Genomic DNA, 144179 nt, shown 5'->3' on the forward strand with positions numbered 1-144179 from the left:
TCAAACGTGAAGAACAAACGGAGCTATTTCGCCTACAAAAATAATCATTTGGGAAAAAATTAACTTTGGCTATCTACCTGGGAGTCTCGTGAGTGAAAACATCCGAAGCTCATCAAAGGTAAACGATTTAATTTGATTTCTTTTCTGATTTCCGTGACCAAGTTACCTGCTGCTAGCTGGACAAAATGCTATGCTAGGCTATCGATATACTTACACAAATACTTGTCTAGCTTTGGCTGTAAAGCATATTTTGAAAATCTGAGATGACAGGGTGATTAACAAAGGGCTAAGCTGTGTCTCAATATATTTCATTTGTGATTTTCATGAATAGGAACATTTTCTAGGGATATTTATGTCTGTTGCGTTATGCTAATTAGTTTCAGGCGATGATTACGCTCCCGCATGCGGGATGGGGAGTCAGTAGAGGTTAAAGAAGAAGTTACAGGTCTGTGAGTGCCAGAAATCTTGCTTGTTTGTCGGTGACCAAATACCTATTTTCCACCATAATTTGCAAATAAATTCATTAAAAATCCTACAATGTGATTTTCTGGATTTTTTTTTCTCATTTTGTCTGTCATAGTTGAAGTGTACATATGATGAAAATTACAGGCCTCTCTCATCTTTTTAAGTGGGAGAACTTGCACAATTGGTGGCTGACTAAATACTTTTTTGCCCCACTGTACCTAGGTGTCTGGCTAGACTTTAAACTCTCCTTCCAGACTCATATTAAACATCTCCAATCCAAAATCAAATCTAGAATCGGCTTTCTATTTCGCAAACAAAGCCTCCTTCACTCACGCCGCCAAACTTACCCTAGTAAAACTGACTATCCTACCAATCCTTGACTTCGGCGATGTCATCTAAAAAAATAGCCTCCAACACTCTACTCAGCAAACTGGATGCAGTCTATCACAGTGCCATCCGTTTTGTTACCAAATCATCTTATACCACCCACCACTGCGACCTGTATGCTCTAGTCGGCTGGACCTCGCTACATATTCATCACCAGACCCACTGGCTCCAGGTCATCTATAAGTCTATGCTAGGTAAAGCTCCGCCTTATCTCCGTTCACTGTTCACGATAACAACACCCACCCATAGCACACGTTCCAGCAGGTATATCTCACTGATCATCCCCAAAGCCAACACCTCATTTGGCCGCCTTTCCTTCCAGTTCTCTGCTGCCAGTGACTGGAACGAATTGCAAAAATCACTGAAGTTGGAGACTTTTATTTCCCTCAACAACTTTAAACATAAACTATTTGAGCAGCTAACCAATTGCTGCAGCTGTACATAGTCCATCTGTAAATAGCCCAGCCAATCTACCTATCTCATCCCCATACTTTTTTCATTTTATTTACTTTGCTGCTCTTTTGCACACCAGTCTCTCTACTTGCACATCATCTGCTCATTTATCAATCCAGTGTTAATCTGCTAAATTGTAATTATTCACTCCTATGGCCTATTTATTGCCTACCTCATGCCTTTTGCACACACTGTATATAGACTTTATTTTTTCTACTGTGTCATTGACTTGTTTATTGTGTTATTGGCTTGTTTATTGTTTACTCCATGTGTAACTCTGTGTTGTTGTCTGTGTCACACTGCTTTGCTTTATTTTGGCCAGGTCGCAGTTGCAAATGAGAACTTGTTCTCAACTAGCCTACCTGGTTAAATAAAGGTGAAATAAAAAATAAAAAAAATAAAAAAATTCATTCAGTGAGGAGAGAGAGACACATTAGCGCCTGGCTGGCGTCCTACTACGCATTGTCTTGGCGGGTTAGGTTGGGAATAGCTGTGGGAAAAATCTGCTGAAAAGACTCAAATTACTCTTCTGTTTGTGATTTCAAAATTCTGACAAATGAGCAATGTAAAATACAAACATTTAGGAAGTCAAGGAAGGAGAAGGACATTTTTTTTTTCAGTGGCCATTGGCCTATAGAGCTTTAGTGTTAAAAGGTATTAGAAATCCAAAACTTGCTAGCTGCACTATTTCATCCCAAAATACACAATCTGAAAACACAATTTGGTTCAGTGGTTAACTGTTTACCATAGCCATATGGTTTACTTCCATAATGTAGCTGGGGTCTAAGCTGCTGTGGCACAAACATGAAAAATGTAACTGTGAATGAAAACAATCAAACATCTTAAGATTTTGATTAGAAAACAGTTATGAGACATTACAATAACGCCCAGGGGTATATACTGAGTGTACACAACATTAAGAATAGCTGCTCTTTCCATGTCAGACTGACCAGGTGAATCCAGGTAAAAGGTAAAAGCTGTAATTGGTTAAATCCATTTCAATCAATGTAGATGAAGGGGAGGAGACAGGTTACAGACGGATTTTTAAGCCTTGAGACAATTGAGACATGGATTATGTACAGTATGTGGGCCATTCAGAGGGTGAATGGGCAAGATAAAATATTTAAGTGCCTTTGAAAGGGGTATGGTAGTAGGTGCCAGGCCCACCGGTTTGTGTCAAGAACTGCAATGCTGCTGGGTTTTTCACTATCAACAGTTTCCTATGTGTATCAAGAATGGTCCGCCACCCAAAGGACATCCAGCCAACTTTACACAACTGTGGGACATGTGCCTTGTAGAGTCCATGCCCTGACGAATTGAGGCTCAATATTAGGAAGGTGTTCTTAATGTTTTGTAATTATATGATTTTTCAGTTTGGAGTGGGCATCAATTCTGCCTCTTATGGCCAATCCTATGGTTGCGAAATGGGAGAGGATGAGGATGATAAAGATATCCATATTAAACATCAATAAGGTATCATAACTTTTTCCAGGATAAAAACAGCTTTGAGCACATAGGGTTACTCAAAAGCCATATCACCGTACAGCATTTACGGTGATACAGCCCCTGTAGAATTCAGGGCATTCGTGGAGCAAAGCTGTTGAGCAGGAAGTTGTCAAGGAAGTGAGTTTGTGTTTATACAGGACCTCCCGCCCCCACCTACCGTCAACCAATTATATCAATGTGGAGCTATACGGAGCCCTCCGCATTCTTACCATTTTTGGGAGGAGCACCGCGATGCGGTATGGAGCTACATTTGTCCTCTGCATGCCTCAAGAGGCTCCACAATTGCGCCACACCCTCCATACGGAGCCTCCGACCACATTTCCGATCAATCATAAATGGTCTTTAACCCATAAGAGTCTAAGCCCTGTCTAATACAAAAGCATTGAATAACAGATGTACTACATGGAACATCAGGTAGTCCTGAAGTTTGTTCTGAAATGTCTGTCCTATATCTGAGAGATAAAGGAAAGATGTATCTATCCCCTTATTTTTTTGCAATAAACAGTCTAAGCCCTGTCTATGCTGGGTGGGTGAGGAGGGGGAGTTCTACTAAGCTATATGGAATTGTTTTAAGAAGGTCATACCAAGGACCATTTTGCTATTTGATTTTGAATTTTAAGACCACTTGAAGTATCAGAAACAAATATAAACAAATTGTTTAAAGAAACATTTTATTTGTCCTTACTGTTATTAGCCAATACAAATGCATTGAATAATAGATTCACTATATGGAACAACAGTCTCCCAACAAATATCAAAAGGAAGTTTGTTCTGAAGTGTCTGTCCTGTATATATGAAATATATATATTTTGTACATGTATTCACCCTTTATTTTTGGATAGTGAACTGAAGTTGGGAACTACAGTCCTATAGTATGATGGCATTAGCCTTATGAGCATGTGCAAAGCAACCCTTGACATAATGCATCTGAAGTAGGGAATAGCTTAACTCACACATTGTTTACATATTGTTTAGCTATATGTTCTCAATTTAAAAACGATACCAGTAGACAAGGTGTATGAGGCTAATCATTATACTAGATTGTGTACATGCCTTGTGCTGACATGAAATTATTTGTACAGAAGACAGCCCTATTTGGTAAAAGTCCAAATCCATATTATGGCAAGAACATCTTAAATAAGCAAAGACAAATGACAGTCCATCATTACTTTAAGACATGAAGGTCAGTCAATACGGAAAATGTCAAGAACTTTGAAAGTTTCTTCAAGTGCGGTCGCAAAAAACCATCAAGCGCTATGATGAAACTGGCTCTCATGAGGACCACCACAGGAATGGAAGACCCAGAGTTACTTCTGCTGCAGATTAAAGTTACCACCCCAAGAAATTGCAGCCCAAATAAATGGTTCACAGAGTTCAAGTAACAGACACATCTCAACATCAACTGTTCAGAGGAGAATCAAGCGTGATTCAGGCCTTCATGGTCGATTTGCTGTAAATAAACCACTATGAAAGGACACCAATAATAAGATGAGACTTGCTTGGGCCAAGAAACATGAGCAATGTACATTAGACCGGTGAAATGTGTTCTTTGGTCTGGTGTCCAAATTTTAGATTTTTGGTTCCAACCGCTGTGTCTTGGTGTGGGTGAACGGATGATCTCCGTGGTTATGGTGTGGCGGTGCTTTGCTGGTGAAACTGTCTGTGATTTATTTAGAATTCAAGGCACACTTAACCATCAAGGCTACCACAGCATTCTGCAGCGATACGCCATCCCATCTGGTTTGGGCTTAGTGGGACTATCATTTGTTTTTCAACAGAACAATGACCCAACACACCTCCAGGCTATGTAAGGGCTATTTTACCAAGAAAGAGAGTGATGGAGTGCTGCATCAGATGACCTGGCCTCCACAATCCCCCGACCTCAACCAAATTTAGTTTGGGAAGAATCAGATTGCAGAGTGAAGTAAAAGCAGCCAACAAGTGCTCAGCATATGTGGGAACTTTGAGAGAATGGCAAGAGTGTGCAAAGCTGTCATCGAGGGAAAGGGTGGCTATTTGAAGAATCTTAAATATAAAATATATAACACTTTTCTGGTTACTACATGATTCCTTATGTGTTATTTCATAGTTTTGATGTCTTCACTATTACTCTACAATGTAGAAAATAGTCCAAATAAAGAAAATCCCTTGAATGAGTAGGTGTTCTAAAACTTTTGACCGGTAGTGTACATGTGTACATAAATACATTATTGTAAAACTATGTTTCTGTTAAGTCAGTAGCTATTGCTACAACCTTCATTCGGTTTAAGGGTGCACTTTTGTCATGCTGACAAGGTGAAGGTGCTCTTTTCTCAAACGGCACAACAGAATCATTCAGATTGACCAAGTCATAGCATATGACAACCATTTTGTCTAACTGAGGGATGTCTCCTGTCATATCTGGAAAATGACAAAGTAGTAGAAGTAGAAACTGATGTTGCTGCAGCATCGTTAATCTTTACAGTCGACATTGGTGTCTTGATAGAGGTCAGCTGGTTAACCTACAGAACATAAACAAATGAAAAGCATACCTGATGTTCGCATATCACTTCCTCATGTCACCTACAGTATACCATTGCTTAATTCATTCAGGTATTTTAGTGTCACATAAAGATTCAATATATTGTTGGACTGGAACAAATAATAGTCAACACAGGAGGTTGTCATATTCTATTGAGGCCTTTGTCCTTTGCTGTAATGTACAGTTTCCTTCCTCTTATGAATGAAGTTCTCAACAAATTATAATTAGGTCAGTGCCACTGGAGTCTTTTTGGACAATAATGGTGCTTTCAAGACAACTGGGAACTTTCAAATCGTGACGTCAGTGATCTTCAGGTCGGAAAGTCAGAGCTCTAGAAAAATGCCTGAGTTTCCGACGTGAAATTCCAAGTTGGATGGCCATTGATTTTTACAATTTTTTATTCAGTCTGAGCTCGTTTTTGTCCCCGTGTTCCCAGTTGTTTTGAATGCACTGAAGTCGGAAGTCTAGATTTCCGAGTTCCCAGTTCTTTTGAATGTGGCATAATGTCCTCTTCCAGCCTAGATGGACATCATATTGTACAATTTGTGTCCCCTTTTCGTAGACCTAGATTAGATGGTTGCATTCAAGACAAGGTTATTTAACTTGTTATGGCTGCAACCCCGCTTACGGTAATCGATATGACAACTACCAGTGAAATTAGAGGGCGCCAAATTCAAACCACAGAAATCTCATAATTACAATTCCTAAAACATACATGTGTTTTATATAATTTTAAAGTTAATCTTGTTGTTAATCCCACCAAAGTGTCCATTTCAAATATGCTTTTCAGCAAAAGCACTACAAACGATTATGTTAGGTCTCCACCAAACCACAATAAGCACAGCCATTTTCCAGCGAAATATAGCATTCACAAAAAGCTGAAATAGAGATAAAATGAATCACTAACCTTGAATTATCTTCATCATGTTACACAATACATGCATGTTTTGTTTGATAAAGTTCATATTTATATAAAAAAAATCCCCATGCAATAATCTGAGACGGAGCTCAGATCAGTAGCCAAATTAGCCGCCATGTTGGAGTCAACTGAATCCAGAAAATACATGATAAATGTTTCCTTACCTTTGATGAACTTCATCAGAATGCAGTCCTAGGAATCCCAGGTCCACAATAAATGCTTGATTTTTTTCGAAATTGTCCGTTATTTATGTCCAATTAGCTACTTTGTGCGTTTGGTAAACAATTCCGAAGTCACAAAGCGTGTCCACTATAACGTGACGAAATGTCCAAAAGTTCCGTAACACTTCAGATGACCGGTGGAACGCAGGTCCTTCCCTTGTGAACGCGCATGGTGAACGCATGGTCAGCTCGTAGCAGCGGTGACTATTTCCTGTCTCATTCGACCCCCCTTCACATTAGAGTCATCAGACAAAGTTCTATTGACTGTTGACATCTAGTGGAAGGTATAGGAAGTGAAAACTCATCCATATTTCGCTGTAATTTCAATGAGAGCTTGGTTGAAAATAGAAACAGGAAGTGGAATTTCTCAGTTCTGTTATACTCACAGACATAATTGAAATAGTTTTAGAAACGTCAGAATGTTTTCTATCCAATACTAATAATAATATGCATATAATAGCAACTGAGACTGAGGAGCTGGCCGTTTACAATGGGCACATTTTCATCCAAGCTACTCAATACTGCCCCTGCAGCCATAAAAAGTTAAATTGATCTGTTTGTCAGTGTCAGCAGAGTAGGCCTAGGCTACCCCATGATTTGTTATATTAAAAAAGATTCTGCTAATGTGTCCAGTCATATCAAGTTAAGTAGAATTGCATGAAATGTGTTTATCAAAAGCCACATTTTTTCTAGGTCAAAGAAAGAAGAAATGTATCTGATGTAGCCTATAGGCCTATGCCACTATGGGCTCAGCCATGCACAGTGATTAGATTAAGTTATATTAATAGCCTAATAAATTATAACTATCCAATCTACTCATCACATTAGGAAGAGTAGACTTTCATTAGTCTACAAATGTGATGATAGATGTATGCAATGTTTATTATAAAGGTATGGTGAAAAAATTGCTTCCCCAAAACTTGAAACTCATGTGTCGCCTATGAGAGAGACGCATGCTAATAGCTAGACTACAAGCTATTTAGCTAGTTAGCTAATGTTGGCTAACTTGAGTCTTGTTGTTAACACCTTGTTAGCATAACAGCTAACAGCTAAACTAAACTCGTAATTGATTAGACTTACCAGTGATGAAATGATCAGAGCAGACCCTGTACTGACAGCTGTCTGGGTTCAGGTTTTGACCGGCAAAAAGGTTTCTTCGCTTTTCTGAGAGTTCTTGAGTTATCTCCTTGGTGTTTCATGATTGCGGGTAATCTGTAAAACACTTTTTCCCCCATTGTCTTTCTTGTCTTGTTAGAGCAGTCAAATACTGCACAGAAATTGACCAACTAGTGAATAGACTAGTTTTAGGCACTGTTATCATGCAGCTTAGGGTAGTCACTCAGCTGTTGTCATTGGAAGAATTGATGTGGTGGTCTTCCAACATGGCCACCAGGAGATGTCGTATGTCAGCTGGCAACGCTCTTTAGAGTGGAATCACCATGACAACATTGCCATTTCAAATCACGTAGCCATGGTTATGGTGTTGTTCATCCAATTGCATTACCATACGGTAACAGTATATTTTCATATTAGCTACTTTAATGTAATTACAGACATAATTTTGCTAGGACTTTCTGGAATTGGTCTGAGTGGGGAGGGGAAAACTGAAAGCTAGCTGTTATTGGCCTAGAGGTTTGGAACTCACTTTCTCATTGGTGTATTAACAAATTTACATTACATTTAAGTCATTTAGCAGACGCTCTTATCCAGACCAGGCAGGACAAAGCTCCGTCCCACCAAAACTGGTTGAAATTTCAGGCGTTCTTTTCAAACAGCTCTTACACTAAAAAGGCATTATCATCATTTTCACAATGTCACAGTATTATTCCAACCTCATAGTGTGGAAGTTTTTGACTGCACTGGGCCTTTAATGATTTTCTATATCATTAACATATTTGTTCCCTTGCTGGTTTATACATGATCATATTATAATTTGGCTTCTGGAGTGCTAGGTAAATGAAGGATGTGTGTTATTAATCTATGAGAGTGATTGCGGGAACAACAGAAAAGGGGCTTACTGCTTATTTGTTAAGATTAAAGAGTAGGAAAATATATAACATGCACTTGAGCATGCAGGTATGCACATATCCACCAAGACTTTGAGTTGTGGATCATGTCTCACGGCAGGAAGCAGCTCACCTGTCAAAACAGTCATGAGCTACAAGACGGCAACTTTCTTTTTTTTATGACCCCCAAAAGCCTCTAATTAATTGAAATGGAGATCAAATCACGCACAATCTGCCTAAACCTAGTAGTGAGAAAAACAGATGCTGTGGAATTCACAGGGGGGAGATCAAAGGGGTGTCAAAACATTAAAGCCATGGTGTATTCACTATCTGTGTTGTAATTTATTAATATACAGTGCATATGATTAATTTTCAGGATGATAACCAGTTGAAATTCTTTCTGGGATATGTAGGGCATTCACCTGTTTCACTGTCCAGTTGGCCTGTGATACGGTACATCTCATTTCATCTCCACATTTCAACTCCCTCTGCAGGGTCATTTGAGATTTCCCCATATCGAAATAACATCACCATTTGACCTTTCAGTTAATCCCAAACAGAACAGAGGGTACCATGCTGGTGACCACACCCCTCACCTGGTGGATGAACACCTGTGCTCCTCGGGGGCTCATGAGAAGCACGGCCCGCCGCAGCGTGTCCCGGTAGCGGTTGAGCTCCTCAGTCCGCATGGTGCTGAACAGGTTGGTGAACACCCTGCTCACGTTGCGGTCCACCCTCTGCAGAGACACGTCCAGACCCTGCCGAGACGCCTGGTCCAGGAAGGTCTGCAGTCCACGGATGTCTGAAAGAGAAGCAGAGACAAACAGTACAGCCAAAAAACACAGGAACATCAGAGGCAGGTGCAACTGTAACTATGTTGAACTGATTAACTGATTATTTTATTACATTTTTGCTCACAACATTGACGTTTAGGTCAAAAAGGCCTTCCTGGAAAAGTGACAGTCGTGCCTCCCTTCTCTAAAGGATATTGGAAAGGTTTGTCAGTTCATTCTCTACTCTGGCATGTTCAAGGCTATTTCAGTGGCAGTAAATGTGAAAAGCTTTCAGCGATCAGCATCAAACAGCTTTGCTTCCTTTTGTTATAAGCCAAAAAATGTAATGTGTTTTAACAGGTGTTTGAATTTCTGTTGTAATACCTACCAATGCTTCAGTTTCAATACACAGATTTTCTCTGTTTATGGGTCACAGCCAGGGAAGTTAGTGGCGGGTGTGCATCCCCCAGAGAAATGTGGAGGGAAGCCTCTCCAGAGATGTTGTGCAGAACAGGCAAATTAAAGGGGGAGGGATGCCGGGGTCTCCACAGAGAATTAACAAGCCAACAGCTGTAGCTGCAGCCATGCCAAATGTCAAACTGGATTTTTAAAGGGAGGTGAACCGTGCCATTTGCAAAGAGTGTCTCACTCTGCACAGTGGGAATAGTGGCAATCTTCTCTGTGTGTGGGTTTGTGGTTTTTCCCATTCTTCTCTCATTGCACCTCTAGAGGATTAATTACTTATTCAGGACCCTCATCAGTGTTCAGAGCAGACAGTCCACAGAGGTGGAGTCTCCACACGCATGTACACATGTACGATCACACACATGCACACACGCACACACACACAGATGCATTGTATATCATACAGCATATAGCTGCATGCACAAATTCGCTAGAGAGGATAGAGAACTGACAGTGCTAACATACTAGTCAGCCTATTAGGTACACCACCCTGCTCAAGAAAATGGATCGATCCTACAGACAGTGACCGTGGCTTGTTAAATAAAGCAGGCAGACAGGCAGCAAGACATTCAGTTACTGTTCGATTGAATGTTAGAACCTGCAAAACTAGTGACCTAAGCGACTTTGAGCATGGTATGAGAGGTCAAAGGAGAATGGCAAGAATTGTGCAAGTTAACAGGCGAGCCACAAACAGACAAATAATGTCTCAGGTCAACAGTGGTGCACAGAAAGACATCTCAAAACGCACAACTCGTCCCAAAGAGGCTATTGCAGCAGACGACCACACAGGGTTCCACTCCTATCAGCTAAAAACAAGAAGAAGCGTCTCCAGCGTTTCCTGTTGCATCATGCTGATGGTGTAAGCAGCATGAGTCCATGGACCCATCCTGAATGGTACAGGCTGGTGGAAGCAGTGTAGTGATGTGGGGAATGTTTTCCTGGCACACTTTTAGGTCCCATGATACCAATTGAGCAAAGTGTCTATGCCCCGAATAATTCAGGCTGTTCTGGAGGCAAAGGGGGTCCGACCAGGTACTAGATGGGTGTACGTAATAAGTTGTATGTTGTTGTGTTCATACTGCTCAGGGCCACAAAGGGAAATTACAATAACAATAAAACATTTGACCAAATTCATGCAGCAGACCGACATACTGTGCACATCTGCTTTCTTCCTTGTGCTCTTTTGGTCAGAATTATAGGCCCATGTCTGGCCACAATAACCTCACTCACAATGAACAAATGCACATAACCTGGAGGAAAATTTCTGTTGTACTTTCCAAAATGTACTCTTCAGGATTCATATTTCAGACATTGTATTTTCTCCTGATCCCCAACTCATTTTGAAGCAAAAGTGTGGTGTTTTCTCTCTCTCTCTTTATTTCTCTCCCCATCTCGAGTTTACCTAGCCTATTGTGAAACAGGGAAAATAAGTTATTGGTTTCACGATTTCCCTTTGTGAAAAAAACACTTCTGTTTTCATCTTGAAACCAGAGAATGAGAGTAAATGTAATGGACTAGAAATGAGGCCTCAAGGACAATGGACAGGTTTACTCAAGTCATTCCCCAAGGCAAATGTACGGAGAATAACACAACGTCAACTTTGGTCCTGCCTTTAAAAAAAAAGTTTTCAGTGGCATTTCTCTCATACCACCACAAAATGAATCATGGATGAAAGGCGGCCATGCAACAGCTCAGGGTGAGGGCCCAGGCTAAGATGGCTGACACTGACTTCAAAGTCCCAGTGCTACACCTAGGGCTTCCTTCCAGAGCACAGCTACGCTATCCTGGCCATGGACAGGGGGCAGAAAAGAGGATTAATGGGGAATTATGGGTCAGATTTCTGGACATGTTTTCTCAAGCATCACTTCTGAATACAAATCTGGAATAAATATACTCCATCTCGGAGAGAGAATTCAAGGTCTTGCAGTGAATCTGCTATGAGGCTCAGTTTCATCACACAAAAAATATTAATAGGCTACCTTATCTTGATTTTTTGGCAAAAAAGTATTGACCAGAAGGTAGCGAGATGTTTTTACATGAGTTCCCATAAGCTGTTTCTCAAACCAAGTATAAGATGTCTCTGCAGACCTATTGGAGTATGACAGGCATTATGCGTAAATCTGCATTATATCACAGTATGCACAAACACATTTAATAACCTTTGCTTATGATTCAATACACTTGTGGTGAAAATAACTGCAGCATTATTTAGAAAACATTTGCTGTCATAACACCTTGATAAATAAAGTATTGTGGGCAGACAGAAAATAGCACTTGTATCGCATACAGTACATCTTGATGGAAATGTGTTCTATATGCATCAGCCTTTTGTGTACTGAGGCAAATGCCATTACAAAGATAAGACCTCATCCTCCCGTTCCTCTGTCAATCATGATATCAACCTCTATCTATGTTAATGCAGCCTAATTAGATTACTCAGACTCTAATCGACTTCAGTGCCTCTGATCAGAGCTTGACATGCAAGGGCGGTGGAGGCCATGGCATTCTCATTGTGTGTGTGTGTGTGTGTGTGTGTGTGTGTGTGTGTGTGTGTGTGTGTGTGTGTGTGTGTGTGTGTGTGTGTGTGTGTGTGTGTGTGTGTGTGTGTGCATATGTGTGTGCATTTGTGTGTGCATATGTGTGTGCATTTGTGTGTGCATATGTGTGTGCGTATGTGTGTGCGTATGTGTGTGCGTATATGTGTGCATATGTGTGTGCATATGTGTGTGCATTTGTGTGTGTTTGTAGATATACAGGTGTATATGTGGGTGAACTTAAAGGGATAAAAAAATCATGAAAATCCTGTCAATTTGGTGAAAGCCAATCAAAAACACACACTCACGCGCACATTATGCACGCACACACACACACACACACACACACACACACACACACACACACACACACACACACACACACACACACACACACACACACACACACACACACACACAAGCACACACACGCACACACACGCATTGTAAATCAGACAGCATACAGCTGCATGAACAAATTCGCTAGAGAGAATAGAGAACTGACAGTGCTAACATACATTGTTGTGTTCATACTGCTCAGGGCTACAATAACAAGAAAACACTTGACCAAACTCATGCAGCAGACCGACATAATGTGCACATCTGCTTTCTTCCTTGTGCTCCTTCGGGCAAAACTATAGGCCCATGTCTGGCCACAATAAACTCACTCACAATGAACAAATGCACATAACCTGGAGCGTAATTTCTGTTGTACTGTCCAAACTGTACTCTTCAGTCTATCGATTTGGTGAAAGCCTATTTTCTATCAGTGGGTAAAATAAACAATTTCACCATGATTTAACTTGTGGTCCAACTGTGAAATCAGGAAATCATGTAGGAACTCGCCACTCGCTTTTAAAACAATTACCTCTCCAGATCACCAAATCTGCCAATAGATGGTATGGGCATACTTGTCTAGAACACATCTATCTTCTATATCGTCACGACAAAGTACAGTGCCTTCTGAAAGTATTCATACCCCTTGACTTATTTCACATTTTGTTGTGTTACAGCCTGAATCCAAAATGGATTACACCCATCTACACACAATAGCCCATAATGACAAAGTGAAAACATGTATTTAGAAATGGTTGCAAATGTATTGAAAATGAAATACCTAATTTACATGAGTATTTACACCCGAGTCAATCACCTTAAGGCGGTGATTACAGCTGTGAGTGTTTCTGGGTGTCTAAGAGCTTTGCAAACCTGGATTATACAATATTTGCACATTATTCTTTTTTAAATTCTTCACCCTCTGTCAAATTTGTTGTTGATCATTGTTAGACAGCCATTTTCAAGTCTTGCCATAGATTTTCATGCTGATTTAAGTCAAAACTGTAATTAGGCCACTCAGTGTCTTCTTGGTAAACAAGTCCAGTGTATATTTGGCCTTGTGTTTTAGGTTATTGTCTTGCGGAAATATTAATTGGTCTTGCAGTGTCTGCTGGAACGTAGACAGAACCAGGTTTTCCTTTAGGATTTTGCCTGTGCTTAGCTCTTTTTATCAAAAATAAAACCCTAGTCCTTGCCGATGACAAGCATACCCATAACATGATTACAGCTACCACCATGCTTGAAAATATGAAGAGCGGTACTCAGGGATGTGTTGTACTTGCTCCAAACATAGCTCTTTGTATTCAGGACAAAAAGCTATTTTGTATTCAGGACAAAAAGCTCTTTGTATTCAGGACAAAAAGCTCTTTGTATTCAGGATAAAAAACGGCCGTTTTACTATTGCAAACACGATCAATGTTTTGGAATATTTTTAGTCTCGACAGGCTTCCTTCTTTTCACTCATTTAGTTTAGTATTGTGGAGTAACTACAATGTTGTTGATCAATCCTCAGTTTTCTCCTATCACAACTGTTAAACTCTGTAACTGTTTTAAAGTCACCGTTGGCCTTATGGTGAAATCCTTCAGCGGTTTCTTTCCTCTCCGGCAATGGCTGTCCTTCAGGACATATACAGCACCCAGTGTCACAAGAAGGCCAAGAAAATCATAAAGGACCTCAGCCACCCAAGCATGAGCCTGTTAATAACTATGTTATCATCCAGAAGACAAGGTCAGTACAGGTGCATCAATGCTGGGACTATCTCAAGGCCGTCAGACTGTTATTAAATAGCCATCACTAGCCGGCCTCCACCCAGTACCCTGCCCTGAACTTAGTCACTGCCACTAGCCGGCCTCCACCCAGTACCCTGCCCTGAACATAGTCACTGCCACTAGTCGGCTACCACCCAGTACCCTGTCCTGAACTTAGTCACTGCCACTAGCCGGCCTCTACCCAGTACCCTGCCCTGAACTTAGTCACTGCCACTAGTCGGCTACCACCCAGTACCCTGTCCTGAACTTAGTCACTGCCACTAGCCGGCCTCCACCCAGTACCCTGCCCTGAACTTAGTCACTGCCACTAGCCGGCCTCCACCCAGTACCCTGCCCTGAACTTAGTCACTGCCACTAGCCGGCCTCCACCCAGTACCCTGTCCTGAACTTAGTCACTGCCACTAGCCGGCCTCCACCCAGTACCCTGCCCTGAACTTAGTCACTGCCACTAGCCGGCCTCCACCCAGTACCCTGCCCTGAACTTAGTCACTGCCACTAGTCGGCTACCACCCAGTACCCTGCCCTGAACTTAGTCACTGCCACTAGCCGGCCTCCACCCAGTACCCTGCCCTGAACTTAGTCACTGCCACTAGTCGGCTACCACCCAGTACCCTGCCCTGAACTTAGTCACTGCCACTAGCCGGCCTCCACCCAGTACCCTGCCCTGAACTTAGTCACTGCCACTAGTCGGCTACCACCCAGTTACTCAACCCTGCACCTTAGAGGCTGCTGCCCTATGTACATAGACATGGAACAAAGGTCACTTTAATAACGGAACACTGGTCACTTTAATAATGTTTATGTACTGTTTTACACATTTAATATATATAATATATATATATATATTGTATTCTAGTCAAAGGTCTGAATACTTATGTAAATAATATTTCTGTTGAGTTTTTTAATAAAGTATGAAGTATTGTGTTTCGACTGATGGGGAAAAAAACAACTTAATCCGTTTTAGAATAAGACTGTAATATTTAAAAAGAGGTGTGAATAGCTTCCCGAATGCACTGTATATACAAAAGTATGTGGACACCCCATCAAATTAGTGGATTCGGCTATTTCAGTGACACCCGTTGCTGACAGGTGTGTAAAATCGAGCACACAGCCATGCAATCTCCATAGACAAACATTGGCAGTAGAATGGCCTTACTGAAGAACTCAGTGACTTTCAACGTGGCACCGTCATAGGATGCCACCTTTCCAACAAGTTCAGTTGGTCAAATTTCTGCCCTGCTAGAGCTGCCCCGGTCAACTGTAAGTGGTGTTATTGTGAAGTGGAAACAGCTCAGCTGTGAATTGGTAGGCCAGACAAGCTCACAGAACAGGACTGCCGAGTGCTGAAGCGCATAGCGCATAAAAATCATCTGTCCTCTGTTGCAACACTCACTACAGAGTTCCAAACTGCCTCTGGAAGCAACGTCAGCACAATAACTGTTTGTCGGGAGCTTCATGAAATGGGTTTCCATAGCCGAGCAGCTGCACACAAGCCTAAGATCAGCATGTGCAATGCTCACAGCCAGCTGACTCTGGAGCAGCGGAACTGCGTCCTCTGGAGTGATGAATCACGCTTCACCATCTGGAAGTCTGACGGGTGAATCTGGGTTTGGAGGATGCCAGGAGAGAGAACGCTTCCTGCCCGAATTCAGAGTGTAAAGTTTGGTGGAGTAATAATGGTCTGGGGCTGTTTTTCATGGTTTGGGCAAGGCCCCTTAGTTCCAGTGAATGGAAATCTTAACTCTACAGCATACAATGACATTATAGACGATTCTGTGCTTCCAACTTTGTGGCAACAGTTTGGGGAAGGCACTTCACTGTTTCAGCATGACAATGTCTCCATGAACAACGTGAGGATCATAAAGACCTCACTAATGCTCTTGTTGCTGAATTGAAGTCCCCGCAGCAATGTTCAAAATTTCAGTGGAAAGCCTTCCCAGAAGAGTGGAAGCTATTATAGCAGCAAGGGGGGGGGGCAACTCCATGTTAATGTCCATGTTTGACCTTTATTTCCTTTGTTTTGTCATTATTTAGTATGGTCAGGGCGTGAGTTGGGGTGGGCAGTCTATGTTTGTTTTTCTATGATTTTGGGATTTCTATGTTTCGCCTAGTATGGTTCTCAATCAGAGGAAGGTGTCATTAGTTGTCTCTGATTGAGAATCATACTTAGGTAGCCTGGGTTTCACTGTTTGTTTGTGGGTGATTGTCTATGTTAGTTGCTTGTGTCAGCACAGTTCTCATTATAGCTTCATGGTCGTTTATTGTTTTGCATAGTTTGTATTCAGTGTTCAGTGCTTTCTTTAATTAAAAAAATCATCATGAACACATATCACGCTGCGCTTTGGTCCGCTTCATACGACGATCGTGACATAAACGAGCAGGTGTCGACATACTTTTGGTAAATTAGTGTATGTGTATGTGACCAATACATTTTATTTAGTTAGGAAGGAAGGATGTCTGTATATTTGTCGTGACTGTGTATTAATACAGCATCCAAAGTGGAAGGAATGACTTCACCATGCTCAAAGGCACATTCAGTGTCTTTTTTTTATTTTATCCCATCCACCAATAGGTCTTTGTGAGGCATTGGAAAACCTCCCTGGTTGACTGAGGGACCTTACAGATAATTGCATGCGTGTGGTACAGAGATGAGGTAGTCATTCAAAAATCATGTTAAACACTATTATTGCACACAGAGTAAGTACACTTGTTATGTGACTTGTTAAGCACATTTTATTTTTATCCTGAACTTTAGACCTGCCATAACAAAGGGGAAAAATACTTGTTAATGCAACACATTTTAGCTTTACTTTTTTAATGAATTTGTTAAAAATTCTAAAAGCATAATTCCACTTTGACATTATGGGGTATTGTGTGTTGGCCAGTGACACAAAAGCAACATTTAGTGCATTTTAAATTCAGGCTGTAGCACAAAAAAATTGTGTAAAAAGTCAAAGGGTGGGAATACTTTCTGAAGGCACTTCATACACTGAGTATACAAAACATTAAGAACATCTGCTCTTTCCATAGTTAGACTTCTTTTAAAGATATTGGGCCCAAAAATGGTTACTGTTGTTTTTATACTACTACATTTAGTGAAAAATAATAAAATGGATACAATACTTTGAACCATCTCTGACTTTCTTTATGCATTAAAGGGATACTTCAGGATTTTGGCAATGAGGCACTGTATCTACTTCTCCAGAGTCAGATGAACTCGTGGATAGTTTTTTAAAAGTCTCTAGCATCCTACCAGATACCCATAAACTTCTTGTCATTGCACTAATGCTAACTGGAAGTTGTGCTAGCGCTAGGTAGCAACTACTTTCAAACTGCACGCAGAGACATGCAATTTTAATTCACAAGTTTATCTGACTCGATAAGTCTATAACGGGCCTCATTGCCAAAATCCCAAAGTATCCCTTTAAGGCCAATATCCTGCAATGTGCGGCAGCTAAATCAATCTCCCACCTAATACCAGTCTAATACCTCCTCCTCTGAGAAGAGAGCAGGCCATAAATAGGGCAGTGACAGATGTCCCACTCCACACTCATTATGAATCCCAGGTAATCTCGACACCGCCCAGGGAGGAGCATGATGCATTGATTCACTACAAAAAATGTGACTTTATTTAGGTATTATACACTGAGTGTACAAAACATTAGGACCACCTAATTTTGGGATGCATCCCCTTTTCCCTTCAGAACAGCCTCAATTCTTCAGGGAATAGACTACAAGGTGTCGAAAGCATTCCACAGGGATGCTGGCCCGTGTTGACTCCAATGCTAGTAAGATGATGCCGACAGACATGGCAACTCTGCGCTAGCTCCTAAGCACCTTTGCTGTATTTTGTTTTTTTTGTGTGTATTATTTCAAACATAAGCCCAGAACGTTTTTGTGCTATTACATACAGGTGGAAAGAACTTTTGGATATCAGAGCGGGGGTAACTCACCAGAATTACGACCAGGAAAATGACTTTCCCAAATTTGATCCTTTGTTTGAACCCCCAGGGCAATTGAACTTATCCCAGAGAATGCTCCATGACGCCGCCTGCGGAGAAGAGGTATTCGGAAAGGACTTCTAGTCTGACTCAAGAAGCGGGCACACCATCCATCGCTTCTGAGTATATTACTCGCTAATGTTCAGTCTCTGGACAATAAAGTAGATGAGCTCAGGGCAAGGATCTCCTTCCAGAGTGACATCAGAAACAATAACATACTCTGTTTCACAGAATCATGGCTCTCACCGGATATACTGTCTCTGTCCGTACAGCCAGCTGGGTTCTCAGTAAATCACGCAGACAGGAATAAAGAACTGGTGTATGTTTTATTATTAACCACTCATGGTGTGATTGTGATAACATACAAAAACTCAAGTCATTTTGGTCGCCCGACCTACAATACCTCACAATCAGATGCCGACCTTATCACCTCCCAAGATAGTTCTCTCCAGTTATATTCACAGCCGTGTATATTCCCCCTCTAGCCAACTACGGCCCTCAAGGAACTACACTGGACTTTATGAAAACTGGAAACCACATATCCTGAGGCCTCATTTACTGTAGCTGGGGATTTAAACAAAGCAAATTTGAGGAAAATGCTACCGAAGTTCTATCAACACATTGACTGTAGTACTCGCACTGGGAAAACACTAGATCACTGCTATTCTCTCTTCTGGGATGCCTACAAGGCCCTCCCCAGCCCTCCTTTCAGCAAATCAGATAACGACTAAATTTTGCTCCTCCCTTCTTATAGGCAGAAACTCAAAAAGGATGTACAAATGTACCAGTATTGTACCAGTATTCAACGCTGGTCTGACCAATCGGAATCCATGCTTCAAGATTGTTTTGATCACGCGGACTGGGATATGATCCGCGTAGCCTCAGAGAATAACATTGATGTATTCACGGACACGATGACTCATCAAGATGAGTTCATTAGGAAGTGTATAGGGGATGTTGTTCCCACTGTGACTATTAAAACCTACCCAAACTGGAAACCGTGGATAGATGGTAGCAAACCTCTCCCTCAACCACCACATTTAACCATGGCAAGGTGACTGGGAATATGGTTGAATACAAACAGCGTAGTTATTCCCTCCGTAAGGCAATCAAACAGGCAAAACATCAGTACAGAGACGAAGTGGAGTCACAATTCAATGGCTCAGACATGAGATGTATGTGGCAGGGTCTACAGACAATCACGGATTACACCGTGAACACCGATGTCTTTCTCCCAGACAACCGAAACACCTTCTTTGCCCACTTTGAGGTAAACACAGTGCCATCGATGCAAACCATTTCCATGGACTGTGGGCTCTCGTTCCCTATGGCCGAGTAAGACATTTAAGTGTGTTAACCTTTTGCATGTAGGGGGCAGTATTTTAGTTTTTGGCAAAAAAATGTACCATTTGAAACTGCCTATTTCTCAGCCCCAGAAACTAGAACATGCATATAATCATCAGATTAGGATAGAAAACACTCTACAGTTTCCAAAACTGTAAAAATATTGTCTGTGAGTATAACAGAACTGATATTGCAGGCAAAAACCTGAGGAAAATCCAATCAGGAAGTGCCTCTTATTTTGAAACCTCTCTGTTCCTTTGCATGCCTATCCTCCATTTAAAGGGATATCAACCAGATTCCTTTTTCTATTTCTTCCCTAAGGTGTGAACAGTGTTTAGACATAGTTTCAGGCTTTTATTTTGAAAAAATGAGGGTGAAAGATCACATTGTGTAAGTGGATAGGTGGGGGCTCTCAGAGTGAGTTTTGCGCTACAGAGTAAAGCGGCCATTGTTTCTCCCGGTGTTATTGAAAAACCTACACACCCGGTTTATATATTATCGAATATATATTTTTAAAAACCACCAGGATTGATTATAACATTTTTTTTACATGTTTCTGTGGACATTATGGATATTATTTGGAATTTTCGTCTGCATTGTGGTGACCGCTCTTTCCTGTGGATTTCTGAACATAACGCGACAAACAAATGGAGTTATTTTGGGTATAAAAATAATCTTTATGGCACAAAATAAACATTTGTTGTGTAACTGGGAGTCTCGTGAGTGAAAACATCCGAAGATCATCAAAGGTAAATGATTAATTTGATTGCTTTTCTGATTTTCGTGACCTAGCTACTTTGCTTAGTGTACATAATGTTTTGTTATGCTATCGATAAACTTACACAAACGCTTGGATTGCTTTTGCTGTGAAGCATAATTTCAACATCTGAGACGACAGGTGGATTGTGGCTAAAAGGCTAAGCTGTGTTTTGCAATATTGCACTTGTGATTTCATGAATATGAATATTTTTTTGTAATATTATTTGACTGTGGCGCTATGCTAATCAGCGGTTGCTGATGAAAATGATCCCGCTAACGGGATGGGTGCACTGTTGGAGCTAGGAACACAAGCATTTCGCTACATTCGCAATAACATCTGCTAAATATGTGTATGTGACCAATAACATTTGATTTCATTTGATTTGATGCTTCAAACAAGTTGTCTGGATGTCCTTGGGTAGTGGATCATTCTTGATACATGTGGGGAACAATTGAGAGTGAAAAACCCAGCAGCGTTGATGTTCTTGACCCACTCAAACCGGTGCGCCTGGCCCCTACTACTATATCCCGTTCACAGACACTTAAATATTTTGTCTTGCCCATTTACCCTCTGAATGGCACACATGCACAATTCATATCTCAATTGTCTCAAGGTTTAAAAATCCTTCTTTAATCTGTCTGCTCCCCTTCATCTACACTGATTGAAGTGGATTTAACAGGTGAAATCAATAAGGGGTCATAGATTTCACCTGGATTCACCTGGTCAGTATATGTCATGGAAAGAGCACAGGTTTCTAATGTTTTGTACTCTCAGTGTATATGCACATTCCAATAGCCTTTCTCAATATTTAAATGTTTTCACTTTATTGTTTTTCAAAGTAGATGTTAGTTTTAAAAGATGCCTGCAGTTTTTGCTAGTTTTCTCTTCTTCTTGGTCAGTTGATGTCATTGATTGAGAAGATATTTGTTTTCACCTGGCATCACAGGTTTGTTGCTGATCAAGACAGGGATAGAAACCAGCAAAGGGTTCAGTCAAGTCAAGAGGGACTGAGGAGAGAAACAGTTGATAACAAAAGTGACCTGATTTGACTTCCACTGAAAACACCACAATGGTTTCTATTATCGTGCATTCAACCCAACAATGACATTCTTGCCTCTCGAAAGAGTCCCAGCACAGATCCAGTACAACACGTCTTCTAAACTGTCTCTTGGTTGTGGTCAAAAGTATAATGTAAACACACTACTTTGTATTTGTCAATGTCACTTCACTGCAAGACGGCAAGCAGAGTAGAGGAGAGGGTAGAATGAATGATTCACTTCGTTTTGCTGTTCTCTGTCTGCTTTGGTGACTGCAGAAGGCGTGATCCGTAAATGCAAACTGAAGGAAGTTAGTTTTTCGGTTGAAGCGTTACGTTTTTCTCTTTACTCCTCAAAATTGACTCTATTTGTGGGCTTTTCAAAGTAAAGAATAGCAGAAACATCAGTGTACTCTGTTGATGATTCATGGTCCATGAACAGGGATGAAAGTTGCAGGGATAGGACAGTATTTGCCAGACAGAGGGTATTTATATAAAACTTGTGTACTTCACTGTGTCCTTATTTCAACTACTGCGCGTCCCTGCAATGCTACCAATCTGGAGAGATGCAGGTCACTTCCCAAATAAAAAGCAGCATCATTCTCCAAATGACAACTGTTGGAGATGTTTATACAGCACATGCATACATGGGATTACAATCTACTTTGCATGAACATGCAAGAAAATATAATTTTTAAATGGTAATAATCTGGGTGGGACACTAGTCCTCTAGCACTTGTAGATAAACAATGTGGAAACTATCGCTAACACATTTTCATATGAATATTCTAAAATCTGCATTAAAAAAATATGCACATTTTCACATTACATTTACATTTACATTTAAGTCATTTAGCAGACGCTCTTATCCAGAGCGACTTACAAATTGGTGCATTCACCTTATGACCTCCAGTGGAACAGTAGTGCATCTAAATCTTTTCAGGGGGAGGGGGGGTGAGAGGGATTACTTTATCCTATCCTAGGTATTCCTTAAAGAGGTGGGGTTTCAGGTGTCTCCGGAAGGTGGTGATTGACTCCGCTGTCCTGGCGTCGTGAGGGAGTTTGTTCCACCATTGGGGGGCCAGAGCAGCGAACAGTTTTGACTGGGCTGAGCGGGAACTGTACTTCCTCAGTGGTAGGGAGGCGAGCAGGCCAGAGGTGGATGAACGCAGTGCCCTTGTTTGGGTGTAGGGCCTGATCAGAGCCTGGAGGTACTGAGGTGCCGTTCCCCTCACAGCTCCGTAGGCAAGCACCATGGTCTTGTAGCGGATGCGAGCTTCAACTGGAAGCCAGTGGAGGGAGCGGAGGAGCGGGGTGACGTGAGAGAACTTGGGAAGGTTGAACACCAGACGGGCTGCGGCGTTCTGGATGAGTTGTAGGGGTTTAATGGCACAGGCAGGGAGCCCAGCCAACAGCGAGTTGCAGTAATCCAGACGGGAGATGACAAGTGCCTGGATTAGGACCTGCGCCGCTTCCTGTGTGAGGCAGGGTCGTACTCTGCGGATGTTGTAGAGCATGAACCTACAGGAACGGGCCACCGCCTTGATGTTAGTTGAGAACGACAGGGTGTTGTCCAGGATCACGCCAAGGTTCTTAGCGCTCTGGGAGGAGGACACAATGGAGTTGTCAACCGTGATGGCGAGATCATGGAACGGGCAGTCCTTCCCCGGGAGGAAGAGCAGTTCCGTCTTGCCGAGGTTCAGCTTGAGGTGGTGATCCGTCATCCACACGGATATGTCTGCCAGACATGCAGAGATGCGATTCGCCACCTGGTCATCAGAAGGGGGAAAGGAGAAGATTAATTGTGTGTCGTCTGCATAGCAATGATAGGAGAGACCATGTGAGGTTATGACAGAGCCAAGTGACTTGGTGTATAGCGAGAATAGGAGAGGGCCTAGAACAGAGCCCTGGGGGACACCAGTGGTGAGAGCACGTGGTGTGGAGACGGATTCTCGCCACGCCACCTGGTAGGAGCGACCTGTCAGGTAGGACGCAATCCAAGCGTGGGCCGCGCCGGAGATGCCCAACTCGGAGAGGGTGGAGAGGAGGATCTGATGGTTCACAGTATCGAAGGCAGCCGATAGGTCTAGAAGGATGAGAGCAGAGGAGAGAGAGTTAGCTTTAGCAGTGCGGAGCGCCTCCGTGATACAGAGAAGAGCAGTCTCAGTTGAATGACTAGTCTTGAAACCTGACTGATTTGGATCAAGAAGGTCATTCTGAGAGAGATAGCGGGAGAGCTGGCCAAGGACGGCACGTTCAAGAGTTTTGGAGAGAAAAGAAAGAAGGGATACTGGTCTGTAGTTGTTGACATCGGAGGGATCGAGTGTAGGTTTTTTCAGAAGGGGTGCAACTCTCGCTCTCTTGAAGACGGAAGGGACGTAGCCAGCGGTCAGGGATGAGTTGATGAGCGAGGTGAGGTAAGGGAGGAGGTCTCCGGAAATGGTCTGGAGAAGAGAGGAGGGGATAGGGTCAAGCGGGCAGGTTGTAGGGCGGCCGGCCGTCACAAGACGCGAGATTTCATCTGGAGAGAGAGGGGAGAAAGAGGTCAGAGCACAGGGTAGGGCAGTGTGAGCAGAACCAGCGGTGTCGTTTGACTTAGCAAACGAGGATCGGATGTCGTCGACCTTCTTTTCAAAATGGTTGACGAAGTCATCTGCAGAGAGGGAGGAGGGGGAGGGGGAGGAGGATTCAGGAGGGAGGAGAAGGTTGCAAAGAGCTTCCTAGGGTTAGAGGCAGATGCTTGGAATTTAGAGTGGTAGAAAGTGGCTTTAGCAGCAGAGAGAGAAGAGGAAAATGTAGAGAGGAGGGAGTGAAAGGATGTCAGGTCCGCAGGGAGGCGAGTTTTCTCCATTTCCGCTCGGCTGCCCGGAGCTCCTGTTCTGTGAGCTCGCAATGAGTCGTCGAGCCACGGAGCGGGAGGGGAGGACCGAGCCGGCCTGGAGGATAGGGGACATAGAGAGTCAAAGGATGCAGAAAGGGAGGAGAGGAGGGTTGAGGAGGCAGAATCAGGAGATAGGTTGGAGAAGGTTTGAGCAGAGGGAAGAGATGATAGGATGGAAGAGGAGAGAGTAGCGGGGGAGAGAGAGCGAAGGTTGGGACGGCGCGATACCATCCGAGTAGGGGCAGTGTGGGAAGTGTTGGATGAGAGCGAGAGGGAAAAGGATACAAGGTAGTGGTCGGAGACTTGGAGGGGAGTTGCAACGAGGTTAGTGGAAGAACAGCATCTAGTAAAGATGAGGTCGAGCGTATTTCCTGCCTTGTGAGTAGGGGGAAGGTGAGAGGGTGAGGTCAAAAGAGGAGAGGAGGGAAAGAAGGAGGCAGAGAGGAATGAGTCAAAGGTAGGCGTGGGGAGGTTAAAGTCGCCCAGAACTGTGAGAGGTGAGCCGTCCTCAGGAAAGGAGCTTATCAAGGCATCAAGCTCATTGATGAACTCTCCGAGGGAACCTGGAGGGCGATAAATGATAAGGATGTTAAGCTTGAAAGGGCTGGTAACTGTGACAGCATGGAATTCAAAGGAGGCGATAGACAGATGGGTAAGGGAGAAAGAGAGAATGACCACTTGGGAGAGATGAGGATCCCGGTGCCACCACCCCGCTGACCAGAAGCTCTCGGGGTGTGCGAGAACACGTGGGCAGACGAAGAGAGAGCAGTAGGAGTAGCAGTGTTGTCTGTGGTGATCCATGTTTCCGTCAGTGCCAAGAAGTCGAGGGACTGAGGGAGACATAGGCGGAGATGAACTCTGCCTTGTTGGCCGCAGATCGGCAGTTCCAGAGGCTACCGGAGACCTGAACTCCACGTGGGTCGTGCGCGCTGGGACCACCAGATTAGGTGGCCGCGGCCACGCGGTGTGGAGCGTTTGTATGGTCTGTGCAGAGAGGAGAGAACAGGGATAGACAGACACATAGTTGACAGGCTACACAAGAGGCTACGCTAATGCAAAGGAGATTGGAATGACAAGTGGACTACACGTCACGAGTGTTCAGAGAGTTAAGCTTACGTAGCAAGAATCTTATTGACTAAAATGATTAAAATGATACAGTACTGCTGAAGTAGGCTAGCTGGCAGAGGCTGCGTTGTTGACTAAGTAGGCTAGTTGGCATTGGCTGCGTTGTTGACACTACACTAATCAAGTCGTTCCGTTGAGTGTAATAGTTTCTACTGTGCTGCTATTCGGGGCTAGCTGGCTAGCTAGCAGTGTTGATTACGTTACGTTGCGTTAAAAGAACGACAATAGCTGGCTAACTAACCTAGGAAATTGCTCTAGACTACACAATTATCTTTAATTAGCTATGTAGCTAGCTACGATCAAACAAATCAAGCCGTTGTACTGTAATGAAATGAAATGAAAAATGTGATACTACCTGTGGAGCGAAGCGAAATGCGACCGGATTGTTGAGTGCAGAAGTTCTGTTCGGTAGACGTTGGCTAGCTGTTGGCTAGCTAGCAGAGTCTCCTATGTTAAGGACGACATAAAACTACACACTCTAAACTACACAATTATCTTGGGTACGAAGACAGCAAAGACAACTATGTAGCTAGCTAACACTACACTAATCAAGTCGTTCAGTTGAGTGTAATAGTTGTGCTGCTAATCGGTAGACGGTGGACTAGCTAACGGTGGACGTTAGCTAGCTGGCTAGCTGCAGGGCAGTGTAGACTGCGTTAGGACGACGAAATACGATAATTACGCAATTATCTATGATACAAAGACGGCTGTGTAGCTAGCTAAGAAGAAATTGATAAGATTAGACAAATCAAACCGTTGTACTATAATGAAATGTAATGAAATGTAATACTACCTGCGGACCGAGTGCAGATGCGACCGCTCGCTCCAACCCGGAAGTGGTTAACATCAGAGATGTATCCATCAAATTAACTTGTTGAGGATAGAAAGCATTTTCATCTCTAATGATGGTTTTCCCATGAAAGAAGTTTGCCTTATATAGTGAGTGTGCCCACTCTGGTATTGGCATGTAGCCAACAGCTCACAGATACAGTGCTTGTAGGACTATAAATCTAATATAATCAATATTTATTTGTCAAATGTGCCGAATACAACAGGTGTAGTAGACCTTACTGTGAAATGCTTACTTATAAGCCCTTAACCAACAATGCAGTTAAGAAAATTAGAGGTAATCAAATATTTACTACATAAACAATAGTTTAAAGAAAAAGTGACACAATAAAATAACAACAACGAGGCTATGTACAAGGGGTACTGGTACTGAGTCAATGTGCGGGGGTACAGGTTAGTTGAGGTAATTGAGGTAATATGTACATGTATGTAGGGGGGAAGTTACTATGCATAGATAATAAACAACAAGTAGGAGGGTATAGCCTACATGATGAGATTATTCAACCATGCTGGTCATTTATGAACATTTGAACATCTTGGCCACGTTCTGTTATAATCTCTACCCGGCACAGCCAGATGAGGACTGGCCACTCCACATATGCTCTCTCTAATTCTCTCTTTCTTTCTCTCTCTCGGAGGACCTGAGCCCTAGGACCGTGCCCCAGGACTACCTGACATGATGACTCCTTGCTGTCCCCAGTCCACCTGACTGTGCTGCTGCTCCAGTTTCAACTGTTCTGCCTTATTATTATTCGACCATGCTGGTCATTTATGAACATTTGAACATCTTGGTCATGTTCTGTTATAATCTCTACCCGGCACAGCCAGAAGAGGACTGGCCACCCCACATAGCCTGGTTCCTCTCTAGGTTTCTTCCTAGGTTTTGGCCTTTGTAGGGAGTTTTTCCTAGCCACCGTGCTTTTACACCTGCATTGTTTGCTGTTTGGGGTTTTAGGCTGGGTTTCTGTACAGCACTTTGAGATATCAGCTGATGTACGAAGGGCTATATAAATAAATTTGATTTGATTTGATTTGATTATTAGGGACAAAAGTATTTATTATTTATATTTGTCCAGCGGCAGCCAAGCATCGATGATCATGTCACCAGAATAAAACCCTCAATATTTATTGGAAAGGAGCATCACCTTGCACTTTCACCACCCTGTAAAGTTCATCATCATTTATTTAATCTGTAGCTGTAACGGATTTCCTCTTCCTCTTCTGAGGAGGAGTAGCAAGGATCTGACCAATACGCAGCGTGGTAAGTGTCCATGATACGTTAATAATCACTGAACACGAAAAAATACAAAAATAACAAAGTGAATGAAAACGAAAACCGAAACAGTCCTGAATGGTGACACAAACAACAAAACAGGAAACAATCACCCACGAAACACAGGTGGGAAAAGGCTACCTAAGTATGATTCTCAATCAGAGACAACTAACGACACCTGCCTCTGATTGAGAACCATACCAGGCCAAACACAAAACACAACATAGAAAAACAAACATAGACAACCCACCCAACTCACGCCCTGACCATACTAAAACAAAGACATAACAAAAGAACTAAGGTCAGAACGTGACAGTAGCCTAATAAACTGCATGCTTTCCCAATGAGTCATAGTGGGAGGACCACACAACATGTCTTCTCATGACTCCAAGTTTACTTCGATATAATGGTTATTATATCAATATTTGTGCACGTTTCCACCAACATTTCTCACACAATGAATTTTACAGACACAAAAAGATCCCACCTTGTCTAGCTTATTTTGTTTTGTCAACATTTGGAAAGATTACAGACAAATTAGCTTTTTCCATCAGGCCTGTCATGACATTTATTATGTACTTTACTTGCATAAAAAGTTTGGAAACCTGGTTAGTAACACACATCATTTAACACTGTCTGAGTTTACCCCATTGGACACAAAACCAGCTGCTTTAACAGAGATAAAAGCAAACAGCCAAACAGTCAGTGTGACAACATGACTGTTGCAACTCTAGTCTAAACACAACATCCACTGGCCGTAGCCATCTAAGGACAAACTCCCATTCTAGTCCATGTCAGCACTTCTGCAGAGATTCACTGCTACCATAACAGATTCAAAGCTGAGCCTAAATCCCCACTTCACTAGCTATCGATGCTCCATTAATGCCTACATTCCAACAGAATAAGGACATGAGAGCTATACCACATGCAATAGAGCTATGGTCGATGGACCAAAGTTTGATATCAAACGTATGTTTGGAATAGTGTTCATGTTTTTTCTGACTGCTTGACACGACTTTGGCCTGTTCAGGTTAGGCCAAGTCTTGGCACTATGATTTACACAATGTTAGAAAAGAAGCATGTCATATATACCACAGCTTAGTTCTTAAATCTTAATAACGGATCAGCCTACACATCAGAGGAGGCTGGTGTGAGGAGCTATAGGAGGACGGGCTCATTGTAATTTCTGGAATGGAATGAATACTTTTTTCCTCAATGAAGTATCCACAGATGTAGGCTCTTTGATCTATAATGTCAAGACTAAATAATCCTGCAGCAACAGGATTTGAACGTAGTCCGTAATGTTGCATGATCGGCGGTTAAGCTATTAACTGGCCAAAAGTAGGCTACATGAAAAGTGCAATACTGTTAATATAACCAAGTTTTACTGTGGGTTTTCAGTGAATTTATGTAAATCACAAAGCTCATCGTTGAGAGGAGGGGTGCTGTGGGATTAATCGTGATACTTCAAGAAGAGGTGGGTTTTCAGAAGATAGGCAGGAACTCTGCTGTCCTAATGTCAGGGGGAAGCTCGTTCTACCATTGGGGTGCCAGGAGGGAGAAGAGATTTGACTGGGATGAGCGGGTGCTGACCCCCATATGGTCAAGAACCAGAGGTGTCTGAAAAGAGTGTTGGGGTGTAGGGTTTGAGCATAGCCTGAAAGTAGGGAGGGCGAAGCACCCCTGCAACGCGCAACATTTGAACTCGAACACCGCAGCAAAAGCTAACTCCTTACTCCACTCTTCTTTCGCTTTCATCAGCATTAGGCTATAACACATTGAGTCTGTTATTAAAGAATGTGAAACAGTATTGTCTATGTTTACTAATGCCTGATTTGGTTCATGAGTCTGTTATTAAAGAATGTGAAACAGTATTGTCTATGTTTACTAATGCCTGATTTGGTTCATGAGTCTGTTATTAAAGAATGTGAAACAGTATTGTCTATGTTTACTAATGCCTGATTTGGTTCATGAGTCTGTTATTAAAGAATGTGAAACAGTATTGTCTATGTTTACTAATGCCTGATTTGGTTCATGAGTCTGTTATTAAAGAATGTGAAACAGTATTGTCTATGTTTACTAATGCCTGATTTGGTTCATGAGTCTGTTATTAAAGAATGTGAAACAGTATTGTCTATGTTTACTAATGCCTGATTTGGTTCATGAGTCTGTTATTAAAGAATGTGAAACAGTATTGTCTATGTTTACTAATGCCTGATTTGGTTCATGAGTCTGTTATTAAAGAATGTGAAACAGTATTGTCTATGTTTACTAATGCCTGATTTGGTTCATGAGTCTGTTATTAAAGAATGTGAAACAGTATTGTCTATGTTTACTAATGCCTGATTTGGTTCATGAGTCTGTTATTAAAGAATGTGAAACAGTATTGTCTATGTTTACTAATGCCTGATTTGGTTCATGAGTCTGTTATTAAAGAATGTGAAACAGTATTGTCTATGTTTACTAATGCCTGATTTGGTTCATGAGTCTGTTATTAAAGAATGTGAAACAGTATTGTCTATGTTTACTAATGCCTGATTTGGTTCATGAGTCTGTTATTAAAGAATGTGAAACAATAAATATTGTTTTTATTTTCATTCATAAGGTCAGAACATTGTATATATAGCCTACAGAAATGCAATTAATTGTGTTCGTATGGGCAGAATATTGTAGCCTAGACCTATATATATTTGTTCATATGAGCAGAATATTGTAGCCTAGACCTATATATATTTGTTCATATGAGCAGAATATTGTAGCCTAGACCTATATATATTTGTTCATATGAGCAGAATATTGTAGCCTAGACCTATATATATTTGTTCATATGAGCAGAATATTGTAGCCTAGACCTATGTATATTTGTTCATATGAGCAGAATATTGTAGCCTAGACCTATATATATTTGTTCATATGAGCAGAATATTGTATATACATCTGTTTATATGGTTATGTTAAGGCTGAAGGCTATGTATTTTAGTTGTATGTATTTTAGTTGTATCTATTTTTAACACCATCCATTAACACCAACCATTCACTATAAACAATTTATTTATGAATAAATATGCTTGTTTGATGGGGCAAAAATAATTAAGCCTAAAACATTTATTTAAAATAACCCCCCCCCACCCCCCCTCCCAAGAAAATCAACATTCCAATGTTGAATCTCTCATGCATATTTTGGGATTGAAAATGGGAACAATGGGAGATGGACAAATACTGATTTCAAAACAAAATGGATTACATTATAATTCATATTATCAAGACATGACGTAAGTATCAACATAGTTTTAAAAGATGCCCCTCTCCTTAAAGTTGAACCTCGGATAGATCTTTAGTATAATAGCCTATACAGTCAACACATAATATGGTATTCTGTTCTTTTGAAATAGAACAGAAATAGAACATAATGACACTAAATTAAACATAGGCCAAATGGATTTTATGATATTGTCCTATATTACATTTAGTTATTAGACTCTTAAAATGTAAAGGAAAAGACAGACATTTTATATAATCATTTGATTTCTGTGGTCCAAATGTCATAATCATTTTTGTTTTCAGACGGTTTCCTTTGGTAGGCCTACCCATGTGTCCCTCCTTACTCGGAAAGCATGCTCTCATACCAAAGCTGATAATTGTGACTTGATTGAATTGGAATCATGTGAATGCTGATGATGACGTTGAGAGCCCAGTATAGCCTTACCCTTTAATCATAGGCTATTGTTACTTTGTGTCTCTAAAGTTACAATGTTTCAATTTCTATAGTCACGTGACAAAGAATCTGTTTGAACTGAAACGTCTGCATGTTATATTTTCATGACTGATCAAAATTTGGTATGCTGTCGCCTATAGATCAGGGCTCTCCAACCTTGTTCCTGGAGAGCTACAGTCCTGTCTGCTTTCGCTCCAACCCTAATCTAGCACACCTGTTTCTAATAATTAGCTGGTTGATAAGCTGAATCAGGTTAGTTACAACTGGGGTTGAAGTGAAAACCTACAGGAGAGTAGCTCTCCACAAAAAGGTTTGTTAGACAAAAAGACGCATTAGCTAGGGAGTGCAGTTCCCCTTGCTGCTCTGTAGGCAAGCACCAGGGTCTTGAAGTGGCAGCAATTTGTTTGACAGAACATCATTGCAAATACAGAAGACAAGTTTGCTTTGAGGAAATATATACAGACAAATCGTTATCAGTTCTGCACAAACACAACTTACATCACTGTTAGTTCCACCATTGCATCAAATCAAATGGTATTGGTCACATACACATATTAAGCAGATGTTATTGCGGGTGTAGCGAAATGCTTGTGTTTCTAGCTCCAACAGTGCAGTAGTATCTTAAAAACAATTCACAACAATACACACATCTAAAAGTAAAAGAATGAAATTAAGAAATATATAAATATTAGATTGAGCAATGTTGGAGTGGCATTGACTAAGATACAGGATAATATAATACAGTAAATACATATGAGATGAGTAAAGCAGTATGTAAACATTATTTAAACATTAAAGTGACTAGTGTTATTAAAGTTACTAGTGTTCCATTATTAAAGTGACAAGTGATTCCAAGTCTATGTATATAAGGCAGGAGCCGCTAAAGTACAGGGTTGCGTAACTGGGAGGAAGCCGGCTAGTGATGGCAAAGTCATTAAAAGCATTAACATTCATATAATTAAGTACATTTCGTGCATTCGGAAAGGTTTCAGACTCCTTGACTTTTTCTACATTTTGTTATATTACAGCCTTATTTTAAAATGGATTAAATTGTTTTTCCCCCTCATCAATCTACACACAATACCCCATAATGACGAAACAAAAACAAGTTTTTCGAAATGTTCGCATATTTTTAAAATTTAAATCCTGAAATATTACGTTTACATAAATATTCAGACTTTTACTCAATACTTTGGTGAAGTACCTTTGGCAGTGATTGCATCCTCGAGTCTTCTTGGGTATGATGATACAAGCTTGGCACACCTGTATTTGGGGAGTTTCTCCCATTCTTCTTTGCAGATCCTCTCAAGCTCTGTCAGGTTGGATGGGCCAAAGAGTTCAATCTTGGTTTCATCAGACCGGAGAATCTTGTTTATCATGGTCTGAGAGTCCTTTAAGTGCATTTTGGCAAACTCTCATGTACATTTTAATGAGGAGTGGCTTTTGTCTGGCCACTACCATAAAGGCCTGATTGGTGGAGTGCTGCAGAGATGGATGTCCTGGAAGGTTCTCCCATATTCACACAGTGGAACTCTGGAGCTCTGTCAGAGTGAACATTGGGTTCTTGGTCACCTCCCTGACCAAGGCCCTTCTCCTCAGTTTGGCCGGGCGGCCAGTTCTAGGAAGAGTCTTGGTATTTCCAACCTTCTTCCAATTAAGAATGATGGAGGCCAATGTGTTCTTGTGGACCTTCAATGCTGCAGAAATGTTTTTGTACCCTTCGTCAGATTTGTGCCTCGACACAATCATGTCTCAGAGCTTTATGGACAATTCCTTCGACCTTATGTCTTGGTTTTTGCTTTGACATGCACGGTCAACTTTTGGACCGTATATAGACATGTGTGTGCCTTTCCAAATCAAACATTGAGTGTAATTGTCAGGGTTAACATAGCAGTGCTGTCACATACACTATATTAACGCTACAATAAGTTATCTGTCTTATATTTATATCTACATCCCATATAGACTGCTACAGCTATAGTTCCCTCAACCCCCTCCACATATTTCATTGTCCTCAGTAATACTCTCCAGGTATTAATGTGCTGATTTGCTGCTTTTGTGAAAGGCCTTCTAGAGCATCAATGGCCTGCTGCTTAGACTATAGATAGACAGGAGGCAGAAGAAGTGGAGAGGTGTTTAGACACGATCACACTCAGAGAACATTATATGTTCTTAAATCACTTGTCTTCTTTCCAGCGTGAGCAGCAATCTGAAGTAACTTGATAGGTGAAATAAATGTGTTGGAAATCTAGGTCTTTCAACCATCTGTGCTCATCAGTGGAGGCTCCTCAGATGAGAAAGCAGAGGACCATCTAACTTTGTGAATTTCAGAAAAATACAAATATCCTTTTTAATTAAAACTATAGTAAATATATTCACGTCACCAAATACCTGATTAAAATACACTGTTTTGCAATGAACGTCTACAGAAGCCTCAACAACACCTTCTAGGGTAGCACCATGGTTTAGCCGGAGGACAGCAATTTTCCATCCTCCTCTGGGTACATTGACTTCTATACAAAACCTAGGAGGATCATGGTTTTCACCCCCTTCCATGGACTTACACAATAATTAAGACGACTTGAGAACGTCCTCCAACCTATCAGAGCTCTTGCAATATGAACTAACATATTCTCAATCCAATCAAAGGATCAGAGAATGAATGTAGTACTAAACACATAAGCTACAGCTAGCTAGCACCGCAGTGCATAAAGTGGGGTGAGTAGTTGACTCAAAGAGAGAAAAACAATAGTTGAACACTTTTTAAAATATGCATTTCTTCAAAAATTAAGGAGAAGCAGCAGAGAGAAAGAGAGAGAGAGAGCGATTTCGTTGTATATGTTTTCTTCTTAATTGACCTTTCACTTACTTAGCTAATACATCTAATTTAGCCTACTCAACAACCTGACTCAAACAGAGATGAATGCTATTTATGTTAGTTAGCTGGCTAAGGCTATCCAACACTGCAACTCTTCCAAGTCAAGGTAAGCTTTTAGTTTTATTAATTTATTGCCACCGGGGCCTGCCAGTGTAACTGGTTGATCTAGACTGTACTGCGTGATTGTTCGCATCTATTGGACTGTGGGTTTAGTAACGCGCTCTAGTTTTTTGACTAAAACGTTAATATGCTGACAATGTGTAGCGGTTAGCTGTTATGGTATTACGTTTTTGCACCTCTTCACAGACAGCTGTTGTGTTGTACACTGATGTCCACAATGAAGGGAAAAGGTGAGTGGAGGAGAGCGCGCAGATGCGAGAAGGAATTATACAATGAGCAAAGTGATAATGCTGTATGTGGCTGCTATGAAAGTGAACTGTGTACACATAGCCTAAACTTATCGATGTTACATTGAGCTGGGTGAATGGAATATGAATGACCATCATCCAATATGCTGTAATAGAAATAAGGCCATGCTCATAAAAAATGTATAGTCCTCCCTAATCTTGAACGGAACTGACCGCCACTGATGCTCAGGCAGGGTAGGTGACAAGTAAAGCAAGCAGGTCAACACAATCAGGATACGGTTCTAAAGTGGCTATCACACTTGCGGAACTAGCAGAACTGTCAACCACAATTCCCTGTGATATCCAATAAACAAGAGATTCCCAAACGTTTTATAGTCCCGTACTCCTTCAAACATTTGACCTCCAGCTGCATACAATTTTGCCATAATTGTAAGCCTGCCACAAACACAATATACATTTATTAAACATCAAATCAAATCAAATGTGATTTGTCACATACACATGGTTAGCAGATGTTAATGCGAGTGTAGTGAAATGCTTGCGCTTCTAGTTCCGACCGTGCAGTAATATCTAGCAAGTAATCTTACCTAACAATTTCACACCAACTACCTTATACACACAAGTGTAAAGGAATGAATAAGAATATGTACATAAAAATATATGAATGAACGATGGTTGAACGGCATAGGCAAGATGCAGTAGATGGTATAGAGTACAGTATATAGATATGAGATGAGTAATGTAGGGTATTAAACATTATATAAAGTGGCATTGTTTAAAGTGGCAAGTGATACATTTATTACATCAATTCTTTCATTATTAAAGTGGCTAGAGATGAGTTAGTATGTTGGCAGTAGCCACTCAATGTTAGTGATGGCTGTTTAAACCTGTTACAGCTATAGGTTCCGCTAGCGTAACATCCGGTGAAATTGCAGAGCGCGAAATTCTTCTTGTTAATCCAGCCACTGTGGCAGATTTCAAAAAGGCTTAACGGCGAAAGCAGACCATGCGATTATCTGAGGACAGCACTCCATCATACAAACACATGAAAATCCTATTTCAACTGTGCAGGTGCGACACGAAAGTCAGAAATAACGATATAATTCATGCCTTACCTTTGAAGATCTTCTTCTGTTGGCACTCCAATACTTCCCAGAAACATCACAAATGGTCCTTTTGTTCAATAAATTCCTTTGTTATATCCCCAAAATGTCCTTTTATTTGGCACATTTGATTCTGAAAATACACAGGTTCCAACTCGCCCAACATGACTACAAAGTAGCTAATAAATTACCTGTAAACTCGGTCCAAACACTTCAAACAACTTTCCTAATCCAACTTTAGGTATTTTAAAATGCAAATAATCGATAACGGAATATACTGTGTTCAATAGCGGATACAATGAAAGTGGAGCGAGTTCCAGGTCACGCGCACCAAACAAAAAAGTACACTTGGCTTGACACTCAGAAAGGAAAGAGCTACTTCTTCATTTCTCAAAGGAAAAACATCAACCAATTTCTAAAGACTGTTGACATCTAGTGGAAGCCATAGGAACTGCAACCAGGTGCCTCAAATCTAGTTCCCCATAGAAAACCAATTGAAAACACAATCTCAAATTGTTTTCCCCTGGATGGTTTGTCCTTGGGGTTTCGCCTGCCAACTAAGTTCTGTTATACTCACAGACATGATTTTAACAGTTTTAGAAACTTCAGAGTGTTTTCAATCTAAATCTACCAATAGATGCACATCCTAGCTTCTGGGCCCCACTTTGATGCACCTTTACTGACCTCGCCTTCTGGATGATAACGGGGTGAACAGGCAGTGGCTTGGGTGGTTGTTGTCCTTGATGATCATTTTGGCCTTCCTGTGACATCGGGTGGTGTAGGTGTCCTGGAGGGCAGGTAGTTTGCCCCCGGTGATGCGTTGTGTAGACCTCACTACCCTCTATAGAGCCTTACGGTTGTGAGCGGAGCAGTTGCCGTACCAGGCGGTGATACTCTCGATTGTGCACCTGTAAAGGTTTGTGAGTGTTTTTGGTGACAAGACAAATTTCTTCAGCCTCCTGAGGTGTTGAGGATCAGCGGGGTGGAGATGTTGTTACCTACCCTCACCACCTGGGTGTGGCTCGTCAGGAAGTCCAGGACACAGTTGCACAGTGCGGGATCGAGACCCAGGGTCTCGAGCTTAATGATGAGTTTGGAGGGAACTATGGTGTTAAATGCTAAGCTGTAGTCGATGAACAGTATTCTTACATAGGTATTCCTCTTGTCCAGATGGGTTAGGGCAGTGTACAGTGTGATTGCGATTGCATCGTCTGTGGACCTATTGGGGCGGTAAGCAAATTGGAGTGGGTCTAGGGTGTCAGGTAACCCTGCGAGGGTTAACATATTTACATGTTTTACTAATGTTGGCTGCAGTGAAGGAGAGCCCGCAGGTTTTGGTAGCGGGCCTCGTCAGTGGCACTGTATTGTCCTCAAAGTGAGCAAAGAAGTTGTTTAGTTTGTCTGGGAGCAAGACATCATGGTCCTCAACAGGGCTGGTTTTCCTTTTGTAGTCTGTGATTGACTGTAGACCCTGCCACATACCTCTCTCTCATAAGAATGAGTGTGAGTTTTTGTCACTACCCGGCTCGTGGGAAGTGGCAAAGAGCTCTTATAGGACCAGAGCACAAATAATAATATCATAATAATCAATGATTTTTCTCTTTATTTAAACATCTTACATATAAAATCTTATTTGTTCATTGAAAATGGTGAATACCTCACCACAGGTTAATGAGAAGAGTGTGCTTGAAAGGATGCACATAACTCTGCAATGTTGGATTGTATTGGAGAGAGTCTCAGTCTTAAATCATTTCCACACACAGTCTGTGCCTGTATTTAGTTTTCATGCTAGTGAGGGCCGAGAATCCACTCTCACATAGGTACATGGTTGCAAAGGGCATCAGTGTCTTAACAGCGCGATTTGCCAAGACAGGATACTCTGAGCGCAGCCCAATCCAGAAATCTGACAGTGGCTTCTGATTAAATTAATTTTTTATAGAACCGCTTGTTGCAATTTCTATGAGGCTCTCTTGTTCAGAAATCGGTAATTGGAATAGAGGCAGGGCATGAAAGGGATTACGAATCCAGTTGTTTGTGTCATCAGTTTTGGGAAAGTACCTGCATAATTGCACACCCAACTCACACAGCTGCTTCATTATATCACATTTGACATTGTCCATAAGCTTGAGTTCATTTGCACACAATAAAATCATACAAGGATGGAGAGACATGTTTTGTCCTTGTTAATGCAGACAGAGAAGAGCTCCAACTTCTTAATCATAGCCTCAAGTTTGTCCCGCATATTGAATATAGTTGAGGAGAGTCCCTGTAATCCTAGATTCAGATCATTCAGGCGAGATAAAACATCACCCTTATAGGCCAGTCGTGTGAGAAACCCGTCATCATGCAAGCGGTCAGACAAGTGAAAATCATGGTTAGTAAAGAAACCTTAAGCTTGTCTCTCAATTAAAAAAAACGTGTCAATACTTTGTCCCTTGATAACCAGCACACTTCTGTATGTTGTAAAAGCCTTACATGGTCGCTGCACATATCACTGCAAAATGCAGAAAATACAGGAGAGTTCAGGGGCCAAAATGACAATTTTCACTGTAGTGTCCAAAACTTCTTTCAAGCGGTCAGGCATTCCCTTGGCAGCAAGAGCCTCTCGGTGGATGCTGCAGCAGTGTACCCAAGTGGCGTCGGGAGCAACTGCTTGCACGCGTGTTACCACTCCACTAGGTCTCCCTGTCATGGCTTTTGCGCCATCATTACAGATACCAACATGAGCAGCAGCTACGTTTGGCTACATACAGACCTTTAGTGGAATTCCTGCGAGAGAGTAACGGTTAATGTGATTGGATGTTAATTATTTGACTAGGCTATTTGACATTGTGTTGTTATGTTCACCCAAATGCATAGCCCCGTTGGAAAATATAAATGGATACATTTTTTATATATTTTTTATCACCTTTTGTGTTTGGCGTACCGCCGACGGCATTGCGTGTACCCCAGGCAAAGCCTCACCCAAATGTATAGCCCCGTTGTAAAATAGAAATGGACAGTTTTTAAATTTTTTAAATGTAAATCACATTTTTATTTGCCGTACCCCCTACGGCATTGCATTGTAGCCTCTCCAGTTTGGGAATACCTGCTTTAGACCAAATCTCCCAGCAAATAACAAGTGTACTGCACTGAAATCGACAAAACCCAAGGGTATTTCAGTCTTCATTCAACTTAAATTGGCTAAATCAATCACCCATTTACTTCAGTGAGCTAACTTGCATGCACTAATCATTCCTCACCAGCTCAATTAATACTTTAAATTCAACATCTCTGTTCCCTGACTAAAACTTTGAAACTACTGAACACAGCCTCATGTGACATATTTGTCTTTGCATTAAGTTTTTGGTAAAAAATGGGTCGGCACTGACAGTATTTACACTGCTCTGAAATACCTGTTCTAATTAGATACTACATTTTTTAATTGAGTTAAAGAGTGTAACTCAAGGAATGTGGATGTCAGGGTTGCTGATCTTAATGAGCATAATTAGCTAAGTAGACTGCCTCATCAAAACAGGTCTCCTTATTCATTATTTAACACTAATGGGGCCTGGTTAAACTCAGAATTAACATGTTGGCTAGTCATACTTCTTGTGTACTCTTATCCCTGATTATATGCATCTTATTCAGCCAAAATGCCATGACAACCTCTTGAGTTGAGTTATAACAGGAAAACTAATACACAATCATCTGTATGAAAAGTGTCTCCTGAAAGTGTGTGAAGCATGAGTCCATGATAAGGTATCCCTACCACAGGTAGCAGTCTAGTGTCAAACAGCTATGCATGTGTGTACAACTTCTGTACAACAGTTAGTGCCCTCAGCGATTCATTGCTCATTCTAATGCTTGCCGTGTTCTAAAAGTGGGTCAAAAAAGGTCTAGCCTAAAGGGAGTTATAGGTGAGATTTATGAAATAGAAATAAGGATATGAGAAAACAGAAATGCGCTCTGATGTCATAACGTCATCATGCAGCTAATGAAGACGAGCTTGTCCAGGTACAGTGTCAAGAGTGCAATCTGTTATTGTTCTTTTCCCTGTGGCCATAGGATGAAATGCACAAGCCATCAAGGTTTCAACTAGCCTAGGCAGCCGATAGTGGGCGCTAGATCTGCACTATCATCAGGGATTGATGTGCCCAGTTAGTAGTACACTCGTACTCTTCGTGGACCGGCTTGTACATAAAGAATCCTCCATTCAGGCTGCAAAGGCATCATTTCCCTCCTTAACTAGCTTTAATGGCGGGAAGTTAAAAAAAACAACTGGAAAGATACAGTAAGTGTACTGTTTTTATAAAACACAATTTCCTACCACTATTTTTCGTTTTTCTGACAACTTAGGATGTTGCACACCATGTTTAGCCCACTATCGGCTGCCTAGGATAGGTTTCAACTAACAAATGCACACATGAAAAACGTACATTCCATCTAACCCAGTCAGCGTGCAGTGCATAAAAGCATAAATAAAATGACAGATTACACCTTTAATATTAACATGACCAAGGATTTACCACAACGTTTGGGCAATCAACATGAATGTGATGCTGGAAACGTTGATCCCCTCTGCGAGTCAGTATTTGGCTTTGAAAATGTTATGAATCACTAAACACTGATCTCCATAACTCGTTATGGAGGTCCCTGATATATTATTTACCTATACTGTGATATGAGGAGATGTACTATTGATATTATGCTGATAACACCATGAGAGCCTGTAGTGATGATCGTTTATGAAGTGATTTCATTGGAATGATTTACAGATGTTGACAGGGAGTTATATTTAAACTATGCTTCAGTAGCACCTAAAACAGCTTAATAATGAAACTGTAATTAAAGGCATTGGAGCAGAAATTCTGAGCTCAAAAATATTTTCATCCTGGCAGTTCAGTTCATTGTAAACAGAACATACTAATGAGTGCAATTGGAATCAATGGCTCCAGAAACTACCTTCAACTTCTTTCAAAATGCACACAGAGACATAAAAATGGTATCCGTGAATTAACCTGACCCTGGGTAAGGACACTGAACAAAAATATAAACTAGGCAAGTCAGTTAAGAACAAATTCTTATTTTACAATGATGGCCTACCCCAGCCAAACCCTGCCTTAACCCAGACAATTGTGCATCACCCTATGGGACTCTCAATCATGGTGGGTTGTGACACAGCCTGGGATCAAACCAGGGTCTGTAGTGATGCCTCTAGCACTGATATGCAGTGCCTTAGACTGCTGCACCACTCGGGAGCCTTTTACAACACATGTAAAGTGTTGGTCCCGTGTTTCATGAGTTGAAATAAAAGATCCCAGTGCCCAAATTTGTTTACATCCCTGTTAGTGAGCATTTATCTTTTGCCAAGATAATCCATCCACCTGACAGATGTGGCATGTCACAAAGCTGATTAAACAGCATGATCATTGTACAGGTGCACCTTGTGCTGGGGACAATAAAAGGCCACTCGTAAATGTGCAGTTTTGTCACACAACACAATGCCACAGATGTCTCAAGTTTTGAGAGAGCGTAAAATTGTGTTAATGACTGCAGGAATGTCCACAAGAGCTGTTGCCATAAACCGCCTCCAACATTGTTTTGGAGAATTTAGCAGTACGTCGAACCGACCTCACAACTGCAGATCACGTGTAAGCATGCCAGCCCAGGACCTCCACACCCGGCTTCTTCACCTGCAGGATCATCTGAGACCAACCACCCGGGCAGCTGATAAAACTGTGGGTTTGCACAACTGAAACATTTCTGCACAAACTGTTGGAAACCGTCTCAGGGAAGCTCAGCTGCGTGCTCGTTGTCCTCACCAGGGTCTTGACCATACTGCAATTTGGCGTGGAAACCCACTTCAGTGGGCAAATGCTCCCCTTCGATGGCCACTGGCATGCTTGAGAAGTGTGCTCTTCACATTTTCAACTGTACCGGGCAGATGTGTAAGGCATACAGCGTGTATGGCGTCGTATGACAAGCAGTTTGCTGGGTGCTCCATGGTGGCGGTTGGGTTATGGTATGGGCAGGCATAATCTACGGACAACAAACACAATTGAATTTTATCGATGGCAATTTGAATACACAGTGATAGCGTGAAGAGATCCTGAGGCCCATTGTCGTGCCATCACCTCGTTTCAGCATAATAATGCACAGCTCCATGTCGCAAGGATCTGTACACAATTCCTCGAAGCTGAAAATGTGCCAGTTCTCTCATGGCTGCATACTCACCAGACATATCACCAATTGAGCATGTTTGGGATGCTCTTGATGGTTGTGTACGACAGCTTGTTCCAGTTCCCGCCAATATCCAGCAACTTGGCACAGCCATTGAAGAGGAGTGAGACAACACCCCACAGGCCACAATCAACAGTCTGATCAAATCAAATCAAAGTTTATTTGTCACGAGCGCTGAATACAACAGCTGTAGACCTTACAGTGAAATGCTTACTTACAGGCTCTAACCAATAGTGCAATAAAGGTATTAGGTGAACAATAGATAAGTAAAGAAATAAAACAACAGTAAAAAGACAGGCTATATACAGTAGCGGGGCTATAAAAGTGGCGAGGCTACATACAGACACCGGTTAATCAGGCTGATTGAGGTAGTATGTACATGTAGATATGGTTAAAGTGACTATATATGAAGGCATATATGATGAACAGAGAGTAGCAGTAGCGTAAAAGGGGGGTTGGCGGGTGGTGGGCGGCAGGACAAAATGCAGATAGCCGTTTAGCCAATGTGTGGGAGCACTGGTTGGTCGGCCCTATTGAGGTAGTATGTACATGAATGTATAGTTAAAGTGACTATGAATATATGATAAACAGAGAGTAGCAGCAGGGTAAAAAGAGGGGTCCGGGTAGCCATTAGATTACCTGTTCAGGAGTGGGGGTAAAAACTATTGAGAAGCCTTTTGTCCTAGACTTGGCACTCTGGTACCGCTTGCCATGCGGTAGTAGAGAGAACAGTCCATGACTGACTGTGGTGGCTGGGGTCTTTGACAATTTTTAGGGCCTTTCTCTGACACCGTCTGGTGTAGAGGTCCTGGATGCCAGGCAGCTTAGCCCCAGTGATGTACTGGGCCATACGCACTTCCCTCTGTAGCGCCTTGCGGTCGGAAGCCGAGCAATTGCCGTACCAGGCAGTGATGCAACCAGATGCTCTCAATGTTGCAGCTGTAGAACCTTTTGAGGATCTCAAGATCCATGCCAAATATGTTTTGTTTCCTGAGGGGGAATAGGCTTTGTCGTGCCCTCTTCACGACTGTCTTGGTGTGTTTGGACCATTCTAGTTTTTTGTTGATGTGAACACTAAGGAACTTGAATCTCTCAACCTGCTCCACTACAGCCCCGTCGATGAGAATGGGGGCGTGCTTGGTCCTCCTTGTCCTGTAGTCCACAATCATCTCCTTAGTCTTGGTTACGTTGAGGGATAGGTTGTTATTCTGGCACCACCCGGCCAGGTCTCTGACCTTTCTCCCTATAGGCTGTCTTGTCATTCATTGTCGGTGATCAGGCCTACCACTGTTGTGTTGTCTGCAAACTTAAGGATGGTGTTGGAGTCGTGCCTGGTCATGGGTGAACAGGGAGTACAGGAGGGGACTGAGCACGCACCCCTGGGGAGCTCCAGTGTTGAGGATCAGCGTGGCAGATGTGTTGCTACCTACCCTCACCACCTGGGGGCGGCCCGTCAAGAAGTCCAGGATCCAATTGCAGAGGGAGGTATTTAGTCCCAGGATCCTTAGCTTAGTGATGAACTTTGAGGGTACTATGGTGTTGAACGCTGAGCTGTAGTCAATGACTAGCATTCTCACATATGTGTTCCTTTTGTCCAGGTGGGAAAGGGAAGTGTGGAGTGCAATAGAGATTAGAGATCCACAGCATCGTCTGTGGATCTGTTTGGGCGGATTGCAAATTGGAGTGTGTCTAGGGTTTCTGGGATAATGGTGTTGATGTGAGCCACTACCAACCTTTCAAATCACGTCATAGCTACGGACGTGAGTGCTATTGGTCTGTAGTCATTTAGGCGGGTTGCCTTTGTGTTCTCGGGCATAGGGACTATGGTCCCTGTTTGTGGAGAACATGTGATCTAGAATTATTTTCCCTCTGGTTGCACATTTAACATGTTGATAGTAATTTGGTAGAACTGATTTAATTTTCCCTGCATTAACGTCTCCGACCACTAGGAGCACCACCTCTGGGTGAGTGGTTTCCTGTTTGCTTATTTCCTTATACAGCTGACTGAGTGCAGTCTTAGTGCCAGCATCTGTCTGTGGTTTTAAATAAACAGCCACGAAACGTAGAGCTGAAAACTCTCTAGGCAAGTAGTGTTGCCTGCAATTTATCACAATATACTCTACTTTAAGCGAGCAAAATCTAGAGACCTCCATAGATTTCGTGCACCAGTCGTCGTTTACAAATATGCACAGACCGCCCCCCCTCGTCGTACCGGAGTGTGCTGTTCTATCTTGCCAGTGCAGCGTATATCCCGCTAGCTGAATATGTGAAGGAGATGTGTCGCACTGGATGAGGTAAATGGTAGTCACACCAGGTACTGACTGGTTTTCTGATCCACGTCCCTACCATAAGATGCATATCTGTATTCCCAGTCATGTGAAATCCATAGATTAATTGAATTAATTTAAATTGACTGATTTCCTTATATGAACTGTAACTCAGTAAAATCTTTGAAATTGTTGCATGTTGCGTTTTTATTTTTGTTCAGTGTAAATAATGTCGCACTATCCCTTTAAATATTTATCAGCTTTGTGCATTGTCCAAAAGAACAATATAGTTTAAGGGAGAAAAAAATGTCTCCTATTGATTACTGCTAGTTGGCTACCACGGTTATCATCATCATCTTCATCATTAATATCGTACTGGCCACATACAAATCAACTTTTGTAATACTTGTAGTTTCTGACATAGTTGGTCCAGCCACCACTTCCTCCTGCTGTTTGTTTATGTGTGTGTGCTTTGGAGAAAATCTCAGTAAGATCTTTAAAAAAAGTTAAAGATGTCTGTTGGGATGAATTACAGTCTTAACATCTATGGCTTCAAATGTACCATGATAAGCTGTCCATTAAAAGTAGCAGTAAATATTTTTATTTACTCTTCCTTCAAATATTTATCAGCTTTGTGCATTGTCCAAAACAACAATATCATATTAAGGGAAGAAAACAAATCCTATTGATTACTGCTAGTTGGCTACTGCGGTTATGGTCATCATCATCATCATCCTCATCCTCATCCTTAATATTGTACTGGCCTTCCCCATTGGAGAACTGGTTTTTAGAAGGTCACACATACAAAAAATAAAAACTGTAATGGTCACATAACCCTCTACTCACCCTATACCCCACCTCTCACACCCACTCACCCTATACTCCACCCCTCTCTCCCACTCACCCTATACCCCACCTCTTTCCACACTCATCCTATACTCCACCCCTCTCCCCCACTCACCCTATACTCCACCCCTCTCCCCCACTCACCCTATACCCCACCCCTTTCCACACTCACCCTATACCCTAACCCTTTCCCCCACTCACCCTATACCCTACCCCTTTCCCCCACTCACCCTATACTCCACCCCTCTCTCCCACTCACCCTATACCCCACCTCTTTCCACACTCATCCTATACTCCACCCCTCTCCCCCACTCACCCTATACTCCACCCCTCTCCCCCACTCACCCTATACCCCACCCCTTTCCACACTCACCCTATACCCTAACCCTTTCCCCCACTCACCCTATACCCTACCCCTCTCCCCCACTCACCCTATACCCCACCCCTTTCCACACTCACCCTATACCCTAACCCTTTCCCCCACTCACCCTATACCCTACCCCTTTCCCCCACTCACCCTATACTCCACCCCTTTCTCCCACTCACACTATACTCCACCCCTTTCCCACACTCACCCTATACCCTAACCCTTTCCCCCACTCACCCTATACCCCACCCCTTTCCACACTCACCCTATACCCTACCCCTTTCCCCCACTCACCCTAAACTCCACCCCTTTCTCCCACTCACACTATACTCCACCCCTTTCCCACACTCACCCTATACCCTAACCATTTCCCCCACTCACCCTATATCCCACCCCTTTCCACACTCACCCTATACCCTAACCCTTTCCCCCACTCACCCTATACACCACCCCTTTCCCCCACTCACCCTATACACCACCCCTTTCCCCACTCACCCTATACACCACCCCTTTCCACACTCACCCTATACCCCACCCCTTTCCACACTCACCCTATACCCTAACCCTTTCCCCCACTCACCCTATACCCCACCCCTTTCCACACTCACACTATACTCCACCCCTTTCCCACACTCACCCTATACCCTAACCCTTTCCCCCACTCACCCTATACCCCACCCCTTTCCACACTCACCCTATACCCTAACCCTTTCCCCCACTCACCCTATACACCACCCCTTTCCCCCACTCACCCTATACACCACCCCTTTCCCCCACTCACCCTATACACCACCCCTTTCCCCACTCACCCTATACCCCACCCCTTTCCACACTGACCCTATACCCTAACCCTTTCCCCCACTCACCCTATACCCCACCCCTTTCCACACTCACCCTATACCCTAACCCTTTCCCCCACTCACCCTATACACCACCCCTTTCCCCCTCTCTCCCACTCACCCTGTACTCCACCCCTTTCCCACACTCACCTTATACCCTACCCCTCTCCCCCACTCACCCTATACCCTACCCCTTTCCCCACTCACCCTATACTCCACCCCTCTCCCCCACTCACCCTATACACCACGTCTTTCCCCCACTCACCCTATACCCTACCCCTTTCCCCCACTCACCCTATACTCCACCCCTCTCCCACACTCACCCTATACCCCACCCCTTTCCCCCACTCACCCTATACACCACCCCTTTCCCACACTCACCCTATACCCCACCCCTTTCCCCCACTCACCCTATACACCACCCCTTTCCCCCACTCACCCTATACCCCACCCCTTTCCCACACTCACCCTATACACCACCCCTTTCCCACACTCACCCTATACCCCACCCCTTTCCCCCACTCACCCTATACACCACCCCTTTCCCACACTCACCCTATACCCTACCCCTTTCCCCCACTCACCCTATACACCACCCCTTTTCCCCACTCACCCTATACTCCACCCCTTTCCCCCACTCACCCTATACCCCACCCCTTTCCCCCACTCACCCTATACACCACCCCTTTCCCCCACTCACCCTATACCCCACCCCTTTCCCCCACTCACCATAGTCAGCATCATAGAAGATGATGAACTTCTGCCAACGCAGCTCAGTGACCAGGGTGAGCATGACGTCGTTGAGGCGTACAGGCGGGCGGGCGGCCAGGGTGTAGCTCTCCCCGTCAGGACTTGGGTTGAGGTGGCAGGCGGTGCGAGGCGTGCCCTGGCCGTTTCTCTGAATAAACAGGTGGGGTATGTGCATGGCGTCGGTCAAGGACTGGAGGGCGTTGGCGGATGCACAGCCTGTAGATGTTACCAGTGCCAGTATGCCCTGGTTCATCAGCTCACAGGCTAAAGAGGGACAAGGATGAGAGGGACATGATGAGACAAACTTCAGACAATCCAATTAGACAGCATAGAGCACGTGGAACCAGTACTATTCAAATGAAAGTAGTGCGTTCTGTTTGTAGAAATAACAAAGATAAAGATGGAGATAATAAAATGCCCCCTGAAGATCAAACTGCTGGAGAAGGGAATTTAGACGGGACTTATGGCTTCAGAAATTATGTGAGGTGGAGGGACCGCAGTTAAAGGGCAGGTCAGGATAGGGCTCAGCAGTGCAGGACATTGTTAGGGTAAGACCCAGTAGGGCAAGGCAGGATATGGGCAGGGAAGGAACTGAGGGCACATACAGCCATGGGCATTGGGACAACAGGAAGAGGATGGGTGAAAGGGCAGGTAGGGCCTGTAGAAAAGTAAACAAAACATCCCTTTAATATCACCAAAAAAATGCACAAGTACTACAGCAAGTTAAGTAATAAATCCCTCTTTCCCTTTTGCACCCCCTCACCCTTCCCCACCCCCACCACCACAGAAACATGTCATCCCTGAAATCTGTGTCACCCAGATTAACATACAAATCCATTTTTGTAATACTTGTAGTTTCTGACATAGTTAGTCCAGCCACCACTTCCTCCTCTGCTGTTTGTTTATGTGTGTGTGCTTTGGAGAAAATCTCTTTAAAAAAAGTTCAAGTTGTCTGTTGGGACGAATTACTGAGAGTAGAGTAAAATATTTATACAGAGTCTTAACATCTATGCCTTCAAATTTACCCTGATAAGCTGCCCATTATAAGTAGTAGTAAATATTTTATGAATGTTGCACATCTGTCAGTGAGTGTCTGGTTATGAAGTGTTATGAAGTATTGTGCTAGTTGTAAGGGTTGTAAATGAGCTTGGAGGCATTAAAACATATAAAATGTACATTTACCAGTGCTTGAAAGCTGCTGGCTGCCAAGTACACAAGTGGATGTCTTTGTTAAAATATAAAATAAAATGTACCGTCATAAGTTGAAGAAGTTTGGTTAGAGTGTAGGAGCTGTAGATCTTCCAAACTTCACACAATCTCACACTCTCACCTACACACATAAACTCAAAGGAGACACTTACAGTATAAATCTAATTAACAGGGGACTCTCATTCAGTCTTAATAAGGCAGGAAACTTTCAGTCAACCAGGTCTTGGGTTAATGAATACTTGTCTTGCATCAATGAGTATAGTCAGTGCACCTGATCATTTCATGAGTAAAGGTACTGCTCTCTGCCCCCATAAAATGTATAAATAGCTGTCCGGTCAACTAAACAGGTCCTCTCCCTTGCAGGCAGATTTTACACTGAATTTCAGAGTCTAGTATCACCAGAAAATATTCTGTGCAATCTAAAACTTCTGCAGCAAATTCCAGACTAGAGAAATGAGGAGCTTTATTTGTGGCTACTGGTAGAGCCGTATCTGTGTAGAGTTACAATCTATACATACCAAATATAATCCTCTACTACTAATCTTATTTGAACACGAAAAACTTGATCACCACATTTGGAATTCAAGTCAACATTTGTTATATAGTCAACAGGCCTCTTTTTATCCTTTATCTGAGCACAAACAAAGCGCTAATGAAATGCAACAGTAATTAAATGTGTGCCCACTGTTTGTTAAAAATCACCCAATTAAGTGTAATCTCTTTGAAATGCTTAGAGAGACTCGCATGCTCATAATGACGTGAACTCCAAAACAAAAGCATTACAATGCACAAAGACCAGCCACCTAGAACAATACAGAAGGTTAAACAATGACGAATGCCTATAGAGCACGGAGTGTGGTTACGCACGACAAAAGGGAGAAAGAAACTATAGCTGGACAAAAAATGCATCAGAAATCAGGAAGATCAGCTATAGCAATGTTGCTCTGATCCGCCAAGCAGCACACAAGGATGGGGGGGGGGGGGCATAGGATGAGGAAGGGGGCGACTGTGGATGGAGTCATACTAGGATGCTGGCGTGGAGGGACTATTAATGTGACAAATGGGACATTTATCTGCCGACTCCCAGCACAGGACTACATTAAGCCATTGTAAATCAGGAGCACTGGGGCAACTAAAGAGCATGATGAGGGGTTGAAAATAGAGGAGGAAGAGAGAGAAAGAGAGAGTGAGGAGAGAGAGAGACAATCGGGGAGATATAAATGGAAATTCTTGAAATGACAGGACCAAAAACAGCAGGAGGGTGAGAGAAGGAAATGGGGGAAACAGAGAAATTGATGAGAGAGGGAGAGATGGACTTGACTACCAAACAAGCTACTTGGAGGCATTTAGGGGATTGAGGGACCTATTTTCCCAGAGGCACCTTCACATTCGAATGAATCACCCATGACCTGAACCCTCAGCAGCTCAAAGTCCCTTTGTACTCCCCACTGGCTTGGCAACCACAAGTTCAGTTGGACAGTTTAGTAGAGAAAGTCAGTGGTTGAAATTCCAGCACAGAAAGTACAAAACATTTAAGTCAATTACTTTTCTAAATTAATTGCGGTTAATTATTAGAATATTAAATAAAATTGTATTTGTCACATGCATGGACTCTGTGTGCAATAATCATGTTATTGAGCAGCTGTAGACAAGAATCACTTTACCCCTACCTACATGTACAAATTACCTCGACTAAAGTGCACATTGACTCAATAGTTTATTTAGTAAACATTTTCTTAACTCTATTTCTTGAACTGCGTTGTTGGTTAAGGGCTTGGAATTAAGCATTTCATGGTATATTCGGCACATGTGACAAATACAATTAGTTTTGATTGACCCACTCCAATTTGCATACCTCCCCAACAGATCCACAGATGATGCAATCTCCATTGCACTCCACACTGCCCTTTCCCACCTGGACAAAAGGAACACCTACGTGAGAATGCTATTCATTGACTTCAGCTCAGCATTCAACTCCATAGCGCCCTCAAAATATCACTAAGCTAAGGACGCTGGGACTAAACACCTCCCTCTGCATCTGGATCCTGGACTTCCTGACGGGTCACCCCAAGGTGGTAAGGGTAGGTAACAACACATCTGTCACGCTGATCCTCAACACGGGGCCCCTCAATGACAATGATGAGACAGCCTATAGGGAGGAGGTCAGAGACCTGGCAGTGTGGTGCCAGGATAACAACCTCTCCCTCAACATGATCAAGACAATGGAGATGATCGTGGACTACAGGAAAAGGAGGGCCGAGCACATCCCCATTCTCATCGACGGGGCTGTAGTGGAGCAGGTTGAGAGTTTCAAGTTCCTTGGTGTCCACATTACCAAAGAACTATCATGGTCCAAAAAAAAGTTATACAAGCTGCACCTGCGAGAGCATCCTGACTGGTTGCATCACAACCTGGTATGGAAACTGCTCGGCCTCTGACCGCAAGGCACTACAGAGGGTAGTGTGTATGGCCCAGTACATCACTAGGGCCAAGGTTTCTGCCACCCAGGACCTATATACCAGGCAGTGTCAGAGGAAAGCCCTAAAAATGACCAAAGACTCCAGCCTAGTCATAGATTGTTCTCTCTGCTACCGCACAGCAAGAGCCAAGTCTAGGTCCAAAAGGCTTCTTAACAGCTTCTACCCCCAGCCATAAGACTTCTGAACAGCTTATCAAATGGCTACCCGGACTTTTAAAATTAAATTTTCTGCCTGCGGCTATGGAACCCTGACCTGTTCACCGGACGTGCTATCTGTCCCAGACCTGCTGTTTTCAACTCTCTAGAGACAGCCGGGGCGGTAGAGATACTCTTAATGATCGGCTATGAAAAGCCAACTGACATTTACTCCTGAGGTGCTGACTTGTTGCACCCTCGACAACTACTGTGATTATTATTATTTGAACCTGCTGGTCATTTATGAACATTTCAACATCTTGGCCATGTTCTGTTATAATCTCCACCCTGCACAGCCAGAAGAGGACTGGCCACCCCTCATAGCCTGGTTCTTCTCTAGGTTTCTTCCTAGGTTTTGGCCTTTCTAGGGAGTTTTTCCTAGCCACCGTGCTTCTACACCTGCATTGCTTGCTGTTGGGGGTTTTAGGCTGGGTTTCTGTACAGCACTTTGAGATATCGGCTGATGTAAGAAGGGCTATATAAATACATTTGATTTGATTTAGTAAATAATTTCTTAACACTTATTTTTCTTAAAATTGCATTGTTGGTTAAGGGTTAGTAAGTAAGCATTTCGCTGTAAGGTTGTGTTCGGCACAGGTGACAAATAACATTTGATTTGGAAGTGTTCCAAAAACACGATTTTCCACATGTGAAATTATGTGTTTTTTCTGTAAGGGTCAGTGTAAAAAGAAGATGCTGTGTTCATTTTCTCCTGGAATAAAGCCTATACAAATATTTCAGTCACATTACAGACAAGCCTCTCTCTAACATTCAGAGGTCTTCAGAGGCACTGGCAAGGATGATAATGATGGAATAATGACTCCTAAATGTTCCCATTAGGGTGGACGACCCTGTCATTCATATGCCGCGAGTATCTGACTCTTCATGTCCGTTCAACTGCAGGCCTTATTCCGGAACTCCGTCAGGGTTTCAACTTACTGTTGAGAGTTAGAATAGTAGAATACACAAGGTGCAATTTTGAAATTTAGTTGTGCATCAGCAGTTTTTCTCTTCTTATGTCAGTCACTGACAGTCTCTCAATTTGCCCATGTCAACTAACATTGTTTAAATTGTAAGTTAGTCTTGCGGCCAGCTATCTCAACTTGTAGTAATCATGGTTGAATTACCGACTGGGGGGGCGCCATTGATTTTGCTAGTCACTCTCAGTCAGGTGTCACATTAAAAACTGCAAATAGTTCTCTCCATCCTATGGCAAAATGTGTAGAATGGCAGGAAATGGCAGGAAATTAGCTGTAAACTGAAAATGTGTAGAATTCCAGGGAATTAACTCTAAAACTTAGAATTTTGCTTATAGCCCCCAAAACTTGAGCGTGGACTATATGTGTGGGTATGGATGTGGGAACGCAGACCCACGAGCCACTGCGGCCCCCCATGATGAGTTTCAGATTTTTTTGTGGCGCCCACCCCCATCAAAGGTACCCATCCCTGTTTTAAGTACTATGGCAAGATGTTTTCGGGTAGAATACCTTAAACGTCAAAAAAGCAATAATGCATTTGTGTGTGGGGGTGAATTTCAAACACACCTAATAAACACAGTGCATGTCATTAGTAGGGCTGTGGTGATGGACAACATTTTGTCAGCCGGTGATTGTCAAGCAAATAACTTTTGGTCTCAAGGTAATTGACAATGTAGTCTATTTCAGAAGAACAGAATAACATACTCTAAGTTGTCCTTATGTTAGGTCCTGATCTGGCTATGCCATATGGCTGTTGGCTACACTAGCTGGGCTATATGTTTAGATTTTTAATACATTGTAAGGCTGCAAGATGCGACTAATGATGATTTGAAAAAAATTGCTTGAAGGCATGAGCTCTGCTTTCTTTTTGCGCAGGCTGCACACACTTCGTCAGTCTCTCATTCATAATTTGAGAAGCATTTGATAATGCCTTGAATTTCCCGGCGGCATTCCCTTTGTGTGGCCATAAAACAACCTAAACAAAACCATGCCTTTTGCAGCCCTTCTCCCTGAGTGCTGCCTGCTCCGAAGCACCTCTCATCTCACTCACATGGCTCTCCCTCACGTCATCGTGTCTTTGTCACAGACTACAAGTGAAGACATACACATCAGGGAAGCAACAGTGCGGGTCCTCATCCAATTCTGAGGTGCATATTGAACATATTGTAATTACTGTCCACATTTACTTTTAGTCAGCCAACAAGAGGAGGAGGCCTAATGAACAGCAAAAGCACTAGCCTATGTCAATCTACTATCCCCCATAGTACAAAAGTTGACCTAGAAATAAATATTCCAAATGAATACGACCACTAGCATAAAAAAAACGTTTCCCGCAATACGCTTGATGCAAAAGTTCCGAATGTTTAGCTGAAAATGTTGATAAACTAAATTCAGCAAAAAAATAAACGTCCTCTCACTGTCAATTGTGTTTATTTTCAGCAAAATTAACATGTGTAAATATTTGTGTGAACATAACAAGACTCAACAACTGAGACATAAACTGAACAAGTTCCACAGACACGTGAAAACAGAAATGTCCCTGAACAAACGGGAGGTCAAAATATAAAGTAACAATCAGCATCTGGTGTGGCCACCAGCTGCATTAAGTACTGCAGTGCATCTCCTCCTCATGGGCTGCACCAGATTTGCCAGTTCTTGCAGTGAGATGTTACCCCACTCTTCCACCAAGGCACCTGCAAGTACCCAGACAATTCTGGTGGGAATGGCCCTAGCCCTCACCCTCCGATCCAACAGGTCCCAGGCGTGCTCAATGGGATTGAGATCTGGGCTCTTCGCTGGCCATGGCAGAACACTGACATTCCTGTCTTGCAGGAAATCACACACAGAACGAGCAGTATGGCTGGTGGCATTGTCATGCTGGAGGATCATGTCAGGATGAGCCTGCAGGAAGGGTACCACATGAGGGAGGAGGATGTCTTCCCTGTAATGCACAGCGTTGAGATTGCCTGCAATGACAACAAGCTCAGTCCGATGATGCTGTGACACACCGCCCCAGACCATGACGGACCCTCCACCTCCAGATCGATCCCGCTCCAGAGTACAGGCCTCGGTGTAACGCTCATTCCTTTGGCAAAAAACGTGAATCCGACCATTACCCCTGGTGAGACAAAACCACTCGCCATCAGTGAAGAGCACTTTTTGCCAGTCCTGTCTGGTCCAGCAACGGTGGGTTTGTGCCCATAGGTGACGTTGTTTCTGGTGATGTCTGGTGTGGACCTGCCTTACAACAGGCCTACAAGCCCTCAGTCCAGCCTCTCTCAGCCTATTGCGGACAGTCTGAGCACTGATGATGGGATTGTGTGTTCCTGGTGTAACTCGGGCAGTTGTTGTTGCCATCCTATTCCTGTCCCGCAGGTGTGATGTTCGGATGTACCGATCATGTGCAGGTGTTGTTACACGTGGTCTGCCGCTGCGAGGACGATCAGCTATCCATCCTGTCTCCCTGTCTTAGGCGTCTCACAGTACGGACATTGCAATTTATTGCCCTGGCCACATCTGCAGTCCTCATGCCTCCTTGCAGCATGCCTTAGGCACGTTCACACAGAGGAGCAGGGACCCTGGCCAGCTTTCTTTTTGTGTTTTTCAGAGTCAGTAGAAACGCCACTGTAGTGTCCTAAGTTTTCATAACTGTGAACTTAATTGCCTACCGTCTGTAAGCTGTTAGTGTCTCAACAACCGTTCCACATGTGCATGTTTATTAATTGTTTATGGTTCATTGAACAAGCATGAGAAACAGTATCTAAACCCTTTACAATGTAGATCTGTAAAGTTATTCGGATTTTTACGAATTATCTTTGAAAGACATGGTCCTGAAAAAGGGACGTTTCTTTCTTATTAGGCTATTTCTTCACATTATAAGCACAGCAATGCAAGAAAACACTAGTATCAAAAGTGACAACAAATGGGATTATGCATATAATGCTTTTATTATAAAGGCATTTTTATGGTGAAAATGTGAAAGTCACGCGCTGCATACAGTATGTATGCCAGTCAGGCTCTTACACACCTTGTAAAGCGGATTAATGTGCTTAATTTTAAGAATTTATTTGGCCACTTTAGTTGTGATACAAACCTTATCAAAACATATAGACCTATGGGCTAGACTACATGAGGTGTGGAACTATGATTTGAAAAAGTCACAAAAAAAGGCGTTGTTTCTTGCCTTAAGCTGGGCATCATTCACAAGTGATAATATGTCATTCACAAGTGATGGGCTAATATTGTCACCCATCAGACTATTCTTGATTGAATTTTGTCTTTACATACAGTATACTAAATAATATATGTGTGGAATTCATTTAGATTTAGAATGAACCATTATCATGCACCTGTCTCGAAACAGGGGAAGAAATATGTCATCTCTGCACTTAAATGGTGAATGGAGGAGGCTTTTCCTGTGGTTCATTTTCATTCCAGCCAGGTAGGCTATACTCCTGTTGTAAAAGATAAGCAATGTGCTTAAGATTTTCTAAATATTAGGAAAGTTGAGAAATACATTTAGTAGGCCTAGAATGCTGATGGGATATTCCTCTTTTTAATAGAGGCCATCACTGTTTTCATGGGCCTGTAGCCTATAGAAAAGTTGCACAAGATGGGGCTCTCATAAAGTGTTTGATTTGATTTTCGATTACATTTGCATTGATGTCAGAGTGATTAGAGGGACAATAGAGTGCTGAGTATCAGTGTGGTAGGCTACTAATGACATACATTTTCTGCAGAGCAATCCATTGCAATGAATGAGATTATCGTGCATGTGTACAGTCGTCATTGTAACATAGCAGAACAGAGCTAATGCACCACACTGCTGTGGTGAAATTAGATCAATTGGGGCTGTCGTAAGAATTTAACACTGCAATTGAGCTGATCTCATTTAGTGTCTTTCTCTGTGAACTCAATACAGATGATTCAAAGGGGAAGCCATTGCTAAGATAATCAGTGACTGCAGTAGTACTAACACCATTCATTTTGTAACACTGGTAAGCTAGCTGTAAAACAGGCAGAATGTAGACAGAAATAATTATAGGTATATATTGTGACATCACCAAAGAGTCAGATTAACAGATTACAACACCAGCCACACGTATTCCACATTTGCCCATGATCCTAACAGTAAACAGAAACCAATCTGATTTGCAAATATCTTCTGATGCATTGGTTATTCAATGGAAGGAATACACATAACCAATTACAATTAGACAATACACATTCGATAATTCCATAGATTTCCACCAGTATACTTCAGTAGGTATTCAATCCAAATCTTCTCTGATCATTCATTCCTTTTGACCGTGGTTAATCTGTGAAATGCGATAGTTTCTGGTTATGACAGTGTCTGTAAAAACCATATGGTTGATTTTAAAGGCTTGCTATCAAACACACCAAAATCTGAAGATCTGCCCGTGTGTCACGCCCTGGCCATAGAGAGGCTTTTATTCTCTATTTTGGTTAGGCCAGGGTGTGACTAGGCTGGGCATTCTATGTTTTGTATTTCTTTGTTGTTTGGTCGTGTGGTTCTCAATCAGACACAGCTGTTTATTGTTGTCTCTGATTGAGAACCATACTTAGGTAGCTTTTTCCACATATGGGTTTTGTGGGTAGTTGTTTTCTGTTTTTGTGTCTGCTTTGTTGTTTTGTTATTCAGTGTTCAGTTCTAAATAAAAGCATGAACACGTACCACGCTGCACCTTGGTCCTCCACTCCTTCCAACAGCTGTTACACCCTGCCCGTTAAGATAAACATCTTAAAATAAAATTAATCAGAAAAAAACAGAGAACCCATCTCTGCCCCCTGATTCAATGTGTTCTATCAATCACAAACTGTTGCCACCCACACACTCACAACAAACCATCAGTTTGTGCAGACAGACAATAATTAATCTGGTCAATCAATTAAAAGACGATTCGTCACTTGCTAATATTCACACTAATTCCTCTGGGCTGTTGTGAGCTTGACGAATTACAGTAGCATTGTTAAAGTAGCCAAACATAGCACACCGTTGCACAAGCACACGTCTGAAAACGGCCTCTCAAACTGCACGAGAACCTGCCATCAGGATTCTAGGTAGTTATGTTACTACAGTATGCTACCGCACCCTGCATTAGAACATATGGATTTTAGAGGAAAAGTAAGAAAGCTGTCCCTCCCTCAAGGAGAGATTTTAATTCCCACTTATCAATCATGGTTGAGAGGTTCTGAGCGTTTTAGTCTGGGGCTGGGCTCCACATCTTGCCCTGTTTGGGTCAAATGCTGACAGGTGCAGCTCAGTGAATCACTCTCCATCTGCTAATGTGACTGTCAGACACATCCCCCTGCACCTTATCACCATCTCTACTCCGCACCCTGCTACGGGTACTATCCCTTACAAAAATGTACCATGGTACTACTATGGTACTTTCACTTATACCATGTTATAGTCTGAATCATGGAAATGCATCATGGTTTTAGCCTTGAAGTATGATGGTACTACCATTGTACCTAAATATTACTATGGTATGGCATCATATATACCACGGTACTGATTACTATGGTATGGCATCATATATACCACGGTACTGATCTGAATCATGGAAATGTACCATGGTTTTAGCCTTGAAGTATGATGGTACTACCATGGTACCTAAGTATTACTATGGTATGGCATCATATATACCACGGTACTGATCTGAATCATGGAAATGTACCATGGTTTTAGCCTTGAAGTATGATGGTACTACCATGGTACCTAAGTATTACTATGGTATGGCATCATATATACCACGGTACTGATCTGAATCATGGAAATGTACCATGGTTTTAGCCTTGAAGTATGATCGTACTGCCTTATACCTAAATAATACTATGGTATTGCGTCATTAATACAATAGTATAGATGTGGATCATGGAATAATCATGGTTTTAACCTGCATTATACTACCATGGTAAAGCACAATTATGATAAATGGTACCATGGTACAATAGCAGTATAATGCATCAAATAAATAAACCCCCAAAGGTCAAAAGAGGTTGGTTGGTATTATATATTTTTCATTTATATGCCAGTATGGGCAAGTTCCTAAGAAGGTCAGAAGCATTAGGCTACTATTGTTGGTCCTAGTTTGTCTGTAACGTCACATAAAAATAAAACAAGTTGCTGACATAAAGGGGTGATACTTTCTGTATTAATAGTCACGTTTTTTGCTTATGTCTGGGTTCCCTGTGTTGCCAACCAGAAATGTGGGAGATTGGGGGAATGTGAGATACTGTATATGGTAGCTTAATCTTTGGCATTTTGTATTCATGTATTTATAGTCAAGGGGTGTGCTTGTTTTGGCCCGAGGGAGCCGCTTACTCTAGTGATTGCTTCACACTCTCACTCTACAGTGACTCTAACGCTAGCCTGTCACTCTACAGTGACTCTCTCGTTAGCCTGCCTAGTCAGTGAGTCAGTTGAATGAGAGAGAAGCACTAGATAAACACATTGTTTTAAACCTGATCTTCATGGTAAGCAAGTTATTCAACATAGAATATGAAACACCAAGTTAAGCAGAACATAATGATATTATTGCTGTTATTTTTTGATTACGTTTTGATAAATTTATCAAAGTCAGCTAGCATAGAAACTAACATCGGCTCCAGTCACGCTAGCCTGTCGTAGTCATGACAACAGAGGACTCCAACGAACGTTCACACTTGTACTGTTCACCCACGAATGTGTGGCTTTGCACGGCATCAACTCCATCATCAAGTTTGTTGATGACACCACCACGGTTGTAGGCCTGATAACCAACAACAATGAATCAGCCTATAGGGAGGAGGTAAGTGAACTGCCATTGTGGTGTCATGACAGCAATTTCTCCTTAAACGTCAGCAAAACAAAGGCATTAATTGTTAACTTCAGGAAACAGAGTAGGGAACATGCCCCGATCCACATCAATGAGACTGTTGTAGAGAGTCATGAGTTTCAAGTTCCTCGGCATCCACATCACCGAGGACTTGTCATGGACCTACAACACCACCACTCTTGTCAAGAGGGCGCAACAGAGTCTCTACTTCCTAAGGCTGGTGAAGAAATTCAGCATGCCGCCCCGTGTCTTCTCCAAATAGTACCACTGCACCATCAAGAGCATGGTTGTATCCCGGCCTGGTACGGGAATGCTCCGTCCACGACCATAAGGCCCCCCAACATGTGATAAAGATGGCCCAGTCCATCACTGAGACTGTGCTTCCACTAATCCAGAACATCTATTTGAAACAGTGCCTGAGAAAGACCCGCAGCATCATCAAGGACCCCACACACCCCAGCCACGAGCAGTTCTCTCTCTTCCAGTCGGGCAGACGTAATCGAAGCATAAGGTCTGATGCCAATAGGCTCAGAGACCGTTTCTATCTACAAGCCATCAGACTGCTGAACACTTTAACTGGACTGACCACCTTAGCACACAGCTGCTGCTCTTATTGTACTGCTGAATTAATACACTTGCCCCCCATCCCCCCCTTCAACCATACATGTGTAAATATTGGATGATAAATGATTGACTTCTTTTATTATACTTATGCTAAGATATTCATTTTACTTCATGTTCGTATTCTTATTTTTACTATTTCCTATTGTTGTTGCATTGTGGAGAAGGAACCTGAAAGTAGGCATTTAGTTGGGGGATGTATACCTTGGGTATCCCATAAATACGACTATTAAAGCTTGAAACAGAGAGCCTAAACAAAGAGAAACAATGTAACTTGCTGTTGTTAGGGATATGTTGAGAACGACATGATGAAAATGTATTCATGAGATAAGATGATAATTAATATGAATACCTTTGTACAAATGTAGAAATCTATATGTGTAGCCTAGTCAGTTGAATGAGAGAGAGAGCCAACTGAAATTGAAGCGAAAAGCACAAGATAAACTAATTATTTTAAACATTACGTTCAAGATTTCAGATTCTATTCATTCTTATCACCATACCGTATCCAGGTCCCAAGGATTAAGAGGGTACTAGACCATGGGTTTTTCACCAAGCTCTAAAGATGTTGGAGAGGGTACACTTCACTACTAGACCATGGGTTTTTCACCAAGCTCTAAAGATGTTGGAGAGAGTACACTTCACTACTAGACCATGGGTTTTTCACCAAGCTCTAAAGATGTTGGAGAGAGTACACTTCACTACTAGACCATGGGTTTTTCACCAAGCTCTAAAGATGTTGGAGAGGGTACACTTCACTACTAGACCATGGGTTTTTCACCAAGCTCTAAAGATGTTGGAGAGAGTACACTTCACTACTAGACCATGGGTTTTTCACCAAGCTCTAAAGATGTTGGAGAGAGTACACTTCACTACTAGACCATGGGTTTTTCACCAAGCTCTAAAGATGTTGGAGAGGGTACACTTCACTACTAGACCATGGGTTTTTCACCAAGCTCTAAAGATGTTGGAGAGGGAGGGTACACTAGGCCTAGGCGTTTGCCATTGCAGAGCGAGTACCATAAATTACTATGTTTTTGGTCACTTTACGCAAAAAATGGTGGGACACAGACCATCATGATAATACATTCTAAACAACTGCGATGTTTAACTACACACTGCTAGTACAAAACCATTGTATTTTTTGTTGATTGTATTACTATGGTACATTTTTTAAAGGTATACCAACCCACCTCCAGAATACAATACTCCCATTATCGACCTGCCCAAACTAGTCTTTCAGAGTTTTCTCCAGGGATGTACTGTATTTACTCTCTGTTAAACAAGTCACGTAGAACCATGGTGTGGGAAACCATGACTCAGGGAAACAGTATACTGCCCACATTAAGGGGAATGACATCAAGAGGAGTTGAAAGTGTTGAATTAAGTAGGTGGGGAATGTACCAGACGTGATAAATGTTGTTAGGGGACGTACACGACTGCCACAGCGCAGGACCCATGTAGAGGTCTCCACACTGCCTGAAGCCGCTTTATAGTGGCGTGTGATTGGCCAATTAGCCACACTAGGCCAATATAAAGAGTGTTAGAAGCTTGAAAGTAATAAGATGGATGTGGGAGGAGAAAGAAGACGAGGAGGAGGAGAAGGAGGGTAAATGGGTATCTCCTCTATCATGGAGGCCGTTAAATATGTAATACTCCACGATCCTAGGCGATGCACTGCATTCGTTCAGAACGGTATTAATTCCGTCGTGAGATCTCTTAAACCATGGTGATTAGCCTCAATGCTTTTAACCATATGTGACCTATATCGGGAACCACTTTGAAAATGATCTTTGAAAGCAAAACTAGTCTACATGTGGGCTTAGTTCTTCCAGTTACCACGGGGTAGAACACCTAATGGAGAAAAATCCTTATGGTTCAAACCTTTTGCAATAATATTTTCTATTCCAAAATTAACCGTAAATCTAAAGTATCTTAAAATTAACAGCAAATATTTTTGCAACTAGTTGGACCATCTACACACATTGCATGCATCAGTTCCAATGCAAGTTGTTTAGTGCTAAAATTAGACAAAACCATTTTCGGTAGCAAAGATTACAAGTTTTGCATGTGAAATACTTGATAACCTTTTCAGGACCCTAGGAAAGTTGTAGAGAGTGTTTTGCTGTCTTTAATGGTAGGTTTCCTGCATGCTGAAAGTCTCCTAAACATGGCTAATGAGGGGAGCTTTGAGCTCTGGATTCCCCTGTGGATGGATGAATACAGTTGATCTCAGTTGGCAAGCGTTCCCTTAGCGAGGCAGTGACCTTAAGGCCAAATGACAACAGAGCCTGTGGGAAGAGAGTGGCCTCGCTAGTGGGTTAGTCTACCCACATCACACTCACTCACAAAGGAGAGAGAGAAAGAGAGAGAGAGAGAGAGAGATAGAGAGAGAGAGAGAGAGAGGATTTGAGAGATTCAGAGTAGGATAAGAGGGGAGAGCAAAAGAGAGAGAACCTGATGAAAGATCATGAAAACCATGGACAGAGAAGAAGGTAAAATGCAATACTACACAGCACGTGTCAGTGACACTATATAGCTATCATACAGTGCCTCATGAAAGTATTCACACCCCTTTACTTTTTACACATTTTGTTGTTTTACAAGGTGGGAATATTTTTTATTTTTTTTTAAATACACAAAATACTCCATAATGTCAAAGTGGAAGAAAAACTCATGTTTGTAAAAAATATATGAAAATAAAGCACTCAAATGTCTTGATTACATAAGTATTCAACCCCCTGAGTCAATACATGTTAAAATCACCTTTGGCAGCAATTACAGATGTGAGTCTTTCTGGGTATGTCTCTAAGAGGTTTCCACACCTGGATTGTTCAATATTTGCAAATATTTTTTTTATAAATTCTTCAAGCTTTGTCAAGTCGGTTGTTGATCATTGCTAGACAGCCATTTTCAAGTCTTGCCTTAGATTTCCAACCCGATTTATATCAAAACTACTACAGTAGGTCAATCAGGAATATTGAATGTCATCTTGGTAAGTGTCACGCCTTGGTCTTAGTATTTTGTGTTTTCTTTAATTATTTGTTCAGGCCAGGGTGTGACATGGGTTTATTGTATTGTCGTATTGGGTTTTTTGTAGGCATTGGGGATTGTGGCTGAGTAGGGGTGTATAGCATAGGCTTGGCTGCCTGAGGCGGTTCTCAATCAGAGTCAGGTGATTCTCGTTGTCTCTGATTGGGAACCATATTTAGGTAGCCTGGGTTTCACTGTGTGTTTGTGGGTGATTGTTCCTGTCTCTGTGTTATCGTCACCAGATAGGCTCAGTCACTTTGTTTTTTCTTTTCAATTGTTTTGGAAGAGAAGAGAACGAGCGCCATTCTCCTTGCGGAGATGGTGCTAAATACATCAACACGGTCGGTCCCTGGGATTGGGCTGGCCAACACGATTCGGTTTGCTTGGAAGGAAAAGGAGTTTGAGCCTTTAGGACGGGAATCCTTTGGAAGGATAATATTGATGGGGATTCTAAAGCTGACGGTGAAGGACGTGTTTTGTTTCCAAGGCAACTCGTTGGAGGGAGCATACGACGTTGCACTATATACAGAGGAAAAACACGATGATATCCTGAGAAGGGCAAGAGCAGTGGGAGGTGAGAGGCCGATGTGCCACTACGAAATAACAAGCCTGGCGAAGAATAACTTTAGGGTTGTAACTGTAAACATTTACAACCCTTACGTTAAGGACGAAGAGGTGAGGGCTTTTCTGGGGAGATACATGGATAACGTCTCCTCAGCAAGGCACCTCAAAGACTCCCTTGGGTTTTGGAATGGGAGGAGAGGCTTCCAGGCCCTCCTCAGAGAGGACCCAAGGGGACATGGTGGCTACCTCCATCCTCCTGCTATGTTCTCCCTAGGGGCTGACAGGGGGACGTTGTATTATGCACGTCAGCCCCCATTTTGCAGACGCTGTATGGCCTATGGTCACATATTCGCCTCATGCAGTGCAAGAAAATGCAGATTTTGTGCATCTGAGGATCACGAGGCGAGGGATTGTGACAAGCCTAAGACGTGCCATGGGTGTGGCTCGTCAGCACACCTGTGGAGGGGTGCCCGGCCCGGCAGAGGTCATATGCGTCTGCGGCTGGGGGGGAGCGGGGGATGGGGGAAGAAGAGGAGGGGAAGGAAGCACGCCTCATGACCAGAGTTCAGGTCCAGAGGGGAAGGCCACAAGGAAGGAGGAGGAGCCAGAAGTGGCGGATGGAAGAGAGAAGGAAACGGAAGGCACGGAGTAGGAGAACCAGAAAAAGCGGCGGAAGAAGGCAACCGAGTGGAGGAGCATGAGAGAGAAGAAAGCGAGGGAGGAGTGGTGGAGAAGGAGACGGTGGAAGAGAAAGTGGACTGGGGGAAAGTGCCATGGTGGAAGAGATGAGGGGTATGGTGGAGGAGCTGGCGGGGGGGGGTGGTATCTCTTCACTGCCGCCATCACCAAAGAAGAGTATGAAGAGGAGGGGGCGATTGGCCGACAGTGAGGGGAAGGGATGGCCAAGAGAGTGATGGGGGCGGGAGAAACCTCTGGGTTGCTGCTGGTTTCCCCAGGCCCTCAACTTCTGTTGGGTGGGGACACACATAACAAGACTCAGGACTGGGTACAAGAGGAGGTGGGGAGTTTTTTGTTTGGGGACTCAGCCTCCCCAATTTTTTTCCAAACCAGCTGCAACACTGGGGAGGGGGAGGATTGTGGGGGTAGACCCAGGGTGCAGGGCACCCCGGAGCCAAACACTATTCCTGCATCCTGGGAGGGTGTGATGGAGGAAGAGGGGGGATGTCGGGATTACGGATGGTGTTCTCACCGGTAGATATGGAGCAGGGGAGCATCGGGTGAGTCTCCTGTTTTCTGTTTTTTTCTGTCTGGGTTTAGAATTTGAGTGTATTACATGTTTTTATTTTTCATGGAGTCTAATTTTACTTTTGTTAGTTTAAATGTAAGGGGTTTAGGGATTTTGTTAAGAGGAGGGCGGTTTTAGTTATTTGGAGGGTGTGGGGTTTGATTTTGTTTTTTACAGGAGGTTCACCTGAGGGATGGAGGGGATGTTATTAGGTTTAAGAGGGAGTGGGACAAGGGGGAGTCGGTTTGGGGTGTTGGGGGGGTGCACTCATCGGGGGTAGGGATTTTGTGTGGGCACAGGGAGGTAAAAGTGGAGGATTCTTTTGTGGTAATGCAGGGGAGGGTTATAGGGGTGGATGTCACGATAAGGGATTGTAAATTTAGATTAGTGGTGGTGTATGGGCCACAGGTGGTGGCAGACAGAAGGGAGATGGTGGACTGTCTGACGCCCCTGTGTGTCACAAATAGGAAATTAGTGATAGGGGGATTTTAATACAGATTTAGGAAGAGGGGGATAGCAGTGCGGGCGCCATTGCCAGGCTAATGGCTTGCCATGGTCTGGTAGATGGTGGTCTGTACACTACTCCGAAAATGGACGGTCCTACATGGCGTAACTCCAGGGGGGTTGAGCGGAGGCTCGACTATATTTTTGTACCCAGGTCTTTGGGTAAGTTGTCTGGGCGGCTGTTGCCTGTTTTCTTTTCGGATCACGACGGATGCTCCTGCAGGTGGGGTCGCCAGTCTGCCTCTTTGGTAGAGGGTACTGGAAGCTAGATCGGGATGTGCTGGAGGAGCAGGCTTTTGTTGACGGGTTTTATGGTTTCTTTTGGAGGCTTGAGGGCCTCCGGTCCATGTGCGGGGGTGTTAGAGTGGTGGGAATTAGTTAAGGTGAGGATTAGGGCTTTTATAATAGGGTATTGCAAGAGGAAAAAAAGGGAGGAGAGGAGGGAGGTGGATCGTATCCAGAGGTTAATTGAACTCGAATACGAGGCAGGCAACCTCGGCGGGTCGTTTGACTGGGAGAGATCCGCAACCCTAAAGGCGCAGCTCAGGGAGTTGCAGGAGCGGAAGGCTCGAGCTTTCCTTGAGCGAGCGCATAGTGGCTTTCTAGAACATAATGAGACTTGTTCTGCTATGTTCTTTAAGTTGGTTAGGGCAAGACAGAGTAGGAAGGTAATGCATGGTGTTAGGGAAGAAAATGGTAGTATAGTTAGAGAACCAGAGGATATGGTCAGGGTGACAACTGATCATTTCCAAGGTTTATTTAAGGAAAGGGAAATAGATGTAGAGCAGGGAAATGTGTTTTTAGAACACTTGTCCAGGCGGTTGCCGGAGGACATTAGAGAAGTGATGGAGGCCCAGATCTCACTAGAAGAGGTTGAGAGCGCTCTTAGGAGGATGGGAAAAGGGAAGGTGCCTGGGATAGATGGGCTGCCGGCTGAGTTTTATCTCAAGTTTTGGGGTATACTTGGACCAGTGGTCCTCGAAGTCTTGAAGGCCATCCTTGAGACGGGGGTCCCGGGGGATCAATGGCTGTTGGTGTGCTGTCACTTTTATATAAGAAGGGGGAAGTAACAGACCTTGGCAACTGGCGGCCGTTGACCATGCTGTGTGTAGATTACAAGCTACTTGCAAAGGTTTTAGCAGACCGGTTGCGCACAGCCCTTCCCTACGTCGTTCATGAGGATCAGACGTGCGGGGTAGAGGGCCGCTCTATTAGATGGAACCTACAGTTAATCAGGGACTCCATCGCTTGGGTTGAAGATAGAGGTCTGCCTTTAATGGTAGCAGCGCTAGATCAGGCGAAAGCTTTCGATCGCGTGAATAGATCCTTTTTATTCAGAGTGTTAGGTCGATTAGGATTTGGGAGAAGTTTATAGGATGGATTCGTACATTATATGTCGGAGCGGGGTGCCGAGTTAGTGTAAATAGTCACTTGGGTGATGTTTTTGACCTCTCGTCTGGGGTCAGGCAGGGGTGCCCACTCGGCTCTCCTCTTCGTTCTGTACATGGAGCCTCTGGGGGCTGCCATTAGGGCAGACACAGGGGTGGAAGGTTTGCTGATCCCTGGAAGTGGTGGGCTGCGTGTTAAGATGACGCAGTACGCCGACGACACTTCCTTGCTGTTGTGCAAGGACTCGTGCCTGACAAGGTCCCTTGCCATCTTTGGGGATTTCACCCCGAAAGCGTCGGGAGCAGTTCTGAACCATGCAAAGTCTTCAGTCAAGTTTTTCGGAAGATGGCGCGGTAGAACGGATGTGCCTGGGGGTTATCTCTCTGTGAGGGCCCTGAGGATTCTCGGGGTCCATTTTGAGACCTCCGGCTCAGCGACGCTAAACTGGAACATGCGTATCGCAGTGGTACAGAGGAAGCTAGCAATGTGGAAAGCTAGGTATTTGTCTTTTATGGGCAAAGTCCTGGTCCTAAAGGTGGATGTGTTGCCGTCTCTTTTGTATTTGGCATACATCTACCCATTGCCGGCTTGTCTGAGGAGGCCTCTAGTGAGGCTTGTGTTTCAGTTTATGTGGAGTGGCAGGTGCGAGTGGGTCGCAAGGGCACGCATGATCTGTCCCATCGGGGGAGGGAGGTAGGGGTACCACATTTCCCCCTCAAGCTGGACTCAATTTTGTTTCCTTCTTGTTAACGGAGCTTGCTCAGCCAGTGATACACCCGTCCGGTTACCTCCTGCGGGTGTTTTTCTCGTATCAGGCGAGAAGCATAATGGTGTGGTCTAACACGGGTCCTCGGGCGGAACAGCTGCCGTGGCACTTTGGTCATGCGGCCAAGTGGCTGCGTGCGCACCCTGAGGTTGAAGTTGCCCGAGTAGGTTTAGATCACAGGCACCTGTACGAGGAGGTCAGAAAGGCAGGGAGTCCGGCGCCTGTAGTGGGCATCTCGGAAGTGGTCTGGGAGGGAGTGCAGGCGCGGGGTCTGGATAACAGGCTCAAGGACCTGAATTGGTTGAGCCTTCATAAGTGTTTGCCGGTCGTTCCATCTTGTACCGGTATAATTTGGTGCAATCCCCACCTGTCTAAGATCCTCTTGTGGCAGGGAGGAGACTGTGCGCCATGTCTTTTGGGACTGTGCCTTTGCCGGAGTAGTATGGGCTAGGGCACGGGTGTTGTTAGGTTTGGTAAAGGGGATTTTGTATTGACGTGGGCCAGGTTAGAGAGGGGTGTAGGGAGAGCGAGAGGGACGGATAGGGACAAGTTTCTGCTCTGGCTTCTCATGAGTCTCTTTAAACGGGGCTGTGGGAAGCAAGGCAGAACATGGTGAAGACAGGGAAAGATTGGGGGTGGAAGGGATAGTGAGGAGGGTGGAAGGAGATTTGAGGGGGAGGATGAAGAGGGAGGAGAGGAAGTGGGGGCAGCATGCTGCTCGGGAGAGGTGGAAGGGGGGTTTAGGGCTGGGTGTCATTTAGATTTGTAAGAGGATAGATTAGGGACGGGGAGATAGGGAGAGGTATTTTGTAGGGTAACGGGGAGGGAAGATGCTCCCCTGAGGTTTTGTTTGTGGTTTATGTTTTAGTTTAATTAGTTTATTTAAAATACCATTATTTGTGTATGTATGAAAATTATGAGTTGTAAAGAATGAATGGTATTGAAGATAATAAACTATTTTTATTTAAAAAAAAATAGGTTTTCACGGTCCGTTTGTTGTTTTGTATATTTATTAAGTTATTTCATGTATCGTTCATTTTCATTAAAGAACATGAGTAACCACCACGTTGCATTTTGGTCCGCTCCTCTTTCTACAGACGAACGCCGTTAGAGTAAGGAACTCCAGTGTATGTTTGGCCTTGTGTTTTAGGTTATTGTCCTGCTGAAAGGTGACTGCGTCTCCCAGTGTTTGTAGGAAAGCAGACTGAACCAGGTTTACCTCTAGAATTTTTCCTGTGCTTAGCTCTATTCAGTGTCTTTTTATCCTAAAAAACTCCCTCGTCTTTGCCGATGACAAGCATACCCATTACATGATGCCGCCACCACCATGCTTGAAAATATAAAGAGTGGTGATGTGTTGGATTTGCCCCAAACATAATGTCTTTGTATTGAGAACAAAACATTTTTCTTTGCCAAAGTTTATGTAATTTTACTTTAGTGCCTTTTTATAAACAGGAAGCATGTTTTGGAATATTTTTATTCTGTACAGGCTTCTTTCTTTTCACTCTGTCATGTAGGTTAGTATTGTGAAGTAACTACAATGCTGTTGATCCATCCTCAGTTTTCCCCTATCACAGCCAACTGTTTTAAAGTCCCCATTGTCTTCCTTCCTCTCCGGTAACTGAGTTAGGAAGGTCGCCTGTATCTTTGTAGTGACTGGGTGTATTGATATGTCATCCAAAATGTAATTAATATCTTCACCCTGCTTCAAGGGATATTCGATGTCTGCTTTATTTTTATTTTGACCAATCTACCAATAGGTGACCTTCTTTGTGAGGCATTGGAAAACCTCCCTGGTCTTTGGTTGATTCTCCCTGGTATTTGTGTTTGAAATTCACTGCTCGAATGAGGGACCATAGAGATAATTGCATATGTGCGGTAGAGAGATGAGGTAGTCATTCAAAACTCATGTTAAACACTATTATTCCACACAGAGTGTTAATTTAACTTATGTGACTTGTTAAGGACATTTCACTCCTGAACTTATTTTGGGTTTCCATAACAAAGGGGTTGAATACTTATTGACTCAAGATATTTCAGCTTTTCATTTTTAATTCATTTGTACAAAAAAAGCTAAAACATAATTCCACTTTGATATGATGGGGTATTGCGTGTAGGCCAATGACAAGAAATATACATTTAATCTTAAAAGTATGTCTGTAAAACAAGAAAATGTGTGAATACTTTCTGAAGGCACTAATGGAAACAGCAAATTTGTCTGTAAACTTTCCAAATGTCGACAAAACAAAATACACTAGACAAGGTAGGATATTTTGAATGTTTAACCTTTATTTAAGCAGGGAGTCCCCATTGAGACCATGGTCCCTTTCACAAGGGAGCACTGCATATACAATTTCAAAATGCAAAAATCGAATACAATATAAAACAAGTAAAACAGAAATATTCAAGGCAAACAATTACATTCCTCAGTAAAAAGGTCGCCAATCATTATGTTTAATTGCCCGAGCAACACCAGAACGTCCAATTGTATTGGGGCGGCAGGGTAGCCTAGTGGTTAGACTAGTAACCGAAAGGTTGCAAGTTCAAATCCCCAAACTGACAAGGTACAAATCTGTCGTTCTGCCCCTGAACAGGCAGTTAACCCACTGTTCCTAGGCCGTCATTGAAAATAAGAATTTATTCTTAACTGACTTGCCTAGTTAAATAAAGGTAAAACAAAAAAATAAATTGCATTTATAGTTGGTTCCAGCAATGAGGTGCTTTAAAGCTAAAAGCAGATTTACCTAGTCTGGTGGAGACCCGAGGAACCTCGAGTCAACCAATCTTGTGAACGGGTTTGGTATCTCATGTTTTTATATTTTAACAGTGAAGTTAGGTTAGTCAGAAGCTTTCGTAGTAGAGCTTTGTTACCAAAAAGTGAATAATGAAGTGATCATCGGGACTTTAATGAGGACCAGCCAAACCTTTGATACAGGATGTGGTGGTCAGTAGTAAAACTCACCTGTGATAAAGCGAAGGGTGCTATGGTAGATGGCTGTTGCAATCTGGTAAATGGTGTCACCATAGTCAAGAACCGGCAGGAAAATTCACTGTACAATCTGCTTCTGGCTATTTAGGGAGAGGCTATACCTATTTCTTAAAAATAAGCCCACCTTAGCTTTTTAACTAGCCCATCAGTATGTTTTTAAACATTAAATCTTTGTCGATCCAAATGCCCAGATATTTATAGGCGAACCCGATAGATGGGAGAACCATTCAATGAATAAATATGTAGTCCTTCTGAAATTAGAGAACAACATATAATAGAGAACAACATATATTTAGTCTTGTCCACATTAAGTGCAAGTTTCAAAACAACTAGGGCTTTCTGTAAAGCAACATCATATTGCAGCTCGAACAGAACCTGGTGAACAGTTGGGGAAATGGCATTCATAACAGTGTCGTCTGCATACAGATGAATATAACAAGTTTTAACAGATAGACCAATATTATTTATGACGGATTACATATTTATTCATTGAATGGTTCTCCCATTCATTGAGTTCTTTCCTATAAATATCTTGGCATTTGGATGACAAAGATGTAATGTTTAAAAACATACTGATGGTTTAGTTAAAAAGGAAAGGTTTAAAGTGGGCTTATTTTTAAGAAATAGGTATAGCCTCTCCCTAAATAGCCAGAAGCAGATTGTATGTTTACAAAACATATAGATGAGCTACTTAAAAGGCTAAGATTTGTGTCCTATCTGACAGATAATTGTCAAGCCATTTGCAAGAAGCCTGATTCAGGCCTATTTCAGTGAGCCTTTAAAACATGTTTTTACATTTATTTAACCTTTATTTAACCAGGGAGGCCAGTTGGGAACAAGTTCTCATTTACAACTGCGACCTGGCCAAGATAAGCAAAGCAGTGTGACACAAACACCACAGAGTTACACATGGAATAAACAAACGTACAGTCAATAACACAATCGAAAAACGTGTATACAGTGTGTTCAAACAAAGTAAGGAGGTAAGGCAATAAATAGGCCAATATTGGCAAAGTAATTACAATTGAACAAAATTTACAATTTTCCTGGACAGGCCTGTTACCCACACAGTGAGGGTTGTAGTTAAGTCTGACAGCTAGCTGAAACACCCAACCACGTTCGACTTCTCAGCAGCTTTCACTGCCACTGTCATAACACTCTGACCTCCCCGCAAGTCACAACATCTAGCATCTCAGAAGTAAATATAACTATAAATACCACGTGACATTTCCACTGAGCTCACTGACGATGGACAGACATCATAAAAATAAAAAAAAATTGGAAATAAAACTTGGAGATCGAAGAAACTATGAAATATCAATGTAGGCAGTAAGCCAAGGTTTGTGATTTTAATCAAAGCAGAAATGGTGCCGCAGAGGACTGGGGGGGAGGGGGCTCTGCAGACAAATATAAGCTCTGCAGGTGACACTCTAAATGGATGTTGCCAACCTCGTAATAGACTTGGTTTGCTTTAACTCACATCACACATTATGGTAAATGACAGTTGACTTAGGGGACTCAATAAACTGCATCATATTTCCACTTGATTATCTGTCTATTCATATCTATCTCAGTCTAGAGAGCCAGATGGCTCATCCTCTACTTCTGCTTTATCTCTAAGAGGGCACAGTGTGACATTAATGGACGTTTCATCCATTTTACTTAAGTTCCACATATTCAGGCAACATGTCTGTACAGCCAAAGGTCACCCTTCCATGACATTTCTGAAATGACGCTATTTGCCAGTATACAATATATCTTGCTTAGGTGTCTTGAACAACATAATTAGGATTGGGAGCACTGTGTCCCCCATGGTTACCTAGGGTGGTAGCCTGTAGCAGTGTAGAGATGAAGACTTGTATAAGTGCTCTATAGTTGGATGACAGAAATAACACCATGGGACAATGGCGTTGGGATCATCCTACTGTACACCTCATTGGACGCTCCTTACGTTGTGGTGGGCTAATGGAAGGGTGTCACACAAAGCACTGGGACAAAAAGAGCATTTAAAGGCTGTCGTCACTGTGTAAAAACATACTTCTCCACATTGACATCCTGGACAGGCCTGTTACTTCCACAGTAGTTGACTTGTGATACAAATGCTTTCCATACAGCAGCTTGAGCTGTATGTACCCTTTTAGGGCGGAAGCATGTAGCCTATGCCTCGGCAGAGCGGCCAAATGTACAAAGTGCCTGAAGCGTACACAAGCTTTACCTTTGCAGATGAGCCAGTGTCATTTCCTATAGGAGAAGAAAGTTTCCTCTCATTTCATGCATGAGGAAGCACTCTCTACAGATGTAGGATCTTCATTTGAGCCAGTTTACTTCAGCAGGAAAATCATGCAGCAACAGGAAATGTGAATTATTAAGTGGATGGTAATTAAAGGACATTATTGTTAGGGGTTGATACACGTTTCATAAGGGAAAATCAAGTCTGATATTTTGAAGTGGAAATTACAAACTTCAGAAGCCTTTTTAAACCTCAAATACACTACAAGTATTACATATCCTGCATTGCAGGAAAGTCCTCCTGCAACCGGGTGACCAAATTAAGATCCTACATCTGTAGCGTTTGTTGTTCAGCTGCACACTACTTCACCAGAGAAATTAATAAAAACTTCAGGGCAGAAACACAAATGTAGAAGAGATGCAGAGAAACTGACGAAATATGAACTGAGTGTATTACGCCAAAAATATTAGATTTATCGAAAAGCAATGTGGAGTTTAAATGCTAAATAGATTATTTCAGGTCGTTACTATGAACATAATCACATTCCCTCGGTCTAGTCACAAGTCATGTTTGTTTTGGGACCAAGTGGCAGCAGGAATGACTATTAAAAATGGTCAGGTAGCATCCTCAATACACAAAGACACACTCTAATCTCCCCTCAATGCCAAACAAATTGCTACTACAAGCAACATCTCTACCAGTTTCCCAAACCACCATCCCCATTAAAAGCAACAGCAAAGACAGAAGACATCACGATCTACAACGCTGCACTACTTATGCTATAGCACATACTAAATTCTAGGAATATAAAAACCTTCAGGGAGAAAGAGAGATCATGGAGCCATTATAGAGACCTACTAATTAGACTGCATAGTGCAGTCGTAATCAAGGAATGAATGTGTGTGTCCTGTATGTCTAATCATTCACAGAAATGTGGCCATGCATACCATTCATCTCCAGTAGTGTAAGTTCCTCCAGCAAATAGAAGTGTGTGTTGTTTGTGCTGTGAGGGGTCACCTTGGCATTTAGCAGTGTATATTTAATTCACAGCCAACTGAAAAATCTGTCCACAGATTGGATTCCCACTCCTAAAATAAGATGTGATTAATTTAACATGTGGGGTGTTATTTAACTGACAGGTAAAAGTGAGGAGTTGGGTGGCTTAATGGACTAGTTAATGGGGATCTGTCTCGGCAAGTCCATTACCGTCTGTCAGCTTTTAATGTGAGCTCAAGGAAGCATGTTGTAGACATTTTCAGTTTGGCACATCCAAGGCCAAATGCACCTCATGCCTGACTGACTGGTTCCAGGTACCCAGCCTGGCGACTATAATGAGACAATTCATTTTTTCTTAACGTCACTGCACTAGCCTAAAACCCCTGGACGCCACGGTGCTGATGTAAAACTGCTGGATGTCACCAAACTAACCGTCCACACAACAAACGGATCAGAAAATACAGTTGTGTTCTAGGGTTAGGATTTATTCTCCTAGGTACAGTACAGATACATTATCCAGAGAAGCGCACTGCTGTGTATCTTGTGTACCACTTAGAAAGAATGGACAAAAATGCCCTTGCGAAAGAAGTTGTCATATACATTTCACCACATGACCACAGTAGGGGGAAACAGCGCCACTTGCCACCCCACCACCGTAGTAATTGTTTTCGTTGTCGAGCTGTGGAGCGTAGCGCAGCATGGTCCAACATTTTTGTTGTTGCAGTATATATCTTCTATCAGGTGTGCGATGATGTACGAAGGGGAAAAACTATTTCGTAGGCGACCTGCCTTGATGTGATTATTACAGATAAGAGTGAGCCAAGCGTCGATTATCATGTCACCAAAATAAGACCTTCGATATTTATTGGAAAGGAGCATCAAGCTCATCACTATGCACTTTCTTTGTTGTTGTAACATCACAGAAGGAAGTGGCAGTTTATTCTCTTGAAGCTAGAATCCTTAATGGTTAAAGTGTTGAGTGAGCTGATTACAACATATTCCCTAATAAAACCATTTGGATAGTAAAGTACGCATGCTATCACCCTCTACTAAAATGCTTTTACAAAGCATAATGTTTTGAGTGAGCTGTTTACAACCTATCCACACAACTATACGCATGATTTAGCCAGAAGGCCTTAACCTCATTATAGACAAAAACTAAATTGGTGATTTACGTCCTGGAAAATAGCACTTAGCATCAGTTTATTGAGAAGATAAGCTTGAATATACTTAATTAGAATCTTCATTTCACCAAGCAGATGGGTGATGGATATTAACTGTTGGTTTAAAGGGCCTTAAATGGATGCTCGTCATATGTTTTTTTTATGGTTGCAAACAAACACAGGATACATTTAAATGTATGTTTAAGCCCAGAGCTGGTTGTATCAGAGATTACTGGCTGAAAATGTGAACCTATGAAAACATAGTTATTCCTTAGAGGGAGGCTAGACAGTACAACCATATGATCTGCATCTATAAGAGATTACATTTTAAATTATTAAAACCAGTCTAATAAACAGTCTCTTTTAAGCCCCCCCCCCCCCCCCCAAATGTCTTGTTCAATTGGGTTTGTTTACTTCTCCCAACATTTCTAACACACCTCGTCCCCTCCAGTAAAGCGCTTACTCATGTTAATTGCAATTTCATTAACGTTTGCCCCTTTTAAAATGGTGGTGACAAGCTTGCAGAGGTAACAGCATGCCGTACAAACCGCCACCCCAAACCCATTCAGTCGCCTTTTCGTCTCCCATATACACACGGCACACACAGAGTTGTTCATATTTTATAGGCATCGCATTTAATCAGTTGACAGCATGGTAGTTAGGTCCTTTCTCATTATACAGGCTGGGTTGCTGTCTTAAGTTGCCACAGTCTGTTCTTAGCTTGAGGCAGTGTAATAGTGACGTACTCTCTTTCCGTTTAGCCCATGACTGACAGGCTTCCTCCTTCCTCCTGCCGCTCTACCTCTCCCATCGATCCTTAGAAACGCAGTGTTGGCTAGAACAGGGCTAAATGTAGCACTGCACAGCCAGCCTGGGATACATTTGGCAGCCTTCTATAGGTCTTTCATTTTTGTGATGTGTGCACTCCTACCAATGCAGACAGGCTCACTGCAGCTAACATAATCCAAGATCATAAATTGGTTGGACAACTCATTAGTTGTTTTGGCATACAGTAGGTGCCCCTCAACTAAATTGTCCAACCTGTGAGTTTTGCTTCTCTACGACAGCTTACAAGGAAGCTCTTCATGCCTGGGTAGATTATCGGAAAATGTCTTGTAGCCTCCAAAGATAGAGGACCAGAAAATGGGAAAGAAATTGCCTTACAATGACTGACTCATTGGTCAAATCTCTATGATAACATGGCTCACAGATGACTTAGCAATATCCTGCTGGGAGAGTATATATCCAGACCTGACCACCCTAACATGTTGCCATCTTGCTTGCCAAGACAGGCTCAACGGAGCTGGCTGCTGCTAAAAAAACAAGGTAGCACCAATGCTATCCAAAGGCTACAGAAACAGCTCTCCATACTGTAGTACCATCCATCCCCTCTACACTCCGCTCCTGCCGCCCAGGCAGGGTCTCCTCTGCTACACACGGTGTGGTGGCTCTGTGAAGTTACCCTAGGGGCAGGTCCGTGAGTCATGTCTGCCTAGCCTCTCACAGCAACATCTGCTAACGTGGCGCCTCTGTCACTGAAACACTGCTACGGGCTGACTGGAGCGGCTTTTAGGACTCCTGGGTGCTGGCTAAATGAAATATACATATGTCTGTGAGACATAAGGGAAGTACATGGCCAGAAGCATTTAGAGAGGAACATCCCCCCCAATCACCCAGTCCTGCAGTATTCTACTCTCACTAGAGTTGGATAATGGAGGGATTCAGCATGAAGGGGAGAAAGTTGCCCCCAACAGTATAATCATATTTTATTATGGTTTACAGTGGGCTGCACTGTATAAGTGCATTGGGATCCCATGGGCTCACTTTCTTTGATATTTTGTATTACAATATTGGTTGGATTTATTAATCTGTTTGCTCCCAGAGAACGTTTTACTGACCGGGGAAAAACTCCCCCATCATCTCAGTTAATAAATGTGCATAATCCCACAAGTACGATACATGAATCTGATTCCCTGATTACATTTTATTCATTGTTAACCTTATGAGATGAATTGTTTCCATTAACTTGATATAATCTAAAACAGAGAGAGAAAAATCGGTGATAAGAGAAACCGAGAGAAAAGGACAGGGGGGAGAGAGAGAGAGAGAGAGAGAGAGAGGGTGGGGGGGTGGAATGCAATGAGAGCAAATTACACATTACAAAGACAATACGTGATACGTTTCCTAATTCCAGCAGCAAAACAACCACAGGGACATTCCTGTGGATGAATCTGATGAATGTAAGTCGCAATTCATCTCTGACAATGCTATACAATCTCTTTCAATAACACCATCCAAATCAATCATCCCAGAACCCAACAGGTGTCAGTCAAACGAGAGGTAGCTGAGCTTCCAGCCTCTAACTTCTCTCCCACGCCCCAGTTTAGCATTCAGCACAGTGCAGGCCAGGCAGCACCTTGTCTTTTTAACTGGCCATGTTGCATCGTAATTGTAAAACAGCTAATCAACGTGAGAGAAAACATGTCATGAGTATCATGCCATATTGGAATGACCACATTAGCCTGTGGGTCCCAAGACAAATTGTTTATGTTAACTAGCTGGTTGTAATGGCTGTCGATAATTAAAAGTGAGTGACTATATCATTGCTAACTATTATATTGTAATTGAGCCGTCCACTAGGTATTATGGGTAAACAGAGAGCATGAGTAGGATGAACTCTGTGACTGCTAACCCCAGTGACCTGCGTTTGCTTTCCCCCAAAGGCCAGTGTCAGAGGTTCTGCTGATTCAAGGTCAGTTGTTTCACCATGGAAACTGATGCCGGCAGACAATCCTGTCAACAAACCCAAAATATGATCTTATTCTCGCTTGTTTACGTACAACGAAATGAAAAAGGAGTGGATTCTGTGGAACATGTACATGTTTTTCTGCTGTGACACTACCACTACTGTCAATGCCGCCTGCTACAGGGACAATGCCTCTGTGATGCTTGTGGTGGCGCTAACAGAACAGCAGGGTTTCTATCAATTCTCTAGGTCAGATGATGGCTATGAATGCCTGAGCAGCGGATAGTGCTCGGTTATGCTTGCCATCTGTGCAGGCTGTACGAACTTAAATATGATTGACTGGGAAAGCTATTATACATGAAAAGTGAGCAAAATACCAAGCATAGGGACGTTGTGCAATCACAATAATTCAGAGAGAAAATAGATTGTCTATTCTGCCTCTCAAGTATGTTTAAAGACCACTACAAAGTATTGTACGATGTCTTCCCACTGCATTATTCAAGTGAGAGGACCCATCTCTCATGATCCATAAGTCACTGATGCCAACTACATACAATAAGCTTTAATAAAGTAGAAAGCAAAGAGTCAGAAAAGCGTGTGTATTATTTGATTGTCTAGGTCTACTACTACATGACCTTCACTACGTACATAAAAGGGTTCTTCGGCTGTCCTCATAGGGTAACCTTTTGAAGAACCCTTTTTTGGTTCCAGGTAGAACCCCTTTGGTTCCAGGTAGAACCCTTTACGCAGAGAGGTATACATGGAACCCAAAGGTGTTCTACCTGGAACCAAAAATGGTTCTACCATTTAACATTTAAGTCATTTAGCAGACGCTCTTATCCAGAGCGACTTTCAAATTGGTGCATTCACCTTATGACATCCAGTGGAACAGTAGTGCATCTAAATATTTTAAGGGGGGGGGGGGGGTGAGAGGGATTACTTTATCCTATCCTAGGTATTCCTTAAAGAGGTGGGGTTTCAGGTGTCTCCGGAAGGTGGTGATTGACTCCGCTGTCCTGGCGTCGTGAGGGAGTTTGTTCCACCATTGGGGGGGCCAGAGCAGCGAACAGTTTTGACTGGGCTGAGCGGGAACTGTACTTCCTCAGTGGTAGGGAGGCGAGCAGGCCAGAGGTGGATGAACGCAGTGCCCTTGTTTGGGTGTAGGGCCTGATCAGAGCCTGGAGGTACTGAGGTGCCGTTCCCCTCACAGCTCCGTAGGCAAGCACCATGGTCTTGTAGCGGATGCGAGCTTCAACTGGAAGCCGGAGGAGCGGGGTGACGTGAGAGAACTTGGGAAGGTTGAACACCAGACGGGCTGCGGCGTTCTGGATGAGTTGTAGGGGTTTAATGGCACAGGCAGGGAGCCCAGCCAACAGCGAGTTGCAGTAATCCAGACGGGAGATGACGAGTGCCTGGATTAGGACCTGCGCCGCTTCCTGTGTGAGGCAGGGTCGTACTCTGCGGATGTTGTAGAGCATGAACCTACAGGAACGGGCCACCGCCTTGATGTTAGTTGAGAACGACAGGGTGTTGTCCAGGATCACGCCAAGGTTCTTAGCGCTCTGGGAGGAGGACACAATGGAGTTGTCAACCGTGATGGCGAGATCATGGAACGGGCAGTCCTTCCCGGGAGGAAGAGCAGCTCCGTCTTGCCGAGGTTCAGCTTGAGGTGGTGATCCGTCATCCACACTGATATGTCTGCCAGACATGCAGAGATGCGATTCGCCACCTGGTCATCAGAAGGGGAAAGGAGAAGATTAATTGTGTGTCGTCTGCATAGCAATGATAGGAGAGACCATGTGAGGTTATGACAGAGCCAAGTGACTTGGTGTATAGCGAGAATAGGAGAGGGCCAAGAACAGAGCCCTGGGGACACCAGTGGTGAGAGCACGTGGTGTGGAGACGGATTCTCGCCACGCCACCTGGTAGGAGCGACCTGTCAGGTAGGACGCAATCCAAGCGTGGGCCGCGCCGGAGATGCCCAACTCGGAGAGGGTGGAGAGGAGGATCTGATGGTTCACAGTATCGAAGGCAGCCGATAGGTCTAGAAGGATGAGAGCAGAGGAGAGAGAGTTAGCTTTAGCAGTGCGGAGCGCCTCCGTGATACAGAGAAGAGCAGTCTCAGTTGAATGACTAGTCTTGAAACCTGACTGATTTGGATCAAGAAGGTCATTCTGAGAGAGATAGCGGGAGAGCTGGCCAAGGACGGCACGTTCAAGAGTTTTGGAGAGAAAAGAAAGAAGGGATACTGGTCTGTAGTTGTTGACATCGGAGGGATCGAGTGTAGGTTTTTTCAGAAGGGGTGCAACTCTCGCTCTCTTGAAGACGGAAGGGACGTAGCCAGCGGTCAGGGATGAGTTGATGAGCGAGGTGAGGTAAGGGAGAAGGTCTCCGGAAATGGTCTGGAGAAGAGAGGAGGGATAGGGTCAAGCGGGCAGGTTGTTGGGCGGCCGGCCGTCACAAGACGCGAGATTTCATCTGGAGAGAGGGGGAGAAAGAGGTCAGAGCACAGGGTAGGGCAGTGTGAGCAGAACCAGCGGTGTCATTTGACTTAGCAAACGAGGATCGGATGTCGTCGACCTTCTTTTCAAAATGGTTGACGAAGTCATCTGCAGAGAGGGAGGAGGGGGAGGGGGAGGAGGATTCAGGAGGGAGGAGAAGGTTGCAAAGAGCTTCCTAGGGTTAGAGGCAGATGCTTGGAATTTAGAGTGGTAGAAAGTGGCTTTAGCAGCAGAGAGAGAAGAGGAAAATGTAGAGAGGAGGGAGTGAAAGGATGTCAGGTCCGCAGGGAGGCGAGTTTTCCTCCATTTCCGCTCGGCTGCCCGGAGCCCTGTTCTGTGAGCTCGCAATGAGTCGTTGAGCCACGGAGCGGGAGGGAGGACCGAGCCGGCCTGGAGGATAGGGGACATAGAGAGTCAAAGGATGCAGAAAGGGAGGAGAGGAGGGTTGAGGAGGCAGAATCAAGAGATAGGTTGGAGAAGGTTTGAGCAGAGGGAAGAGATGATAGGATGGAAGAGGAGAGAGTAGCGGGGGAGAGAGAGCGAAGGTTGGGACGGCGCGATACCATCCGAGTAGGGGCAGTGTGGGAAGTGTTGGATGAGAGCGAGAGGGAGAAGGATACAAGGTAGTGGTCGGAGACTTGGAGGGGAGTTGCAATGAGGTTAGTGGAAGAACAGCATCTAGTAAAGATGAGGTCGAGCGTATTTCCTGCCTTGTGAGTAGGGGGGAAGGTGAGAGGGTGAGGTCAAAAGAGGAGAGGAGTGGAAAGAAGGAGGCAGAGAGGAATGAGTCAAAGGTAGACGTGGGGAGGTTAAAGTCGTCCAGAACTGTGAGAGGTGAGCCGTCCTCAGGAAAGGAGCTTATCAAGGCATCAAGCTCATTGATGAACTCTCCGAGGGAACCTGGAGGGCGATAAATGATAAGGATGTTAAGCTTGAAAGGGCTGGTAACTGTGACAGCATGGAATTCAAAGGAGGCGATAGACAGATGGGTAAGGGGAGAAAGAGAGAATGACCACTTGGGAGAGATGAGGATCCCGGTGCCACCACCCCGCTGACCAGAAGCTCTCGGGGTGTGCGAGAACAAGTGGGCAGACGAAGAGAGAGCAGTAGGAGTAGCAGTGTTGTCTGTGGTGATCCATGTTTCCGTCAGTGCCAAGAAGTCGAGGGACTGGAGGGAGGCATAGGCTGAGATGAACTCTGCCTTGTTGGCCGCAGATCGGCAGTTCCAGAGGCTACCGGAGACCTGGAACTCCACGTGGGTCGTGCGCGCTGGGACCACCAGATTAGGGTGGCCGCGGCCACGCGGTGTGGAGCGTTTGTATGGTCTGTGCAGAGAGGAGAGAACAGGGATAGACAGACACATAGTTGACAGGCTACACAAGAGGCCACGCTAATGCAAAGGAGATTGGAATGACAAGTGGACTACACGTCTCGAGTGTTCAGAAAGTTAAGCTTACGTAGCAAGAATCTTATTGACTAAAATGATTAAAATGATACAGTTCTGCTGAAGTAGGCTAGCTGGCAGAGGCTGCGTTGTTGACTATGTAGGCTAGCTGGCAGTGTCTGCGTTGTTGACACTACACTAATCAAGTCGTTCCGTTGAGTGTAATGGTTTCTACTGTGCTGCTATTCGGGGCTAGCTGGCTAGCTAGCAGTGTTGATTTACGTTACGTTGCGTTAAAAGAACGACAATAGCTGGCTAGCTAACCTAGGAAATCGCTCAAGACTACACAATTATCTTTGATACAAAGACGGCTATGTAGCTAGCTATGTAGCTAGCTACGATCAAACAAATCAAGCCGTTGTACTGTAATGAAATGAAAAATGTGATACTACCTGTGGAGCGAGCGAAATGCGACCGGATTGTTGAGTGCGGAAGTTCTGTTACGTTAAGGACGACAAATAGCTGGCTAGCTAACCTCGGTAAATTAAGATAATCACTCTAAAACTACACACTCTAAACTACACAATTATCTTGGATACGAAGACAGCAAAGACAACTATGTAGCTAGCTAACACTACACTAATCAAGTCGTTCAGTTGAGTGTAAGTTGTGCTGCTAATCGGTAGACGGTGGACTAGCTAACGGTAGACGTTAGCTAGCTAGCTAGCTGCAGGGCGGTGTAGACTGCGTTAGGACGACGAAATACGATAATTACGCAATTATCTATGATACAAAGACGGCTATGTAGCTAGCTAAGAAGAAAAATTGCTAAGATTAGACAAATCAAACCGTTGTACTATAATGAAATGTAATGAAATGTAATACTACCTGCGGACCGAGTGCAGATGCGACCGCTCGCTCGCTCCAATTCTACTATGGGGACAGCCAAAGAACCCTTTTGGAACCCTTTTTTCTAAGAGTGTAGTGCATGGACAATTAGTGAATACTATCATATGGGGATGCTGTGAATAGCTAAGAGATGGGCTGGTACACATACAATATCTGGTTAACAATCCCAGGTTAACATGTTAGCTCATATGCCAATTGGAATCAATTATCATGACATTTACATTTTTAAGAAAGAAACATGAGATTGTTGAATATATTGACAACTATTTGCATGGTTTTAAAGATCCAAGGTCTTATTTCCTAGATGTATTTAAATGCTCCATCTTTACTGCCTGCCAAACTGCCATATGGAACTGTAAGCTGTAACAGCCAAGATGAACACTCTTATCAATATGTATTGACGGGGATCGGTGGCCTCAGCACTGTTAATGTGCTGAGTATTACACCATACAAACACCTGTATATCAAATACTGTCTCACCCTGATCTGTTTCACCTGTCTTCGTGCTTGTCTTCACCCACCTCCAGGTGTCGCCCATCTTCCCCATTATCCCCATGTATTTATACCTGTGTTCTCTATTTGTCTTTTGCCAGTTTGTTTTGTTTCGTCAAGCCTACTAGCGTTTTTCCAGTGCTCCTGTCTTTCTCTAGTTCCTGTTTTCTAGTTTTCTCGGTTTTGGCCAGGTAGCGGCTCCTATTACCTCAATGCTGATGGGGGGTGGGGGTTAAGGCCCTGAAGGTGTGGAGACACTGGCATGAGGCCCCCTTTCCTCATCTGGACTGACCACCGTAACCTGGAGTATATCCAATCAGCTAGGAGACTGAATCCTCGTCAGGCAAGGTGGGCCATGTATTTCACCCGATTTCATTTTACGATTTTGTATCGACCAGGTTCCCTCAATACTATGGCCGACGCGCTGTCCCGCCTCTACGACACTGAGGACCGGTCCATCGATCCTACTCCCATCATTCCGGCGGCTAAGCTGGTAGCACTGGTAGTATGGGAGGTGGACGAGGACATCGAGCGGGCGCTAAGGAAGGAACCTGCACCTCCACAGTGCCAGGAGGGTCGTAGGTACATGCCGCTCGCTGTTCATGATCAATTGATTCGGTGGGCTCATACTCTACCCTTGTCAGGTCACCCGGGTATTTCGAGAACGGTGCGAGGTCTTAGAGGGAAGTACTGGTGGCCTACCTTGGTGAGGGACGTGCGATTCTATGTCTCCTCCTGTTTGGTGTGCGCCCAGAGTAAGGCTCCTAGACACTTGCCACAAGGGAAGTTACAACCCCACCCCGTTCCACAACGGCCGTGGTCCCATCTATTGGTGGATTTTCTCACTGATCTTTCCCTGTCTCAGGGGAACACGACGATCCTGGTCGTTGTGGATTGGTTCTCGAAGTCCTGCCGTCTTATCCCGTTGGCCGGTCTCCCTACATCCCTACAGACTGCGGAGGTGCTGTTCACCCATGTCTTCCAGCACTACGGGGTGCCCGAGGATATTGTTTCTGATCGGGGTCCCCAGTTTACGTCCCGAGTGTGGAGGGCGTTTATGGAGCATCTGGGGGTCTCGGCCAGCCTGACCTCGGGGTATCACCCGGAGTGTAATGGGCAGGTGGAGAGAGTGAACCAGGAGGTGGGTAGGTTTCTGCGGTCGTATTGCCAGGACCGGCCAGGGGAGTGGGCGAGATACATCCCCTGGGCTGAAATGGACCAGAACTCACTAAGCCACTCCTCTACCAACATGTCACCGTTTGAGTGTGTGTTGGGGTCCAGCCGGTTCTAGCACCATGGCATCAGAGCCAGACCGAGGCTCCTGCGGTGGAGTGGGTGCAGCGCTCTAAGGAGACCTGGAAAGTCGTCCAGGAGTCATTGCGTCAGGTGAGTGGATGGCAAAAGAGGAGCGCTGACCGTCACCGCAGTGAGGCCCCCGTGTTTGCACCGGTGGACAGGGTCTGGCTCTCGACCCGAAACCTGCCCCTCCGCCTGCCCTGCCGGAAGCTGGGTCCGCAGTGTGTGCGGCCATTTAAAGTCCTGAGGAGAATAAACAAGGTGTGTTATCGATTGTTACTTCCTTCGTATTATCGTATTAACCCCTCGTTTCATGTGTCTCTGCTCAGGCCGGTGGTAGCTGGTTCCATGCAGGAAGGTGAGGTTCTGGAGGTCCCTCCGCCCTCTCTGGACATCGAGGGGTCCCCGGCGTACACGATACGGGCCATTCTGGACTCGAGATGCCGGGTGAGGGGCCTGCAGTACCTCGTGGATTGGGAGGGGTACGGGCCGGAGGAGAGGTGCTGGGTCCCGGTGGGCGATATATTGGATCCAGCTATGTTAAAGGAGTTCCATCGCCTCCATCCGGATCGCCCTGCGCCTCGCCCCCCGGGTAGTTCTCAAGGCCGGTGTCGGCATGCTGTGGGAGCCGCGCGTCAGGGGGGCTCCTGTATCTTTTATTCTTATCCGTATTTTTATCTGTATTTATTTTATTTGAATCCACTCCATTCACAGCCAGTGTGATGTGTGCCACCCACCAAACAGTTAGCTAAACTGAGTGAGACGCCTAAGACAGCGCTACAGGGAGACAGGACGGACAGCTGATCAGTGGCAGACCACGTGTAACAACACCTGCACAGGATCGATACATCCGAACATCACGCCTGCGGGACAGATACAGGATGGCAACAACATCTGCCCGAGTTACACAAGGAACACACAATCCCTCCATCAGTGCTCAGACTGTCAGCAATAGGCTGAGAGAGGCTGGACTGAGGGCTTGAAAGCCTGTTGTAAGGCAGCTCCTCACCAGACATCACCGACAACAACGCGATTATCGTCGAAGGAATAAGCGTTACACTGAGGCATGTACTCTGGAGCGGGATCGAGGTGGAGGGTCCGTCATGGTCTGGGGCGGTGTGTCACAGCATCATTGGACTGATCTCGTTGTCATTGCAGGCAATCTCAATGCTGTGTGTTACAGGGAAGACATCCTCCTCCCTCATGTGGTTCCCTTCCTGCAGGCTCATCCTGACATGACCCTCCAGCATGACAATGCCACCAGCCATACTACTCGTTCTGTGCGTGATTTCCTGTAAGAATCTTGTTATGTTCATACAAATATTTACACGTTAAGTTTGCTGAAAATAAATGCAGTTGACAGTGAGAGGACGTTTCTTTTTTTGCTGAGTTTAGTATCTGATCCATCTCATCAGCACTGCTGCTGTATTTAATGGGGATCCTTAATAAATACAAATACAAACGTTATTTTATCTCTATACTGATCTAGTACTTAATGCAGGACGGTGATATCTTTCCTGTCAAGTCACTGAGGCTTATTTGTTTGCTGTCAGTGACTATCTACCTCCATACACACCCTATTGTGTTTGCTTCCTCATCCTGTCAGTGACGATCTACCTCCATACACACCCTATTGTGTTTGCTTGCTCATCCTGTCAGTGACGATCTACCTCCATACACACCCTATTGTGTTTGCTTCCTCATCCTGTCAGTGACGATCTACCTCCATACACACCCTATTGTGTTTGCTTGCTCATCCTGGCACAGACTAGATCTTCCTTTCTTTATACAATGTCAAAAAGCTGTCCCCACTTGATAAAAGCACACACTCTGCATTTTGTTAAATCGATTTAAGACAAGGGATAGGCAGAAAGAGAGAGAGGTGAGGAGCTCTGATGATGTGACATATGACTGGTTAGAAAAGGATGGAGAGAGTGATATAGGGACATGGACAAAGAGATGACGAGTAGCACACAGACAGGGAGATAAGCAAAAGAGAGGGATTTATACTAACATAACAGATGGCTGGTCAGAGAGAGATGGAGAGAGATGGAAGAATAAGATGAGAGCAATGAGGATGTGGAAGGGGGTATGTGTAGAGACAAAGAGAGAGATGGATCGGCCCTCCTGATGCAGACTGCAGTTGGAGCATCGATATGCAGCGTGCATAATTCCCTTAGACTGACCCTTCACCTAACCAACCCATATAAACATACTAGCAAGCTTTGACATGAGTGAAATCTTCTCTCTGAGCAAGGGAACAGAGCAGTGGAAGGGAGGGCTGCACTCAGGGCCATACGTCCTCATTAGAGACCCTGCTGCGCACACGGACACACACACACACACACAGTTGCATAACCACACACACACAAACAACACAGACACATATGCACCTGGACAGATCTTGGAAGGAGTTAGACGTATTTGACATGTGTATACATAGTGCATTCAGAAAATGTCCCTTGATGTATTTCACATTTTGTTGTGTTACAGCCTGAATTCTGAATGGATTGAATAGATTATTTCTCTCACTCAACTACACTAATAACAAAGTGAAAACATGTTGTTTTTTTATATATATTTTGCAAATGTATTGAAAATTAAATATCTCATTTACATAAGTAATGACTACATGAGTCAATACATGTTAGAATCACCTTTGCCAGCGATTACAACTGTGAGTCTTTCTGGGTAAGTCTCTAAGAGCGTTGCACACCTGGATTGTACAATATTTGCCCATTATTCTTTTCATAATTACTCAAGCTCTGGCAAATTGGTTGTTGATCACTGCTGGACATCCATTTACATGTCTTGCTATAGATTTTCAACCAGATTTATGTAAAAAACTGTAACTGTGACTACACCGCTCGTGTCGCATGCGTGAGCGTTGCAAAATAAATGTAGAAATCTATATTATTCACGCACACCAAGGAGCGTCTGCGTTGCAAGGGCTAAAATAGAAGTCAGTTCTATTTCTGATGCAGATCGTGCTGCAGGTCCTGCCTCTCCCATCTCCTCATTGGTTTATAGAAGCAAGTACCCACGTGCCATCTCCTCATTGGTTATACCCACGTGGGTAACTGAAGACTGTGTGGGGCGGCAGCGTAGCCTAGCGGTTAGAGCGTTGGACTTGTAACCGAAAGCTGACAAGGTACAAATCTGTCGTTCTGCCCCTGAACAAGGCAGTTAACCCATTAGGCTGTCATTGAAAATAAGAATTTGTTCTTAACTTACTTGCCTAGTTAAATAAAGGTAAACATTTTTTTTAAAGACAAACGAGGTCAGTGGTGGTAATGCACCTAATTTATGAAAGTTGCCAATCGCAATATAAAGTCAAGAGAAGAAAAAGCCTGGAAGGATGAGAGATGACTAGAAATTATTCATTTGACCGTTTCATGTGTGGATTAATTGGTGGAGTAGAGGACCTGGTGTATTTCAGGTAAAATAACAACTCAATGTTTCTATCCCAGGACAAATTAGCTAGCAAGTGCAAGCGGGCTAGATAAATTGCCGGAAATGTTTCATGCTTTTTGACCTGTCCCGAAATTAATATAATTGGTTCAGAGTTGTGTGTTTTGGTATTGTTTAGTGTTTTGATATTTTAACCTGAGTGTCGTGATCGCGTTTGGTGTGGGGGGGACAAAATACAATTATGCATGATGGTGCATGATGGTGCATGATGGCGCACGATGGCGCACGCGCGCAGCCGGTTTGGGTTTCATGTAACTTGGCCACTCAGGAACATTCACTGTCTTCTTGGTAAGCTACTCTAGGGTAGATTTGGCCTGTGTTTTAGGTTTTTGTCCTGCTGAAAGGTGAATTCATCTACCTGTGTCTGGTATATTGCAGACTAAACCCGGTTTCCTCTATGATTTTGCATGTGCTTAGCTCCATTCCGTTTATTTTTTATCCTGGAAAAACTAACTCCCCAGTCCTTAACGATGACAAGCATACCCATAAGAAGATGCAGTCACTACTATGCCTGAAAATTTGTGACCAAACCGCTCGATTCGGTCTTATGTAGCAAAGAAATTGTGTTTTTTACATGGGATAAAAGTTGAGATTCTGAGCCAAAACATGTTAAATCATACACTGCAGTTGATGGGAAAGTAATTCTGCTTTGAAAGTTGATCAACTTTGATAAGATGGCCCTTGAATGTGTTGGTAAACCTACTGGAGACCTCTTCTTTGTCTACAGTCGTGGCCAAAAGTTTTGAGAATCTGCTGAAGTCTGCTGCCTCAGTTTGTATGATGGCAATTTGCATATACTCCAGAATGTTATAAAGAGTGATCAGATGAATTGCAATTAATTGCAAAGTCCCTCTTTGCAATGCAAATGAACTGAATCCCCAAAAAACATTTCCACTGCAATTCAGCCCTGCGACAAAAGGACCAGCTGACATGTCAGTGATTCTCTCGTTAACACAGGTGTGTGTGTGTTGACAAGGACAAGGCTGGAGATCACTCTGTCATGCTGATTGATTTTGAATAACAGACTGGAAGCTTCAAAAGGATGGTGGATTGTTCTTCCTCTGTCAACCATGGTTATGTGCAAGGAAACACGTGCCGTCATCATTGCTTCACAGGCAAGGATATTGCTGGCAGTAAGATTGCACCTAAATCAACCATTTATTTGATCATCAAGAACTTCAAGGAGAGCGGTTCAATTGTTGTGAGGCCGAATCACACTTCAGAGTGCCCAAGAAAGTCCAGAAAGCGCCAGGACCGTCTCCTAAAGTTGATTCAGCTGCGGGATCGGGGCACCGCCAGTACAGAGCTTGCTCAGGAATGGCAGCAGGCAGGTGTGAGTGCATCTGCATGCACAGCGAGGCAAAGACTTTTGGAGGACGCCCTGGTGTCTAGAAGGGCAGCAAAGAAGCTACTTCTTTCCGGGAAAAACATCAGGGACAGACTGATAGTCTGCAAAGGGTACAGGGATTGGACTGCTGAGGACTAGGGTAAATTCATTTTCTCTGATGAATCCCCTTTCCATTTGTTTGGGGCATCCGGAAGAAAGCTTGTCCGGAGAAAACAAGGTGAACGCTACCATCAGTCCTGTGTCATGCCAACAGTAAAGCATCCTGAGACCATTCATGTGTGGCGTTGCTTCTCAGCCAAGGGAGTGGGCTCACTTACAATTTGATCACTTACTACAGAGATCATACACGTAACGTTAGCTAACGAGCCAGTCAGCTAACGTTAGCTAGCTAGCTAGAAGTACGCTTTAACTTGAAATTCAATTTACTTTCTGACAAAATTAGAAACATGTCATATCTGAAAATGAAGTTAGCTAGACTGTTACCCATATACATGGATGGACGCTTCTCCCTCTCTGTCACGGATGCCATGGTTGCCCTTAGTTTGAATATGTAATCCGGAGACAGCATTCTGTGTGTTCCCTCTGCATATTTGCAATCAAACGCCAGAATTTTCTCCATCTCCATAGCTATCATATTATAATTCCACCAGGTATTCCACAGATTTCAAAACTCTGTCCTCCAAAAAGCAATACATTTGCAGTTCTACTATTTTATTTATTTTTTATTTGACCTTTATTTAACCAGGCAAGTCAGTTAAGAACAAATTCTTATTTTCAATGATGGGTTAACTGCCTTGTTCAGGGGCAGAACGACAGATTTGAACCTTGTCAGCTCGGGGGTTTGAACTTGCAACCTTCTGGTTACTAGACCAACGCTCTAACCACTAGGCTACCCTGCCGCCCCACTATTGTCACACCCTGATCTGTTTCACCTCTCTTTGTGATTGTCTCCACCCCCTCCAGGTGTCGCCCATCTTCCCCATTATGCCCTGTGTATTTATAGCTGTGTTCTCTGTTTGTCTGTTGCCGGTTCGTTTTGTTTCCTCAAGCCTACCAGTGTTTTCCCCTCTGCTCCTGTCTCTCAATTGTTCCTGTTTGCTAGTTTTCCCAGTCTTGACCATTCTGCCTGCCCTGACCCTGAGCCTGTCTGCCATCCTATACCTTTGCCCCACCTTTCTCGATTACTGACCTTTGCCTGACCTTGATCTGCCTTTTGCCTGCCCCTGTTCGATTAATAAACTGTTGTTACTTCGACGTTGTCTGCATCTGGGTCTTACCTGAAACGTGATGACTAAGTGATATCATTCACAAAAGCTGCGTTAGAAAGGATTACCTACACATACTGACCAGCTTATGTTATAGACAGAAGCGTGCTACACTGCAGACCAATCCAAACTCATCTCTCGGCATGCCCAGCCCATCCCTTATCTCAGACAATCATTGCTAGCGGGAAGATTCCTGTATTTTTCTGTCGCTAAACCAACTAGGCTTGCTTTTTAACAATTGTATTCATATTCACAGATGACATACAAGTTAGTTAACTTCTTAGTGAACTCTTCGCACGCCGGATTGATTTGACAACACCCAGTGAAATAGCAGCGTGCCAAATTCAAAAACAGAAATACTCATAATAATAATTAATAAATCATACAAGTGTTATACACCGGTTTATACACACAGATTTCAAAAAGGCTTTACGGCAAAAGCAAACCATGCTATTATCTGAGGACAGCACCCCATCAAACAAACACATGAAAATCATAATTCAACCTGCCAGGCGTGACACAAAAGTCAGAAATAACATAAAATTCATGCCTTGCCTTTGAAGATCTTCTTCTGTTGGCACTACATTATGTCCATTAAACATCACAAATGGTCTTTTTGTTCAATTAATTCTGTCATTATATCCCCAAAATGTCAATTTATTTGGCACGTTTGATTCTGAAAATTCACCGGTTCCAACTCGCGCAACATGACTACAAAGTATCTAATAAGTTACCTGTGAACTTGATCCTAATATTTCAAACAACTTTCCTAATCCAACTTTAGGTATTTTTAAACGTAAATAATTGATAACATTTTAGACGGAATAAACTGTGTTCAATACCGGACGAAAACAATGTGGAGCGAGCTTTCAGGTCGTGCGCCCCAACCACAACAGTACAATAGACTCAACCCTCGTTCTAAACAGCTCTACTTCTTCATTTCTCAAAGGAAAAACATCAACCAATTTCTAAGATTGTTGACATCTAGTGGAAGCGATAGGAACTGCAGGCAAGTGCAGATCTAGAAATCTAGATCCACATAAAAAAAACATTGAAAAGAGAGTGACCTCAATCTTATTTTTTCCTGAATGGTTTGTCCTCAGGGTTTTGCCTGCCAAATAAGGTTGTTATACTCACAGACATCATTTTAACAGTTTTAGAAACGTGTGTTTCCTTTCCAAATCTTTCCAAAATTCTGAGCCTGAGTAGCAGTGAGTTTACTTTGGACACACTTTTCATCCGGACATGAAAATAGTGCCCCCTAGCCTTAAGAAGTTTTAATAAGGCACATGAAAGTTCACATGTTCCAGAAGGCATTTTACTTTCAAATGGCTTTCCTGTGAACTAGTGAGGCGTGACATACGCCTAGTTTTCTGAAACGAGTCACATATGAAGAGTAATGTGTTATATTTGGGGCAAATCAAATACAACACTTTGTATTCAGGACAAAGAGGGAATTGCCTTGCCACATTTTGTGTAGAATTACTTAAGTGCCTTGTTTCAAACAGGATGCATGTTTGGAATATTTTCATTCTGTATAAGCTTCCTTCTTTTCACTCTGTCAATTATATTGGTATTGTGGAGTAACTACAATGTTGTTGATCCACCCTCCACCCTCAGTTTCTCCTATCTGAGCCATTAAACTGGCACTGGCAACCACTGGCCTGAAATCCCTGAGTGGTTTCCTTACTCTCCGGCAACTGAGTTAGAAAGGGACGCCTGTATCTTTGTAGTGACTGGGTGTATTGATTCACAATCTAAAGTGTAATTAGTAACTTCCCCATGCTCCAAGGGATATTAAGGTATGCTTTTAATGTTTTACCCATCTACAAATAGGTGCCATTTTTGGCGAGGCATTGGTAAACCTCCCTGGTCTTTGTGCGTGAATCTGTGTTTGAAATTCACTGCACGACTGAGGGACCTTACAGATAATTGCATGTGTGGGGTACAGAAATTAGGTACTAATTCAAAATTCATGTTAAACGTTATTAATGCACACAGTTTGAGTCCATGCAACTTATTATGTGACTTATTAAGCAAATTATTACTCCTGAACGTATTTAGGCTGGCCATAACAAAGGGCTTGAATTGTTATTGACTCAAGACATTTCAGCTTTTAATTTTTAATTCATTTGTAAAATTAAAATAAAAAATAAATAAATGAAAGATAATTCCCCTTTGACATTATGGTGTAATGTTTGTAGGCCAGTGAAATACATCTAAAATTCATCCATTTTAAATTCAGGCTGTAACACAACAACATGTGGAAATGGTCAAGTTGTGGGAATACTTTCTGAAGGCCCTGTATAGAAAACAGTAATAGACACACTGATGGGACAAACAAACCCATACACTCACAGATGGAGGGTTACAGATGTGCAGAGACAGCCAATTAACAAAAGGGGACTGTGGTGTGATGCAAATGCAGCAAAATATGATTTAAAAAAAGCAGAGTCAGCCAAAATATGGCAATACTAAAATATGCTAGTGTCTTCCTTTGACCCTCTTATCTGCATTGCATTGACACACACACACACACACACACGTATACAAACGCACTAAGAGAGCAGGAATTCAATCTCACACTTCATAAATATCACAATAACCTCTCTTTCTCTCTATCATTCTCTAACTCAATCATCCCCCACCCTCTCTCTCTCCCTGTCTTGCTTGCTTTCACAGAACCACACAGCACACACACACACACACACACACTCAATCATTCCTATTTGCTCTGAGTAGTATTTCATCCGACATCAGGTTTTGTGAAAGTGGAGTGATAGGAGCCAATCCCCAGGCCTGGCAGGGTAATATCGTCTCTCTCCCTCAGGGCTCTGATAAGACCAGACATTTTAATTTGCTTGGTCAAAACAGATCCTCCAGGACTGAACTAGCACCTAAAAAATTATAATAATGAACTCTAATCCAGTACGTTGTGGGATACTGGCCCTCCATTTTGTGTCATTTCCATTTCACTATGACATTGCAGAAAACAGTTTTACCAGTCAACTCCTCCAACACACAGCTGGACAGCATTCAATTACTATGTCATATTCCCCTGGTTGACACTGCGCTTCACAAAAATGTTTACCCTTTGTAGAATATTCAGATAATGTCATCCTGGAGGTGAATGAATATGTATAACAGCGTGACCAGACTCATAAACACAATGAAGCAGCCGAGGGGTCAGCATGCAGAGCACACCACTCATTTGAATGTCACCATCTTGGCAAAGGAGCTTCAAGGAGTTTGTGAAGGTTTGAAAGGAGAAGACGGATGTAGAAATGTAGCTATTCCAAAAGCTACAGGCTTGTTATGTATCCTCCAACCAAACATCTTCTGATCTAACCGCTTCCCCTACCTGCAACTTACTATACAATCATCCCAAAAATATTGGAGAAAGTTGCATCTGATGTAAATAGCTGGGGGAACTAGAGAAAGATGACAGGCAGAGGGGCTGGCGTTGAGTTGGGTGTGTTAGGAGCTGACTGTGAATGTTCTTTGAAGTTCTACAGGTTGCAGAGGTTGTCGTTAATGAGGAAGTTCAAGGCTTGAATCCTTTATCAGACACATTTAAAAACATGGCTGACTCCAATGACAGGGCAGGAGAAGACAAAGGTAAGCTTTCCTCTCTTGAAAAAAATAAACATAAATCTTGACGCCCCTCCTGAGGATTATAATTGTAATTACACAATAATTGATAGCACCAGGCACAAAGAGAAACAATGTGGGTACATTTGCAAAATTCAAAACACCCCATCGGTTGGACAGGGTCTATGTGAATAGAGGTGGTGGTAATCCTGAGATTTAATGGCAGATAGGTAGAGAGCCTCTTTACACATATCAGAGGCTTCAGAGGATCAGCATCAATAGATGTCAATCAAGAGCAGATTGACAGCCGGCAGTCATCGCAATCTTGAGCTGAGGACAAGGGGGAGGGGGGCTGGCTCAGTTATTATACCGTTAGAGAGCCTGAAGCCTGAGTAACTCACACGCAATTGCATTGGAATACAGATATATGCGCACTTACATTCATAAACACACATACTCATACACTTTGAGTGAGGATGTCTACAGGACGAAGATTAGATTTGATCGCCGCAAAATCTTGTCTCTGCCGTTAGGGCTGCCATTGAATGGAGAGGGCCTCCTCATCTTTTAATGTGACAGGCTCATCTGCATGTACAGAGTGGGCAAGATCAAAACACATGGTCCTCTAGTGATGAAAGACAAACACTTGTATCAAATGCTACTAATGAGACTCTCTCTCCATCTCGCTATCTTTATCCCTCTGTCTCTCCCACCCCTCTCTCTGTACCTCTCTCTTCCTCACCCCTCTCCCGTACCCTTTGATCCATTTATATATATATGCACACCTTTATCGCCATCTCTCTAATAAAGAGAAGAGATTAAACGTCAACAAACAAGATCATTTTCACTACTTAGATGAAAGCCAATGATTGAGCCTTTTCAATTTCGTGTGAGGTGCCCAGATTGATCGCCACCAAACAAACATGAGAACATATCTTAGATTGATCTGCTGCACACAGAATATTGCAGAGCCAGTAACGGTGTGGAGAACATCACTAAGATGTCCATTGACAGCAACATTTTTATTGACAGGAATTATTGAGCTGTTCAACACCTCAACCTTTTTGGTTAGAAAATATTTTATAAAAGTGTAAGTGTTTGTGTGTTTCTGTGAGTGTGTGTGTGTGTTTCTGTGTGTTTATTTCTGTGTGTGCTTCTGTGTGTGTGTATGTGTACATTATACTGTATATTGGTGTCTGACCATTTGTTTCTGTGTGTGTGTATGTGTATATGGGTGTCTGACCCAGGTTTCCCCAGATGGCCCTTTAGTATTGACCACTTTGTCCTCTCATCTTCCTCTGTTGTGTGATACATATGACAAGGTCAGGGGGCACTTCCACCTGCCTCTCCCATAATTCCCTTCTATACACAGTGGGCAGCAGGGCACCTCAACCCAGATGAATAGGGAGGAAATGTGATGTCTTGTACATCAACGGATTACAACTGCTTTATTTATCCCAAGGTTACAACGATGACGTGGAACACAAATCTTACAGAGAAGGGAAACAATAGAGCTGTAGTTATTTTGAAGAGAAAAGATAACCCTAGTATTTTCCACTCTGTAAAATGGCTAAAAGAGCTTTTACATCCTTCACAAATGAATCTCACAAATGTGTTGTTTTGGGACCACTACCTAATAATAAAATGGACAAATGGTCCATTACAGAAAAACAAGATACAGGATGTTGGATCTGCAGGCTTTTAAAATGTGTGAAAAAGTTGAGAGCTTCATTCATTAGTGACAACGGACTCTTAGGCTGTGTTTACACAGGCAAAAGAGCTGATTTGATTGGTCAAAAGACCAATTAGTGGAAAAATAATCAGAATTGGGAGGCCTGTATAAATGCAGCCTTTGAGGGACACCAGAATAATGTTATCTGGTACATCCTAAACAGCCCTCTAATGAGTAAAAAATTTAGAGAAATCAAGCGAAATAGCGGAGTTCATGGGTGGATGATGTGTGGTGAATGGAGTTACGGAGGAGAGGTAGAAAACAGGAGATGTTCCAAACGTGATTTATTATTTACTTTTTAGTCATAGTGTTTTGAGTCACACAGTAGTGTGTTTATTTAAAAATGACAAACATTTGCTCTCCCATTTCACCATTTCATTTTCCCCTCACTAGAACTCAATCATACACACTCCCCCATCCCCACCTCGCCCCCATCCACACCTCTCCCCCATCCACACCTCTCCCCCATCCACACCTCCCCCATCCCCACCTCTCCCCCATCCCCACCTCTCCCCCATCCCCACCTCGCCCCCATCCACACCTCTCCCCCATCCACACCTCTCCCCCATCCCCACCTCTCCCCCATCCCCACCTCTCCCCCATCCACACCTCGCCCCCATCCCCACCTCGCCCCCATCCACACCTCTCCCCCATCCCCACCTCGACCCCTGTTCTAATAGCAGTAGACCCTGTCTCTGGCCACAGCCCTCATTAGCCAGCCCAAAACAAAATGCAGCACTAATCCCAATTAGAGCTGGGTAATGAGAGGGCGATTCGTGCGAGGGAGGAAGCACCGGGCTGCATCCCCAAACTCAATTACACAAGCAGCCAGGCGGGGGGAGGGGGAGGGGGTGTTGGCTCACACAAAATACAGAGAGGGAAGACTTAATTCAATTAAAACATGTACTGAAACGATTTAGGGAGTCGCACACGAGATGATGCAGCCGTAGCTTCAAGCACAATCTGTTCTAACACAGGGCTAGTCGAAAATACTTAGATGCTGAGTTGACAGAGAATGCTGTGTTTCCAAATTGCATTTGTGCCCCATTTCAGTGGGGAGTGAGAGATACAAGTAACTCAATTAAATAAGTGGCTGGAATCAAACAGGGAAACCAGACAAGAGGTGCAATCCTGCTGCTATAAAAACTACATAAACACACTGTTCTGTTTAGAGATATCATACCATAGACACCTTGCAGGAACTTAAGCCTACACATATCACTTAAGAATGGCACAGTTGGAACATTGAGCTTGAGGCAACAAACATAATACCCTCATAGCTAGTCCTGGGTATAACACACAGCCTGTCAAGATGTCCCAAAAAAGCACATTCATGTTTAGTCCTCCAAGCGTTATGACCTCAATGACTTATACTTTTATTGGATTTTATCTCACACAACAGTTGGTGTTAATCAGAGTGAAAGCAATGTTGAACAACTTCATAAAACATTGTTTAAGCAACATTTGACACATTTATACTATGCTCAAAGCTATGATAATTCCTTTGGTTCAATTTGGTCGACATGCAGATTGAGGATGTGCAATGGATCATTGCAATTAAAAACACAGCATATTTCAATGTAACGTTTGATTTTCCACTAATTAAACCACCATATGAACACATGACCTTCACCAATCAGCTGGGTACTGGAAATGTTCCATCACGATAAGTCTGGCCTGAGGCTGCAACTGTTCTGAGGCTGCAACTGTTCTGAGGCTGCAGAACTGAGTCTAATTGAGATCCTACATTCTAATAATAATATTGAGTTCTCAAACTGGAGTAAATTAAAGGGACCGACAGAAAGTTATGGAGGGAAACTGGACCAGAAATGTCTATCAAGGTTGACTGAGAAGAGTATTTATCCCTGTCAGTAAGTTGGTCACTCACCTATTCCACATAGAGTCAGGGAATCATTCAAACATTCATTGAGCAGTTTGACTCTGGAAACCATCTAAAATGAATACACTCACGGCTATGGAGGAACTCTTGCGTACTAAAATGAGAGAGGTGATTTTAATGCAATTACTGTCTCATCAAGTCACACAATTAAACATTCTCCACCTGAGATTAGAAAGCTATCCTGCCCCCATTCATGATACACCATCTAATATGCAAAATGAGAGAGATTGATATTTCAACATTGTTCCACCATGTTATTTATTCATGAGTTAAAAGTTTCAAGACTTTCTTGAGTTCCAGTTCTCTCTCTCTCTCTCTCTCTCTCTCTCTCTCTCTCTCTCTCTCTCTCTCTCTCTCTCTCTGTGTCTCTCTCTCTGTGTCTCTCTCTCTGTGTCTCTCTCTCTCTCTGTGTCTCTCTCTCTCTCTGTGTCTCTCTCTCTCTCTCTGTCTGTGTCTCTCTCTCTCTGTCTGTGTCTCTCTCTCTCTGTCTCTCTCTGTCTCTCTCTGTGTGTCTCTCTCTCTCTGTCTCTCTCTCTCTCTCTCTGTATCTCTCTCTCTCTCTATCTCTGTCCTCTAAGTTCAATGTCAATTTCAGGTAAAAGAGATAATAAACAAAAGTGAAGTAAATGATAAGTGTACAGTAAACATTACACTTCCAAAAGTTCCAAAAGAATAAAGACATTTCACATGTCATATTATGTCTATATACAGTGTTGTAATGATGTGAAAATAGTTCAAGTACAAAAAGGAAAATCAATAAAGATAAATATAGGTTGTTTCTACTACCTCCCATGCTGCCACACCACACTGACTGTCCCTTTGCACTGAGAACCACATCAGCATGCTGCCACACCACACTGGCTGTCCCCCTGCACTGAGAACCACATCAGCATGCTGCCACACCACACTGGCTGTCCCCTTGCACTGAGAACCACATCAGCATGCTGCCACACCACACTGGCTGTCCCCTTGCACTGAGAACCACATCAGCATGCTGACAACACATCATGTAATAAGTAGTGCAGGACAAAGGAGGGAGGGGAAGTGCATTAAAAGGTCCCTGATAAAGGTTAACTACTGTAGATTAGATGCATCATCAGACCATTAACACCAAGGCGTTCTGTTTTTTTACCCTGTCTTGTCAATCAAAAAGTTGTTTTGTAAAAGGCCAGCTACAGTTAGTGGCGATACCATTAATTTTCAGGCACAAATTGGTCTGAACTTTTAGAGAGGACACTAAAGCTTTAGCACAGCAGTGATTACTTTCAAAATGGTTCCAGACTTTCTAATAGATGATGATGACAATGATTGCTCTTGGTCAGTCATTTTACTTAACATGAACTGAAGGAAAACTTTCATTAGTAGCCTAGATATGGTACACTATAGTGGTATATGGTGGAACTCACTGAAGAGTTCAAACTTTGAAAATTGTTTTATTTTGTTCAGATTGCAATGAAAGCATGGATATGAGTTAAATCCAACAGTGGGATACTATTTAATCAGTTTTGGCTACATGCATACCCATGCATACGTTTTTGCTAATTGCTTTAATTAATTACTGCTCCAAAAGAACACTGTGTCATTGGGTTTTATTAACACAGTGTATTTTATGCTCATTCAAGGACACTGAGCTTTATCTGTTCTCCAAAGCTAATCCTTTTGATTTTCTCTGAATCACATATCTATCCCTTTAACCTAAGCTATTCACTGGATCACAATCACCATCAAAGTGGCTTCAATAATGTTGGAATCCACAAATCCCTACACAGATATAATTGAACTATTTCTATGTTTCTGGATTATCTGTGAGAGGCCATCTCCAAGAGAGGGTGAAATTAATTTAGGTGCCGATCAAAATGGCAATGGCAGTAGTCTGCTGATGATGTCTAGCAATAATTTGATTACTTTTCCCCCAGTGAGAGTTTCATAGTCATGCATCAATTCCTCTGTTCTGATTACTTCCATTGTGTCAGCCTCTTAAAGGCCCAGTGCAGTCAAAAACACTATTTCAATTTGTTTTAAATATATTTCCACCCTATGAGGTTTGAATAATACTGAGAAATTATGAAATTGATGATAATGCCCTTTAAGTGTAAGAGTTGTTTGAAAAGGCTGTCTGAATATTCAGCCTGTTTTGGTGGGATGGAGTTCTGGCCTGCCTGGTGACAATAAAATGTGTTGTATTGTATTTTACACACTGAAATGCCTTTGAGGGGTGACAGCTGTATCCATGCATGGAAGACACAAAGTCTAACAACAGATTCGATCTCAATCAGATTTGGCACTTTGATTCAACCCCTTTGGCTTATCCTCCTTTGGAAATCACATAATTATTTTTGGAAGCTGCTTTTGATGCTTTTGCCATATGTCTATGCTTTCTTTTGACTCTCCCTCTCTCTCTCTCTGGACTCTCACTCTCTCTGGACTCTCACTCTCTCTGGACTCTCTCCCTCTCTCTCTGGACTCTCTCTCTGGACTCTCTCTCTATGGACTCTCTTTCTGGAGTCTCTCTCTCTCTCTCTCTCTGGACTCTCTCTGGACTCCCTCTCTGGACTCTCTTTCAAGACTCTCTCTCTGGAGTCTCTCTCTGGAGTCTCTTACTGGACTCTCTCTCTGGACTCTCTCTCTGGACTCTCTGGAGGCTCTCTCTCTCTCTCTCTCTCTGGACTCTCTCTCTCTGGACTCTCACCCTCTCTCTATGGACTCTCTTTCTGGACTCTCTTTCTGGAGTCTCTCTCTCTCTCTCTATGGACTCTCTCTGGACTCTCTCTCTGGACTCCCTCTCTGGACTCTCTTTCAGGACTCTCTCTGGAGTCTCTTGCTGGACTCTCTCTGGACTTTCTCTGGAGGCTCTCTCTCTCTCTCTCTCTCTCTCTCTGGACTCTCTCTCTGGACTCTCTCCCTCTCTCTCTGGACTCTCTCTATGGACACTCTCTGGAGTCTCTCTCTCTCTCTGGACTCTCTTTCTGGAGTCTCTCTCTCTCTGGACTCTCTCCCTCTCTCTCTGGACTCTCTCCCTCTCTCTCTGGACTCTCTTTCTGGAGTCTCTCTCTCTCTGGACTCTATCTCTCTCTCTCTCTCTCTGGACTCTCTCTCTGGACTCTCTCCCTCTCTCTCTGGACTCTCTTTCTGGACTCTCTCTATGGACTCTCTCTGGAGTCTCTCTGGACTTTCTCCCTCTGCAGTCTCTCTCTCTGTCTCTCTCTACGTCTCTCTCTCTTTCACTCTCTCTGGACCCCCCCTCTCTTTCTGGACTCTCTCTTTCTGGACTCTCTCTCTCTGGACTCTCTCTCTCTGGACTATCTTTCTGGACTCTCTCTGGAGTCTCTTTCTGGACTCTCTCTGGACTTTCTCTGGAGGCTCTCTCTCTCTCTCTCTCTGGACTCTCTCTCTGGACTCTCTCCCTCTCTCTGGACTCTCTCTATGGACACTCTCTGGAGTCTCTCTCTCTCTCTGGACTCTCTTTCTGGAGTCTCTCTCTCTCTGGACTCTCTCCCTCTCTCTCTGGACTCTCTCCCTCTCTCTCTGGACTCTCTTTCTGGAGTCTCTCTCTCTCTGGACTCTATCTCTCTCTCTCTCTCTCTGGACTCTCTCTCTGGACTCTCTCCCTCTCTCTCTGGACTCTCTTTCTGGACTCTCTCTATGGACTCTCTCTGGAGTCTCTCTGGACTTTCTCCCTCTGCAGTCTCTCTCTCTGTCTCTCTCTACATCTCTCTCTCTTTCACTCTCTCTGGACCCCCCCTCTCTTTCTGGACTCTCTCTTTCTGGACTCTCTCTCTCTGGACTCTCTCTCTCTGGACTATCTTTCTGGACTCTCTCTGGAGTCTCTCTGGACTTTCTCCCTCTGCAGTCTCTCTCTCTGTCTCTTTCTACGTCTCTCTCTCTTTCACTCTCTCTGGACCCCCCCTCTCTTTCTGGACTCTCTCTTTCTGGACTCTCTCTCTCTGGACTCTCTCTCTCTGGACTATCTTTCTGGACTCTCTCTGGAGTCTCTCTGGACTTTCTCCCTCTGGAGTCTGTCTCTCTGTCTCTCTCTCTTTCACTCTCTCTGGACCCCCCCTCTCTTTCTGGACTCTCTCTCTGGACTATCTTTCTGGACTCTCTCTATGGACTCTCTCTGGACTTTCTCCCTCTGGAGTCTCTCTCTCTGTCTCTCTCTACGTCTCTCTCTCTTTCACTCTCTCTGGACCCCCCCCCTTTCTTTCTGGACTCTCTCTTTCTGGACTCTCTCTATGGACTCTCTCTGGAGTCTCTCTCTCTTTCTGGACTCTCTATTTGGATCACTCACCGCCCAAATGAATAATAACGCATTTACATCAGGGTTAGAAATGGTACATGCATAGGATTACAGCAGGGATTTACTAGCTAATTCCATCAGCGAATAGCATGATTTAAAATAGTCCTATTGGTCCACTGCACAGCACCTGACAACAGAGGAGTGATGCATGAATGTATAAAAAAGAGAACAAAAAGAAGCAGTGAAATAGTTGCAAACAATGGCAGTTATATCCTCTCTCCCTCATTCAACTATTTGATCTCTTCCTATCTGTTTCAGTCTCTCTTTCACTACCTTGTTCTCTCCCTCCCTCCCTCTTTCTCTCTCCTTTCTTTGTCTCTCTTAGTCTTAATTTCATCAGTATGGAAATAAGGCACAAAAGGGCTCCTTTTCATCTGCACCTCATAAAAATGTGTGACAGGAAACGGAAAGCTGAAAGCCAATCCCAGGACAATAGACAATTAACCTCCCGCCTCCCCTCTTCCTCCCATTATTTTCTCTCACTCTCTCTCTTTTCTCTCCTTTTCCTCCAGACCAATAAAGGGACAGGAGCCCAGTGGTTATCTGTAATTCCAATTACAATGGAACAATAATTAGAACAGAATCAGGGGTCACACAATTACGACAGACAGTCACTCCCCCCAATGACTCTTCTTTAATTAGCTGCACAATGCTGGAAAATGACTTGTCTTCTTGCTGAGAAGGAGAATTCGATTACTGCTGTCAGGGGAAAGGACAGGCTAGATCTATGACCTACAACTCCCAACACCCTGGTCCCAGTCAAGTCAAAGGTGGTGGGACTGCTAACACCCTCTCTGTTGTGTTGTTGCAGATACTGTAAGACGCGACATGACTCCACCACCAGCCTGCATCATCACCACAAGTTAGCATCATTCCATTTTGGAAGGAATGAAAGCTGCTGGCAATTAACTAACTTGCCCATTGCCGCTTTCCATGTTGTCTGTTGTCTGTAGCTTGTGAGGTGTGGAAACACTTTGTTGCTTTTATGAATTTTGTCTTGCTGCTTTTTGTTCTATGTTGCTCTGTCTGTATGCTACGTCTTGCTTGTCCTATGTTGCTCTGTCTGTATGCTATGTCTTGCTTAGTCCTATGTTGCTATGTCTTGCTTGTTCTATGTTGCTATTGTCTATATTGTAATTGTTTTTAATAACCTGCCCAGGGACTGCGGTTGAAAATTAGCCGGCTGGCTAAAACCGGCACTTTTACTGAAACGTTGATTAATGTGCACTGTCCCTGTAAAAATAAAAAATAAACTCAAACTCAATCAATGGGCTTGAACCTGCGGGTTCCTGGGCAGACAATAACACATATAAGCCTTTTGTTTGGTACACCTGGTCAGTGACAAAGCAAAAAGACTATTCAGTAAGTGAGGAGGAACAAGCCATTCACACAGCCAATTACTGTAATATATTCATCCTGATGTCACACTGTTCTCCCTCAAACCGTTCTTTTTTCTTGGGATGAAACACATTGCTTCTTGTTCTGTCATTTCCACCAGGTCCAGGAGGTGAATGCTAAGCTCTGGATTTGTGTGTGAAAGCCTGAGGGGGCGTGAACTCCCATGTCATTTCTGTAGAGAAGCAGAACAGTGGATCGTCTGAAACAAAGCCAAAATTGCAGAGCTTAGTGGAGACAGGCTGGCTTAGTGCTTTATAAAGGGGTTCAAACAGCATGCTAGGAGGACCCCAACATTAATGACCAAAATGGACAATTCCATACTGGGCACGGAGAGTCAACTCTAAAATGCAATTTTGAGAACAGCAAAAACAAGCTAAATTGACTCCAGCCATTATCAGCTTGTTGCTGTAGCTTCGTTCACCTCAGTCAATAGGGGACTTAACATTCTACAAAAACATGTGATACAAGAAATAGCAATAGCTCAGCACATTAAAACTCTATTCTTGTTTCATGTCAAGTCAATCTGTCACGTTCTGACCTTAGTCCCCCCCCCCCCCTTGTTTGATTATGGTCAGGGTGTGAGTTGGGGTGGGCAGTCTATGTTCTTTTTTCTATGATTTGGGATTTCTGTGTTTGGCCTGGTATGGTTCTCAATCAGAGGCAGCTGTCAATCGTTGTCCCTGATTGAGAACCATACTTGGGTAGCCTGTTTTCACCCTTGAGTTGTGGGTGATTATTTTCTGTTTTCTGTTTTGTGTCTGCACCAGACAGAACTGTTTCGGTTTCATTTGGTTCCCTTTGTTGTTTTATTCTTTAGTGTTCTGAGTTATAATAAATATCATGAACACTTACCACGCTGCGCATTGGTCCTCCGATCCTTCCTACTACTCCTCCTCGTCAAGACAACCGTTACACAATCAGCAGTTGCCTAGCCAAAGCCAGTACAGCCAAAGCCATCTACAAAGTAATCTACTCATTGTGTTGTTCCCTGAAGCTTAGTCAATGCTTGTTTAGTTTATCATGATCCCCATTATCTACAGCACAAGCAGCAGCTACTCTTCCTGGGCTCCACATAAAACATACAAATACATGACAAAGCAGTAATAGACAATAACAACATAAGATACTACATTAAATTCAAAAATAAGAGTTAAATATTGGAAAACAGTAAGCGACAACAACAAAAAATACTATTTACACACTTTTCATAAATAAAATGTATATTCTTATACAGTGCCTTGCGAAAGTATTCGGCCCCCTTGAACTTTGCGACCTTTTGCCACATTTCAGGCTTCAAACATAAAGATATAAAACTGTATACATTTATTGGATATTTCAAACTTTTTTAACAAAAATCAAAAACTGAGAAATTGGGCGTGCAAAATTATTCAGCCCCCTTAAGTTAATACTTTGTAGTGCCACCTTTTGCTGTGATTTACAGCTGTAAGTCGCTTGGGGTATGTCTCTATCAGTTTTGCACATCGAGAGAATGTTTTCCCATTCCTCTTTGCAAAACAGCTCGAGCTCAGTGAGGTTGGATGGAGAGCATTTGTGAACAGCAGTTTTCAGTTCTTTCCACAGATTCTCGATTGGATTCAGGTCTGGACTTTGACTTGGCCATTCTAACACCTGGATATGTTTATTTTTGAACCATTCCATTGTAGATTTTGCTTTATGTTTTGGATCATTGTCTTGTTGGAAGACAAATCTCCGTCCCAGTCTCAGGTCTTTTGCAGAATCCATCAGGTTTTCTTCCAGAATGGTCCTGTATTTGGCTCCATCCATCTTCCCATCAATTTTAACCATCTTCCCTGTCCCTGCTGAAGAAAAGCAGGCCCAAACCATGATGCTGCCACCACCATGTTTGACAGTGGGGATGGTGTGTTGAGGGTGATGAGCTGTGTTGCTTTTACGCCAAACATAACATTTTGCATTGTTGCCAAAAAGTTCAATTTTGGTTTCATGTGACCAGAGCACCTTCTTCCACATGTTTGGTGTGTCTCCCAGGTGGCTTGTGGCAAACTTTAAACGAAACTTTTTATGGATATCTTTAAGAAATGGCTTTCTTCTTGCCACTCTTCCATAAAGGCCAGATTTGTGCAATATACGACTGATTGTTGTCCTATGGACAGAGTCTCCCACCTCAGCTGTAGATCTCTGCAGTTCATCCAGAGTGATCATGGGCCTCTTGGCTGCATCTCTGATCAGTCTTCTCCTTGTATGAGCTGAAAGTTTAGAGGGACGGCCAGGTCTTGGTAGATTTGCAGTGGTCTGATACTCCTTCCATTTCAATATTATCGCTTGCACAGTGCTCCTTGGGATGTTTAAAGCTTGGGAAATATTTTTGTATCCAAATCCGGCTTTAAACTTCTTCACAACAGTATCTCGGACCTGCCTGGTGTGTTCCTTGTTCTTCATGATGCTCTCTGCGCGTTTAACGGACCTCTGAGACTATCAAAGTGCAGGTGCATTTATATGGAGACTTGATTACACACAGGTGGATTGTTTTTATCATCATTAGTCATTTAGGTCAACATTGGATCATTCAGAGATCCTCACTGAACTTCTGGAGAGAGTTTGCTGTACTGAAAGTAAAGGGGCTGAATAATTTTGCACGCCCAATTTTTCAGTTTTTGATTTGTTAAAAAAGTTTGAAATATACAATAAATGTCATTCCACTTCATGATTGTGTCCCACTTGTTGTTGATTCTTCACAAAAAAATACAGTTTTATATCTTCACGTTTGAAGCCTGAAATGTGGCAAAAGGTCGCAAAGTTCAAGGGGGCCGAATACTTTCGCAAGGCACTGTATACAGTACAGTTAAACTATATCTTTAGAGAGAGGAGAGGCACTGTGATACACTGTTTATATTAGTTTTTTAAAGCTAAACTTGCTTTTTGCCTGAGTAACCTCTGGTGGCAGAGCATTCCACAATGACATGGCTCTATACATACTGTAACTGAGCGACAAATTAAATCTGTTTTTTTGCGCTCTCCATAAAGCTAGACTGCCAGCCATACAAATATCCTTCCCTCAAGCTCCCAGGCATCCACATGGTCCTAAAGTCAGCCTACAAATACGGCTAAACTGAATTTGCCTTTTAATAGGGATTGGAATCATTTTGTAGCCTATTTTAAATTGTTGAGCTAGGTTATGGCGACTGCCCTGCCACACCCTGCCATGCCAAATTGACGCCCATGGGCATGGATCAATAGAACCTGTTCCATTACACAATAAAGGTCAATGAAAAATCTAGCCAATATGTATACAGTATATCTATTAAAGGGCCAACTGCCAATGATGAACAAAAAAAGGAAGGGAAAAAAAGTAGAATGTGTCCAAGTGTAGGGTAATGGTAAATGACCAACATAAAAGGGAGAAATAGCTATTAAATTGGGGTAAAAGGTCAAAGACGAATGGGAGAAAAGACAAATGTATTTTCTTCATTACTGATCCCTGGATCCCTGCAGGGAGCCGGACAGACAGGGGAGAGGGGCAGTTGTCTGGGTAATATACCAGAGGCAGAGAAGCAATAAATGTCACTTTAAACTCACGTACCAACCTGACCATTTTTAAATAAAAATGACTGATTGCAGAGCACTCTATGTCGTTACTGTAATTAGTGGAATATGAAAGGGCCTCACACACACTTAAATTATGATGGATGAAGTGGGACTCTCCCCTCTCTGTGTGAAGTCCCAGCAGTGACCCATTCTCTCCTAGAAGAGATGAAGGAGGAGGACGTGGTGTGTGGTTTGCCCCTTGTCTGTGTCCCACCTATAGTACATGAGCACAATGCACTGACTCCGTGAAATAAGTGATGGACCGCTAAGAGGACCAGGTGATGTCAGATGTCTCTCTATCACTCGTTTGCTTTGATAGTCCTTTTTATCTTATTTCATCATCCCTCTCTTCTCTTCCTCTCTATATATCCTTCTATTTTTATGTCTCCATCACCTCCCTCCCTTTCTGTGTGTCTCTCCCTTCCACTGCCCCCCCTCTAATCCTCATCCCCCATTGTTTATATATGCCCTCTGCCCCTGTCTCTCTCGGTATGTATGCTGGGTAGCTGGAGTGACCTTTAGATTATTGGGCAGGATTGATGGATCCTCAGAGAGAGAATGGGAGAGAGAGACACCCCATTTCTTGTCTGAACCCCATAGCAACCATCTCTAACAGTGCAGCGATGATGGGCCCTGTCCAGTACTAAAACACTGCTAATTAGTCCTCATCTCAAAGTCAATCGGGGTGAACAATGTGGACCAGTGACGCCATATTTCCATTAGTAGTCATAGCAGTGTCAATATTCCGCAGCCTCTTTTTGTTTAAATTACTTTAAATGGCTTCCTATGTTCTTCTTTCTCCCCTATGTATTTTATAATCTTCTGATGACCTCTCACTTCTAAATAAGCATCCTGCTGATGTGTAAAGTGGTGTGCAGCGGGAGTCAAGTGTTCCTCTCCATCTTCCTCTCGTTAGGGAATCAGTCAGGACAGGAAGCATGCCAGCTGGCACTTTTAGAAACCTTCCCCTGTCCACTTCCTGGGTCCTGGCCAATGCTAATGCCCAGCGCTAACCTGCTGGACTGTTGGTTAAAATAAGGAAGCGATGGTTCTGAATTTGTAATACGTGATTGCCTTCATTTTTTATCAATTAGATGAGTCATGTTTGGTAAAACAAACATGTCACGTCAATGGAACATGCCATGTCACGTCAATGGTTCTATATGACATTACTTGTATTCTGTGCAGAGTTGTTTTAGCTGACGACGAGTTTTGCTTCTGCTCTCTATAGAACATGGCAGGGTGGAATGAAGAAGTGGCCCAAGTGGCTCCATTCATCTTCAATGCAGTGAACTTGAAAGTTATCAGCAACTCCAGTGATTCACTTGGCCCATTTCGCCCCCCTATCTGAGAGATACAGAGGGCTTTCCAGACTGTAGTTCACAGTGCCAGTCTGGTTTTCTGACAGATAAAACAGATGACACCTTGGCCAGAACCAATCCCCCAACGTGTCTGTCTCTGTTGTCTGTAGTTTGAAGGAATGCCATTGTGACAAGGGCAAGTTACGGCTCACATTATAAAAATAGTTACAGAAAAGCAGAGTTGTATTGATATATGCCAAAAGTTATACTATGCATCTATGCCCAAGTTAAATGTGTGGCTTAGAAGCCGATAAGAGGGATGAAGCGTTCCCATTTTTTACATTTTTACAACCACTCCCAACATCACTAATCTGTATATCAGTCCGGAATACATTTACTCCTAAAAAAAAGTGTAAATAAGGTGTCAAAATGATCAGGTAGCACTGTATTTGGATATTCCATCTGTAAATGCTCTACAGACTACCTACAGACTATCAGTATCATTTCAACTAACCATCTATCTATTAACCCTAAACCTAAACTTACAATTTACCCTAACCCAAGCCCTAGTCCTAACCTTAACCTTTATCCTAACCTTTATTCTAAACCTAACCATAACCTTAGAAAACAGTTGCTCATCAACAGACAGTTTGTTGATAGTAAGAACATCTGTAGAGCATCTACAGATGGATAATCCAGACTATCCAAATAAAGTGTGACAAATTTACTGTTTTAACTCAACTTAAATAATGAGCATCTATTTGTTATTTAACTAGGCAAGTCAGTTAAAAACATATTCTTATTTACAATGATGGCCTAGGAACAGTGGGTTGACTGCCTTGTTCAGGGGTAGAACGACAGAACGACAGCTCGGGGATTCAACCGAGCAACCTTTCGGTTACTAGCCCAATGCCTTAACCACTAGGCTACCTGCCGCCCTTTGATTGACAGCCTTGTTTATCAGTGTCCACGAGATTCACTCCATCTCTCACACTAAGAAATGATCTGCACCAAGCAGCTGTTTGAAATTATAGACACTGAAATATCCCATTAGAAAGATACTATCTCTGTCAGAAGTTGCTCACCCTTCTGCTAAGATGTTACATAAAGTTATTCAGGGAAGCCAGCAAGTAACCTTCTACTAAAATAGGAATCTAAAGTATCCCTTGGACTACAGTCGTGGCCAAAAGTTTTGAGAATGACACAAATATTAATTTTCACAAAATCTGATGCCTCAGTTTGTATGATGGCAATTTGCATACACTCCAGAATGTTATGAAGAGTGATCAGATGAATTGCAGTTAATTGCAAAGTCCCTCTTGGCCATGCAAATGAACTGAATCCCCCAAAAACATTTCCACTGCATTTCAGCCCTGCCACAAAAGGACCAGCTGACATCATGTCAGTGATTCTCTCGTTAACACAGGTGTGAGTGTTGACGAGGACAAGTCTGGAGATCACTCTGTCATGTTGATTGAGTTTGAATAACAGACTGGAAGCTTCAAAAGGAGGGTGGTGCTTGGAATCATTGTTCTTCCTGTCAGTCATGGTTGCCTGCAAGGAAACATGTGCCATCATCATTGCTTTGCACCAAAAGGGCTTCACAGGCAAGGATATTGCTGCCAGTAAGATTGCAACCTAAATCAATAATTTATCGGATCATCAAGGACTTCAAGGAGAGCTGTTCAATTGTTGTGAAGAAGTGCATCTGCACACACAGCGAGGCGAAGACTTTTGGAGGATGGCCTGGTGTGAAGAAGGGCAGCAAAGAAGTTACTTCTCACCAGGAAAAACATCAGGGACAGACTGGTATTCTGCAAAAGGTACAGGGATTGGACTGCTGAGGACTGGGGTCAAGTCATTTTCTCTGATGAATCCCCTTTCCAATTGTTTGGGGCATCCGGAAAAAAGCTTGTCCGGAGAAGACAAGGTGAGCGCTACCATCAGTCCTGTGTCTTGCCAACAGTAAAGCATCCTGAGACCATTCATGTGTGTGGTTGCTTCTCAGCCAAGGGACTGGGCTCACTCACAATTTTGCCTAAGAGCACAGCCATGAAAAAATAATGGTACCAACACATCCTCCGAGAGCAACTTCTTCCAACCATCCAGATACAGTTTGGTGACAAACAATGCCTTTTCCAGCATGATGGAGCACCTTGCCATAAGGCAAATGTGATAACTAAGTGGTTTGGGGAACAAAACATGTATATTTTGGGTCGATGGCCAGGAATCTCCCCAGACCTTAATCCCATTGAGAACTTGTGGTCAATCCTCAAGAGGCAGGTGGACAAACAAAACCCCACAAATTCTGACAAACTCCAAGCATTGATTATGCAAGAATGGGCTGCCATCAGTCAGGATGTGGCCCAGAAGTTAATTGACAGCATGCCAGGGCGGATTGCAGAGGTCTTGAAAAAGAAGGGTCGACACTGCAAATGTTGACTCTTTGCATCAACTTCATGCAATTGTCAATAAAAGCCTTTGACACTTATGAAATGCTTGTAATTATACTTCAGTATTCCATAGTAACATCTGACAAAAATACCTAAAGACACTGAAGCAGCAAACTTTGTGGACATTAAGATTTGTGTCATTCTCCAAACCTTTTGGCCACGACTGTACACTTTGTCTATGGTAAAAATGATTTTAAAAACATTTGCATAAAAATCTGGATCAAGTAATGACCCCTAAATATGTTATGGGGATCAGACAGGTGTTGTGCTGGAAAATAACTAGATTGTAAAGAAAGCAGGCATGAATGTTTCTCAAGAAAAACAAATAACATATTTTTATATCTGAGCTTTCAGCATTCAGTGAGAGGTGAGCGAAGGCTGTAAAGTTAAATGTATTTATTTATACATAGACCTCAGGCCCTTCAGTGCTTATGAACACACAAATAAATGTGTCCTTTATTTCACTATCTCACTACTCACTTAATTGTTTTGCCAACCAGGGTACATATTTTAGATCCAATATTCTATAAGAACTGCTGGTAGTCAAGCATAAGGCAGTCAACCAGGTTTCATATTTTAGATCCAATATTCTATAAGAAGTGCTGGTTTTCAAGCATTGGGCAGTCAACCAGGGTTGCTATTGCAAATCCAGCTGTGAGACTTAATATTCTGACATCTGTAAACAGATGCGCCGATATATGAATCCAGACAGACAAAAAATGTATCCAAAGATCAAAAGAACAGCTTTGCCAACTTCAGTACTATGTTGAACCATCCTAAGAAGTATAAAGCACAGAAAATGTTCCCAACAAGAGATCCAGGCTTCGGGTTCAAAGGCATCCACAAAGCGTTCATCATTTATCTCCCAAACAACCAGTGTCAGTCTCAAAGACCTACTGTACAGCATGATTGATAGTCAACATAACTGTGATTAATGTGTTGTCCTTCTTAATTACCTAAGATGAATAGCTGTGGTGTAGTGCAGTGACAGGTGTGTTTCTGTGGAGCAACCTGCATGTGGGTATCTGCCCATCGGATTCAGTGACAGATGAATCCTCCTCCGCACCTTGACAATGCAAATTAGCATTGGCTTCATAGTGTGAAAGACGGGACAAAGTTAAGCTAAGCATTTATCCATTATCCATGACATGGAGGAGTTCTTTAAAGAGATAACGCACGCACGCACGCACGCACGCACACACACACACACACACACACACACACACCCCTTCTGTCAACTTGTCCTAACTTGTCTTCCCGCTCTCTCCTCATTCATTCATTCATTCAGCTGCCTTATTCTCCACATGACACAGTCGTTGGAACTCATCCCTACTGATTCTTCTATCTCATGTTAGAGCGGCAGGTAGCCTGGAGTTTAGAGCGTTGCTTCAGTAACTGACAAGGTGAACAAGAAAATCTATTGCTGTGTGTTTGAGCAAGGCACTTAACCCGAGTGCTCCAGGGGCGCTGTACAATGGCCACCCTGTGCCGTGACCCCACTCCTTGTGGGTGCAAATGATTAGTATCATGTCTCTTGTTGATGACATTCAAATCCTTCAGATTTGAGTCTCTTTCTTTGCATTGTCCTACAGTACCACTGCGTGCATGCATATGTGCGTGCTAACATGTATGTCCGTGTATTGGCCCACAATAGATCAAGAAGAACAGACATGTCAAAACGTAGAGTAAAGCCCAGTCTATCACACAATACAAACCTTAAATTGAGCCATTAAATATTCAAAACATTCAGGTACGAGTGCTGTTGCCTTGTTGACTTTTAACTCAGTCAGAAATAGCAAGCACTTTTCAATGCAACGGTAAGAGAGTAGAGTCATTTTCAACCTGACCCTGGCCTCTCTAATACACCCACTTCAACATGGACAGCAACAGCCAGCATCATAAGGTAAAATAACACTGCAGCTGTATGGGAAAATACTTTGACTTCCTACTCCTACAAATGAACAATTGCATTTTTCAATCAATAACCTAACCGACACCTACAATAAAAAACTAACCAATAAGTGTGTCAATATGCCTCTTATAACAGGATGTACTGTATTACAGAGAAAAGTAATTGCTATGAACTTCAGCAAAATGTGTCAAATGTCTGTCCTATCCAATCAATAGGACAAGGATGTTATGCTGATCACGTGAACTGGCCAGGGAAATCTCTGGGTCCTAGTTAGGTGCTACATATGAAATATATCAATACAGCACAAACGATGCCAACTTTGCTGTCGATAAGACAGCATCCCTATGGCAGCTCTGTGATGTCCACACCTAAATGAATGTCTCAGAGCAACAAGTGTCTTTGCGATAACTTGCAGTAATTAATCACTTTAAAGGGAATTCATTAATACATTTTTTCTCCATCCTTTACGGAAATGTGCCTAATGACTCCCTCATCAATAGTTATGACCATTGGGGTGTTAGGGGCACATTTTCCTGTTCAAATTGTTATTGTTTAAAACAAGCTATTCAGTTACTACTCTGCCCATCAGTGACTGCCAGCAGCTCCGCGGGCGCATAGGCCATGAAAACATTGTTTGGTTTGTTTTGCCAGCTATTTGCTATGAGGGGGCACTGCCCCAATGAAATTGCAGGATTTCATAGAATAAATCATAACAGCATGTGCGCTCAGTCAGAACTTCTAGGTCTGCTCTAGTCTCCCTCCCAATGAGTCTCTTGCCCCAGATGGCTTACTAGATCTGCTCTATCAGGTTCAGATGGCGCTAAAGTAAAAACTCTCTAGAACCTTCTCATCAAAGATCTGGTAGGACAAAAAAAGCATGACGGTGGCAGGCCAATTTGATTGTTTCCCCCCACTGTGTTCATCAGGTTATGTAGGTGACAGGGCGACATTTTGTGTGGACAAAAACAGCATAAAACCGGACGCGTAGCAAAGCATGATTAAATTAATTACCCAGCTACAGTCATTTTGAGAAACATTGAGAAATAGTTTGGTTGATTTTATTGTCAAATGAAACAGTATTCTATCTTTGATTAGCAGCTAGCAAGCTATAGCTAACTTGTAGCTTGCTAGCTAGTTAGCTAGCTCCCATGCCAATTTAAAGTATTTCTAAAAGAATTCTAAAAGAGTCGGAAATATGAAGTTATTTCAGAATGTCTCATTATGTTATCTAGCTATCCCCAGTTAGATCATGTGTTTTCACTTATTGCATCTGCATGCTTGTTGCGTTCTCCCTGGTGCACTTGTTTGTTCGTGAGCTGGCTGCTCATTCTAAATAGTATAATTGGCTCTGTTAAAAACAGTTGTAGCATGTATGCAACAGTGGTCATTAGTTTTTTTAAACGCAAAAGTTAAAATAGGTATATTCCAATCAGCGACTGCATTGGATCAAGTAGAAGAAGCAGGAACGAATGTATAACAACTAGAAATTCCCTTAAAAACAGAACTAATATCCAATGAAAACTCCTCCAGTGGCATTCCATATTTTCTCATCAGGGTTTGAAGTTTCATTACTGCAAACACAGAAGTCTCCAAGGACATTGAAAACACAATTGTACAGATGTTTATGAACCTCAACTATAAGGTCACTACAAAGCAAGTTGGGTCTGCTTTGGCGAATGTGCAATGTTGCAGAAAATACTTCATATCATTATTAGCACATTGTTATAAATCTCTGTACTTTGAAAGCAGCTTGCAAATCTGCATTCATATATTATTTATTGAAGAGCCTTCCAACCACCCCAAACTGCATCTGTCAGACTGTGTGTGTGTGTGTGTCTCACAGAGGTGTCTTGCCCATAGGGGGTACAAGGGTGCATAGTAAAGTATTCACACCCCTCTACATTGTGTTGTGTTACAGCCTGCATTTAAAGTTGATTAAATTGAGATTTTGTGTCACTGATCTACACACAATACCCCATGATGTCAACGTGGCATTTTGTTTGTAGAACATTTTAGAAATGCATAAAACTTTTAAAGCTGAAATGTCTGGCTGAAGTGTTCAAGCCCTTTGTTATGGCAAGCCTAAATACGTTCAGGAGTAAAGTTCCATGGACTCATTCTGTGTTCAAAAATAGTGGTTAACATGATTTCTGAAGAATGCTAGGCATATGGTGCACGTCACTACTTCACATCAGAGGCATTTGAACGTAAAAAAAATCAAAATGCGTTTTTTGGCAGAAATATATTTATATATATATACACTGTATATACTGTATATAGGTAACAGTCTAGCAATATAAATTGTTCTCATCGCAAGTTAAATCATACTGTTAGCTAGCTAGCTAATTTTAGCTGCCTGGCTCGCAAGCTAATATTATGTGTATGATCTACGTAGTAATATTACAGTACATTCAGAAAGTATTCAGAACACTTGACTTTCGCCACATTTTGTTACGTTACAGCCTTATTCTAAAATCATCAAGCTACACACAATACCCCATAATGACAACGCGATAAACAGGTTTTTAGAAAGTTTTGCAAATGCATTCAAAATTTAAAAAACTGAAATAGCTTATTTACATAAGTATTCAGACCCTTTGTTATGAGACTATAAATTGAGCTTGGGTGCATCCTGTTTCCACTGATCATCCGTTGAGATGTTCCTACAACTTGATTGGAGTCCACCTGATTTGAAAAGGCACACACCTGTCTATATAAGGTCCCACAGTTGACAGTGAATGTCAGAGCAAAAATTAAGCAATGAGGTCAAAGGAATTGTCTGTAGAGCACCAAGACAGGATTGTGTCAAGGCACAGATCTGGGGAAGGGTACCAAAACTGTTCTGCAGTATTGAAGGTCCCAAGAACACAGTGGTCTCCATCATTCTTAAATGGAAGAAGTTAGGAACCACCAAGACTCTTCCTATAGCTGGCTGCCCGGTCAAACTGAGCAACAGGGGGGGAAGGGCCTTGGTTAGGGAGGTTACTGAGGAACCGATGGTCATTCTGACAGAAATCCAGAGTTTCTCTGTGGCAATTTGGGGGAACCTTCCAGAAGGACAACCATCTGAATGTACTTGAGTGGCCCAGCCAGAGCACGAACTGGAACCAGAACGAACATCTCTGGAGAGACCTAAAAATAGCTGTGCTGCGACACTCCCCATTCAACCTGACAGAGCTTGAGACGATGTACTGAGAACAATGGGATAAACTCCCCAAATACAGGTGTGCCAAGCTTGTAGCGTCATACCGAAGAAGAATCAAGGCTATAATCGCTGCCAAATGTGCTTCAACATGTACTGAGTAAAAGGTCTGAATACTTATGTAACTGTTGTATTTCCGTTTTGTATTTTTTATAAATTTGCTAAAATTTCTAAAAAACTGTATTTGCTTTGTCACTATGGGGTATTGTGTGTAGATTGATGAAGAAGAAAAAAAACAATTTAATCAATTTTAGAATAAAATTGTAGCATAACAAATTGTGGAAAAAGTCAAGTCTAAATACTTCCCGAAAGCACTGTATTAGTATCTCAAAAAGACATTTGCATTAGTAGCTATAGCCTAATGTTAGCTAGCTAGTTAACAGTGAAAACAGTTGGTTAGTTTTAATCAATCAAATGTATTTATAAAGCTCTTTTTATATCAGCAGATGTCACAAAGTGTTATACAGAAACAGCCTTATTGTATAAAAAATACAAAATGGAAAGTTGACTTTTCATAGCCGAGAATTCAGAGGTCGAGACAGCATGTGCGGTACAGAGGAAGAGAGAGTCAAAAACAGCAGGTAGCTAGACAAAGTAGCACGCTCATCTGGACAAGGCAGCACGTCTAGTGAACAGGTCAGGTTTCCACACAGGCAAAACGATTAAAACTGGAGCAGCAGCACAACCAGGTGGACTGGGGACAGCCAGAAGTCTCCAGGCCAGGTAGTCCTGAAGCATGACTCTAGTGCTCAGGTCCTCCAGGAGGGGACGGAGAGAAAGAGAATTAGAGGGAGCATACTTAAATTCACAGAGGACACCAGATAAGACAGGAGAATTACACCAGATATAACAGACTGACCCTAGTCCCCTGGCACATAGACTATTGTAGCATAGATACTGGAGACTGAGACAGGGATGGGTCGGGGGACACTGTGGCCCCGTCCGATGATACTCCCAGACAGGGCCAACCAGGCAGGATATAACCCCACCCACTTTGCCAAATCACAGACCACCAACTGACTACCCTGAGGTAAGGCTAAGTATAGGCCACAAAGGTCTCATCCACCGCACAAGCCCGAGGTGGCACAAAACCGGCCAGGAAGACCACGTCTGTGACTCAACCCACTCACGTGACGCACCCCTCCTAGAGACGGCATGGAAGAGCACTAGTAAGCCAGTGACTCAGCCCGCGTAATAAGGTCAGTGGCCAGCAGAGAGAGGGGAGCCGGCCAGGAAGATACAGCAATAGTAGTTTGTCGCTCCAGTATCTAGCCATTCGTCTTCGCACCCCTAGGCCAGACTACACTGAATCATAGGACCTACTGAAGAGATGAGTATTCAGTAAAGACTTAAAGGTTGAGACTGAGTCTGCGTTTCTCACATGGATAGGCAGATCATTCCATAAAAATTGAGCTCTGTAGGAGAAAGCCCTGCCTACAGCTGTTTGCTTAGAAATTCTGGAGACAAAGTTTCAGATTTGAGCAACGGTACAAAGATGTAAAAAAGCTGTCCTTGAAATATTCTTGATATGTTCGTCAAAAGAGAGATCAGGGTCCAGAGTAATGCCGAGGTCCTTCACAGTTTTATTTGAGACAACTGTACAACCATCAAGATTAATTGTCAGATCCAACAACAGATCCCTTCGTTTCTTGGGACCTAGAACTAACATCTCTGTTTTGTCTGAGTTGAAAAGTAAAACATTTGCCGCCATCCATTTCCTTATGTCTGAAACACAGGCTTCCAGGGTAGGCAATTTTGGGGCTTCACCATGTTTCATCGAAATGTACAACTGTTTATCGTCCGTATAGCAGTGAAAGTTGACATTGTGTTTCTGAATTAACCGTGAGGGATGCCGAAACGTATAATTGATTTGTCAGAGGACAATTGATCCACAGAGACAAACTGATATCTGTCCTACAGACAAGATCTAAACCAGGCAAGAACTTGTCCGTGAAGTCCAATTAGGGTTTCTAATCTCTCCAAAGAAATGTGGTGATCGATGGTGTCAAAAACAGCACTAAGGTCTAGGAGCACGAGGACAGTCTCAGTCTAAAACCAGACTGAAGCATTTCGTATACATTATTTTTCTTCAGCTTTTTCAAAAACAATTGAGAAGAATGGGAGATTTGATTTAGGCCAATAGTTTTTTAAACATTTTCTGGGTCGAGGTTTGGATTTTTCAAGAGAGGCTTTATTACTGCCACTTTTATTGAGTTTGGAATATATCCGGTCGATAGGGAGCCATTTATTATGTTCAACATAGGAGGGCCAAGTACAGGAAGTACTGTAGCTCTTTCAATAGTTTAGTTGGAATACGCAGATTCAAAGTGGAGTCCGTAATTTGCATTCTAATGATCATGATATTTTCATCAAAGAATTTCATGAATTTATCACTGCTGAAGTGAAAGTTATCCTCCCTTGTTGAATACTGCTTTTTAGTTAGCTTTGTGACAGTATCAAAAATATATTTTTCTCCTCAATTAGGTTGGAAAAATAGGATGATCGAGCAGAAGTGAGGGCTCTTCGATATTACACGGTACTGTCTTTCCAAGCTAGTCGTAAGACTTCCAGTTTGGTGGAGTGCCATTTCCGTTCCAATTTTCTGTTGACCCATGAGCAAATTTCTTGTGACAAATGTTTTTTGTTTTTAGGGGCGCGACTGCTTCTAGGGTATTACGCAAGGTTAAATGAAGATCCTCAGTTAGGTGGTTAACCATACTCAGACGTCCTTGGGTAGGTGGAGAGAGTCTGCAAGGGCATCTAGGAATCTTTGGGTTTTTCGAGAATTTATAGCTTTTATAGGCTTTTGATGTTGCTTGGTTGGGGCCTGAGCAGATTATTTGTTGCGATTGCAAACATAAATAAATTATGGTCCAATAGTCTAGGATTACGAGGAACAACAATTAGATCCACAATATTTATTCCACGGGACAACACTAGATCCAGGGCATGACTGTGGCAATGAGTAGGTCCAGAGACATGTTGGACAAAACCCACTGAGTCGATGATGGCTCCAAAAGCCATTTGGAATGGGTCTGTGGACATTTCCATGTGAATATTTAAGTGACCAAAACTGTGACTATTATATGCCATGACTACAAGGTTCGATAGGAATTTATGGAACTCAGGGAGGATTGCTGTAAACAGCCCAGGAGGGCTGTAAACCGTATCTATAAAAAATGATTGAGTTGGCTGCATAGATTTCATGACTAGAAACTAAAAAGACTAAAAGCGGTCATTTTCTTTTCATTGAAATTTGTTGTCATAAAAGCTAGCAACACCCCCGCCTTAGCGGGATATGCAGGGTATATGATCACTAGTGTAACCAGGAGGAGATTTGACACAGTAAATTCAACAGGCTTGAGCCATGTTTCAGTCAGGCCAATCACATCAAGATTATGATCAGTGATTATTTCATTGACTATGACTGCCTTGGAAGTGAGGAATCTAACATTAAGTTACACTATTTTGATATGTGAGATATCACAATCTCTTTCAATAAGGACGGGATTGGAGGAGGTCTTTATTCCAGTGAGATTGCTAAGGCAAACACCGCCATGTTTTGTTTTGCTCAACCTAGATCGTGGCACAGACACGGTCTCAATGGGGATAGCTGAGCTGACTACACTGACTGTGCTAGTGGCAGACTTCACTAAGCTGGCAGGCTGGCTGCCTGGCCTGCACCCTATCTCATTGTGGAGCTAGAGGAGTTAGAGCCTTGTCTATGTTCGTAGATAAGATGAAAGCACCCCTCCAGCAAGGATAGAGTCTGTCACTCCTCAGCAGGCCAGGCTTGGTCCTGTTTGTGGGTGAGTCCCAGAAAGAGGGCCAATTATCTACAAATTCTGCCTTTTGGGAGGTGCAGAAAACAGTTTTCAACCAGCGATTGAGTTGTGAGACTGCTGTAGAGCTCATCACTCCCCCAAACTGGGAGGGGGCCAGACAATTACTCGATGCAGACACATCTTTCTAGCTGATTTACATGCTGAAGCTATGCTTGGTGACCTCTGACTGTTTCATCCTAATATTGTTGTTGCCGACGTGGATACTAATATCCCTATACTCTCTAAACTCAACAGTTTCAGCCTTAGAAAGCCCCATCTTCAGATTAGCCTTTACGTCGGAAGCCCTGTACCCTGGTAAACAGTGTATAATCGCTGGATGATTCTTTTTAAGTCTAATATTGGAGTCACCAATGACTAGGGTTTTTCAATTTGTCAAAGCTGATGGTGGAGCTTTCGGCGGCTCAGACTTCGTAAGGGGTGGAGGAGAGACCTGAGATTTTGTTACATAGGACCGAATCGATGTGGTAGGTCAGAACAATTATCTGTAAGGTCCCTCAATCGAGTAGTGAATTTCAAGAACAGATTTAACCACAAAGACCAGGGAGGTTTAAAATTGCCTCAGGAAAGAAAGGCACTGATTGGTAGATGTGAAAAATATATCCCTTTGAGCATGGTGAAGTTATGAATCATGCTTTGGGTGGTGTATTAATACACTCAGTCACTACAAAGATACAGGCATCCTTTCTAACTAAGCTGGCGGAGAGGAAGGAAACTGCTCAGGGATTCCACTATGAGGACAATGGTGATTTTAAAACAGTTAAAACAGTTTAATGGTTGTGATATGAGACAACATTCTAGTTACTCCACAATACTAACCTAATTGACAGAGTGAAAAGAGCATCCTGTTTGCAACAAGGCACTTAGGTAATATTGCAAAAAATGTTGCAAAGAAATTAACTTTTTGTCCTGAATACAAAGAGTTATGTTTGACAGTAGGACAATAATCTAAAACACAAAGCCAAATATACACTGGTGTTTCATACCAAGATGACATTGAATTTTCCTGAGTGGCCTAGTTACAGTTTTGACTTAAATAGACCTGAAAATCTATAGCGAGACTTAAGAAATTATCAACAATCAACTTGACAGAGCTTGAAATATTTTTAAAAGGATAATGGGCAAATATTGTACAATCCAGGTGTGCAAATCTCTTAAAGACTTACCCCAAAAGACTTACAGCTGTAATCGCCACCAAAGGTTCTTCTACAAAGTATTGACCCAGAGGTGTGAATACTTGTATAAATTAGGTATTTATCTATTTCATTTTCAATAATTTAGCAAAAATGAATAAAAACATGTTTTCAATTGTCATTATGAGGTACTATGGGGTATTTTCTTTAAATGTAACCCTTTTGAATTCAGGCTGTAATACAACAAAATGTGGAATAAGTCGAGGGGTATGACTATTATTCTTTTTAAATAAATGAAGTACTACACTTCATTTTTAGTTTGCGGAGAGGGAACACTGTCTGGACATGGTAAAGAGAACCCCCCTCCCGCCCCACCCCTATTCTCCCTAGTAAGTGGTTCGTTCCAAAGTGCACAACGGAGCAAAGATATGCTAGGCAGGACGCTATATACTCTAGTGTGTGCAGACCTTTACATCAGTGGAGGAGGAGAGAGAGAGTTTTGAGTGACACACACAGCGTTTTATTTTATTTTAGCTGCCCATGATGGGCAGGACTCGCAGGAGGTATGTTTACGAATACATTTGATCAAACTATGTAGCTTATGGATTCCATCTTGATTAATAAATGTAAAAAAATGTTTTGTTGTTTCTCTGTAATACTAGCCACCCAGCAATTTTATGAAGTTGGCTTTAGCTAGACATCTAGATAGGTTCCCAATCTCCCCACCTCATAACTAGCTACCAAGTCATTTCAGGCTATCAATCAAGTTAAAGTAGTTTGTCTAACTATCTTAGCTGGCATGCCCGCCGGAAAGGTTGATAGAGAATACTACAATTCATTATTGGGTTATGATACTATATACCAATGTGGCAGTTATACCAAACTCTCAATGCATAAAAGTGATTAAATAATCATTCATTAAAGAGGTATGCTTAGATAACCTGTGCCTAGAAATATACAATATATATTATATGGAATTAGTCATAATGATATGATTATGGCTCTAGATTGCAGGACAAAGCTGTTTCAGGTGTTTGAAAAATGCCAAATGAAAAGAATTCCAGAAGGGTGACAGCCCCCCTACTGACCACACCCTGTCCATCCTCACGCACTTCATGCCCCCTCTAAAATAATGGGTGCATGAAGTCCCTGTGTGTGTGTGTGAGTGCCGGCGCTCGCATGCGTATTGCTTTGTGTGTAGTTGTTTGTGTGTGATGTGAGTGTTCTCCACATGCATTACTATGCACCTATTCCAACACAGTGTGGTAGACAGCTGACAAAGAGTCTGTGAGTTAATTGAATACCTCTCAGAGTTAGGCATCCATTCATATCTTATTACCCTCTCCCTCTATCTCATCCCCCCATAGAAATAAAATTTGATTGGGCCAGAGAAGCACGTTGTCAGAAAGTACAATGTGATTAAGCATACTCTGTCTTGCCAGCGGTCAATTATTCATTCAACTTCACTATCAGACTGGCTTAGGAGGTGCAGCTGTTCAGGGCAGCCCCTTGTTTTGACAGATAACACATTTTGCTTTGAGGATGAACAGAAACCACATAGGGCATCCATACTATTGCATGACAGGTTTCATGCAGAAGCAGAGGCACATGTTGATGCATGGCGTTGACAGAAACCAGAGACGGCACGGCCCCACAGATTGAGAGGCCTTTTAACACAGTGCTGAACATGGCCGGGTGTATGTCACCCTTAGAACAACAAAAAACATGAAACACACTTGGTTTTCGGTGTGAAAAATGTCACATTTTATGAGTGAGACTCAAGTGGTTTTTGGATACATGTAAGAACTTCATATGTTGACAAAAAATTCCCCACTTCACAATTGTTTTTATAGTTGAATTTTTCACCACTTCCAGCTACATCTGGTCTCCCATCCAGGACTGACTCTGCTTAACTTCAGAGGCAAACCAGCAGTGGGATGCAGGGTGCTATGATGCTGGAATGAATGTGCCGAAACCTACAACTGGAAAAAAGGCAGAGAAAGCAAAGGCCAGGGTGAAATAACCAAAGATAGGGGAAATGGCTTTATCATTAAAAAATGTAATAATTTGCATCCATTTACAATGCATTTCCTCTCGCATTTAAACATTTTTATTTTTATTTGCAATACTAAGAATTTTGTTTCTCGACTTAAGAAGTTTTGCTTGATAGAGGTAACTTACAAACTAGAGGATTGCAACATTTAATAACAATATTACTATATTAAAGGTGTTTAAAGCAGCAATCCTTAATTGAAACATTAACAAAGTGTTCTCCCTGCCACAATATTAGTAAAAAGCTGAGGGATGGGGCTGGAGAAATGCAACCATTATGCTATGGACGTAAGGACTGACCAAATTATAGTTTTAGCCATGTTTTTAGGCTTTACTTCATTTACAAACATTAGAGTTTTCATTTTCACATGTGGAATTAGAAGTTCATATATAAAACACAATCACATGTAAAAATCTAATTTTAAGTTTCATATGTGAAAAATCTGTAGTATGGCTGGAGAGTTCAAAGTTTCTCACTCCTTCAGCTGTGATAACAGGGTGCTAATGACGAGCTTCTTCCTCCCAGCCTGTGGTATCCTCTGCTGGAGGAGGGCATGTGGTTATTGTTGGTACCCCAGGGAAGGTAGGCATGAAGCAGGCAAACAGCAGTGACCAACCATCAGGCAATGAGGTCTTTCCAAGAAACCCACATCCTACTGTGAGGCCTTTCCAGGAAAATGATATCCCACCATTTGTTATTTAACCAGGCAAGTCAGTTAAGAACAAATTCTTATTTACAGTGACAGCCTAGGAACAGTGGATTAACTGCCTTGTTCAGGGGCAGAATGACAGATTTTTACCTTGTCAGCTCGGGGATTTTATCTAGCAAACTTTCGGTTACTGGCCCAACGCTCTAAACACTAGGCTACCCTGCCGCCTCCATTAACACAGTACATATCGAAGCAGACATGCAGAATGACGCAAGTATCAGCACACACAGTCACAGATTGGCACACACAGAACAGTCAATACTAGCACGCAAAGACAAACCTAAACACACACAGAACACCCACTCTCTCTCTCATCACACTGACACAGAGCATCACCATCTCTGCTCGTCCACATCCGGCTGACAGTCATGTGTCTATGGGCCGTCCCATTGCTGTGTCACACTATGCAAAATGGAACCTCCAGCGCAAAACATGAGATCATGACTTCCTGCAAATGAGCCATGATGAGAGGGCCGGCAGGCATGCCACATCAAAGCAAAGCCCTGGACGTGTGAGTAAACACCCAGAGTAGCCAGAGTCCCTCATTAATGCACTACCACCTCCTGACGACAAGTGATCCACTAAAGGGAATCAGCATCCATTTAACACTACATTAGAGACATGGCCCTGGCAAAAAAACAACAATAAATATTCACAATATTCCACCATACAGCTGCGAGTGGGATTTTCAACCCTAAAACACTGACACTGTACAAGGAATCAAACACGTAGATAGACACAGGCAATGAACTACAACCTAGAGCAACATAGATGCAGATATAATACACAATTACAGACTCAGACACAAACATAGACATGAATGGAAACAGACCGTCTAAACACAACCAGAAAACAAAATAATAATAATAATACAAATGAAACAGCAATCTCCTGTCTTTCCCCCAACCCTAATCTGATCTCGACAGCTACAGTGAGCTCCAAAGGTATTGGCACGGTGACACATTTGAAATGGTACAATGACTATGAGGTTAAAGTGAAAACTGTGGAGCTTTAATTTGAGGATACTTTCCTCCATATCAGGTGAACCGTTTAGAAATGACACTTTTTGTACATAGTCCCCCCCATTTTAGGGGACCAAAAGTATTGGGACAAAATCACGTATATGTTCATTATAGTTGGCAAAGGTTTAGTGTTTGGTCACATATTCTTAGCACGCAATGATTATACCAAGCTTGTGACTACATTTTCTGTTAGTTTTGGTTGTGTTTCAGATGATATAGTGCCCAATAGAAATGAATGGTAAATAATGAAATTGTGTCATTTTGAAGTCACTTTTATTGTAAATAAGAAAATGATATGTTTCAAACATTTAATGTTGATGCTACCTTGATGCTGCACATACTGTGTAAGTGAAATTGTCCAAATACTTCTGGTCCTTTATAATGGGAGGACTGTACAAAAAGTGGTGCAATTTCCAAATGGTTCACCCGATATGGATGAAAATACCCTCAAATTAAAGCTGACAGTCTGCACTTTAACCTCAGAGTCTTTGTATTTTTTCAAAGCAACAAACCATTTGTCACTGTCCCAATACTTTTGGAGCTCACTGTATATGTCTATTTGTTTGTTGTTTATTTTTTCGTTTGTGACTTTGTTTGTTTTCTTCTCAACTCCATTTAATGATAAGGTTGGAATCCATGACGTGCTTCTGCTCTCTCCTCTGATCTGTGAAAACACATTGGCTCTGCCTCAAGAAGGATGGCTGGAAATGAAAAATGAATCATTTAGATTGTGACACACTCTGCCATGGAAATCTGTCAGCACACAGGGCTAGGTTTAGACTCCAGTCTACTGTCTCTACAGCCATAGGAGGGATGGAATAACTGCTAGAACCCCATGCATGACTGCAGCTCTCTCCACAAGCCTAGATCCTCCAAGCTCCACAATGATACCGTATAGAATCCAAAAGCCTCTGGAATCGTATTCCTATCAAATAATCTGTGTTTTAGAGATGTAGGATCTTAATATGAGCCAGTTTGCTACAGCAGGAAAATAATCCTGCCTCAACAGGAACTGTGAATTATTATGTGGATTACAATGATTGGACATTTTTTGTAGGGGTTGATATATTTTGCATTAGGGCAAATCAAGTATGACATTTTAAAGTGAAAATTACACATTTTAGAAGCCTTTTTTAGCCTTGAGTACACTACAAGTTTGCACTTTCTGCTGTGCAGGAAAATTCTCAGCAACAAAAGAGTGATCAAATTATGATCCTACATCTGTATGTATGTTGTTGACCGTAATTGTCACGGGTTGCACTCCTTTAGATTTCATCAAATTGGAGACAAGGCCTTTTTTGTGTGTATTTCCTTTACGTTTATTATATACTGTATATTTTGTTTGCATTATTCTAATTCTGGATGATTATGGTTTGCTGTGTTTCTCCCTCTTGAGTTTCCTAACTAATTGATTATAGACTCCTCCCCCTTGGCTGGTCTCCTTGGAGATGGGAGTTGGCCCAGGTCTGCCTGAGATTATTGGTTTATTAAAAATCCTTAACCTTCATAACCTTGTCGCGGTGGTGGCCTGGGATCGCAGTAACCTGTCTTTGACATAATCATTTTCACCCATGGTACAAATGGAGGCATAACATATTAAAGTGGCAGTGCAGTCATTGATTTTCCTGTTTTTTTTATTTTATTTTCCCACTAAGGTCGAAATAACACAGAAATTGTCAAAATGACCAATGACTAGTTTTTTATTTGCATTTGTATTCTCCTTCTTTGAAGGGGTAAGCGGGGTAGTCTCTAGAGTCTAGACGATACAGGGCTGTGTATGCAAATATATTGACATTAATATCAACACGCCCACACGATCAGACTCAGCATTTCAATGGCAAATATATTTTTCATTATTTTCATAAAATAAACACACACATGGATGTATTGGACATACACTAATTTAAACATTTAAATTAAAAGACTACATTTAAGAATGTTCAATTTAGTGGAAATCATCAAGAGACATACAGGTTGTTGTCTTTTTTCTACTGTTGATTAAACATGTATAGTAAGAGCTGGAAATCAGAAAAGCACTGTTATTTCTGAAAATGGTGCAGTGAATAATAATCATATAATTATTTGGTGGGTGCTTATTATTTGTCCCATGTACAAGTGTGTTTATACACATGTGTGAATTGGACATGTGTCTGGATTCTAGGGAGATCTCTGGACCGTGCTCACTGAGCATCCAGCATTTATTTATTTAAAGAATGAAAGACTGGCTGTTAATTTCCAATTTGTGTTTTTCTTTTCAAATGTAGATGACATTTCACAGTTCAGTATCCAAGTAACAATGACAGACCTGGCCTTTTCCAATGAAAAGAGAGAGAGAGAGAGAGAGAGAGAGAGAAAAGAAGAGGGAGAGCGAGAGAGACATGGTCAATTACACGCTTGACATGCTAAATCAAAATGGTTCCATCTAACTGCTTTTCTTCTGCTCTATTCCCCCTCAGATCATATAATGATCAGGATAATAGATATTAATAGAATATCCATCCCTGTACAGTTCACTCATGCACAAATGTCTAATATCACATATGTGAATGGAGCAACTATGAAAGAGACAGGAAATAAAATATTTCTCCACAATTAGTGGTGGGTGTGGGAGCAATAATGTTGCCCCAGTGAGTTGCACCTGATGGGGTCAGAGGTGCCAAGCTGGGGCCCAGGGACTCCAGGTGGCCCCATCAGGCCCCCAGCTCGAATGTCAACAGGGGCCAATGTGAAGTGGGCTCAGTCTGTTTGTGCAGACTGGTGAGTCATAGAAGTCAAAACGTGTTGACATCCTCCCTTCACTCAATAGATCTACACACTTGAGAGGATACTGCAAGGTTCATTTGATGGATTTAAAAAAATAGTATACTTGGGTCCAGGATGCTAAGCAATAGCAGGCAAGCAATGTTTTTAACTGTTCTGAAACTCCTGTGCACACTTGTATTCCTTCACATGGCCCTTTTTTCACCTTTGGTTCTCCCTTAGCTTTCCTAAAATAACAGGTGCCAACCCTTCTGCCCTGAATGTAGAAAAATAGAATTAGTTTGGTCATCACAGTTTCTGTCATTATTTGGCCTGTCCATTGTTCTGGCAAAGGCTGAACTGTCTGGAGAGAGTTAATAATGATGGAGAGTACTTCTGAGGTTCCAGTGTCAGTGTTTCACTACTGTTTTTGTTCTCTCCCTCTCCCCAGAGTTCAATCATTAGAGGCTATTTTCAGTTAATCTAAAATAGACAGTGGGCAAAGGGTCCACAAACAAGGTCCTTATAGAGAGGCAGCCAACATATGGCAACTATGGTGGAGACTCCTCCTTAATATTGTAATTTTAACAGTTCCAAAAGAGCCCTGTTTATACCTGGTGCTAACACTGGTCCATTGTCCTGATCTTGTCTACATTCGGATTGTGCCCAAATATCCTGAAATGTGTCTGATATTAAAATGTGTCTAATATCCATCCACTGAGTCTGCATTGTGACCAGATTTCCTGGTCCCTTCCTTTATGCAAATTATTTCACAGCTATTCTTTCAAAATAATATTAATTTATTTTAAGATACATATTGATGTAATCAGTCAATGGTGCTACCTGTCAATGATTTTAGAGGGCAGAATAATTGTGATTTAAATAGTTTCTCTGTCCAGATCTGTCAACACTTGTAAGATATCCAGACACAATGCGTGTCTGACTACATCTGGAGGTGGGCAGGATGATCTGATCACAATCAGATCACAATGTGTCTTTTGATTGTCCACACCTGTTAAAAAATGTGGGCACAATCAGAATGTGGAAAAGATCAGGACAAAGGACGCAAGTTAGAACCAGGTATAAACGGGGCTTGTGATTCCATATATAGGCATCATACTATACACAGACAATATTCTAGTCATAGATAGTGATAAAAAAACAAGACAGGCAATATAAAATAACCAATGATGTGGTGTGGGGAGACATTGTGCAGTTCAATGATGAAGAAATATAGCATTGTTGTCTGATGAAAACCTTGTAACTAAATTTATTGAAAGCAGTAAATCAACTTGATGTACTCTGAACATTTCATAACTATAGGACTCAGGAAATGTATTCAAAATAGCCTCTAAAGTTTCCTAATTGTATGTTCATTAATGGGAAAATATGGTAATTTTGGGGGGAGATAAGTGGTTTCATCAGACAGCGACAATAAGCTAGTCATACAAGAGCATATTCCTATTAGAAATCCATATTCAAACATATTGAACAAGCCAAAATTACTTTCCCTTGGTCAGTATGGAGTATTTAGCTAAAAGAGATCATGAGGCATTTGAAAAAGGCAGTTTGAAAAAGCCTGGTTTAAAAGCCTTCCTACATCTTAGCACACCTGGTGATGACAACTCTCACAAATGTGCTGGAGTACATTGTCAGGAATGTCTATTCCACATAGAGCCTTGTACCATCAAATCCCTTCCAATTTAAAGATACCATTAGCATCCACTTGCAGTATACTGCCCCTATATCTAATGGAAACCTATCTGAAGCTGATTGTGATTTTTTGATTGTAAGCTTTATCATCCATTTGCCAGTGGGATTTAAATAGTCTATAGACAGCCTAGCTGTGTGCTGTGTCACATATCTGGGATAACCCACAATGTATCCGGATGGCAATACAGATGTCCCATTGCTGGAGACATGCAGTTGACCAGCCTTCTCATAAACTAGATGTAACATATTAAACGTAAATCTGTGACACTCAAATGAGTATGATATGTTAAGTTTGGTATGATTACACAAGACAGAAGGTTACTTAAGGCACAATTGAAAGGAGGGAGGTTGGTCGGGGTGGATGGGTTGGCAAATAACGCAGCAACCCAAAGGTTGCATGTTCGAATCTCATCCCGGACAACTAGCATTTTAGCTAATTAGCAACTTTGCAACTACTTACTACTTTTTTAGCTAATTTTCAACTACTTGGCATTTTGAATAACCCTTCCCCATAACCATAACTATTTTACTGAACCCTTCTCTAACCTTAACCGTTGAACCTAACATTTTGATAATAATAATATTTTTTCTTTTTTCTTTATTTCTCAATTTCATGATATCCAATTGGTAGTTCCAGTCTTGTCCCATCGTAATTGGTAGTTACAGTCTTGTCCCAGTCTTGTCCCATCGTTACAGCAGACTCGAGAGAGGCGAAGGTCGAGAGCTGTGCGTCCTCCGAAACACGACCCCGCCAAACCGCACTTCTTCTTGACACAATTGCTCACTTAACTCGGAAGCTAGACGCACCAATGTCTCAGAGGAAACACTGTACATCTGGCGACCATGTCAGCGTGCATTGCTCCCGGCACAGCACAGGAGTCATGGGACAAGGACAACCCTTAACCCGGACGACGCTGGGCCAATTGTGTTCTGCCTCATGGATCTCCTGGTCGCGGCCGGCTGCGACACAGCCTGGGATTAAACCAGGATTTGTTGTGACCCAGCTAGCACTGCGATGCTGTGCCTTAGACCACTGCACCACCTGGGAGGCCCTAACTCCTAATCTTAACCCTAACCCTATCCTTAACCCCTAACCCTAACCCCTAGCCTAGCTAACATAAGCCAGCTAGCTAATGTTAGCGTTATCCACGTAGCCACCCAGCCAATATTAGACACAACAAATTAGAATTCGTAACATATATTACATTTTGTCAATTCGTAACATATCATACATGTTGTATGTTTTGCAAATTTGTAACATGTCAAACAAATTGGAATTCATAACATGTCATACAAAATGGAAGATAGCCATCCAAAAATGAATATATACCATACGAAACATAACACATCATAATACATGGAGTGTTTCGGATTTACATACAGAATCATATGAAATGCTATGAGACCAGGTTGAGTTGACAGGCTTGAGGGACAGATGGGTCCATCCTTACCCCCAATTTCCTGCCCATATCTCCTACCATTTTCTCATCTTTCCAGCTACCGTCTGTTGTATTTGAGTTTTCTGTCACAATCATACTGTAGTCTTGCAAGTCGATCAATAGGAGTGAGCCTTCCAGGCACAAATGCAGAAAATAGGTTTGAAGAGATGAGGGAAAGATCAACGCTGCAGTCTATCGAACTAAAGCCCTTTGTATTTTCTCTGCCAGGCATCTTCCCACCTCTATATAATACGTTAAATTGCATCCCCATCAGTAGAATGGGATCCTGCAGCCACAATTACATCATTAGAATGGTAAGTTATCTCAGAAAAGATCTCCAATAAGCCTAATTTTATGCTTTTGTTGGATTGAAGAATGGACATTGACCGAACCCAGTGCAGTCAAAAACATGATTTTCCTGTGTTTTATATATATTTCCTCACTATGAGGTTGGAATAATAATGTGAAATTACTTAAATGATGATGCATGAATGCCCATTTAGTGTAAGAGCTGTTTGAAAAGACCACCTGAAATGTCAGCCTGTTTTGGTGGGATGGAGTTTTGGCCTGCCTGGTGACATCACCAAGTGGTAAATGTGTTAACAGACCAATAAGAAAGAGAGTTCCAAACCTCTGCCAATAACAGCTAGTTTTCTGTTTCCCCCTCCCCACTCAGACCCCTACCAGACAGTCCTACCAAAATTATTGCTTGAGAAATTACGCTTGCTAAGACGCTATTTTTGCTTCTTTTTACAATTTTGATTGAAAACAATCAAAGTAAGGTATTTAATTGTTACCAACAATTTATTTGACATTGAGATTTTAAAAAAGGGGATAGGAATGGACCTATACTTTAAACAGTTGAAAGCTCTGAGAATAGTATTGATGTATACACTGACTTGGTGACCGGGTTCATCAGGAATTGCATAGATGATGTTGTTCCCACAATGATGATTAGAACTTATCCAAACCAAAAAAACGTGGACATATGGCAGCATTTGCGCAAAACTGAACAAACAACCACATTTAACAATAGCAAGGTGACTGGGAACATGGATGTGCATAAACAGACCAGCGATGACCTCCGTAAGGCAATCAAAGAGGCAAAACAACAGTACACGTACAAAGTGGAATCGCAATTCAATGGCTCAGACACAAGACGTATGTGGCAGGGACTCCAGACCATCACGGATTATAAAGGGAACCCCTCACTCCCAGGCAAGCTAAACACTTTTTTTGCCCACTTCGAGGAAAACAACTTTGAGCCGCTGATGTTTGGAAGTTATTTAAGCGTTTAACCCTTGCACGATTGCCGGACCAGAGCATGTGCAGACCAGCTGGCTGGAGTGTTTACGGACATATTCTATCTCTCTATATCCCAGTCTGTTGTCCCCACAAAATGTCCACCATTGTTCCTTTACCCAAGAAAGTGAAAGTAACTGAGCTAAATGACCAACGGCCCCGTAGCACTCACTTCTGTCATCATGAAGTACTTTGAGAGGTAGTTAAGGATGATATCACCTTCACCTTACCCGACACCCTAGACCCACTACAATTTACATACCGCCTCAACAGATCCAGGGCCAGTGCAAACGCCATTGCACTACACACTGCCCTATCCCACCTGGACAACAGAAACACCTGTGTAAGAATTCTGTTAATCGACTACAGCTCAGCCTTCCTCAGGTGGTGAAGGTAGGCAACAAAACCTCTGCCATGATCATACTCAATACTCCTGTACTCCCTGTTCACCAATGACTGCGTGGCCATGCACGTCTCCAACTCAATCATCAAGTTTTCAGTGGTAGGCCTGATTACAAACAACGATGAGACAGGCTACAGGGAGGAGGTGAGAGCCCTGGTGGAGATGAGCCAGGGGGAAAAAAGCTTCAAGTTCCTCTGCATGCACGTCACTGATTACCTGAAATGCTCCCTTCACACAGACATTGTGGTGAAGAAGGCGCAACAGAATGGTAAAGCTTCCTCAGCCGCAAACAGTTAAATAGTCAATTAAATATGAATCTATCAAATAAAGTAATAATTTTATAGCAGTAAATGATTTTAGGTGGTTTGTTGATGTGGAACTTTCGTGGGAAGGCTGTTCACTGGGAACCCAGACGGCCCATTAGCTGCCTGCTGCTGCTGTTGGTTCTGAGGAACCCCACTGATATTGTTAAAGCTATTCACTGCTCTGGTTTTTGAGGGATACAAACAATATTTTCGAAAGATCGAAAACGCCCATAGTGTTTTGTTTATGGCGGTGTATTCTTCTGAAACCCAGTGTGATGTTGAGTATGTAATTTACAGTGTAGGGACATAATTAATGGTGCGGCTGAATTTAAGTCAATTATGTATCAGCAAAAGAAACCAAAGATTCCCACTGGGCATAGACATCAGTTCAACGTCTAGTTTTGATTTACATTTGGTTGAGTATTCAGATAATGTGATATCGACAATAAAATAAACATTAGATGTCACCATGTCATTGGATTTATGTTAAAAGTTAGGTGAAAAAAATATGAAATACCCTATATTAATTACTTTTTGCAAATCAATGACATATTTTTGGGGTTGAAATAATGTATTTGCTCCAGTGCTCTGCAAAGATCATATGATCATTATTTTCTCATCATCCGATTATCATTTCAGCAATAGTCTGTCCAGATAGATTATCATTTCAGCAATAGTCTGTCCAGATAGATTATCATTTCAGCAATAGTCTGTCCAGATAGATTATCATTTCAGCAATAGTCTGTCCAGATAGATTATCATTTCAGCAATAGTCTGTCCAGATAGATTATCATTTCAGCAATAGTCTGTCCAGATAGATTATCATTTCAGCAATAGTCTGTCCAGATATATTATCATTTCAGCAATAGTCTGTCCAGATAGATTATCATTTCAGCAATAGTCTGTCCAGATAGATTATCATTTCAGCAATAGTCTGTCCAGATAGATTTTTGTTGTTGTTGCAGTTTCCCAAAAATATACACATATTGGTCTTCTTTCTTGCAAACTTAAAAAACAAGCCCACAGTGGAATTATTGAGAAATAACGTAGTCACACAGAGAAACATGTTTGGTAAACATCTGCTTGAAAACAAAAAACGACTTTCATTATTCATAATCCAAGATGCCAAACTGTCTGAGCAACATCTTCGTCCATGAGATTATTTATGATCCCAGCAGTGTTGCTTTTGCATAATCCAGAGAACATAGAGAAACTACCAGTGTCTGTTCAGAGGCTATTCCACAGGGGGAAGGAAGGATGGAGTTTTCACTTTCATTTGTAAGTCTACACCGCTGGAGATACACAGAGGGAAAATAAGAAAAAATGAGAGACAGAGATAGATAGATAGAGAGAGAGGGGGAGAGGGAAAGAGAGAGAGAGAGAGAGGGGGAGAGGGAAAGAGAGAGAGAGAGAGAGAGGGGGAGAGGGAAAGAGAGAGAGAGATATAGATAGAGAGAGGGGGAGAGGGAAAGAGAGAGAGAGAGAGATAGATAGAGAGAGAGGGGGAGAGGGAAAGAGAGAGAGAGAGATAGATAGATAGAGAGAGGGGGAGAGGGAAAGAGAGAGAGAGAGATAGATAGATAGAGAGAGGGGGAGAGGGAAAGAGAGAGATATAGATAGAGAGAGGGGGAGAGGGAAATAGAGAGAGAGAGATAGATAGAGGGGGAGAGGGAAAGAGAGAGAGAGTGATAGATAGATAGAGAGAGGGGGAGAGGGAAAGAGAGAGAGATATAGAGAGAGGGGGAGAGGGAAATAGAGAGAGAGAGATAGAATATCTCAGAATATCTCAGAGCGTTCACAGTCAGCCCACTGACACCCCTATCAGACCACAGCAAAATCACAGTCTACTTAAACAGAGCAATACTCAATCATGAGGCATCAAAGCCAAAGGAACTGAGTAACATTAAGAAATGCTATAGATGGAAGGAATGCAGTTTGGAAACCTACCAAAAAACAATTATGCAACAACAAATTCAATCCCTTTTAGACAATTTCCTGGGTAAAACGTTCCACTGTAATAGTGAAGGTGTAAACCTGGCAGTAGAAAATCTTAACAGTATATTTGACCTCTCAGCTTCCCTATCAAATTTAAAAATCTCAAATAGAAAACCGAAGAAAATTAACAATAATGACAAATGGTTTGATGAAGAATGCAAAAATCTAAGAAAGAAATTGAGAAACCTGTCCAACCAAAAACATAGAGACCCGGAAAACCTGAGTCTACGCCTTCACTATGGTGAATCACTAAAACAATACAGAAATACACTACGGAAAAGAAGGAACAGCATGTCAGAAATCAGCTCAATGCAATTGAAGAATCCATAGACTCTAACCACTTCTGGGAAAATTGGAAAACACTAAACAAACAACAACACGAAGAATTATCTATCCAAAATGGAGATGTATGGGTAAACCACTTCTCCAATCTTTTGGTTCTATAACAAAGAACAAAGAGCAAAACATATACATGATCAAATACAGATCTTAGAATCAACTATTAAAGACTACCAGAACCCACTGGATTCTCCAATTACATTGAATGAGTTACAGGACAAAATAAAAACCCTTCAACCCAAAAAGGCCTGTGGTGTCGATGGTATCCTCAATGAAATGATCAAATATACAGACAACAAATTCTAATTGGCTATACTAAAACTCTTTAACATCATACTTAGCTCTGGCATCTTCCCCAATATTTGGAACCAAGGACTGATCACCCCAATCCACAAAAGTGGAGACAAATTTGACCCCAATAACTACCGTGGAATATGTGTCAACAGTAACCTTGGGAAAATCCTCTGCATTATTATTAACAGCAGACTCGTACATTTCCTCAATGAAAACAATGTACTGAGCAAATGTCAAATTGGCTTTTTACCAAATTACCGTACAACAGACCATGTATTCACCCTGCACACCCTAATTGACAACCAAACAAAACATACGACATTATAAAATCCATGTACACAAACAACAAGTGTGCGGTTAAAATTGGCAAAAAACACACACATTTCTTCACACAGGGTCGTGGGGTTAGACAGGGATGCAGCTTAAGCCCCACCCTCTTCAACATATATATCAACGAATTGGCACGGGCACTAGAAGAGTCTGCAGCACCCGGCCTCCCCCTGCTAGAATCCGAAGTCAAATGTCTGCTGTTTGCTGATGATCTGGTGCTTCTGTCACCAACCAAGGAGGGCCTACAGCAGCACCTAGATCTTATGCACAGATTCTGTCAGACCTGGGCCCTGACAGTAAATCTCAGTAAGACCAAAATAATGGTGTTCCAAAAAAGGTCCAGTCACCACGACCACAAATACAAATTCCATCTAGACACTGTTGCCCTAGAGCACACAAAAAACTATACATACCTTGGCCTAAACATCAGCGCCACAGGTAACTTCCACAAAGCTGTGAACGATCTGAGAGACAAGGCAAGAAGGGCATTCTATGCCATCAAAAGAAACATAAATTTCAACATACCAATTAGGATTTGGCTAAAAATACTTGAATCAGTCATAGAGCCCATTGCCCTTTATGGTTGTGAGGTCTGGGGTCCGCTCACCAACCAAGACTTCACAAAATGGGACAAACACCAAATTGAGACTCTGCACGCAGAATTCTGCAAAAATATCCTCCGTGTACAACGTAAAACACCAAATAATGCATGCAGAGCAGAATTAGGCCGATACCCACTAATTATCAAAATCCAGAAAAGAGACGTTAAATTCTACAACCACCTAAAAGGAAGCGATTCACAAACCTTCCATAACAAAGCCATCACCTACAGAGAGATGAACCTGGAGAAGAGTCCCCTAGAAGCTGGTCCTGGGGCTCTGTTCACAAACACAAACACACCCTACAGAGCCCCAGGACAACAGCACAATTAGACCCAACCAAATCATGAGAAAACAAAAAGATAATTACTTAAGACATTGGAAAGAATTAACAAAAAAACAGAGCAAACTAGAATGCTATTTGGCCCTACACAGAGAGTACACAGCGGCAGAATACCTGACCACTGTGACTGACCCAAAATTAAGGAAAGCTTTGACTATGTACAGACTCAGTGAGCATAGCCTTGCTATTGAGAAAGGCCGCCGTAGGCAGACATGGCTCTCAAGAGAAGACAGGCTATGTGCTCACTGCCCACAAAATGAGGTGGAAACTGAGCTGCACTTCCTAACCTCCTGCCCAATGTATGACCATATTAGAGAGACAAATTTCCCCCAGATTACACAGATCCACAAAGAATTCGAAAACAAATCCAATTTTGAAAAACTCCCATATCTTTTGGGTGAAATTCCACAGTGTGCCATCACAGCAGCAAGATTTGTGACCTGTTGCCACGAGAAAAGGGCAACCAGTGAAGAACAAACACCATTGTAAATACAACCCATATTTATGCTTATTCATTTTATCTTGTGTCCTTTAACTATTTGTACATTGTATATATATATATAATATGACATTTGTAATGTCTTTACTGTTTTGAAACTTCTGTATGTGTAATGTTTACTGTTAATTTTTGTTGTTTTTCACTTTATATATTCACTTTGTATGTTGTCTACCTCACTTGCTTTGGCAATGTTAACACATGTTTCCCATGCCAATAAAGCCCTTGAATTGAATTGAATTCAATTGATAGATAGAGGGAAAGAGAGAGAGAGAAAGAGATAGAGAAAGGGGGAGAGGGAAAGAGAGAGAGAGATAGATAGAGAGAGAGATAGATAGAGAGAGGGGGAGAGGGAAAGAGAGAGAGAGAGAGAGAGAGTGAGAGAGAGAGAGAGAGAGAGAGAGAGAGATAGATAGATAGATAGATAGATAGATAGATAGAGAGGGGGAGAGGGAAAGAGAGAAAGAGAAAGAGAAAGAGAAAGAGAAAGAGAGAGAGAGAGAGAATGTCTGCTGAGTCCCCTGAGCTCAGTCATACAGACAGACTACTGATAAAGAAATTCACAGAAGTCACACTCCACTGGCCTCATAGCACTCTATCTTTCTATCTTCTCACATCCCCCTTCTAGTCCGGTTTACTGATTTACCCACCTCACCTCACCTCCCTCTCTCGCCCAATTAAATTTCAATTAAAATGTCAATTTAAGGCGTTTTACTGGCATGGGAAATGTATTGCAAAAGCAAATGAAACAGATAATAAGCAATAAAACATTACACTCAAAAAAGTTCAAAAATAATAAAGACATTTCAAACAGCATTGTAATGATGTGCAAATAGATAAAGTTCAAAAGGGGGAAAAAATAAACATAAATATAGGATGTATTTACAATGGTGTTTGTTCTTCACTGGTTGCCCTATTCTTGTGGCAACAGGTCACAAATCTTGCTACTGCTACTGTGATGGCACACTGTGATATTTCATCCAGTAGATATGGGAGTTTATCAAAATTGGATTTGTTTTTCAAATTATTTCTGGGTCTGTGTAATCTGAGGGCAATATGTGCAGCTCAGTTTCCACCTCATTTTGTGGACAGCGTGCACATAGCCTGTCTTCTCTTGAGAGCCAGCTCTGCCTTCGGCAGCCTTTCTCAAGCATTTCGCAAGATTTTCTTAATTTTGGGTCAGTCACAGTGGTCAGGTATTCTGCCACTATGTACTCTCTGTTTAGGGCCAAATAGCATTGTAGTTTACTCAGTTATTTTGTAAATTCTTTCCGATCTGTCAAGAAATAATATTTTTGTTTTCTCATGATTTGGTTGGTTCTAATTGTGTTGCTGTCCTGGGGCTCTGTGGGGTCTGTTTGTGTTTGTGAACAGAGCCCCAGGACCAGCCTGCTTAAGGGGCTCTTCTTCAGGTTCATTTCTCTGTAGGTGATGGCTTTGTTATGGAAGGTTTGGGAATCGCTTCCTTTTAGGTGGTGTCTGTTCTCAATTTTGATCATTAACGGGTATCGGCCTAATTCTGCTGTGCATTAATTATTTGGTACACGGGGGATATTTTTGTAGAATTCTGCATGCAGAGTCTCAATTTGGTGTTTGTCCCATTTTGTGAATTCTTGGTTGGTGAGCGGACCCCAGACCTCACAACCATAAAGTGAAATGGGTTCTATAACTGATTCAATTATTTTTTGCCAGATCCTAATTGTTATGTCAAATGTTATTTTTCTTTTGAATGCATTGAATGCCCTTCGTGCCTTGTCTCTCAGATCCTTCACAGCTTTGTAGAAGTTACGTGTGGCGCTGATGTTTAGGTCGAGGTATATACGGTTTCTGGTGTGCTCTAGGGCAACGGTGTCTAGATGGAATTTGTATTCGTGGTCCTGGCAACTTGACATTTTTTGGAAAACCATTATTTTTTCTTTCTGAGATTTATTGTCAGGGCCCAGCTGCTAGGTGCTGCTGTAGGAACTCCTTGGTTGGGAACAGAAGCACCAGATCATCAGCAAACAGTAGATATTTGACTTCAGATTCGAGTTGGGTTAGGCCGGGTGCTGAAGACTGTTCTAGTGCCCTCGCCAATTTGTTTATGTATGTTGAAGAGGTAGGGGCTTAAACTGCATACCTGTCTCACCCCACAGCCCTGTGGGGATTTTTTTTTGTTTTTTGTCCATTTTAACTGCACACTTGTTGTTTGTGTCCATGGAATTTATAATGTTGTATGTTTTTCCCCCAACACCACTTTCCATCAATTTGCATAGCAGACCCTCATGCCAAATTGAGTCGAAAGAGTTTTTGAAATCAACAAAGCATGAGAACACTTTTCCTTTGTTTTGTTTTGTTTGTTTGTCAATTAGGGTGTGCAGGGTGAATACGTAGTCTACCGTGTGGTAATTTGGTAAAAAAGCCAATTTGACATTTGCTCAGTACATTGTTTTCGCTGAGGAAGTGTACGAGTCTGCTCTTAATGATAGTGCAGAGGATTTTCCCAAGCTTGCTATTGACGCATATCCCCCGGTATTTATTGAGGTCAAATTTGTCTCCACTTTTGTGGATTGGGGTGATCAGTCCTTGGTTCCAAACATTGGGGAAAATGCCAGAGTGAGGATGTTGTTAAAGAGTTTAAGTATTGCCAATTTAAATTTGTGGTCTGTGTATTTTGTCATTTCATTTAGGATACCATCAACCACACAGGCCTTTTCGGATTGGAGGGTTTATATTTTGTCCTGTAGTTCATTCAATGTAATTGGAGAATCCAGGGGGTTCCGGTAGTCTTTAATAGTTGATACTAAGATTTGTATTTGATCATGTACACTACCGGTCAAGAGTTTTAGAATACCTACTCATTCATGGGTTTTTCTTTATTTTTACTATTTTCTACATTGTAGAATAGTAGTGAAGACATAAAAACTATGAAATTACACATATGAAATCACGTGGTAACCAACAAAGTGTTAAACAAATCAAAATATATTTTATTTGAGATTCTTCAAATAGTCACCCTTTGCCTTGATGACAGCTTTGCATACTCTTGGCATTCTCTCAACCAGCTTCATGAGGAATGGAATGCATTTCAACCAACAAATGAGCCTTATTAAAAGTTCATTTGTGGAATTTCTTTCCTTCTTAATGCGTTTGAGCCAATAAGTTGTGTTGTGACAAGGTAGGCAGGTATACAGAAGATAGGCCTATTTGGTAGAAGAACAAGTCCGTATTATGGCGAGAACAGCTCAAATAAGCAAAGAGAAACAAACGTCCATCATTACTTTAAGACATGAAGGTCAGCCAACACAAAAAATGTCAAGAACTTTGAAGTTTCTTCAAGGACAGTCGCAAAAACCATCAATCGCTCTGATGAAACTGGCTATCATGAAGACCGCGACAGGAATGGAAGGCCCAGAGTTACCTCTGCTGCAGAGGATTAGTTCATTAGAGTTAACTGCATCTCAGATTGCAGCCCAAATAAATGCTTCACAGAGTTAAAGTAACAGACACATCTCAACATTGACTGTTCAGAGGAGACAGTGTGAATCCGGCCTTTATGGTCGAATTGCTGCAAAGAAACCACTACTAAAGGACACTGTCATGACGTGGCCCTCATTGGGTATAGCGAGTGCCTTCCCCCTCTCTCCCTCTTACGCCCAGGTTCTGTTATCTCAGGTTGTAAATTCCTAGAGGAGACTCTCTCCTCGTGGCCAGGCAGAATAGTCAGAGAGAGTTTCACAGTAGAACAAAGGAACATCTTCTACATCACAGAACTTGAGAACTGAACAATATCCATGTTTTGGAGAATGTGGAAATGTTGGGTGGAGAATCCAGCTACGACCGGTCCATTTTGTTTTATGACCTCAGGAAAGACAATACAGACACATTACCATAACTATGTTTATACAGGAGCCTCTTGCATCTAATTATTGAATAAAATGAATGTGTAAAGATGTAAATATTTGTGAAATTGTGTAATGTGATTTTAAACCTATAATGTCAGAGTTATTGTATTTCTGTTTAAAGTTTCACTAAGTCATTGGCCCGCCCCCATGAGCACAGACATTGATCTGGCATCATGGGACAGCTTTTCCACAGTTAAAACCCCCACCTGGAGAAGCCATGCATACCTCAATTACTAAGAGGGCTAAGGTTTGAGTAGAGACCATGCATACCTTCAGTATAATCTAAGGTTGTAATGGTTGTTAAACTCTGAGGCTATTTGGACTATTTTACCAAGAAGGAGAGTGATGGAGTGCTGCATCAGATGACCTGGCCTCCACAATCCCCCAACCTCAACCAAATTGAGATGGTTTGGGATGAGCTGGACCGCAGAGTGAAGAAAAAGCAGCCGACAAGTGCTCAGCATATGTGGGAAGTCCTTCAAGACTGCTGGAAAAGCATTCCAGGAGAAGATGGTTGAGAGAATGCCAAGAGTGTGCAAAGCTGTCATCAAGGGAAAGGGTGGCTATTTGCAGAATCTCAAATATAAAATATATTTGTTTATGTTTAACAGTTTTTTGGTTACTACATGATTCCATATGTGGTCTTTCATAGTTTTGATGTCTTCACTATTATTCTACAATGTGGATAATAGTAAAAATAAAGTGTTCTAAAACATTTGAGTACTGTATATGTTTTTGCTGTTTGTTCTTTGTTATAGAGACAAAAAGATTGGTGAAGTGGTTTATCCATACATCTCAGTTTCGGATGGATAACTTTTTGTGTTGTTGTTTGTTTAGAGTTTTCCAATTTTCCCAGAAGTGGTTAGATTTTATGGATTCTTCAATTACGTAGAGCTGATTTCTGACGCACTGTTCCCTCTTTTTCTGTATTGTCTCCATGTTTTTGGTTGGATAGGTTTCTCAATTTCTTTCTTAGGTGTTTGCATTCTTCATCAAATCATTTGTCGCTGTTGTTCAATTTCTAGGGCCGTCTGTTTGACTTTATTTGATTTGATAGGGAAGCTGAGAGGTCAAATATACTGTTTAAGTTTTCTACTGCCAAGTTTACACCTTCACTATTACAGTGAATCCTTTTGTCCAGGAAGTTGTCTAGAAGGGTTGATTTGTTGTTGCCTAGTAGTTTTTTGGGTAAATTTCCAAACTATTTTCCTTCCATCTATAGCATTTCTTAATATTATTCAATTCCTTTGGCTTTGATGCCTCATGATTGAGCATAACTCTGTTCAAGTAGAATGTGATTTTGCTTTGATCTGATAGCCGTGTCAGTGGACTGACTGTGAATGCTTTAAGAGACTTTGGGTTGAGGTCAGTGATAAAGTAGTCTACAGTTCTACTGCCGAAAGATGAGCTATAGGTGTACCTACCATAGGAGTCCCCTCGAAGCATACCATTGACTATGTACATACCCAACGTCCAACAGAGCTGCAGGAGTTGTGACCCGTTTTTGTTGGTTATGTTGTCACCTCCAGGTAGGTGTTTGTCCCCCTGTGTGTTGAGGGTGTCGGGTTCTTGTCCAGTTCTGCCATTTAGATCACCACAGACTGGTACATGTCCCTGAGCCTGGAAATTGTTGATCTCCACCGCTAGGAGGGAGAAGCTGTCATTGTCAAAGTATGGGGAACCTATTGGGGGGATATAAGTAGCACACGAGGACATTTTTCTCTGTTGAGATCATTTCCATATTAATTTCTAGCTAAATGTAAAATGTTCGTGTTTTTACTAATTTAATAGAGTGGGTTTGGTCTGCTCTATGTCAAATTAGTCTCATCCCTGTTTCACACCTTGTCTTTTGTTGGATGGGACTATCAGTTCTCTGTAACCTAGAGGGCAACCATTGGGTCCTTTATACCATGTTTCTTGTAGGGTGACAATGTCTGGTTTTCCAATTTCTTTGATGAAGTCTGGGTTCTTGTTTTTTAGGCCAACGGCAGATGACATCAAACCATGTATATTCCAGGATGAGATAGTAAATGCTTTGTGTTCCGTAGTGTCTAGTGTTGTTTTTGTGTGGTTCAGGCCTGGACCATCACAGTAGGTGTGAGCAGAGCATGTTGAGCATATGATACATACCTCTTAGTTCGCAGGATGGTCTTGGGCGGGTTTAATAGTGGGGGTTTGGCCTGTTGCTCTGTTCACGGCCTGGGCATATGTCCTGCTGTAATGTTGAGGTGGTGTGTTTTGTGGTTTTGTTCTGTCTGGATTGTGTGGACTAGCTCTCTGAGCTCCACCATGTCTCTCTCCAGCTCTGTGAATGTATCCCTCTCAATGACGGAGAAGCAGTGCAGTTGTGTAACCTGGGTGTGTTCAGTGCTGGGGGGGGGGGTTGACTATCCTCGTCTGCAGGGCAGTTTGAAGAGGTGTGATCAGAGTGACTCAGGATGGGGAGTCGTCACACAGAGAGAGAGCGTTTCCTGCTGGACTCTCTCTTTGACCCCGTAAAAGTCCTGCTGGAACTGCATGAGGATGACCTGCACCGTTACTGTCCCAGACTTGTACATGTTGACAGAGGTTGTTTCAATTTCCTCAATGTCTAGTGTTCTGAGTTTCCACCCTAGGCCAATACCCTCTCTCTTGACATAGGGGTAGTGTGCTCTTATAGCACTGTGCCATGCCAGGGGATGGTCTGTGTGAAAAATTAAGTTGCTTACGTTCCCCTCTTTGTAGCAGTCAGCAAGTACTGTCTCTGGAACGACCTTGGGGAGCTGTTTTTGTACTTATTCCTTGCAGTGTTATTTTTTATATCCATACTGTACTTTAATGACCTCTGTACAGGGATAAGCCATTGGATCTTCAAAGGCCTCTGCATTTAGAAGGGGGGGCTGTGAAACTCTCCTGCCATTGTTGGGCTCAATAGTTTTTACACATCTGACTTCACACTTCGGTGCTAATTGAAGGTGCTGCCAGGTCTGTTCTGTCCTAGCAGCTTGGTAGCTTAGTAAACTTATTTACTTAGCTTTATAAACTCAGCAAAAAAAGAAAAGTTCTCTCACTGTCAACTGAGTTTAACATGTTTTATAAACGTGTGTAAATACTTGTATGAACATAAGATTCAACAACTGGGACATAAACTGAACAAGTGACTAACAGAAATGGAATAATGTGTCCCTGAACAAAGGGGGGTCAATATCAAAAGTAACAGTCAGTATCTGGTGTGGCCACCAGCTGCATTAAGTACTGCAGTGCATCTCCTCCTCATGGACTGTATCAGATTTGCCAGTTCTTGCTGTGAGATGTTACCCCACTCTTCCACCAAGGCACCTACAAGTTCCCGGACATTTCTGGGGGGAATGGCCCTAGCCCTCACCATCCGATCCAACAGGTTCTAGATGTGCTCAATGTGATTTAGATCCGGGCTCTTCGCTGGCCATAGCAGAACACTGACATTCTTGTCTTGCAGGAAATGAGCCTGCTGGAAGGGTACCACATGAGGGAGAGGGATGTCTTCCCTGTAATGCACAGCGTTGTCTGCAATGACAACAAGCTCAGTCTGATGATGCTTGACACACCGCCCCAGACAATGACGGACCCTCCACCTCCAAATCAATCCCGCTCCAGAGTACAGGCCTCGGTGCAACGCTCATTCCTTCGACGATAAATGCGAATTCAACCATCACCCCTGCTGAGACAAAACCGCAACTCGTCAGTGAAGAGCACTTTTTGCCAGTCCTGTCTGTCCAGTGACGTTGGGTTTGTGCCCATAGGCGACGTTGTTGCCCTCAGTCCAGCCTCTCTCAGCCTATTGCTGACAGTCTGAGCACTGATGGAGGGATTGTGTGTTCCTGGTGTAACTCTGGCAGTTGTTGTTTCCATCCTGTATCTGTCCCGCAGGTGTGATGTTCGGATGTACCGATCCTGTGCAGGTGTTATTACACGTGGTTTGCCACTGCGAGGATGATCAGCTGTCCGTCCTGTCTCCCTGTAGCGCTGTCTTAGGCGTCTCACAGTACGGACATTGCAATTTATTTCCCTGGCCACATCTGCCGTCCTCATGCCTCCTGGGAGCATGCCTAAGGTACGTTCACCTAGATGAGCAGGGACCCTTGGCATCTCTTTTCTTGTTTTTAAGAGTAGGTAGGAAGGCCTTTTTATTGTCCTAAGTTTTCAGAACTGTGACCTTAATTGCATATCCTCTGTAAGCTGTTAGTGTCTTAACGACTGTTCCACAGGTGCATGTTCATTAATTGTTAATGGTTCATTGAATAAGCAGGGGAAACAGTGTTTAAACCATTTACAA

The 144179-nt window shown here is 42.6% G+C and overlaps 1 protein-coding gene across 1 annotated transcript; it reads right to left on the reverse strand.

Annotated features, from left to right (window-relative positions):
• Positions 1 to 9020: 9020 nt before the first annotated feature.
• LOC135573695 (glutamate receptor ionotropic, delta-1-like) lies at positions 9021 to 82270 on the reverse strand. The gene is made up of 3 exons (XM_065023284.1): positions 82204 to 82270; positions 46960 to 47244; positions 9021 to 9280 (listed from the first exon to the last, which is right to left on the reverse strand). The coding sequence occupies exons 1-3, from the start codon at positions 82268 to 82270 to the stop codon at positions 9021 to 9023; spliced, it is 612 nt and encodes a 203-aa protein (XP_064879356.1).
• Between the last annotated feature and the right edge of the window lie 61909 nt (positions 82271 to 144179).

The sequence above is a fragment of the Oncorhynchus nerka genome, linkage group LG10, assembly GCF_034236695.1.
Source record: "Oncorhynchus nerka isolate Pitt River linkage group LG10, Oner_Uvic_2.0, whole genome shotgun sequence".
Classification (NCBI taxonomy): domain Eukaryota; kingdom Metazoa; phylum Chordata; class Actinopteri; order Salmoniformes; family Salmonidae; genus Oncorhynchus; species Oncorhynchus nerka.

Bases quoted from the DNA above. Each gene is read 5' to 3' on its own strand.
- LOC135573695 (XM_065023284.1), bottom strand. From the start codon at position 82,270: ATGGGGAAGATGGGCGACACCTGGAGGTGGGTGAAGACAAGCACGAAG. The intron at 47,245-82,203 runs GTGAGACAGTAT...GTCCCTCTTTAG, and splicing joins GACAGGTGAAACAGATCAGG to CCTGTGAGCTGATGAACCAG. The intron at 9,281-46,959 runs GTGAGTGGGGGA...CTTCTCTTTCAG, and splicing joins CTTCTATGATGCTGACTATG to ACATCCGTGGACTGCAGACC.